Genomic DNA, 125058 nt, shown 5'->3' with positions numbered 1-125058 from the left:
GGGTATATTAGGCCCTTCTGTAAATCAATTCATATATGGATATATTAAGGGCCTGTTTGGTTAGGCTTATATAACCGCAGCGTTTAGTATTTTCTCTGGACACTGCAGCATTTTGGAGCTTTTCACGAAAAACTCTTCTGTTTATAGTTACTTGTTATTGATAAAATTATCCTTTTTATTTGACCAAAATGTGTTTCCTTTTTAACATTATTTTTATTTTTAGAACATAAATAATTATCGAAAAACAAGGTTTTTTGCGTTCAATAAATTTTTTATTTATATTATTTTTATTAATCTGTACAATACATTTTTTATTTATAATTTATTTGTTGATTAATTTAAAATATGTCCATATTAGACATTTTAAATACTAACAGCAACAGTTCAGTATAATTTTACCAAACACTAATAATTAAATAGCTAATAACAAACAACTAATAACAAACGGCCAACAACAACAACAAATAATTTACTACAACCGCAAACAACTAACATCAATAGCAACATCTATTAGCTAACAGTTGAATCAATCAGACCCTTAATATACCTATATATGAATTGATTTACGGAATGGCCTAATACACCCATATATGAAAGATCAAGGGTTGAATGTGTCTAAATGAAAGATCGAGGGCCTAATACACCAAATAATGATAGATCGGAAGTTCAATGTGTCTAAATGAAAGATGGAGAGCTTAATACTCTAAACAATGATAGATCATGGGCTCAGGATGTTTTTTTTTTGCCAATATATTAAGCATAACTAGTCGAAAACCCGTGCGATGCACGGGGTATGAAACTTTTATATAATTTAGATAAATAAATAAATCGACATATTTACTTTTAAATAATTTTATATCAAGCTATGGAAAAAATTTATTTTATGTATATTTGAAATTAATATATATTTTTTAATGATAATTCAAACTAAATTAATTTTAAAAATAATTGACTGCTTTTTTATAGAATTTTAACTAAAGATGAATGATTATTTATTTTTACAAAATTCAATGATTTGTACTTTTTAGGAATTTTAATACATTTTCATATTCCAAATATTCTGTGAAACAATAATAATAAAATAACAGATTAATTAAGAAATATATTAGAATATAATAAAAAAACCAAAAATTGAATTAAACTATAATTAAAATTAAATATTATATTTACGATACAAAAAAATTACAATATAGGTTAAACAAAAATTGAATTAAACTACAATTAAAATTAAATATTTTATCTACGATACAAAAGAATTACAATCTATGTTAAAATGGAAGCAACATCAATATATTATTCTATAAACTATTACAATCAATACTTTTCTAATGTTGCATAGGAATAAACTTTATCAATTCAATATGTTACATATAAAAAAATAAAATTCGTAAGAATTAGTCACAAATTCATCTTGATAATAATTATTTTGGTTGATGGAATTTCACGATCACCAAGTATTCGAATTCAATTATTCATTCTGCTACAATAACCCAATATATCTAATTGAATCAGTTTAAAATGATGATTTCTCCTATTTTCATCTCGTAATATCTCATCAAGACATTCGATCAATTTGTTCTTCATTCTTTCACTATATAGAATATCAGTCATACTCGCAGATATCACTTATTTGACTTCATTAATATTTTCTAATAATTATATATTTTTGAATTTTGTAACTAAGAAAAACAAACAAAAGAATTGAAAACAAAATGAAGGGACGAAAAAGATAATTAGGAGAGAACCATCTTCCTCTCGGGTTTTTTTGTTTTTTTGAAAATAAGAGAGAATGTCGAGACATAAGCGTATAAAGAGGAGAGTGAAAATATTTTTTGCCCATTAATTAAACATTTTATTTTTTCTTAATGAAGTATTAAGTCCATAAATTAATTTTAGTTAAATAGAATTAAATCGCAATTGTAACCACTCAGTACAAAAAAAACGTTTTATAATTAATATGTGAAATTAATTATATTAATTAGAATCATTATGCTCAACATTTGAGAATTTGAAGAGATTCAAATAATAATATTTTCTTAATTAATATTTTTCAATAATTTATCCTATGATCATATTTCATTTTCATCTGTTAAAAACTCTTGAAATACTAACAATTTTGTACGAATCATAATATAATAGTTAAAAATTATATAAGTCAATGTTGCAAAAGCAATTATCTCAATATCCATAATTAATGTACATTTTTAGGATTTTGAGCATCAAAATTTATTTTTATTTACCTTGATTTTGAATTCGTATCTAGCATAATCCACATTCTTTAAGAATAAACATCAAGCGTATTAGACGCTTACAATCTCCTTGTCTAGAAAATTGGGAAAAAATAACTTCTTGATAATAATAATAATAATATAACATAATTTATATTGAAATAAACTTCATTGTAAGTATAATATTCCAATATCTCTTTAATATTTTATTTAATATGTGTCAAACTTCAATGAACAATCTATCGTGTGAAACTTTATATCTATTTGTATCAAAATGCATAAAAATAAAAAATACAATCCATATCAATTAGCTAAACTCAAATTAAAAAAAATGAGTGGATTTCAACATGTTCCGAATTAGAAAAATTAATCTAACTTCAATTAAAACTAAAAATTGAGTTCATAAAAAGCCGAAAATCTAAATTTTAGTTAGAGTTAACAATCAAAACGATAACACCTAGGAACATATACTAAAAAAGAATGCAAATATACAAAATCTTTATTTTAGTCATTTTGAGGACAAAAATAACAACAACATATGAAAAAAATCGAATAATTACCTTGAGAAATATAAGAATTTCTTGTAATTTTTGACACTTTTGTGTTTTCCGGTTTTAGTTGTTCATACATCTTCTATTTCTGTCAGATTTCTTCAATTGAAGCTATCAGTTTGGAAAAAAAAGACAAATAGAAAAGAAAACATGGATAAGATAGCGAGAGGTATAGAACCTGGATAACAACAGAAATGAATCTGAAAGATGAAGCTATAACAACTATTGTTTAATAAAAATAAAACAACAACATAATTGAGAACAAAATAACTACAACATATGAAAAAAATCGAATATTTACCTTCAGAAATATAATACTATCTATCGTGACCAATGAATATAATGGTGGAATACTATCTATCATGCTTTATATAGAAGTTTATTTGTGACTTTTGGATTTTCTTTGCTTTGTGTTTTTTCATCTTCCCGTAACTCTTGCTTTCTTTTATTATTTTAATTAATAGGCTAGTAATTATTTAATATATTATAAATATAAATTTGTTATTTTTAATTAATTAAATATTTTTAATCTGATTTTTTATTACGTTGATAACTCATCAAAAAGACCTCTAAAACAATTGTTCTCATTTCTCTCTGCTTCCGTAATTATATATAGTATAGATTATATGATATGCTGGTCATGCGCATGGAGTCATGTGGAAAATGGTACAAAATTAAACTAATTGCTTAGTACAAAGGTACCAAAAAATATTCCATACTTCCAAATTTTTTAACTATAAATTTATATAGACTTTTTTTTTTCTTTTTCTTTTTTGTTGTTTACTTTTTGTAACAAAGTCAACTATATATATTGCTACACATGACACATACCGAAGTGTAAGGGTAGAATTGTAGGATTAAATGCATGGTCACTGAATTTTTATAGTTGCCTTAAAATAGTCACTCAACTTCAATTTGTCTCAATATATAAAATCATTTAACTTTAAATTTTATATCAATGAAGTTACTTTAACGACCTCAAGAGAGAGAAAAAACACTGAAAACATGATGTGACAGACGCATCAGTAATAGTCAACTTTCGCTGCTACTAAAACGACACGTGTTAGCCACCTAGCTGACCGAAACGACGCATCTAGGTGCCACCACGTGTCGTTTGGTAGCAGTGAAAGTTGACAGAGGCAGAGACAAGGGGGGCCTTTCTAGGCCTAGGCCTCCTTACCGCTGAAATCACCTCTATCATGAATGGTTTCGGACCGTTGGAACTATCTCTACTATTTATGGTGTTTGTCTCCTATTTCCGAAAAATTAAGATTCGACGTGGTTAATTACTAATTGAATTTTTATTTAATTACAAAATCCAACTTGATTAATATATGATAGGCGATAAATTTTTCTAAATTTGTTCAAAACAATTTAATTTTACTTTTATAGTCCAAATGAATCTTAATTTTGAGAAGTTTTACAGTAGTATATAAAATTGGTTTTGAACCACTCAGATGATAATATGTACATATAAAGGGCGGCCCGGTCGCATTACGATAATATGTACATATACGCAAAAAAAAAAAAAAATTTGAGCGAGTTCGAGTTAGCAAAAAAAAATTACATAAGCACGTGTAAAATTGCCCATCAACGGTCCAATCAGGTATTTGCCACTGAAATTTGACTACTACTGATGTGATAGCCACGTACTTTTTCGTTTTTTTTTGCTCTTTAGTCGTCTAGTGACTTAATAGAAATAAAATTTAAAATTGATCGATTTTATTGAGATATATTGAAGTTGAGTTATTATTTTGAGACAACCATGTAACTTCGAGCCTGTTTGGTTCAACTGTTAGCAAATAGTTTTTGTTGTAATTAGCTGTTTGCAATTGCAATAAACTGTTTGATGTTGTTGTTAGCTGTTTGTCATTAGTTGTTTAATTAGTAGTGTTTGGTAAAATTATATTGACAGTTGCAGTTAGTATTTAAAATGTCTAATATGGATATGTTTTAAATTAATCAACGAATAAATTACAAAATAAAAAATCTATTACACAAATTAATAAAAACAATCTAAATAAAAAATAAAAAATTTAATCAACGCAACAGAATCTTGTTAATTTTTTCGGTGAGGATGTTATAGAAATAGAAATAGTATTAAATAAGAAATATATTTCATGAAAATAAAAAGGATAATTTTGTCAATAGCAAATAACTACAAATAGTTGTTCATGAAAAGCTCCAAAATATTGCTGTTTCGAGCGAAAATGTTAAACGATGTGATTATATAAGTTTAATCAAACGCTATATTTCATACGGTTTGAAATGAAACGCTAAACGCTCGTCCGAAAAGCGGAAACAAACACCCGTTGTTTAACGGTGGATTTAACCAGTTGAATTTCTCAACTTTCAATGATTCTCAACTCTTTATTTTATTTCTCTGACTTGCACTTGTTTTCATGTTCAATTAATTTAGTTAAAAACACATTATTTTTTCTGGTGAATAACTAAAGGCATTATTGTTCAATTTATTCAACAGAATTCTATTATTATTAATTGTAATGATTGCAATAATACAGTTTTATTAATTTAATAATAATATTTACCCTTTGATTTCATGAAAAAGTTATTAAATATGGGCGGCTATGTTAGTTTTTCATTCTCACAAACTACAATGACATACATACATACATATATATATATATATTGAATATATAAATAAAAACAATATTAATCTTTATTTGTTACGTAGCGGAAATCACAAGAACACATTACTAATAGTTGATCTGTACACGAATATCTATTAATAACCTTCAAAATTCAGAAATTTTTGGAAGAATCGAAATTTGTCTTGAACGAAGCGACGGGATTGTTAGCTACTCTTTTGAAGAAGAAAGGATATCACTAACCACTTGATTAGTTAGACTGAGAAATGTAAGGCTATACCCAGATTATGTAATAGATACTGATGATCAGTGGCGGAACCAGGACCTAAAAGTCGGGGGGCTAGACCGTGTACAAAAAGAATAATTAAATGCTACATCAACATATTTATAAAAATAAAAAACAATATAAAATGAAAATTTTATCATAAGTGAGAGTAAAAAGTTTTTGCGTACTTATAGTATCGGCTCCCTGGATTTTGTTAGTGTATCACCAGCTCCTTAAACTTGTTTATTTCGTATCACCAACTTCCTAAACTTGTCTATAAAAGTATATTAACTCTCTGATACCAGCTCCCTAAACTTGCTTATTCTGTAAAAACTAAGTACAAAACCATAATGCTAACTCTCGACCGATTCGACCTCTCAAACCTATAACACACAGTAACTCTTATAATAGGTTGAAAGGTAGGAGAAGAGAAAAAATTGCCTCTCGAATAGATAAAGATGTATTTTTAGTATTTAGGTTTAATAAGTTTTTGTACTTAGTTATTACGGAATAAGCAAGTTTAAAGACTTTGTGAGATACTTGTAAAGTTCAGATAGCTAATATACTTTTATGAACAAGTTTAGAAAGCCGGTGATACGAAATAAGCAAATTTAGGGAGATGGTAAAACACTAACAAAGTTCAGGGAGCCAGTCTACTTTTGTGGATATATTCAGGGAGCTGGTGTTGTATTGGGCCAAATATATACAAACTTTTCACGAAAAGCTCAACTTTTTAGCTTTTCGTGAATAGCTCTAAAACGTTGTTGCTTTCGTAAAAAAAAAATTAAACCTTGATATTGTATAAACCTAATAAAATATTATATTTCGTGTGGCTTAGAGTGAAACACAAATGCTGCTTCGAAAAGCGGAAACAAATACTCTAATTTATAAATATAAATTAAAGTTATTATAGAGATGAATGATCAAATACTATATGGTCATTAAAGTCTATGTGATCAAAATCGATGCTAGAGTGAATAAATCTAACAGTGTTAATTAAAAAAATCAACGTACTCATCATTTTGCAATGAAAAAGTCAATGATTATTTTTGTTGTTAGTTGATTTGACTAGTTGATTATGTAAACTTGTTTGGTAAAATATAGTTGGTTGTTAATAATTGTTTGTGTAAAATGATAAATAAAGATATGGTAAAATATTTATTTGAGGTTAAATGATAGTAATTAAAGGTAAAAATGTTTTTCAAAAGAAATTGAATAATAAGCTAATTGAGAAAGCTCATAAAACCAGTTTTTTCAAAATTAGCTTTTAAAATCGAATAAACTCTTTTAAACATCTTTTCACTAAACATCACTATTAGTAGGGCTGTTAATTAGTTGGGGATTTTCCATCCCCGTTGGAGACCCGGCCCATTAGGCACAGAGAATCCCCATTTGTGATCCCCATGGAGCGGGGATGGTTTTTATTTTGTCCCCAATAGTCGGGGACGGGACGGGTATGGTTATAAGTATTCCATCCCTGTCCCGGTCCCCAAATATTCCCAATGAGGATCTCTGACTAGATACTTGAATATCAAAAAAATAAACTATATATATATATATGTGAGAGAGAGAGATTTAGATAAACTAAAAAGATTGAGTTGTAACCTAGTTGCTTTAAAACAGAATATATTCTAAAAATAAATTAAAATGGATTAAGTAAGAGCTCTAACTAGATTAGTTTAAAATTAAAACGGAACCTATGCAATTAGGAGTAGAAATTATAAAATTAAAAAATTAAAAGCTAATAAGTAATGCATGCAACGAGCATAGAGATTCCCCGCGAGGATGAAAATCTTAGATAATCAAAACCTTGGAAACCTTAAAAAAAGTAAAGAAATTAAAAAGTTAAACGGAGATAGAGATTCACTGCGGGGATGAGGATTTCTCGCGAGATGGGGATGGTAGCTAAAATTTTCTCCATATGTTATTCGAAGCGAGAACAAAGAATCTCCAATAGACCAGTAGTCGGGAATAATTAATGTAATCCCCATCCCAACCTACCCCGTTTATAGCCCTAACTATTAGATATTTGACAGTCAAAACTTTTAAAATGATGAAATTCTAATTTTATCCCAGAAAACTATTTGAGAAACAGTGGCATGATTTTTTTTAATTTGTCCTTAACTCGAAGAATGTTTAGTTAAAAAATATAATAATTATGGATTAGGCTATGCTTACTTTGTTTTTGACAAAGCAAGTTTTTTTTTCCATTATTGGATGATGATGAACTTTAAAATAATATTTATTTTTTATTTTATTTTAAAGTAATATTATTATTATTATTATTTTGAATCAATAATAATAATAATAATTTGTTCAAAAAAAATAATAATAATAATATTCTACCAAAATAAATAATAATAATATTAATCTAATGGTGGAAACACACAAAGTAAGGCTTACTTTGTAAAAAACAAAGTAAGCATAGTCTTTACCATATTATTATTATTGTAAAAAAGCTAAATACTAAGTTACATGCATAATGACACGTAATCCTACACATGGCTATAGGATTTCGATTGTTAAGGGGTTTGGATGGCCTTTGATCCAGGCAATTTCAAAATATGACTTTCTGTCTCTCAAGATGATATAGAAGAAAGCAAATAAGGAGTTCTATTGAAGTTAATTAACCATAGATAGGTTTATTATTAACCATAGGTTAGCAGTTAATGTTAACTTATCAGTTAATTAGAATGTTAGTCAGTTTCAAATTAAATATATCTGTTAGACTCAAACGGTTATAAATAGGAGTAATATACTGACTATGAAGATAACTTCTTTTTCCTGTATTCTCTTCTTCTTCTTCTTCTTCTTCAATAGAACTCCTTCTTTGTTTTCTTCTATATCATCTTGAGATGGTATCAGAGCATAATCAAAAGCTTCCGCAAGATTTTTTCTAATTTTCTTCATTTCTTTCTTCCTTTTTCTTCCATTCTCTGTTTCTATATTCTTCTTTATCTATTCTTTTCTTTTGTTTTTCCATTTATTCTTCTGTTTTTCAAAAGATTGAGTAAATGGCACGAGTAGAAGAACAAATTTCAAGTCCATACTATGTTCATCCTGGAGAGAACCCATCTTTGGTTCTTGTTTCTCCTCCTCGCCGGCCCGGATTATCATGGTTGGTGTAGGAACATGAAGATGGCATTGATGTCTAAGAACAAATTGTAATTCATTGACGGGTCGTTGCCGATGCCAGATCAAATAACGAATTTGCTTGCTGCCTGGAAAAGGTGCAATAATCTGGTATTATCTTGGTTAACCAAATCCCTTTCTCCTTCAATTGCGAAAAGTGTGCTTTGGCTAGATAATGCTAAAGATGTTTGGGATAATCTTAAAGAAAGATTTGCTCAAGCCGATGTGTTTCGTATAGCAGATTTACAAGGGGAAATTTATACTATTAAACAAAATCAAAGGTCTGTAACGGATTACTTTGCTGATTTACAACTTTTATGGGATGAGTATGTGACTTTGAGAAATATCCCTAGTTGTGTATGTGATGGGTGTGCGTGCAATATCACTAATGCAGTCAGAATCAACCAAGAAAAGGATGTGGTGATCTGTTTTTTAAAAGGTTTGAATGAAAATTTTTCTAATGTAAAATCCCAGATCATGATAATGGAACCTCTTCCTACAATAAACAAGGCGTTTTCTTTGGTTCTGCAACACGAAAGGCAGTTTAATGTGCTAAATGGTCAAAATATTTCGCAAGAACTCGTGGCTTTGGTTAATAATTCACATCAATTTGGCAAGCCTAATTTTCATTCAAAGCCAGTGGGTTGTTCATTTTGTGGAAAGAAAAGGCATACAATTGACACTTGTTATAAGAAGCATGGGTATCCCCCAGGATTTAAGTTCAACAACAAGTTTGCAAAAGCTAATGTTGCAGAATCAAGTAATGTTCTTGAGGATTTTTCAAGTCAAGAGCGTGCTGGTATTTTGGGGGCAATTCCAAAGAGTTCTTCAAGTTTTACATCGGAGCAAATGTCACAAATCTTATCAATATTTCAATCACAAGTTGTTGGGCAGAATCAAGATGTAAATTATGCTTCAACAGCTTGTGTCTCTGCTATTCAAGACCAGACAAATCTTGCTAATGGTAAATATTCAGGTATTACGAATACTTATGCTTTTGTTACATCTGCTGAAACTAAATGTGGTAATTGGATTTTAGACACCGGAGCCAGTAATCATATTACTGGATCTTTGTCTTTGATGATTAATTCTAAACCAGTTAATAATTGGTTTGTTATTTTGCCTAATAATATGAAGTTGAAGGCAACTCGTATTGGATCAGTAAAGTTTACACAAGATTTTGTGTTGCATGATGTTCTGTTTGTGCCTGATTTTTCGTACAATTTAATTTCTGTGTCCAGGCTAACAAGTTCATTGAATTATAGTTTAATTTTCTTATCTAAACAGTGTTTGATACAGGATTTGGCGACCAAGAAAATGATTGGATTAGCTAATGTGAAAAATGGTTTATATCATCTTGATATATGAGATGCTGAATGTGTCGTTAATTTTCTTCATGTTGCTACTAATAATGTTGATATTTCTCCTATTAATGCTGCTGTCATTTCTTCCGATAATAATGTTCAAAATCTTGGTGTAAATTGTAATCATAGACTTTGGCATTATCGTTTTGGACATATCTCTAATGATAGACTTGCTGTTTTGGGAAAGTATTTAAATAATTTTTGTATTGATGATTCTTTTGTCTGTCACATTTGTCCTCAATCTAAGCAAAAGAAATTGGCATTTCCTGTTAGTACTACAGTTGTTACTGAACCTTTTGATATCATTCATATGGATATTTGGGGGCCAACAACAAGTTCAATAGAAGGTTATAAATATTTTCTAAATGTTGTAGATAGTTATTCAAGGTTTACATGGGTATTTCTTATTAGAGTCAAGTCTGAGGTTTCCAAGCTTGTTGAAAGGTTTGTTGAAATGATTTACACACAATTTAATAAGCGAGTGAAAGTTATTAGAACAGATAATGGTGCAGAGTTTCAGTTGCCTGCTTTTTATGCATCAAAAGGTATTATACACCAGACAAGTTGTGTAGAAACGCCCCAACAAAATGGTTTGGTTGAGAGAAAACATCAACATATTCTTAATATAGCTAGAGCTTTAAAATTTCAAAGTCTTTTACCAACTGTTTTTTGGAATCATTTTGTGGCTCATTCTGTTTATTTGATTAATAGAATTCCGTCTAAGTTGATTAAGAATAGAACACCTTATGAACTTATATATGGAAACAGACCTGATTTTAATGAACTTCGTTCCTTTGGGTGTTTATGTTATGTGAGTACTTTGTCTAGAAATAGAACTAAGTTTGATCCTAGAGCAGAACATGGTATTTTCATAGGTTACCATTTAGAAAAGAAAGGGTATAAAGTTCTAAGCATGAGAACAGGAGATATAGTTATTTCCCGTAATGTGAAATTTCATGAAGATGTGTATCCTTATAGCTCTAAACAACAAGTTTTTAATCCTTTTAGTGAGGACAAAGCTTGTGATGATAATACTACTCTAAGTTCACAAAATATTCTCAATAGGCAAAATATGTTACATCCACCATCTCCAAATAATAATGTTGAATTAGGTACATCACAAAGTGTTCTACAAAATGCACAACATACACAAGTGGATACTAACACTAGAAAGTCTACAAGACAACAAAATTAGCCTAGATATCTAAAGGATTATCACTGTGCACTTGCCGAAACTTCTCAGGTTTCTAATGTTCTTGAAAAATCTATTTATCATCCTTTGTCTTCTGTGTTTGCCTATGATAATTTATCTTCCAATCACAAAGCATTTTCCATAGCATTATCAATTCAGGCAGAGCCCACTAGTTACAAAATAGCATCGCAATATCCTCAATGGCAAGCCGCCATGGATGCTGAAATTAAGGCATTAAACGACAATAAAACATGGGAGATTTGCTCTTTGCCAGAAGGTAAAAAAAGAAGTTATCTTCATAGTCAGTATATTACTCCTATTTATAACCGTTTGAGTCTAACGGATATATCTAATTTGAAACTGACTAACATTCTAATTAACTGCTAAGTTAACATTAACTGCTAACCTATGGTTAATAATAAACCTATGTATGGTTAACACTGTCTAAACAGTTTGATTGAACTAGTAAATGTTTTATGGGAAAATTATAAAATTTGGTCAGATAAGAACTCATTTACATCTTTCACCCATTTAGTCAACCTATTAAATAACTAGATTACGTTTATATGACTTTTTTAAAATACTTTCAATATATTTATAATTTTACAGCGTCGCCGTTTCCCTCCTATCTGACTTCGTGAATCGATGCTTTCGCGACATATGCGAAGTTAATGTTTGGTTTAGTTGATGAGTTTAATCCGCATATGCGAAATCTGGACGCGTTTTTAAGAGTATTCGCGAAGTGGTATATAGTAAAAAAGACCAAACAATAAGGAATTCTAACATTAAAATCATGACATCAAAATTTACAACAAGATTGCCACAATAACAACATCCAAATCATAACATTATTAAAATTTACAACAAGATTGCCACAATAAACTCCTAACAAATCATTTCAAAGTGAACCTGACAAATCTGGATGGAAATTTCTCCCTGTATTGGAAGTCCAGACTTTTTGGGGTGATAAATGGAAGTCCAGACTTTTTGGGATGGACGTTTCCTATGATGCACACCAAGATTGACACAATCTCTCTTAACGAATCATTTTAAAGTAAATGTGGCCAATCTTGAGGGAAAGGAAAGTCATCTCCCCTGCACCCCAGTATGCCGCCTTCCAGAAAGGGATGTTATATATTCAACCACCTTTAGAAAAATTTAATCGTGTTAGGCAAAAAAAGAACGATTTGGCTTCACGAAATGAGAATTAGCGAAGCATGCGAATATAAATGTGCAGGAAATATGATGATTTTACTTAGCGAATCGATGCTTTCGCGAAGCATGCGAGATCTGAAACGTGACGATCTATGTCGCATATCCATGCTTTCACGAAGTCTGCGAGTGAAAAATCATAAAATTTTCTATGCGCAGACTTCGCGAAATAATCGATTTGCTAAGTAGATCGTCACGTTTCAGGCTCTTTCTCATCGCAGATCTTTGCGAAATCATCGACTACGCGAAGTGATTTTCTGGAAAAATGCAGAGAAAACAGTAGATACTTACATTTTTCGCGCCTTTCACCCTTAAAATCGCCAATAACAATATGATAAACTGGGAAAAATGATTAAAATAACGTAGAATAGCCATTTCTTCGATGCTCACAAGAAGAAACAAACCAAGAAACAAGTAGGAACAGGAAGATGAAGAACCATGGCACATTTTCTAGGATTAGGAAGATGAAGGATCAAGAGATGAAGTGATGAAGAAGAGAAATACATGGTGATGTGGAGAAATGGTGCAGATTTCGCGAAATTTAAAGGAAGAGAGGAAGATCAAACATCTGGGAATCATTTGGGGAGAGCAACCGTTCGCGTAACCAGTACGGGGAAGGGGGAAAATGAAAAGGTAAGGGTATTTTGGAAAAGTCACATAAACATAGTCTAGATATGTAGTAGGTTGAGTAAATGGGTTAAATATATAAATAGATCTCCCATTTGACCTAATTTTGTAATTTTTCCTGAAAAATATCCCGCTAACCCTTTAATATCCATTAAATTTCTATTTAGTTCTCTGAATTTGCGACTCAGTTGCAAACGAGTAAATAAAATACGGGAGATATATTGCATACATTTTAAGATCTGTCTGTTTTATATACTGTTTATTGTTGCTATTTACTGTTACGATTTGCTGTTTGCTGTTAAAAAAAACTAGTTTTCCAAAAAACTGAGATTCTTTGCTTCTGTAAAATGCTGCTTTTCATCTGTAAAAGATAAACAAGAGGTGACTAATCAAACACCTAAAACTCTTCCTTTTGAAGTGTAAAGACAAACAGGAGCATGAAAAGTAGCAACCAAACACCTCCTTAAAAAAATAAAATGACCAAAATCGGAATATGTGGTTCTAATATTAGAGAAGACAAATTTTACACTTGAGTAAATAAGAACTTCCTTTTTAATATATTCTATGAATTATGTAATAACCTATGAAGCACCGACTCGAGTGCGGACACGGATGCGGACACGGTAAATGGCATTTTTAGAAAATATGAGACACGGGTGCGGCGGGACACGGTAAATTCTATATAATTAATTATATATATTAGATATAAAATATATAAAAAAATCGCTAAATCACAAAACAAATCGAAGAAGGAAGAGAAAGAAGTTCTAAGTGTTTATAATCGTGATACACAGGTGAGAATTAGATGTAGTTTAGGTTTTTTTTTGTCAAATTTTGTAATTGAACTATAGGTTTTAAAAGATTTAAAAAAAAACCCTGAACTTTTACATATTTTCACCATACGCCGAGTCCCCGCCGTGTCCCCCCGTGTCCCCGCCGTGTCCCTGCCGAGTCCCATCCGTGTCCCGTGTCCCCGCCGTGTCCCCGAGTCCGGCGAGTCCGACACGGCCACGGTGACCCCGGGGAAGAGTCCGTGCTTCATAGGTAATAACATTCCAAGGCTCGTGCAAGACATTTTCTATATGCAATCTATTTTTTTACAACCGAGTAATTAATTGATTATATTTTATATAAATTCATAAAACTAACTGAACATTTTATACAAGTTGAGGAGATTACGGGTATATTTTGATAATCTAGCAGCCAACTAACTGATGACTAGTGGAGAATTTCCGATTAGCTTCCGTCCCTGTGGGGGCGTCGTTGGGTTCGACGGGGGGAAGCTCCGATGCCAAAGTCAGTATAAAGGATAGAGGGATAAACTGAATTGACAAAGTAGGGTTTCCAGGATTGTGTGAATGCGTACCTTGATAGCTTGAGATGCAAGCTATATATAGTCATGTAGTTGTAACCCTCGGTAACTAGAAAGTTTCCATTAATGCTTCATTAATGGCGGTTACAGGTTTCCTTTAAGTATGTCCGTTAGCTCATTAATAGTCCATTAATTGCCTTTATTGAGGAATCGGTCCAGCTGTTCAGCTGGCGGATCGAAGGGTGATGGCGGATCTCACATAGGTTTTGACTACGGATCTCGTGTGGCGGAGTCTCGGTGATCCGCCCATCGGATGTCTTGCTTGATACGCCATTGCCTTCTTTGACCGGTTCAATACGTGGTCGTTTTGGGTAAATATCTCTTTTGATCCCTCTAATAATATCCCGATGTTATCAGAAGCCCCCCTAAAGTTCCTTTAAAGTCCTTTAGGGCTTTTGAGCTTCTTAGCGCGCCGTCATGATGACTTGCATTGATGGTCACTCTGTTCAATGCCATTCGTTGGGTGACAGGTGTCATAGGCGCGCTGCTCGAGGGAAGGGAAAACACCTTCTTCCATCTCCCCTTTCTCTTTCCACTTCATTTGCGTCTTCTTCTTTCGTCTTTCTTCGAGTTCTTTCCGAGCTTTTGTCCGGAGTTTAGAATCCTCAAAGCCTTTAACTCTCATGTAAGTGAATCTTTTCGCTCTGTTTTCTGAATGTTTAGGAGTTCTTCTTCTGAGTCTACCTTCGAACTCTTTAATTTGACCACTTCCTCTGAAACCATAATTAGCTGGACTACCTCTTCGAAAAATTCCAATTCTTCCGAAGGTACTGCCAGTTGCGACCTAGCCGAGTTGGGTAACTCAGCGTGTAGTAGCTATCGAACTCGTTTAGGTAGGACTCAGGACCTTCCCGCCGCCGTTACTCGCATTGCTCCGGCGATAGATTCTAGGCAGTTTTCTGGGATGGAGGCTTCTTCTTCAGCCCCGTTAAGGAAAAAGGCGCCACGTGCGGAGTCCACTCCGTCTCGTATGAGTGCTGCGGATCTAGCGAATCTGGCGGATCGCTATCCATGGATTAAGAATTATGAGACTGAATTGGCGGCTGCTCATCAGCGACCCGCCTGTCCACCAAGGGGATATCTATCTGTGTACAGTTGTCACGTAGAAAGAGGGTTCCGGCTTCCTCTTCCTAAGATGATGGCGGATATCCTGGCATACTTTGGAATCACTGTCTGCCAGCTACATCCAAATGGCTGGTTAGATCTGGCTTTGGATTGTTATTTAACTTCGAACTTAGGGATAGTCTGTAACCCTCGTGTCTTTCGGTCTCTTCACAAACCGAAGAAGCGAAAATCTGAGTCCTTCTACACATTTGCCAAATTTAAATCCTATTCGCCATTCTTTGGGAAGATGTCGAACGTCCATCTCTGGGATGAAAAATTTTTCTACATCAAGGTGAAAAAGGATGAACCTCTGGGATTCCCCTTGTTTGGAATGCCAAACCTTTGCATATGGCGGGAGATCTACATATATTGACAGATAGCGATGAAGAGGTGCGTTCATTCTATCATTTTCTTTTCTCTTACTGGGATCTTGTTTTCTGCCTCTTAACCCTTGCATAGGTGATGAAGCCGGACTTAGGAGGTTACTGGTTCGCCAAATATGGTGACAAAGGGTCTTTAAGGAATGAATCTGTCATCAATGATCTGGACAAAGCTCTTGGTCAATTAGGCGAGGTACGGGAGAGCCAAAATAAGATTTCAGGATCAGCCCATGTCCAGATGGGAAAAACAGAGCTCCTCACAGTGAGTTTCTTCTATCCCTTTTTGCATTTTTGGATGAAAGAGTGATCTCCTTTAGGGCGAGTTTGTCGTTTTTATTATTTTGCTTGAATTGGCTTTTGCTTTGATAGGTATACACTCGCATGCGCGCTAGGGAAGCGGATCTCCTTCAAGGAGTGGCGGACAAGGCAACCATAGAAAGGTTAGAGAAAGAGGTTGCTGTTGCCAATGCGAGCGCTGCTTCCACCGCTGCTCTTAATGCGAGTAAGGATGCTGAGATCCTTAGGTTGAAGGAGAAGATAGATGCAGATGATGAAGATCATAAGGCTGCGTTATTGAACGCGGAGATCCTGGCAGAGGAACGAGCTTACTATTATGGCGAGTGGATCATGGCGTATGTCAAGCTTGCTCATCCTGAGATTGAGTTTGTGGATCCCGAGTACGTGGTCCCTGAGGTGGAGGATTGTCTTAAGTATCGTAAAATCCCGAACGTCAAAGACTTCATCCGTGATTATATTCGCAAAGTGATGAATGGATCTGCCGAGGAGAGCAAGCCCCTTGTTGATCTCGAACTAGAGATCCTTGACGGAGTATCCCAGAAGGCGAGTGGGCTGATTACCGATTGTACTGTTCCTCAGGAAGGAACCATTTCTGTAGAGAAGGAAGCTCCACTGGAGGGCGTATCTGGTGTGAAAGATGCTAAGGAGGATGCTCCTATAGATGTTTAGTTTTTTGTAAAACTGAGTACAATTTTATTTTAATCCTTATTATAACCATTTATCTTTACTTTACGCTTTATATCTTTCAGCAAGTGAATCTATTGGTTTTAGGATTGATTTGAAGTAGGTGGCCAGCCATACCTCGAAGTGTGAGCCTTTGTGAAGGCTTAGAGCTTTTATTCCTTTAGAGGAAGTTAAGCTGCCTTAGGCGATCGATTGGCTTCCTGTCTTTGAGGTGAATCGATCCGCCATTAGGACTTTGGACTCTTCTTTGGAAAGAGTGTATGAGAGTGTAAAGATCTCACGTCTGAGAAATGTTTTAACTCTATCTCTGACGGGGATCAATTTGTTTCCTATCTTTGAGGTAGATAGATCCGCCGCTGAGATTGTTCTCCTATCTTTAAGGAGAAAGTAGTTTATGCCATGATAGCATTAGAATGCGTTTGTTGGCCCCCCTTCTTTTTTAATCTGGAATATTTATATTTCTACAAGAAAATACTTAAAAAAGAATTGATAGGACAAAAGTTGCTTTTTATTGAATGGCGATGCGCCTTATTACAGCAAATGGATCTTACATGTGAGCCTCATTAAAACCTTTAATAAGAAAAACCTCATGGGATAAAAACTTACTAAAGGAAAAAGAGTACTCAAGACCTTGATTACATTCTATTTTCTGGCGAAATATTTGCGGAGGTTTTGGATGTTCCACGTACGTGGCAGTGTGTTCCCCTCTATGTTTTGAATTCTAAATGTGGCGGACCCAATCTTGGTGACTATTCTGTACGGGCCTGTCCAGGTGATCCCCAGCTTTCCTTTTCCTTCCATAGATTGGATTTTATCCGCTTTCCGGAGCACGAGATCTCCCACATCCAGACTTACAGGCTTTGCATTTTTATCATGATAAGATGCGATCCGCTGCTTGTAAGCTGCCATGCGCACGTACGCCTTTTCCCTTTTCTCCTCCACTTGATCAAGACTTTCCCTCAACCTTTGACTATTTTTATCCTCGCAATAGAATGCGACTCTGTCACTAGGGACCTGTATCTCCACAGGGATTACAGCTTCCACGCCATGAGAAAGGGCGAATGGTGTTTCGCCCATGGCCGTTCGTGGAGTTGTCCGATACGCCCATAGGACGCTTATTAACTGATCAGCCCACTTTTTGTTATGCTCCCCCAACCTTTTATTTATTTCTTTAACGATCGTCCGATTTGTAACTTCGGTCATCCTATTAGATTGGGGATAGTAAACAGAGGCGAACCTGTTTTGAATGCCCAACTTTTCACAGAAAGTTGTGAACTCTCCACAATTGAATTGTGTTCCATTGTCAGTGATAATTGTGTGGGGAACTCCATACCTTCCTATGATATTACCCTTGACGAACTCCACCATTCGTTCGGCGTTGATAGAGGAGACAACTTCGGCCTCTACCCATTTAGTCAAATGATCCACAGCCACCACCACATACTTCCTTTGTCTTTTGGTAGGAGGAAAGGGACCAACGATATCCATTCCCCAAACTGCAAAGGGCCGACCTTCGATGATGGGCCTTTGAAGGTGTTTAGCTGTATGAGATTCATTTGCATGAACTTGACAATTATGACAAGACTCCACTAACTTTTGGGCATTAAGTTCCGCCGTGGGCCAATAAAATCCTGCTAACCTGGACTTTTTCAAAATGGAGGCAGATGCCTCATGGGCTCCACAAGTGCCTTCATGTAACTCCTTGAGGATCTGTTGTCCCTCTTCTGTCACGATGCATTTCAACCAGGGGTGGCCAAAAGACTTTCTGTATAGGCAATCATTTATCACGGAGAAATAGGCTGCCCTCCTTACCGTCTGTCGAGCTTCTTCTTTGTCCTGAGGCAAAGTTCCATCTATCAGGTACTGGCGGATCAGTGACCTCCAATCACTTTCGACGGATGCAAGTAAGGATACCGCTTCTGAGGTGTACGCCGGTGCTATCTTGACCTTAAATGGGCACTGTAGATCCGCCCAATGCTCCTTTCTTGAAGCCATTTTTGCTAGGTGATCGGCCTCGGTGTTAGATCCTCGGGGCACATGGACCAGCTCCCACTTGGTTCCTTTGACTTCGAGGTGGTTCAGCAATTTTTTAACCTCTCCCACGTATTTGGCTAGAACTTCATCTTTCACCTCAAAATTTTTTATTACCTGGTTGACCATTAGCTTGGAATCACTGTAGATCATGATCCGCTCGGGAGTGATCTCTTTTAACAGGCGTAGTCCCAATATTAAGGCCTCGTACTCCGCTGCATTGTTGGTTGCGAGGAAGCCCAATTTTGCAGCGTAATGTAGTTTAATATATTGGGGACCTTTCATCACGATGCCTATACCTGTGCCTTCCGCCAAAGAAGCCCCATCTGTATACATCGTCCATTCTTCGACCTTAGATTTGGGGAGATTCATACCTTCTTCAGTGAATTCATTCACAAAGTCTGCCAAGACTTGACTTTTCAGGGCAGATCGACTTTCATAACGAACATCAAATTCTCCTAAGTGGATTGCCCACTCCATCAATCTCCCCGAAGTTTCTGGCTTTTGCAATACTTTCCTCATGGGTATGCTTGTGCGGACTATGACAGTATGTGCCTGAAAGTAGTGCCTGAGACGTATTGAGGTGGTGACAACGGCCAGTGCCATTTTATCCAATTTGGAGTATCAGGTCTCGGCATCTTTTAACACTTTGCTTATGTAGTAGATGGGATACTGCTGTCCATCCTCTTCTCTGATCATGACTGTGCAAACAGCTTTATCTGTAACTGAGACGTACATGTAAAGATTCTCACCTTTCAAGGGCCGACTCATCAGAGGTGGTTCCGTGAGAAATCGCTTGATCCCTTCGAAAGCTTGCTTACAGTCCTCATTCCACTCGAATGTCTTTTGTTTTTTTATCACCTCATAGAAAGGTTGACATCTACGGGCTGAACAGGAGATAAACCTGCCCAAGGCCATAATACGCCCATTTAGACGTTGTACTTCTCTGATGTTCTGTGGTGTTTTCATATCCAGGACTGCTTTAACTTTATCTGGGTTTGGGCTCACCCCTTTCTGGCTGATCATGAATCCCAAGAATTTTCCATATGTCGCCCCAAAGGTACATTTCTCTGGATTCAGTTTAATGTTGTGATGTCGAAGTACACCCAGGATCTCCCTTATATCATCCACGTGCTTTTCCACAGTGGAACTTTTGATGATCATATCATCCACGTAGACAGAAAAGTTATCACCTTTGATTTCTTCGAATATTTTGTTCATCATCCGTTGATAGGTCGCTCCTGCATTCTTAAGCCCAAAGGGCATGACCTTGAAGCAGTAGGTTGCTTGGTGAGTCATGATCGAAGTTTTGATTCTGTCGGAAGGCTCCATCGGGATCTGGTGATAACTCGACTTCACATCAGTGAAGGAATACATGGCGTGTCCCGCGGTTCCATCTACTAGAATATCAATACATGGCAGAGGGTAGTTGTCTTTGGGACAAGCTTTGTTGAGATCTGTGAAGTCAATACACATGCGGTATGATCCGCCTGCCTTTTTGACTAATACCACATTCGCCAGCCATTGTGTGTAAGTACTTCTTCGTTGGCGTCCGCCTTTTTGATCTTAGCAATCTCTTCTTCTATTACTTTCTGTCTTTCAAGACCATGATTTCTCCGCTTTTGTGCTATCGGGACAGCGTCCTTGGCAATATTGAGCTTATGAGTGATCACATCCGGATTAATTCCTGGGAGAATCTCATCCTTCCATGCAAAAACATCCTCTAACTCATGGAGAACCTTTGCGATAGCCCCCTTAATCTCACCTCTTAGCCCTTTAGAAATTCGTACCTGCTTTTCATCCGCCATAAGGTACATCTCTGTTTCACCCAGAGCCATTGTGACAAGTTCCTCTTCTTCCTCATCTTTAGACTATGGGCGAATCATCAAGGATGCCGAATATGTCTCCTGAGCAACTTTTTGATTTCCTCTAACCATTACTCCTCCTTTGGCCGTGGGGATGTAAATGGTTAGATGGCGGATGGAGATGAGAGCCGCTGCTTCGGAGATGAAAGGGCGACCCAGGATGATATTATAGGCCAATTGACCATCTATAATGGAGAACTCCAGATCTCCCTTCCAGATTTGATCTTCGTCCGCCAACTTGCAATCTAACGTTACTTGTCCCTTCATTTGGATTGTGTGCCCTGTTACTCCTAGGATGTCCACAATAGTGGTTTCCACTTGGACAGGATCGACCATAAGTTTGGTGAATGCTCCTCTTGTAATGACGTTGCACGAACTTCCAGTGTCAATCATTACTCTTTTCATTTCCCATCCTTCTACCATCATGGTAATGACTAGAGCATCTGCGTGAGGGGGAACCTCTGGGCCTACGTCCGCAAAAGGACGATTGAGTGATGCCCTATCCAGAGCGATGGTCTTTGCCTTCTTTAGCACAGGTTGGTATCCCGGTCCGCCTGCTATAACATTGATGGTCCCTTTTGCCTTCTTTTTCTGATCATCTCTTGATTTATCACCATCTCTTTTTTTGCTATCATTTTGGATGAACCTGTCTAGCTCCCCTTTCTATAAGCCTTTTTATCTCTCTGGCCAACTCCCAACACGCGTCTGTATCATGACCATTCCTCCTGTGGTACTTGCAATAATTTTTGGGATTTTTCCCTGTGTTGGTGTACTCCCCCCTTTTGGTTCGGGGTATGAAATGCTCCGCTTGTGTTGGCTGTTCTCTATCCACATTAGCACTTCGCTTTTGGAGGCGTTTAATGGTGTAAACGACGGTGTGTATGCCGATTTGTTTTTAGAGCCTCTACGCCTGCCCCTAGATGACGAATCAGGATGTTTGTCCTTCTCTTTATCCCGTCTACGAGATTCACCTTTGTCCTTTTTGGGCGGAGATACTGATTCCCTACGGATGTCATCTACTTCCATAAAGTCCTTGCATCTTTCTATCAACTCTGCCATATCTCTGGGCTTCTTTCTGATCAGATCTTCCTGCAAGCTTTTGCATGTGGTGTTTTTCACTAGAGCTTCCACCACCATGGAGACATCCATATCAATAATTCGTATACACAATTTTTTGAAATTATCCACATATTCCCGGAGGGGTTCATTCGCTTTCTGCTTCAATTCGAAGAGCTTCTGCGATTTGACTACTGGAGGGATGCATCCGGCAAATTTTGCACAAAACTCTCTACTCAACTGATCCCAGCTGTCTATTGATCCTGGAGGTAAAGATTGGAACCAATCATAAGCAGGTCCACCAAGCGTGGTGATAAACATCCGACATAATACCGCTTCACTGGCTCGGTTGAGGCTAAGCAACATGCGGTATTTCCTGGCATGGGCTTCGGGGTTGTCCACGCCCGTATAGACTGGGATATTAGGAATTTTAAGGTGCCTATCCGTTTCCTCAGCTTCGATCCACGCTGTAAAGGGCGAATCCCGATTGGAAAAGGGATTATGTCTCGCATTCTCTTCATTCTGGCGGCGCACCTCGTCTCTAATTAGATCCGCTATATTCTCGGGATTTGCCCCGAGACGTTCCCTACGTGGAGATCTACTCGGAGAGGATGAAGAACTAGAATTAGATGAAGGATCCGATGGCGAACCACTTCTTCCACGTCCTCCAGGTGGAGCCTGCCTATGAGCCCCTTGATTCGGAGGCGGGTGTTGCCTATCTTGACGAGGTTCCTCAACTGGCCGCTTACTTCTCCTACGTTTTAGGGGTGGAGGAGATCTACCTCGTTGGGAGGATCTATGTTTTAAGCGAGATGGAGATTTAGATCGTCCCCTGCCATTCGTCTTCCTACGCTTTTTGTGTCTCCGACCCTCTGGTCCGTCCGCTGGAGGATTGGACCTGGCGTTATTAAGAGCTCGAGACTCGCCAATGTTAATCCTTGGGTTTGCTGATCCCTCAGGAAAAGTTTGATCATTCCTATGACTCCCCTCTGCTCCTTTAGAAAACAGTCGCCGATTCAGTGGTGGGTCACTGGCTGCCAGGGGAGTAATCACCGTGGAATCTGCAGGTTGGGAGTGAAAAAACAAAGAATCACGAGCGTTTGGTCCTATGGTTACATTTTGCCATTGGGATGCCGTAGGAGTTGGTGCCGTACGTCGAAGTGGGGGAATTAACATGTACGACCTTAAGCGGCTTTCCATCTCAGGGCCAAACTCTCTTCCTATGGATCCCGCACATATTTCAAGAAATGAGTCAGGTGACATGCTTCCCTCACCATGCACCGTAGGAGCATCAGGATCAACGCGAACACCGTTCACAACAGGATTAGCTGATGGTGTTACTAATGATGTTTCAATCCCTGTTGAGGGATTAGACCCTCCACTCGTCATGTCTTACAATGTGAATGAAACCCTTATTTGGTTAGGGCTCCACGCTCACCGCACCAATTGATGACTAGTGGAGAATTTCCGATTAGTTTCCGTCCCTGTGGGGGCGTCGTTGGGTTCTACGGGGGGAAGCTCCGATGCCAAAGTCAGTATAAAGGATAGAGGGATAAACTGAATTGACAAAGTAGGGTTTCCAGGATTGTGTGAATGCGTACCTTGATAGCTTGAGATGCAAGCTATATATAGTCATGTAGTTGTAACCCTCGGTAACTAGAAAGTCTCCATTAATGCTTCATTAATGGCGGTTATAGGTTTCCTTTAAGTATGTCCGTTAGCTCATTAATAGTCCATTAATTGCCTTTATTGAGGAATCGGTTCAACTGTTAAGCTGGCGGATCGAAGGGTGATGGCAGATCTCACGTAGGTTTTGACTACGGATCTCGTGTGGCGGAGTCTCGGTGATCCGCCCATCGGATATCTTGCTTGATACGCCATTGCCTTCTTTGACCGGTTCAATACGTGGTTGTTTTGGGTAAATATCTCTTTTGATCCCTCTGATAATATCCCGATGTTATCACTAACCTTTTTAAACAAGTTCAGGGTTAAGCCTATTTTCATTTTGGGATATATATCATGGTTTCCTTTTCCTATGAAAAAATAGGAAACATAATGATAATCTTTTTTCATGTTTATTGTTTGCATTGTTTGTTATTGTTAGTTGTTTGATGTTTGATATTTATTGTTGCTAATAGGTAGCAAATATTAGTTAATTTTTTTTTGTTAAAAACAGTTGTTTCGAAATTTTACTAAATACATTTTTGTATCTCCTATTTAGAATTAAAAGACAAAAAAAGCAGTTTGAACCGTTAGATGGTATCTGATTACATTAGTTGTTAGCTGATATCTGATTACATTAGTTGTTAGTTGATTACCTTTTGGTTAGTGGATTTGACTAGCTGAATATGTAAACTTGCTTGGTAAAACTTAGCTGATTATTAATAGCTGGGCTTAATACCCTCTCAACCTCCTTAAGTTGGCCTAATACTGCAACTGATCCCTGTAAGTATACTTTTAACAAGTAACCCCTCAACTTGCTTATTTAGAACAAATAACCCTTCAAATTGCTCAATTGGAACAAATAACTCCGTAAATTGCTTATTTAGAACAAATAACCCATAAACCCAAAAAAATATTCAACATAATATTACATCAGAAATAAAAGAGTTCAAATTATCGATTGCTACATCTAACTAATCTAGTGATACATTAAGTAAATGGAAAAAAGACTCTCGAAATAACCTATTTGAGGGGTTAGTTGTTCGAAATCAACAAGTTGGAGTGGTTACTTGTTAAAAGTGTAAGTACGAGGTCAGTTGCAGTATTGGGCCAATTTGAGGGGGCTGAGACGGTATTAAACCTTAATAGCTGTTTGTGTAAAATGACAAATAAGAACATGGTAAAGTCTTTATTTGAGGTTAAATGGTAATAAATAAGGGTAAAAATGTCTTTCAAAAGAGATGGATCAATAAGCTAATTGAAAAAAACTTCTAAAATGAGCTTTTTCAAAATTAGTTTTTTGAACTCAATAAACTCTTTCAAATGTCTCTTCATCAAACACCGTGATTAAAGGTTTGACTAGTTAAAACTTTTAAAATGGTTCAAACCTCTAATTTTACTTCAAAAAAAAACTCTTTACCAAATACGGTCATAATACTTAATGCACCATATGTAATTCTACAAGTAATTTATCTTTTTATTAAGATGATTATAAATTAGATTAGAAGAGTTTATAGAGCTTTAGATGATTTATCTTTTGGACAATACACTCATGAACATTTTCCTTTTTCTTATTCGATGAGAATACATTTAGCCTTTTCGTATGAAACAGTGGAATCTTAAAATTAACGTTTATGAAATAATATGCAATCTTAAGGCTCATTAACGAAAGTTGAGATTTTTTATTAATGAAAAATTTGCAATTTTAATAAACAAAATGATGAAGGTTGGAAGGTAATTAGAACATGAATTTTCACAGTGCAGAGGAGACCTGGGGTTTGGGTACCTAAGCCGCCCGATCACTCCTATCATGAATGGTTTCTATCCTCACCATGAATTATCTCAATTTGTATTTAATTATAAAATTCAACGTAATTAATATATGATAGGAGTTAAATTTTTTATATTTATTTAAAATGATTTGATCTTTTTTTTCTAGTTCAAATTTAATTTAATTTTAAAAAAATTTATAATGGTAAAAAAAATTGATTCTCGGCAATTCAAATAACAATATATATACCAAAAACATTTGCGTGCCGCTGTAAAATTGAGAGGGCGTTTGTTTGCTCATTTTCATGCTCATGTTTACCTTTTCATTTCAAAATGGAGAGTATTAAGTGTTTGGTTAGTGACCTCCTGTTTGCCTGCATGAGGTGGTTGGTTAGTAACCTCTGCATGAGGTGGTTGGTTATTAACCTCTTGTTTGTCTTTCACACCTGAAAAGCATTTTTTTTAGGCTCAAAGCACTTTTTGGCTCCTGACCTATCCAAAATTTGTGCATTTGGCCCCCTGACCTATTATTTGGTCATATTTGGCCCCTGACCTATCAAATTAGATAAAATTCAACCCATATTGCATGGAAAATTAACTTTGTTGGAAAATTAACAGCAGTCACCAATACAAAAATGACACATGACACATAATTTTTTTTATATTTATTTAAAATGATTTGATCTTTTTTTTTCTAGTTCAAATTTAATTTAATTTAAAAAAAATTATAATGGTAAAATAAATTGATTCTGGGCAATTCAAATAACAATATATATACCAAAAACATTTGCGTGCCGTTGTAAAATTGAGGGGTGTTTGTTTGCTCATTTTCATGTTTATGTTTGCCTTTTCATTTCAAAATTGAGAGTTTTAAGTGTTTGGTTAGTGACTTTCTGTTTGTCTTTTAAATCTGAAAAGCAACATTAGGTGTTTGGTTAGTAACCTCGTGTTTGTCTTTCACACCTAAAAAGCAGCCTTTTACAAAAGCAAAGAATTTCTGCTTTTTGGAAAAGCAGTTTTTTCCAATAGCAAATAGCAAACGGCAAACGACAACAGCAAACAGTAAATCATAATAGCAAACAGTAGGTAAAACAAACAGGTCCTAAGACCAATCAAGTATTGGCCACTTTGTTACCGTACTCTCACCAACCCAACATTATGTCCATGGAATATGCTTCATTAAATTTTATATATATATCAAAGCTGACTTCTTATTTAAATTATTATTTATATCTTTAGTAAAATCCTTTTTAATTATAATTTCTTTGATTATTGAAGTACGGAGTATATATTATAATATTTATATTGTATTTAAGGAAAAGAAAGTGGATTACTAAACCTAGCCACCATTTCACACCCCTAGCCTCGTGAAAAGACGAAATTGCCCTTTTAACAAATTCACTCATCTTCTCAAATTTTCAAATCCTCTCAAAAAACATAAAACTCACTAAAATCTAATCCGGACTAATTTGATAAAGAAAAAACATGGGAAATGACTAATGATATGTAATTTTGTTCAAAAATATGTTTTATTTACGATTGTTGTAAATAAAATCGAATGATTTTTTAAAAATCAACTTTTCGGTGTCGGGACATGTGAAGAATATGCCTCCACCACAGATGGAGCGTATGAACATCACGCCCCACCATAGGTGGAGGCATATGAACAATATGCCTCCACCTATGGTAGGGCGTGATGTTCATACGCCCCACCTGTGGTGGAGGCATATTGTTCATATGCCTCCACCTGTGGTGGGGCGTGATGTTCATATGCCCAACCTGTGGTGGAGGCATATTCTTCATATGCCTACGTGAGAAGTTTTTTTCCTAATTTTAAATTTAATTAAATTTTTATAATTTTTAGTTTGTTTAATTTAGTTTAATTAAATTTTTATGTTGTAAATTTTAGTTAAGTTTAGTTGTTGTAAATTTTATTTTGTTTAACTAAATTTTTATTTTGTTAGTTTTAGTTAAATTTTTATTTTGTTAATTTTAGTTAATATTTATTCATGAACTTATATTATTGTTACGGGTTTTAATTAAAATTGTATGATATTTTACAGGTTTTAATTAAAATTGTGTAGTTTGAACACGTAACAGGTATTTACGGGTTTAATTGAATAGCGGACTAATTTTTTTTGCCCTCCCGACACGCGGGCGTGTGGCTATCACGTCCCATCGTGAGGTCGGGTGTGTGGCTATCACGCCTCACCGTGTGGTCGGGCGTGATAGCCACACGCCCGACCACAAGGTGAGGCGTGGGGCTATCACGCCCTACCACACGGTGAGGCGTGACACGCCCGTGTGTCGGAAAGGCAAAAAAAAATAGCATTTTCCCACCCTCAACCCATGAAAGGACATTTTCGTCCTTTCACGGGGCTAGGAGGTGGGAATTTGAGACTGGGTATAACAACACCAAAAGAAATAATTTATGCCTAAGGTGTGCGGTGACACGACATAGCTTAAAGCCTAGATCCCTCCTCACTATTATAAAATTTAGGTAATTTATTTTTAGTTATTAAGCATTTCATTTTTTAAATAGATATTTAATTTTGTCGCGTGACGTTTGAGAGGTTCGAACCAACTCTTAAAGATAGAGAGTGTATGGTATCTCTTCAACGAAATCAAACAGTATGGTTGCATATTAGAAAGATTGGCTCGAGAAGTCTCAGTAGATCTAGTCAATGATCAAGTTGTTATCATGATCACGTTCGATCCCGAGAATCATGGGCCTAGTGGGTTTGATGGATATCAAGTCCCGATATCTGGACGTGCTTCCTCTTATCAACAAGAGATACGTGGCACACCCTACTCTACAACTCATAACTGTTTTCTATAATTCGACATCAATGTAAATAGAGTAAGTGTAACCTCATCTCAAGGTACACAAGTTCATTCGTTCCTATATTTTCATGTCATTATTTTATTAATGCATAACATATATGTATAAAAATTATTATTAAAATTTAGCTTTTATTGGTAGGTGATCTGTAAATTTCACTTTAAATTCTCATCTCGGTATATATTTTGCTTTGACTTTGGAAGTAGGTAGGCATACCCTTACCTAAACTTTAATATAACAAAAAAAAATTATTAAAAACAATCTACAACTCTAGTGTATTATCTCCTTTAAACTAGACATGTTCGGTCGGACTGGGACGAGTTCGGATCGGGCCCAGCGGGATTTTGTCTAAAAATGCTAATCCCAAGCCCAGCCCGTTCCGAAAAATCAAATCTCAAACTCAGCTCATATACCTAAATATATATGTATAATTTTTAATAATAAAAAATTAAATTTATTTTTAAAAATAAATATTAATATATAAATTTTATTAATTAATATTAATAGACGGGCAGGACTGGGCCACCCCGTGCTATTTTTATAAATTCCAACCCCACCCAAAAAAGAGGGGCTTTAGCGGGCCTGAGCCAAGAGACAAATTTTCATGTCCAAGTCCGGCCCAGTGGATACGGGTCTGGACGGATACGTAGACCCGTGAACAGATCTACTTTAAAAACAATCACAAAAGGAATCGGATGTATATCTTCCCCTTCTGTAATCAAAACAAACAGACAAAGAAATTCAATGTGATTTCATTTTTTCTCTTTGTTATCCTTTCTAGATTTCATTTCATTATCCACGCGAGAATCAAACATCCCTTAATATAAATAAGAATAGCTTATCAATTAAATTTAAATTAATAGGAGCTTAAATACACATTTTTCCTAAAATGTAGTAGTATTTATAATCATTCCATTGCTTGATTTTACAATTATGTGATCTCGGAGCTAATTTTAATGATCTCATTTTACTAATTATTACCATTAATTAAGTCAATAATGGAGTTAAAAAATTTGAAGTTGACTTTTTGGATTCCTCTTGCATATTTTTTTATTAAATTAGGGAAATAAGTTTGTTATGCAACAAAGAAAAATAAATAAAACTTAATAAAAAAAACATACACGACATTTACGCGGTTTGTTGAAAAAAAATATATATATACATTCAATAATGATGCATAAAATAATCCTAAGCAATATTATTTCAATAAAAAATTATAATTTATAGGAAAAATAATAATAGTGAATTATAGAGAAAGAAAATAATAATGATTCAATAGAATCTAAATCCATAATTTATAGGAGAAATATGAAAAAATAAATATGTGTTTGTGCAATTTATAAAAGTTTGAAAAAATAACATCGCATGGATGATAGCAGGATCACGCTTTTTGAATAAAAGGTCGCATAATGACTAAAGTTGAGCCTATAATTGGGACGACAGTCCAAACCCAATGACAAAACGTCTAACTGCAGCTAATCAAAGGCCAAAGCAACACGTATTGTCACATCCGGCCCTAAACAGCATCGGGTATGAAAAGAAAATAAGATAACAGTCTACGAATTCGGCTTTTCAATTTCTAACTAGTTCAATTCTGAATTTAATTTTCTAATAGATAAAAATTTATTTGGACTACCTAAAGTTTTATTTAATTATTTTGCTTGAACTCGATAATTTTATCAAGCTTCCTACGTATCCCGAACGTCTTTAATCTTTAAATCGGGAATCAAAGCCACGTAGTTCTATCTATTTTAGGTAGTTCTCTTAAATTAGGTAGTTCTCTTTAATTATTCACATCTTATTTGACTCATTAATCATTTAATTGTATATTTCACTTTATTACTATATAATTTTATTCTTGTTCACAATAAAATTATTGAGCATAAATTAATATTTAGTATCTCGAATTTATGATAATTCATATAATATAATCCTCTTAAAATGTAATATATTTTATAAAAGATATATATAAATATTTGATCAAAACCGATAAACTTTTAAGTTCCCAAATCACTTTATCAAATCAACTCGTATCACAAATGAAATCAATTCACAAATAAATATCGATGTTTTCGAATTAACAAAATAAACCGTAATCAAATAAATTGTTTATCAAATATAGCTCATAATTAAATAAATTCTTTATTAAACGAGTTCGTAACCAAATAAACGGGTTATCAAACCAATTTGTAACCAAATAAACGTTTTACCAAACCAAATTCATAATCAAACAAACGGTTTAGCAAACTAAATTCATAATCAACAAACTTAACATTATATCTATCCTAGAGTTTCTCGCCTTACGTATCAATCCCATCAATAGAATCGAGATATCTCATAATTTTACCTATCCCGCATGGTCTTACTCAAGACTTCTTTACCATACCCGATAAGTCTTTCAACTGTGAACACATACCATGTCCCTCACTAAACATGGACTTCAAATATAAAACCACTGATCTGGATTACTTTAGATGGATATATATATAAAATCATTATCGTAATATTCTCAATTACTTTCTCAATCCAAAAACCATATTGTACTTCAAATTCATCATTTTACAATCAAAATAAAAAGTAAATAATTTAAATAATATATTTCCATAAAAGCATGAGTTCACAAAATCAATTTAATAAATAATTAGAATTTCTCTTTTTTTTATTAAAATTGAAGGAAGGGAATAAAAATCAAATCTTTTTCCTTTTAATCTTTCTATAAAAACACCATAAAATTATTTTTTTCAAAACCCTTTTCCTTCCCCCCCCCCCCCCCCTTTTGAACAAAAACCACTCTTCCTTATATATTTCTTTTTTGGCCATAAAATGAATATTATGTAATCCATTATTTACTAATTAAAGACACATGACTTTAAGATGTACACATGGCTTTTCAAAGCATAAAATGAAGACATGTAGCACAAATGTGTCATGTTTTATACAACTTTAAATCTTTTTATTACATTTTCTTTTGCATGTAGACTTGCATGTAGGACACATCTTTTACCATTAAGTATATTCACATGATTTCTTTTCCGAGAATTAAGATACATGACAATATAATTTCAATTATAGGCATGATATGTATCTTTTCTTTCTTTTTCTTTTCAATTAAAAGAAATGTCATATATCATTCTAATGGTAATATAATCCATTAACTTATTATTATTATTATATTTTGCTTAATTCGTATTATGTATATGTATAATTTGGTAATTAGAATAAAGGTTGATTTTAGTCCTTAAATTTATAAGTTTTTATAAAATATACTCAAAACTTTTAATCTTCACCTATAGAAACAGTAAATTAAACCCAACAATATACTTAAATTCGTAATTAATTTATACTCTAAAAGATGAATATTATAATCTAGTTCGGAAAATAGAGATTCGAAATTTTTAGACACGGACGTGACACGTATGGCTTTGGGTCCAATGATAAAGAGAAACTTCAGGAATCCTATGAGAAAGAGGATTCCTTCCAGAATTCGGACTCCTTAAAAGAATAGGAATCCTAAACTCATAAAGATTCCTAATGAAGTGACAACTTTAACATAATCAAACATTATAAATAGACAGGTATAACCACAAGGTTCGGTACGTTAACTACTATCTCAAAATTAGTTTGTACCCTTCAATTGGATCCAAGTATAAAACTAAGGTAGACATCAAAGCGGGTTTGTCGGACTCCGGTCACGTCTGACCTCCGTCTTGTTTTTCAGATTCATTGCGATGTCGGATTGATCCAATAGTTAAGACATGTTATCAAGTTCAGGTAACAAATTATCACAAAGTATTATAAATTACACTATTAATTTTTTATTATACAACCAAGGGCATTTTATCTTTATAAAAAATTATTCTTATGTATCGACAAAACATAGCTCTCTAAATTGAAACTATGAATTATATGGTGGACATTATATGTTTTCTACTAATTTTTTTGAGTAAAAGCGGGTTTCAAGGGAAGGTCGGAGGGAGAGTGATCCCAACTAGGTTGGCACCACCCAAGCAACCGAGCCTGCAACCAAGAAGCCGAGAATTTATTAAAATAGAAAAAAGAATAAAGAATACAAAAAATTAGGTCGTAGTCGGATTACAAAACCTAAACAGTTCTGTTCTATTAGCATCTAAATAAACTGGTAAAGAGCAGAAGCCCGGATAAGAATTCCACCAATGATCCGTAGTGGCTGAAACGGCATATTTGGAGAGACAGTCCGCGACAGCATTTGCCTCCCGATAAACATGTGTGACTCTGATATCTCTAGTTCGAAAAATATTTAGACAGAACAACCAATCTCCAATTAGTTCCCAATGAACCTAATATGAGCCTTTTCTAATTAGCTCCACTGCATAAAGAGAATCACTTTCAAGCTAAAGAGGGAACCAATTGTACTCGACAGCTTTTTTAATAGCAATGATGATTGCCTTAATTTCTACAAAAAAAAAGGCCTCTCGGTTACCGAGCGGGTAAGCAAAACAGCCAATAGGGAAGTTCCGGAAATTACGAAAAACCCCTCCTGCACCTGCGTGAGTGTGAGTTGCCGCACCGTCCGTATTCACCTTAATCCATCTAGGAGGCGGGGACAGCCAGCGAAATGACAAAAGGCGTTAGACTGGTCTTGGCTTGCCTTTTAAACCCAAATTAGACAGAATGTTTCTATCCTCCATGGAGTTGTTGGCATAACCATTTGTCATGACGCTTGCTTTCCTGATACAATTCCAAATAATTCTTAAAACCGAGCTTACAGCAGGTCGAACCCCATTGAAAACATAGTCGTTTCTCGCTCTCCAAATAGCCCAAAAAACTGAAATAACCGCCACCTGCAAAAGCTGAAAAATCTGAGAACTCAGCTTCACATTTTTCGATGTTCGAATGATCTGTGCCATCTGCATATTGCAGTCCACTTTGATGCCAAATGCATCACCCACCCCTTTCCACACTGCTCTAGTGAAATAACAGGAAATGCAGATATGTTCGGTGGATTTCGCGTTAGCTTCGCACAACGGACACCAGGAAGGGCCAATATACCCTCGTCGTCTTAGATTGTCCATGGCGATAGTTTGCCATGTAATGCCTTCCAACAGATCAGCGACCGGGAGGGTGGGAGGAATTCCTTCCAAATGAACGTCGCCCAGTTCACTGAAGAGGACGGGGACAGCAGCTGCATAGCGCTTTTGAGGAGAAATTACCGTTATTACTAGGCTTCCAAATACCGATATCCTTCATAAACGGGCCAATTTGAACCCTCCTAATCCTATTCTCAACCAGCGTAGGAACCGGAAGATCATTTGACCAGCTCCCATTATCCATATATCTTGAAACTTTATCCGTTAAATTAGCTCTGTCAGAAACCGGCACAAGATGTCACACCCGACCCTAGACGACCTCAATCGGCATCGGACGTGAAATAGAAAGATCATAATCAACTCTTAGGAGTCTCCAATTTATCCCAATATCATAATATCATATTATATTACAATTGAAATACCAAAGTTCTAACCATAATTCTAACAATAAGCAGCCAACTTCCAAACCTCGCCTAAACGGTCGGTAACCTTCTCTATATCCTGTAATTTCTCACCTAAAAACATTAAAACAATTAAAAACGTGAGACAGAAATCTTAGTAAGAAACTATCAGCTATAAAAACCAACTTTACTTAACATAGCTACATATATACCTTTATAAAGGGATTTAATCAAAACCTTCTCAAATATACTCAAAACTTAACGTTTCATCAAACCATTTCATAATCAAATAAATCTTTTATCAAACCAACTTGTAATCAAATAAATGTTTTATCAAACCAACTCGTAATCAATCAAACGTAAAACCTTATATCAAAATCAATCATAACCGAAAACATAATCCAAATGAACTTAAAACATTGTATCCATCCTCAAATTTCTCCCCTTAAGTATCAATCCATAACCACCTATATAGTCGAGACGTCTCCTAACATTGCCTATCCCATATGGTCTTACCCAACACTTCGCTGCCATACCCAATAGGTTTTCAGACTGTGTACACAGGTCATGCCCCTCACTGAACATGGTCTTCAAATATAAAATCACCGATCCGGATAACTCTCGATGGATATAAAATCATAAAATCATAACGTGCTCAAATTTCCTTTCACAATCAACTTCCAAACTATTTCATAACCATAAATCATTTGGCTTCAATTAGCCCTTTTGTATCATAAAAATCATATTTGGACTTCAATCCAAAATAATAACAACAATACCCGCAACAGATTTCTCAATCCAAAAACAATTCGTAAGAAATCATCAAATTCATTTTGTTCAATATGGATATATATTGAAACCAAAAACATATATGTATATATGTAAATCAACCAAATTAAGCCTTAAATCAACATAATCAAGTAAAATCTGAAATTCACATAGAAGCATAGTCAATAGCTTCATTTGAAACCATAATTTCACAATAACAGCAAGATCGTGAAAACCCCCAATTTTACATAATTCATGTATAACCCTAAAATATCAATTTCTGAAAATTCTTTGATTATATATATATATAACTCAAAATATAGTTAATAGTTACTTACATTGGCTACTAATTGAGGAAAACACACACGTTCAATTCTCCTCTAAATTCTGTCTAAGACGTTTCCCTCCAAACACTGCCGAAACTTAAAAACTCTTCGGTTAAGACTTAGATCTATGCATAAGGATGCTATGGTTTCAATTTCGAGTGATTCGAACGGTCGAAACTTCGTAAATCAAAGAAACGGTGGAGAAACGGTTCAGAGAAAATTGATGAATCTTAAAAGGAAAAGAAAAGAAAATATATATATTGAAAAGAAGATCATTCCGGAAAGATTTGGAAGATATATATCCAAATTTGGCAAATATCATATTTGATTCTCCATCTTTCTATAATCTTTTAAAAATTATCCTAACTTTTAATTTACACATAAAAACATCAAATTAACTCCAAACTTTTTCCATAGCACCAAATTAACTTCACACACCTAATAATTATAATATATACTAATATCAAAATATAAATTTTAGAAATTTAGATACGGACGTGACACAAGAGCTTGAGTCGCAATGTCGGGACAGATCCAGCTATCCGTCCAGAAGCAGAGATTGGAGTTACTTCCAATTAGCCAAAAGATTATAGCTCGAATTGTTTCAAAACTGATCCGGATCGAGCTCAAAGAGGAGCTTCCAAAAAAGGCAGTTGGACAATTATTGTTTTTGATGAACCGAGTCTTGAGAAGGCTAGGGATTAATCCCATCTCGTTATAAATCCGCCACCCCAGCTTGAGCAACATTGCCGAGTTCACTTTCCTAATACTTCGAACCCCCAGACCACCTGCAGAGCGAGGCGAACATACCACCCTCCAAGAAACGGTGACCGTTTTTTTTAGCATTAATGTATCCAGTCCATAGGAAATTGCACATGGCACGATTAATGAGATCCAGTAGCGACTTAGGCCAACGATAAACGGCAAATGAATGGAGGAGGGAGCTACTGATCACCGAATTTATAAGAACCAATCTACCTACCATGGAGAGGCTGTTACCTTTCCACTTAGCAAAACGAATGAGAATCTTGTCTGCTAAAGGTTGCAGCCAGGCCTTTTTAGGTGCTCCGATGAACAAGGGAACTCCCAAATAATGAATTGGTAGGCTGCCATGGGGCATCCGCCTCAGATTTTTAATCTCCGCCACCCTTCTATTTGAAACATGCCACCCCACATAGAAAGTGGACTTATCCAAGCTAATCTGCTGACCCAAGAGCTGCGAATACTGATGGAAGATATTCGAAAATTCGCAGATATTGTGTTTAGTAGCCCGGACAAACAGAATCACGTCGTCTGCATACATTAGGTGACTGGGAAATTGCACATTCCGCTTGTAATCACACGGCTGAAGAACACCATTTCTCACTTGATGTGTAATCCGTCTGCTAAGAAACTCTTCAGCGATACAGAACAGAAGTGGTGACAGAGGATCTCCCTGCCTGACCCCCCGAGAACAGGAAAAGTAGCCTTTAGCACTGTCGTTAATCAAAATGGAGATTCTGGAAGAGGTGAAAATGTTATGGACCCAATCTATGAATTTATCTGAGAAGCCGAAGCACCCCAGTACTTCAAGAAGAAACTTCTAATCCACTGTATCAAAGGCCTTCTTGATGTCCACCTTGACTACCATATTACCTCCCCTTGCTTTTTTAGTCAAAATATTAACTCCCTCTAAAGCTCCATAGGTTCCGCAATGCACAGAATGTCTGGTTTTCGGTCTCTACAGATGTTTTTCAACCTTCTTTGCGTGGGGGCATTTGCTATTCCACTGCAGTTCTAGTACATCACTATCATTGGAGACACGACGGTATCTTGGTTTCCCTGGTTGATGTCCTGAGAGGAACAAGTCGCTCTTTCTTGTTTTTTACTTTTTTCTTCTTTGATGTCATGGGGGTCCAGTCGCTGTCATCCTTATCAGGTGGCGATTTTTCATCTTCACTCACGCATTCCTCTGCCCAGGACACTTTTTTTGGGGTTGCAGACACCATTTGTAAGTCAGCTACATCGATATCAGGATCTTGTGAAGTTTGTATTGGCATGACATTTTGGAACAGCACCATTTGCCCCTCATTATTGCTGCCTTCATCATCAATCCCATATGGTTTTTCTACAGTAACCGGTTTCGTAGCTTTCACACTTTCCCCATTCACGTTAACAGTCGTGGCCTGTGCTTCCAAGATTGGGGATTCGGTCTTATCGTTGCTGGTCTGTAAAGAAGGAGCAGCCCCGTTTGTGCGCTGCCAAAATCTTTTCTGTGGGATTTGTCGCTCAGTATCAAGACCCTTGCCTTTGTCCTTCTCGGGATGCGGTTTATCAAGTTTCTCATGTTTCTTGAAGTCTTTTTTAGGGTTATTCCTGCGGTAATTGGTTGTTGCATATCCAACTGAATTGCATTCAGAGCAGAATCCTGGTAAATTCTCATAAAAAAAATTGCGCCCAGATCATTAGGTCATCAGTGTCAACGCGAATCTCATGATGTAGTGGCTTTGATGTTTTCTACTAATTTGACAGTTTATAAACTAAATTGATATTTTAGTTCATTTTACAAAACTACAATTCGATTTTGGGGAGTCTCTCTCCACTCTTACTCATTTCTTATTTCATTTTTTACTAATAATTTATTATTAAGGATTCTCACTCCTTTCACTATTAGTAAATATAACAATTCATAATAATTTTAATATAAAAAAATAAATAAGTAGTTATACGCATTAATGTTGAACGAGTTGATTTTAATCTTAAATCAACAAAGAGGTTTATTCCCTAGCTAAACTAGAAAGAGTTAATCCTAATATTCACGGGCTAAACCCGTAGGAAATCATGAAATTCCTCATTGTTGAAGGAATAAACCTTAACAAAAGCTCTCAAACAGAATATATATTTCTTATTAATGAAAAGTTTATTCGTTATCCTTATAAATAAGGAGGCTTATATAGCTCTCCCAATTAAAATGTAAAAGACACAAATACTCTAGCTAGTGTTACAATCCAATAAAGAAAAAAGTTAGGGATAGGATGTGAAAAGGATGCCGAAATAGTATTTAGGAAAATAAACCTATTGGCAAGACAGTAAAATAAAGAGTGAGATACAGTAAATATCAGAATTCTGGCAGCTCTTGTCCCTCCTGTCCCATTGCCAATTTTGGTTGAAAAATCCATGCCACACGGTGTGTGGCATTCGCCTCTTTAGATTCACTCAATGTGTGGGCAGAGCACACGCCAAGTGAATTAACTCAGACATTTCCTCCCATTTCTGATTGAGCTCCATATGGCGTGTCGTTGTGTGACACGTCGTGTAGGCTTGTGTCTGCAGCAGCTTAGCTTTTGTCATGCCCAGCACATGCCTCCTCAGCAGCTCACTCGAGCTCCACAGGGCGTGTGACACATCATGTGGGGCAGTTTTTCTCTACATTCGTCTTCATTTCGTATTTCAGATGACTTCCTTCTCGTCGAATCCTTGATTAATTGAGTAAATATATATTATTTTATGACGGACGGCGCTACAAAATTTGAAAGTAATAAAAAAAATTATATCAATGTATTATTTAGGTTTAATACATCATTTGTTCCTTGAACTTGTTCAAAAAGTTTGATTGGCTCTTAAACTTTTAAAGCGTTCCGATAGTCTCTGAACTTGCATAAAATATTCCGTTAGCCCCCTGAATTTACGTAAAATATAATCAATTAATCATTCGGTTGTAAAAAAGCGAGTTGAATGCGGAAGATATATTACACGTGGCTTAGAATGTTATTACATAATTCACAAAATATATTAAAACATATAAAAAATGAAGTTCTGACTTGTTCAACTATAAAACATTTCTCTAATATTAGAATCGCATATTCTGACTTTGATCGTTTTATTTTTTTAAGATGCATGCAACACATCTTTCGTATTTAACTTACTTTTCTACAATCGAGTGATTAATTGATTACATTTTACGCAAGTTCATGGGACTATCAGAACATTTTGAAAATTCAGAGGGCTAGTCAAGTTTTGTGGACAAGTTCAGAGGCAAATGATGTATTAAGCCTATTATTTATTATTTTTGGGCTTAATACATCATTTGCTCCCTGAACTTATCCAAAAAGCTTGATTGACCTGCTGAATTTTTAAAGTGTTCCAATAGCGCCCCTCAATTTGCATAAAATGTTCAATTAGCCCCTTGAACTTGCTCATCACTCGGTTGCAAAAAAAAAAAGTTAAATTCGAAAGATGTGTTCCACGCATCTTAGAATGTTATTACATAATTGAAAAATTAGATTAAAAAGGAAGTTATTACTTGTTCAGCTATAAAACTTGTTAACTATCATATTAGAACTGCATATCCTGATGTTTGTCGTTTTACTTTTTTTAAGACGCGTGTAATACATCTTCTGTATGATAACAACCCAAATTATTCTAGAATCAGGAATAAGGGAAAACTAATAGAAATAATGGCAAACCATTATTCCTTCTAAAAGAGAGATTTATGCATGATTAATATGGAATTGATGACAATTATTGCAAGATTAATGCAGGGGTGAATATGCAAATAATGGAGAAAAGGAAGGAGTCTCTAACATTATGCCACGCCACGTGGACCATGGCGAGATACACCATAACGAGATACGTCCGATGAAAGCGAGTAATGGGGACCCGCCATTGTTCTTAAGGAGAGCGTACATACGCCTTGACGGATCTAAGAATACCAAAAGGCGCCTTTATTACCATCCATGAATGGGAATAGATACAATTAAATGGCAATTAATAGCTATTAAAGGGGAATAAAAACTTGACTGTTCGAATACCTCAACTCTGAGGGTTTCAATGCTAAATGCTGGGATTAATGGAGAATTAATAGCAATTAAAGATGACTAATGACATGACTCTCCACCTGCTTCCCCATTAATGCTGAAGGTTACAGAAACCTATATAAATACCCCAGCTTCCTAGGATCAAAGGTACACTTACTGATTCTCTACTTTTGTGCTTACAGTTTATTCTCATAAATATTACTAACTTTGGCATCGGAGTGTCCCCGGCCGATCCCAACGGCGCCTCACAGGGAAGTGCTCTGATCAAGGATTTTTTCCAAGTTATCACCGTATTTCACTTATTTTTTTTATAACCGAGTGATCAATTGATTACATTTATGCAAAGTTTAGAAGCCTAACTGAATATTTTATGTAAGTTTACAGGATTACCGGGATATTTTGAAAATTTATTAATCAAACTTTGGAGAAATTCATGAGTAGATGGATGATGTATTAAGCATAAATTGTTACTTTTAGGGCTAATTACTAATCTAGCCTATTTGAAGGGGTCCATTAACATATTTGACCCACTTTGCTTCCATCTCATCAAATTAGACACTTTCATCCATTTTGGACAAGAATACCCTTATTTCAATTCACCTTCTTCCTCATACTCTCAACGTCTTCTTTGCTATCTCAAATCGATGAAAAGGCGGTGGTTTATAAAGAGAAGAGATTATGTTTCATTCAACCTTTGAAGAATTAGTGTCCGTGGAAGAGGATCAGGATGGAAAGCTCAAAAAATAAGAAAGAAAAAAATCTAACAATCGAACTGCTGCGATGTCTCATTTGTGACGACGAATTCGTCACAAATTCGACCAGGGTTGTCGCATTTGCGACGAAATGCGACAACTGTTGTCGCATTTGTGACGAGATGCGACGACTTTTGTCGCATTTGTGACGAGATACGACAAATTTCGTCACAAATGTGACAACAGTGGAGGAAAATAGAGGAAATTGAAATGATGTCGTTACAGATGAAGAAAGAGGCAATATCAGTGAGAAAAGCAGGCATATAAGCTAAAAATATACCATTTCTACATAAAATTGAACATAATACTTCAATAATCTCAAAAATCGTCAAGGATTAGTATCAGAAATTGAAGAAAATGAACCGAAAAAGAAGTTGAAACAAAGAAGAAGAAGAAGAAGAAGAAGAAGAAGAAGAAGAAGCCGAAGCGGGAGTAGGAGCAGGAGCATATGGATCGATCGAATAGAACTAAGGGTAATTTTGTCTAAAATGGATGAAAGTGTCTAATTTGGTGAGATGGAAGTAAAGTGAGTTAGACATGTAAATAGACTTCTTTAGTTGGACTAGATTTGTAATTTGCCCTTACTTTTAGGCATCATGATGCTCTAATCAATCATTCCGTTGCTTGATTACAATTTGGTGATCTCATTTTACTAATTAATAATATTAAGTAAGATCAATAATAGATTTTAAAATAAGTGAAGTCATAATTTAGAAGTTGACTTGTTGGATTCCTAGGATTTGTACATTAAATTACCTAGGATTTATTTATTTATTTATTTATTCAAATTACTGGGGAAAGAAGTTGTTATGCAACAAAGAAAAATAAACAAACATAAATTCAAAACAAACACGACATCTACACGGTTTGGTGAAAAAGAAGCAGCTTACATCACTAAACGATAAAAGTTGGACGGTATTTGAGTAGATTCGGCAAAGCGACATACGACCCGATGACACGATACGAACACGATACGTTTTTTTAGTTTTAGTGTTAGTGTTTAGGGTTTTATGATACGATACGAAAGTTGACATGAAATGACACGTTAATTTTCGTGTCGTGTTCTTTTCAACCAGAAAACACGAAACTGACCCGAAATTTAATTACAAATATACCTTTATAACACGAATCCGAAACCTGACACGGTACGAACACGACATGAACACGAAAATTTCCAGGTGTAGTAGTGTTAGACAAGTCGTGTTGAGCATGTTAGGTCGTGTTAGGAGGTCAAGTCGTGTCAATTTAATTGGTTGTGTAAAAAAGTCGTGTCGTGTCGTGTTTACCGTGTCAAGAGCATGTCGTGTTCGTGTTCTGATTTTGTGACATGAAAAGTTTTCGTGTCGTGTTCGTGTTTCAGGTGTTGACACGAACCCGAAACCTGACACGACACGAACACGAAAATTGCCAGGTCTATATTTGAGGTTCTGGTGATATTGATCATGTTTGATTCAATTTATAAATAAGTTGAGTTTGAATATAGTAAAGTTTGGTAAAAAGAAAAGTTCATAAATAGACTCGATTATAAGTTTATGAATAAACTCGATTGTAATATTCATGAACACGTTTGTGAACAAATTTGGTTCGATTTTTTTTTTTAATAATAAGGTCAAATACAAGTAGATGCTTTGTGGTTATACGGATTTGCATATGGGTATTTGTGGTATTTTTCTCTACAAATGCAACCATGCGGTTGCAAAATTTTACAGAATTTGACTGATAACGACTTCAAAACGAAAATTTTCATGAATTAAAATATTTAGTAGTATCTATTTACTATGGAGGTAGAGACTATGGAACCATATTTTTAATTTTTCAAAATCATCATTTCTTGAGTTTTCTCTTTGTAAACATTAATTTTCTCTCTTATAAAAAAACACATAAATGACCTCAAACCTAAAAAGTTGAAAAATTAAAGTTGCTTAAAATATCATTTAACCCTTAAAAAGTTTCATTTCGATATCGTTATTGGTTAAATTCTGACAAAGTGAACCCAAATGCAAAATTTCGCAAATCACATGGTTGCATTTGCAAAATTTTGCAAACCACATGGTTGCGTTTGTAAAAAAACACCACAAGTACTCGTCTACAAATCGGCGAAACAATATGGCATCTATATGTAATTAACCCATAATAATATTTCTATAAATGGAAAAATGTAAAACAACTTAGTCTATGTAATCTTTAATTTTATGTTAAAAAAATTTCAAGTCTCTATGATTAATGAGTTGTTCGCGAGCGAAGTTTATGAACTGAATTAACGAGCTACTCGTGATCAAAACTCGTTAATAAACTCGCAAGAAGCTCATGAACAGAATGTTGAGTTCGAACTCCTTAATTTTCTAACTAACCAAGCATGAGACAGCCAAAGATCGGTTCGATTACAGCCATGGATGAAATTCTAGAATATACTAGGAGTATATTCTCATGATGAAAAATATAAATGGTAAACTCCATAGTTGTTAAAATTGAACCAGTCCAGTCGAGTCAACTCGATTCAACCAGAAATCAATCACTATTTCAATATGGTTGAGATTAGGAATCAATACTTCAAAAAAAACCAATCAAAACCGCTCAAACCAATCTAGTTAACGGTGAATTATTTAATTCGGTCTCAACATAAAGTAATTATAAAAATTTAAAGAATTATATAATGCAGATTGGTACATTAAAACTCGAGTTAAATGCACTGTTGGTCACTTAATTTTTATAATAGTCTTAAAATAATTATTCAATTTTAAATTGTTTTAATAAAATTATTAAACTTTGAATTTTATCTCAACAAAGTCATTCCAACGACTTCAAGAAAAGACACCAAAAAAATTATATATTTGTCACATTAGCGGTAATCAACTTTCACCACTGATTAATGATACATGGCTATCATCTAGACATGTTCAAGTGTCCAATGTTCGCTCGATCCGTTCAAGCCCACCCTTTATAGATTGGGATTGGACATTCATATTTGATGTTTGGAATGTCCAGTCCAATCCCGCATATAAAATGGGTTGGGATTGGGCTCAAATCCCAAATTAACTCGACCCGCCCCATTTTATATTATATAATATTTTTTTTAAAGTAATAGATTGAAATAGATAAAAGATAGGAAATTAAAAATACAAAATTAATAACATATACATATATATAATTTAATTATATTAAAATAAGAAACTTTAAATGTCAATGTGATGAACTCTATTAAAAAAAGTCAAAGAGGTGGATGTTCTTTAATACAAATCAAACAAAATACTTATTTGGCACACAATCCAATTTAAATAGACAAATTGATATTACATCCATTAATAATTTATATAATTAGAAAAAATATTATTTCATTTTTAATTTGTTTCGAAATATATATTATATAGATGGGGTAGGTTGAGCTTGGAAATTACTTTTTATAATCAGTATAGTTCGGTCCGAGCCTAATATAAATATAAATAGGTTAGATTAGGCCTGGAACAAGTAATTACATGTAAAGCCTTGGTTAGGCCCGGCCCGACTCAGTCCATGAATATGTTTACTGTCATCTCACGTTTCGGTGAACAGTGAAAATTGACTAGTGCTGATATGAAAGTCACGTATATTTTATAGATGCTTTTTTTTGCTTTTGAAGTCACGAGAGTAGTGGCGAATACATGATTATTCAATTGGGGGGCCGATTTTACACGTGCGTTCGCAAAAAAAAAAAAAAATTACAAAAATCGAACTTGCTCAATTTTTTTTTTTTTTTTGTATATACGTGTTATAATTTTAGTGGTCAATAACCAATTTTTAAGTATTAATATACAATTTCTCAAAATTAAGTTAGATTTCGTTTAAGATTCCTAATATGTAAAAATAATTTTGGATTTAGGAAGGGCCGAACACGTAAAAAAAATTGAAAATTTTGATTTGAGAGTGCCTACCATGCAAAAAAAAAAAAAGTCTAATAATTTGGATTTAAAAATGGCCTAATAGGGAAAAAAGGTAGAAATTTGGATTTAGAAAAGCCTGAAAAAAATTAGAAATTTGGATTTAGGCCCAAAAAAATTAGAAATTTGATTTAGGGAAAATTACACACAAATTCATCTTCTAAAAACTATTTACAACTATGTCAAGTCATAATTTTGAATTATGTCAAACAAGTAAAATCAGTACTTTTAATATATTTTAAGGATTAAAATTTATAAATTAGAAGTCTAGAATATATTTCCTAAGGTTTATGATTTATGAATTGGAGTCTAGATTTTTTAAATTATAGTGTAAAATCATAATATATAGAGAATAATGACATATTAAAAATTAAGTTTGGTGATATGACTTAGTTGTAATTTTATAGTTAATTATGATATTCATGTATTTGATCCATTGATTTAAGGAATACCTAATAAGCCCGAAATACTAAAAATTTGAATTTTGGACAAGCCTAATACTTAATGGGTAATCTTGGGGGGCTAATTCAACACCTCGATTAAAAAAAAAAAAATACAATGAGCCGAAACCATCCGGGGTCAAGGTGGTTCCAGCGGCCGGAGGGCCCCGGGCCCCAGGCCCCCTGTCTATGCCTTTGCACGAGAGTGACTTTGTATAACGATCAGGTCCGGAGTGGGTGGCGTGGCACCGGGGTAGAAGGACTGAGCAAGAAGCAGTCCTAAGGAATTACGATAAGGGTAAGAATGAACTGAATCTCACATCGAAAATAGAAAGTGAATGAGTATGACTTATTAGTAAGGTAAGAAATACATACAAACGCATTTCAAAGTCATAAAGTTTAAGATGTTGGATTTAAATCAAAATGGATAATATTTATATAATATTAGTCCAAATGGTTCTATTTTATTGAGACAAATTGAATAATTTTATTAACACAATTTGAAATTAAGTAACTATTTTAAGACTATTATAAAAGTACGGTGCATTTAACTCATAAAACTAAGGGGGTGAATCTGAGATCGGAGATTTATTTTAAAATGTCTTCTTAATAGTTTTTAATAGTTTTTATTGGGTTAATAAATTTAAGGCAAAAACATTATTAGGTCCCTGATTTTTTTTTATTTTTAGTTTATTGAACTTTGATTTTTTATTTAAATATATTAAGTTTCTGATCATTTATTTTTGGTCTCATTAAATACTTGATGACCAAAAAAAGTAATATTTGAACATAAAATCCGGTTAACAGATCGTTATTAATCACAACTACATTCAAAATTTATACATTTTTTTATTTAAAATCAGTCATGTCTTGAATTTGTAATGTGGCTATAAAAAAACTGTAAAAATCTTAATTCAAATTGTAAAAAATATATATTTTTATAATTTCAAATACAGATAAAATTAAGGGTAAATAATTTATTAGTCTCCATATTTTTACGTAATACACTGTTTGATCCCTCTATTTTGAAAAACACACTATAAAGTCCCCTTTTCTTTTTTTTTTGCTAATATTAGCCTTTTGGTCCGTTTGTCTATTTTTTTAGATTTTTAGCGGAACATATCTTAGCTTTCAAGACAGCTATATCACGATACAAAATGGTCATGTTATTCTGTTATTTTATGTATGTTTGTTTATGTCAAATATAACAGTTAAAAATCTAAAAATAATTAGACAGAAGGATTAAAAGGTTAATATTGATAAAAGATAAGAACCTTATAATGTGATTTTTAAAATTAAAGGACTAAACAGTGTGTTATGTAAAAAAAAGATGACTAATAAATTATTTATCCTAAATTTAATAACCTTTTTAACAGAATTAGATGTTAAAAAACCAAACGATTTAATAATTTGATCACCAAACGAACAGTGTGTTATGTTCACAATTTACTAATTTGATCATCAAGATTTAATAAGACTGAAAATAAATGATTGGACATAATGTATTCAAATAAAAAACCAAACGATTTAATAAATAAAAAAGATGAAAGATCAGAACCCTACTGATATTTTTTTTTCCTAAATTTAAATTATATAAAAGTAGGAAGTTTCAAAAGTAAGCAAATTAAGTAATTTTTAATACTATCAAGAATCAATAATGGAAAGTGGAAAAGTTATTTATTATTTATTTAATAGAAAATGAAGTGCTATAAATCTGAATGAACATCACCATAGTTGAATACTAAGAAAAGAAGAAGAAAAAAATGGCAGAAGAAGTGGAGATGAAAGTGGGAGGAGATCTAGAAGAAGAAAAGGAAGTTCAAAATAACATCAAAGAAAGAAAGGTATCATGGGCAAAACTACGTCGTATCGACTCCCTCAATATGGAGGCTGGAAGATTCTCCAATTCTCAAACTCACTCTTCTTCTAAGGTAATATATATCTCAAAATCCATCTTCTTAGTTTGATTAAATAGAATCGGAAGCGGAGACAGAAACAGAAACGGATAAAAAATCGAAATAGACTTTGAAAAACGTTATTTGGTTAAGCTATAGGCAGTGACATATCCAGATTCGCTGACAGAGACAGAGAGTTTTTATGGTGGTCTTTTATGATTTTACATATAAAAATATTAAAACCCGTACATCATTTCTACAAAAAAATTAACGTTTTTAACAATCAGGGGTACTCAAAGCCCCTCTGGATTCGTCCCTAGCTATAAGATTAAACCCCAGACATGGACATTTTGAGGAAATTATTTCAATCCGATAATGGTTAGGAAATAATTCTCATGGATGAGCTGTTTTTAATTTTGTAATTGAAAAAACCTTATTATAACGCATTAGGCGTCGTAATGATAGTATTATGGTGGGTCCACCGTTATAAGGAGGTTATTTGAACCCGTAGTAATGAGGTTATATTTAGAGAGTGTTTAGTTAAATTAAAACCACGTATATAATTTCTCTTGAAATTTTAGCGTTTTCAACGACTAGGGGTACTCAAGACCCCTTTACTTCCCTCTGGATTCGTCTCTAGCTATAGGATTAAACCCCAAAGAGGGACATTTTAGGAAATTATTTTAATCCTATAATGGTTGAGAAATAATTTCTATAGAAGAGTTGTTTTTGATTACGTAATTAAAAAAACCTTATTATAACGCATTAGGCACCGTAATGGTAGTATTATGGTGGATCCACCGTTATAATGAGATTATTTGGACCCGTCATAATGAGGTTATTTTTAGGGAGTGTTTAATTGATGCTTTTCGTGCTTCTGTTTGCTTTTTCACTTCAAAATAAAGATTTTTAGGTGTTTGGTTAGTTATTTCAGTATCTTTTTCTATATCCCTCTCATAAAAGGTGGTCCTCACTTAATTAAAATAATATATTTTATAAATCAAGAGGACCCATACAATAAAAAGAGATACTTTTTGTGAGAAGGATATGAAAGGAGACACTAAAACGGGAACATCAAATTTTCTTCTCCTGTTGTTTGTCTTTTACATCTAAAAAATAGTCTTTTATAAAAGCAGAGAATCCATGCTTTTTGGAAAAATAGATTTTTCCAACAGTAAACAGTAGATAAAACAAACGGACCCTTAATTACGTTTTTAACATCTTCAAAAAAATTATTTTTTAATCATTACGAGATTGAGAATAATTCCCGTCCATTTTGAGGTTTAATCTAATGTACCGGAATTCTATTGAAAAAAAAAACCTAATCTACCAGAATAAAAACATGAAAATAACAAAAAAAAATATTACACGTTAGAGATAAAATTTCTCCTGACGGTAAACGATATATATATATATATATAAAAAGGTATATTTAAACTTATGGAATATGCCTATGGGTTGGTAGATTCTTTCTTTTTTAATCCATAAAATGGGAAAAGATCACATAAAAGTTACATAAGCAAGAAAAATAAGGTTTCTGTTGACTTTTTTTGGGATTCTGAGGCATTAATTGAATAATGCTTTTTCTAAGGTTGTCTTGGAAAGAGAATTTTTTTTATTCATATATAAAAAAAATAGGTATAATATACATTTGGATCCCCAACTAAAGCTTTAAAGTCAATTAGATCTTAAACTATTAAAATCAATCAAGTCCATAAACTAAGTAAAAATCATCAATTGAGTCCTCATCTCTCTTCCCCAAATCCATTTTGAGCCAACACAGAGGTCGTTACAGTTCATGTTAAATAGTCATAGTTTCTGATTTTAGAATAATATAAAGACTTTTTTGCTTAGTTCGGAGATTTAATTGGTAATTTTGATAGTTTAAGATCTTATGAATTGACTTTGAAGTTTTAGTTTAGGGATCAAAATGAATGTTATACCTAAAAAGTAATACATTTCTATATAAATAATTTAAAAATTACATCCAGCAGTACAACAGGGTTTCAATATCATATACAGTGATAGAGCAATATCAGATAATGCTTGAAACTGTTTTTGGCAAAACGACAGAAAATGCATTTTATCTAGAATTGACTTGGAATTTTTTTTTTTCCTTGAATAACTTCGATTTTTAATGAGTCGGATCTATACGATAATAGACAAAATTGTTTTTCTGTTCCATGAATAAAAACATGATAATACTCGTATAGAAAGATAGACCCCAACCATTCATATAGAAAGACAGACCACGACCACTCATGTATTTTCTTAAAATAATATATTTTTTTAGTACAAAATGACTCTTATATAGAAATTTGTATCAGAGGGGAGTCATATTTTGGGTGATGAATTTCAATAAAATCATTTTGATCAATTTACGTAACTCACCGGAATATTGTGACACAAAAGACAATTGAATATATATTAACTATGGGTGTTAAATGCATCATTGGTGGTGACTGGACTTTTATGATTGTCTCAAAATGGTCATTTCAGTTTGTTTTAATAAAATCATTTAATTTTAATTTTTTTTTCAAATAAAGTTACTTCAACGATTTCAAAAGCAAAAAAAAAAATGGAAAAGTGATATGACTCACATCAGTAATAGTCAACTTTCATCGTTGACCGAGATGACATGTGACTGCCATTTAACTAATCGAGACGAGACGTGTCAGTTAGGTAACAACCATGTGTCATCTCGGCCAGCTATGTGGTAACCACGTGTTATTTTGATCAGTTCGGATACAGTCACGTGTTGTTTCGGTTAACAGTGAAAGTTAACTACTGTTGATATTGAATGACTATTTTGAGACAATTATGAAAATTGAGTGACTAGTACTATTGCATGCCAAACAAGGATGTAATTTCGGTAAATCAAATTATGTGTCACGTCAACATTTCGATGAATTGTAATTTATATGTGCAGAATAATTGGAGGAGGACGTTGAGTTTGGCGTTTCAGAGTATCGGAGTGGTGTACGGAGACATCGGAACCTCGCCGCTTTACGTATACGCAAGCACTTTTACCGACAAAATCGACCACAAAGATGACATTCTCGGCGTTTTATCTCTCATCTTTTACACCATGCTCCTTGTGCCACTCATCAAATACGTCTTTATTGTCTTGCAAGCCAATGATAATGGCGATGGTAAGTCACTTTTTACTTACTTTCTTTCACTAATTCATATGTTTAGTACGACCTGTCCATGGATTCGGGTATCCATTCAGGTCCGTATTTCTTAGATCGGGTTTGGATAAAGAAAATTAACTTTAGACCTAACCCGGTCCTAGTCTATCTATTTTTTAGTGGGCTTAGGATTGAAAAAAAAGGAGTCGGATCCGGTCCACCGTATTAATATTAATTAATAAATTTATATATTAAATATTTATTTTTTATAATTAGAAATTATGTATATTTTTTAGGGTAGCTTATACGGGCTGGATTTGATTTTTAATCCTGAACTCAGTCCGACACGTCTATATTAACAATGAACTGACTGAGTATTTTTAAATAAAAGTCTGTTAGGCTTAGCCTGAGATTTCTAAAGCTTGATCCATTGACTGGTCTAGGACTAGTCACGGATCATAAAGATGTTGAATTTGACTAAATTTTGGATGAAAATTAATCAAAATAAGGCCAAATAGTTAGACTTTTTTTACCGAATTAAATAAATTTGATTAAAAATATAAGGTGCAAAAACACTCTTAACATTGATGGTCAAAGGTCCCTAATGATGCAATTTTATCCATAATATTGGCAATCAAGATCAATCTTAACATCGACAAATTGAGTCGATTTGAGAAATTATTAATCAAACTGTCTTATAAGTAATGAATCTTGTCATCTCCACTGTATACATACGTCATTTTTATCACTTATCGATAACAGATCATGAACATATGTATACACGTAAAAAACAATTAAAAATTATACCCTATTTTTTACGAATTTGGTAAAAAAATCCAAATGTTTTATCAAATTTAAAAATATTAATTTTCAATTTTATTATGAAATTACAAAAAAAGTAAATAAAACTAATATGCAACAGATGTAGAATACAAGAACAAAATATATGTATTTTTTTTTAATGATGTCTGAAATTGACCTTGGTTGCCAACCTTAAGAATACAATTTCATAATTTTAAACGTTAGTGGTAAAATTGATCTTAAATGTCAATGAGTGGAACCCATTGGAGCGTCTTTATTGGTTGTTAGTTCCAATTAGGAAACCCACTTAGAACTATGAGAGTAGGGGCAGAGCCAGCCTGGACGCCTCGAACCCTCTCGAGCAGCGGATTTTCCGCCCATTGTAGCCCTCTAATATCGGTTTATATGGACTGTATGTAGCATTTTTCATTGTTTTAGAGTGCTTGAATTGGTTTAAGTTGCATGCTTTCAAATGAAAGATCTTAGGTTGAATTTCTACCAGTCCCTTTTTTTTATAAATTTTTTATTTATTTGAATTTTATAAAAAAAATCCCACCGAAACAACAAAGTTTTAATATGTTGGAAACTAAAAAAAAATTCCTCATCCATAAAGGGTTAAAATTAGCTCCCACATATAGATTCCTGGCTCCGCCACTATATAAAAACATGATATAATTTCTCTTTAGTTAGAAGTATTTTATATCTTATCCAAAAAAATCAACAATTCTTTATTTTTTTCTTCAAATATTCTAGTATCTTCAAGATCCGTACCAAACTGTTACATATGTTGACTTGTGTCACATTTGAATGATGTACTATGTAGGCAGGGGCAGAGCCAGCCCAGGGCTTGGGGGGGCCCGAGCCCCCCAGCCACCGGCTCCGCCCTTGAGTATGGATTATTTTGTCTCCTGTAGCCCACCATAAAATTAATATATATTGACTCTATGTAGTATTATTTCAATGTTTAAAGGTAGATGAAATGGTTAAGGATGTATGTTTCTACTTTAGAGGTCATAGGTTCAACTCTCCATAACCTCATTTTATTTTAGAATTTTTTTTATTTATTTATTTATTTATTTTAATTTTATTTTTCAATAATTAGAAAAACATGGTACCATTATTAATTAATTTGAATGAACTCTTTATTTTGATAACACTTTTGAATTCATTTTTATTTTATCTTTACCATTAAAAAAAGATGTTGCTATTTACCGCTCCCAAATTACCTCTTACTGCCTCTATTTGGACAATTTTGCCCTTTTGGTATAGGTGGGTGCCAGATCCGCCCAGCCAATGGGCTGGGCGGATCCAGAATCCGCCCTGACAATGGCTTGGGCGGGTGGTATATCCGCCTAAGCCATTGGCTGGGTGGGTGGTATATCCGCCTAAGCCATTGGTTGGGCGGATGTTGGATCTGCCTAGCCCAGTGGTGGGACGGGTTCTAGATCCGCCCAAACCATTGGCTGAGCGGATCTGGCACCCACCTAGACCAAAATTGGGCCTAGACACAATCGTAGACCTTTTAGTGACGAAAAATACAAAATTCTTCAATTTTTTGTGACGAAAAATGCTAATCGTCACAAAAAAAAATATGCATTATGTTCATGATTTTTTTGAGAAAAAAATGTAAATTTTATTGTTTCCGACTCATAATCATCCATTTTCGGGATTCGGATTGTCGCATATCAATTATTTTCATAATTTCAATTATTATTGTTCGAGTTTGTGATTTTAGAGAAAGAATTTTTAGTTTTTTATCAAAAATTATGAGAAGGGCAAAAAAGTCCAAATGAGGCCATAAGAGGTAATTTGGGAGCGGTATTGAGCAAATTAATTTCTTATTTTTGAGATTCAAATAACTTAATTTCTAAATTAAATTTGGTGTGTTCCCTAAAACATTAAAAGTGTCGAACGTGAAAAGTGTAAACATATTTTACAGTTTTAATACGTTGGAGGCTAAAAAAAATTTACCCAGTCCTAGGGCTAAACTTTGAAAATTTATCCTCAACCGCACGACTAAAATTAGCCCCAAGTCTAAATTCCAGGCTCCGCCATTGTATGCAGGTGGAACTTTTGCACTGTATTCATTGCTGAACAAATATGCAAAGGTGAGTTTAATCCCAAATGATCAACCAGAAGATAGGGAACTCTCAAATTATACAATGGCATTACCATCAAAACAGTTGAAAAGAGCTGAGAAGATTAAAGAGAAGCTTGAGGGTAGTAGAAAGATCAAATTGACTCTTTTCATTGTCACTATCCTTGGAACTTCCATGGTTATTGGAGATGGAGTTCTTACTCCTTGCATTTCAGGTATAATTTGATTCAATGTTATCAGATTTGGATCGGATTAGTCCGGTTTCCAGTTGGAGTCATATTGAGTTTATTAATTTTCAACGAGTTGATAAAAACTGAAGACTGACCCCAGTTTTTTAATTTTATTTAAATAAAATAAAATAAATAAAATAAAAACCATTGTCTTGAAAAACTTTGGATCCTAATGCTTCATTTGTTTGCCGGAAAATATTTTTCTGATCTGTCGGTCATTTGTTTGCTTAGGAAAATATGTTTAACAGAAAATTTTATTATGAAAATGAAGAAAATATTTTATTTTATTTTGAAAGGAGTAAACATTTTCCCAAGCTTTTGGAACCATACTTCATTTTTTCTTACCTTTTTTAAAACAGTAATCACTCATAATTGACAGATACAAGATTAAATGAGAGGGAGTGATGATCGTGATTTATGGATGTTAGGTTGCAATTTTTTTTTAGTATTTTTACATAAAAAAAAAATTAAGCCCCATTCAAGATTTTCATAGAATTTTTGGTATTTTTCAACAACCAACGGATGCTCAACCTCCCTGATCTGTCCCTGCCATCAACTATTTCTTCCCATGTTTCGATTGTTGTGGTTAAATACTGAAAAATATTTTATCTTCTAACACAAAAATTTTATTTACCTAATATTTTTCAAAACATAATATTTTACGATAAACAAACGGGACAAATCTCATTTTTTCATAATTTACTGATTTATTTTACTTAAATAATAAAAAACTTAACTTTAAAATAGTTTGATAAAAAATTGTTGTTATACTTATTAGGTTACTGGTGGAAAACAATTTTAATTTAATGACGTATATCTAGTTTATAATTTTAAATTTTATATATATATATATATATATATATATATATATATATATATATATATATATATAGTTTATAATTTTAAATTTTGAGTTTTGTCTCAATTAGGTCATTATGACGATTTCAATGGTTAAAATACATTGAAATAATGACATGACTGACACGTCAATATGAGTTAACTAAAATCTCTGACCGAAACGAAATATGATAGCCACATGTTGATGTTTTTATTTTTAGTTTTTTTTATAAAAATAATAGACACGTGATAATCAGGTGGCGTATATATATGGATGCCAGGTGTCATTTCGGTTAGAAATATGAGTTGTATTATATTGACGTATCACTTATGTCATTATTTTGATGTATTTTAATCACTAAAATCGTCATAGTGACCTAATTGAGACAAAACTCAAAATTAAATGATTTTATGAAGACAAATTGAAGTTGAGTCAGTATTTTGAGATAAACATATAAGTTTAGTTACCAATGATGCATTTCGATCAATCGTTAAACTAACCGACGAGTGATCGTCTCTTCTAGACCATGGTCAATTATTAATCCTGTTTGATACACTGTTCGATTTTGAAAACATTGATTTTATCACTTCTTCAACTCAATCTATCTAATTTAGATTTCATAAATCGGGTTGTGAAATTCAAATTATGATCATTATCTTCGTTTTGTGCAGTTCTTTCAGCTGTGAGTGGGATCGACTCCCTTGGCCAAGGTACATTTCAATGTTCAATTCACAAACAAAATTTGTATTTATATATATATATATATGGAATTGAATGGTAGACTCATGACTGTGCAGATGCGGTAGTCGGAATTTCAATAGCGATCTTAATAATCCTCTTCTCCGTTCAACGATTTGGGACTGATAAAGTCGGATTCGCATTCGCTCCAATAATTTGCATATGGTTTGTGTTCATAAGCGGCATAGGTCTTTACAACTTATTCAAACACGATTTGGGGGTTTTACGAGCCCTAAATCCGAGTTACATCTGGTATTACTTCCAGAGAAATGGGAAGAAGGCATGGATTTCACTCGGCGGGGTCGTTTTGTGCATTACAGGCACTGAAGCTATGTTTGCTGATCTCGGTCACTTCAATGTCAGAGCAATTCAAGTAAGTTTCTTAACCTTTTAAACATAATTTTGGGCATTCGAATTTGTTGAGGATGATTCGGAATTTTGATTGAATTAGAAGTGTTTGAAGTGAGAATTTAGTTGGGTTGAATTATTGTGTTTGAAATATGAAATAGTTCTTGATTAGAGTTGGTTTTTATGGTTAAGGGCTTGAAATCGCTCAAGCTAGAGATTAAAAGTCGGAGTAGTACGGTATGATTGGGGAAGATATATGTTTAATTGAGAAATCAGATAAATTATTTAAAAAAACACAAAATAGTTCGAAGATTGGTCCTAGAAGACATTAATGATAGGGCTGCAAATGAGGCTCGAACGTGTTGGGTTAGATTTATAAAAATGTCAAGTTTTAGCATGATTTTGAGGCTTGATTTGATGAAGAGCCGAGCTTGAACACAACGAAACTCGGCTCGAAAGCTCACGAGCAGACTCGGTTATAAGTTCGTGAAATTGCTTAAGCTAGAGATTAAAAGTTCGAGTCATATTTTACGTAGAAAACTTTAATTGGAGAGAACACACTTAAAAATTATACCTGACGAGTCTCGAACCGAGAAGTCGGGTAAATTATATAAAAAAACACACAAAATAGTTTGAAGATTGGGTTCTAAAAGACATCAATTATTGGGCTGTAAAGCTTAACCGTGTTCGGCACGATTTATAAACAAGTTGAGTTTGAGCACGATTCTGAGACTCGATTCATAAATGAGCCGACCTTGAGCACAAAATCAGCTTGAGAGCTCGCGAACAGGCTCGGTTATAGGTTCGTGAACAAGTTCGATTTATAAACAAGCCGACTTTGAGCACCATTTTGAGGCTTGGTTTACGAACCGAGTTTGAGCACAACGAAACTCGGCTCAAAAGCTTGCGACCATGCTTGTTTATAGGTTCATGAACAAGTTCGATTATAACGTTCATAAACAGGCTCATAGGCATGCTAGCTTCGATTATTTTTTAATAGTAGTGTTTCTATAAAGCGGGAAATATAAAACTACCTAGTTTTGTAGGTTTCTAAAGTACGTAGCTTATGGACATAATTAATAAACTGTTCACAAGCAAAGTTCATCAACATAATTAAGCAGCTGCTCGTGTACAAATAAATGAGTTTTTTGCGACCAACTCACGATTAAATAATTTTCTTGAGTTCGAACATGATGTTGAGCTCGAACCCAGCTCGAGCTCCAACTAGTTCATGCAAGTTTTGAGTTAGCTTTCAATTTTCTTTCTGCATATTAAACTTGTTCAATCAATACCCGATCTGATTCAATTCCTAACGAAATTGGATTATATTGACATCGCAGATTAGTTTTTCAAGCATCGTGTTTCCTGCTTTACTATCAGCATATGCAGGGCAAGCAGCATACTTAACCAAATTCCCAGAAGATGTATCCGACACTTTCTACAAGTCGGTACCAGGTAGTCTAAACCCCGAGTTGCTACTTATCGCTGTGCACAAATCAGTAACAAATGATTGATGTTGTGCTTCTGCAGATCCGTTGTATTGGCCAACATTTGTTTCGGCGGTAGCAGCCGCGATCATTGCTAGTCAAGCCATGATATCGGGCGCATTCGCGATCGTGTCGCAATCGTTGAGTCTCGGTTGCTTCCCTCGAGTAAATGTTGTGCACACTTCTGCTGAATATGAGGGTCAGGTTTATATACCTCAAGTTAACTATGTTCTCATGGTTGCTTGTGTTATTGTCTGTGCTGCTTTCAAGACTACTGAAAAGATTGGCCATGCCTATGGTGAGTTTCTCTACTCTTAATTCGGATAGTGACGTTTGCTGAAATTTTTTATCGGAAACGCTTGTTTGAATCGTGGATGAGTGTGTTGTCGATTATGTCGGCGGACTATAGTATTCCAAAAGTCATCTATGACGCATGAGCTGAGTCGAGTCGAGCTTTGGTCTGCTCATGCTCGGCTCGAGGTCAACATCCTCTTCGTGAGCTTCTCGCGAGCATCTCGTTTATTTGCTCACGTTTGCTCGCGAACAGCTCGTTAATTATATTAATTTGAAATTTCTTTAATACAAAACTACAAATAGTTTTGTGAAATCTACAAAACTAAAGTTGCACACAAAACTATGTAGTTTTACATTTCTCCCTTTATAGAAATACTATTATTAGAAAAAATAATCGAACCAAACTTACTTACGAGCTTGTTCATGGATTTTATAATCGAGCTTGTTCATGAACCTATGACCCTTGAGCACAGCGAAACTCAGCTCAAAAGCTCGCGAGCAGGCTCAGTTATAGGTTCGTGAACAAGCTAATGAACGGACCCAGTTATAATATTATGAATAGTTTCATGAGCAAGCTCAGTTCGATTATTTTTTTAATAATAGTATTTCTATAAAGGGAGAAACGTAAAAATTACTTGGTTTTTTAGGTTTTGAAACTACGTGGTTTTGTGTTAAAGAAATTTCAAATGAGATTGAAATTTCTATCGTTAGTGAACACAATAAACGAACTGTTAGCGAGCAGCTCGTTTATTTATTCATGAGCTTGCTTATGAACATAATTAATAAACCATTCTCGAGCAAAGTTTATGAACAAAATTAACAAACTCCTCACAAGCAAAGCTTGTGAACAAATAAACGAGCTCCTTGCGAGCAGCTCACGATCAAATTATTTTCTTAATGAACTGAGCTCGAGCTCGTCCGTTTTCTGCCGAGCCAACTCAGCTCGGCTCGATTGCAGCCCTACACACCTCCACCAATTGTGCGATGCACTCCTCCGAATCTCAAACAAGTGTTTCCGACAAAAAAAAACCACAACTCTGCAAATATTTAAAAAAAACGAACACAAAATGGGAAATAGTTTGGATTTTTACCACAAAAGCGTCAATATCCCGCTATTAATCCGTTAATTTCAGGTAATTTCGAGTTTATATTGACTAAATCCACTGGAAAAATGCAGGAATTGCAGTGGTTGCGGTTATGGTAATAACTACTTTAATGGTTACACTGATAATGCTGGTTGTCTGGAAAACAAGAGTATGGTGGATTGTTCTGTTCTTCATTGTATTTCTCCTCGTAGAATGCGTCTATCTCTCGGCCGTCTTATACAAATTCAAGGACGGCGGCTACCTTCCCCTCGCATTCTCCGTTGTCCTAATGATAGTCATGGGCGTATGGCATTACGTCCACGAAAGACGGTACTTATACGAGCTCGAAAACAAGGTTTCGAGTGAATTCATTAGAGAACTTGCTTCAAATCAAGCTATAAAAAGACTCCCCGGAGTTGGACTTCTTTACTCCGAACTTGTCCAAGGTATTCCCCCTATATTCCCTCACTTCGTGGCTAACATTCCGTCCGTACATTCCATTCTCGTCTTCGTTTCCATTAAGTATCTTCCGGTGAGTAAAGTAGCACCGGAGGAGAGGTTTCTGTTCCGAGAAGTTGAGCCGAGGGAGTACAGAATGTTTCGGTGTGTTGTAAGGTACGGATATAAAGACACAATCGAAGAGACTAAAGAATTCGAGCGACATTTATCCGAAGGTCTCAAGGAATTCGTCCGTCAAGAGAACATGATTTGTGCTTTCGTAGATGAGCCGGAGAATCCGCAACATTCTACTCTATTAGTAGCAAAAGGATCATCAGCTGTTCATGTTGAGGAATCACTAGAACAGCGTAATCCGTCGTCCGTCTCCGTGTCTGCTTCAATCCAATCGATCAATTCTAACCGAGTTTCTTCGGGTTCCATTAAATCAGTCAATACTAATCGAACTACGGGGCAAGCGAACGCGGAAGATGAGATCCAATTTGTGCAGAAGGCAATGGATAAAGGTGTGGTTTATCTTCTCGGAGAACCGGAAGTCGTGGCGGAACCGAAATCGTCGTTGTTTAAGAAGTTCGTCGTGAATTACGCCTACGATTTTCTGAGGAAAAACATGAGTCAAAGAGAGAAAGCTTTTTCTATACCAAGAACTAGGCTTCTCAGGGTTGGAATGACATATGAAATATGAGAAAGACTGTAAATGTTTTTTTTTTTGGGTAAATAATTTACGAGTCCTTAAATTTTTACACGACATACTGTTTAGTTCTTGTATTTTAAAGTCCTTAACTTTTGTTATATTCAACAGTGAGGGACTAGATTCAAATATTTGAAGGACTAAACTGTCGAATGTAATAAAAGTTTATGACTAAATAGTGTATTATTAAAATGTGAGGATTAAACAGTGTGTTAAAGTAAAAATAAGGAACTAATAGTTTATTTACTTTTTTTTTCAGTATATATGAATATATGTTTTGGAATAAATTAAATTTCTTTCTGCAATATATGGACTTGTTTGAATATGATTTCATACTTCATGTATACAAATACAAATATTGACAAATCAATGGGATAAAATGTAATTTTGTACATGTTTTATGTTATTTTTAGTTTAGTTTCATGTGTTTTCTTAACTGGGGCGGGGATACCTATCCGTTCCACAACAAGTCAGGGATTCCCCATCCTCGTCCTCACGAGCTAAATGGGGACAAACTTATCCCTATCCCTATCTCTTAGGGAATCTTCGTCCCTATTTACAGATGTTCCAAAAATGATATCCTCATTCCCCGTTTTCCGTAAAGAATCACCGTTTATGTTAAAAAAGAGCAGTAAAGACTAAAACGTTTAACAAACAGTAGCTAATAATACCAAGTATTAATAATCATTCTTAAATTTTTCAAACCACAAAAAACTAAAAATTGAAAACAACCAATTATCTAATTCAAATATACTTAAATAATTAGAAAAAAAAAATCAATTATCACGGGGAATAATCAGGAATCTTCATCGGGAATTAATGGAACGGGGATACTTTTTTCCATCATGGGGGACAAATTTATCCTCATTCCCGTCCCATGAGGATCCTTATCAAGGATTCCTCGTTCCCGTCAGGACGGGTCAAGGATGGGGACGGGATATCCCCACCCTATTTACATCCCTGCTTATGTTTTCATGTATTTTGTATTATATTTCTCTTCGTTTTAGTTTTTGTTGAGTTTTTCTCGAGTTTTGGCTCTTTTCAAATGTTTTCTAGTCATTTCGGGTTAAATCCACGAAGAACGAACAAACCAATAGTGAAAGATGGAAATTGTGTATCTAAACAACAAAAGCAACTCGGAACTTCTCCTTTATTTCTGTTCACAACTCGGCAAGTTCTGCTTCACGACTTGGCGGGTTCTAACTTTTTTTACCCATCGATTCTAGCACAATCAACTCATTGAATTCTTCGTCGAGTTCTTGCTGGATTTCAGCCCTATTAATAGGGTTGTAAATGAGCCGAAACGCTCATGAGCGGTTCGGTGTTCGGTTCGATAAAAATTCAACCGTATTCGGCTCAATTTATAAACAAGCTGAGCTTGAGCATGGCGAAACTCGCCTCGAAATCTCGCGAACAAACTCGGTTATAAGTTCATGAATAAGCTCAACTGTAATATTTGTAAATATGCTCGTGAGCAAGTTTAGTTCGATTATTTTTTTAATATTAGTATTTTTATAGAGGGGGAATTGTAAAGCATCATATCATAGTTATGTATAAATTTTAATTTTATAGGTTTCAAATTTGTCAAAAATGTCATTGAGTTTTTGTCATGTTTTGGCTATTTTCAAATATTTTCTAGTTATTTCGGGTTAAATTTTACAATGAAGAAACAAGGCGGGAGCAAAATTCCAGATACCGTCCTTTATTTCAGTGAACTCGCTCGGTTCGGCTTGGTCTAAAACTCTCTGTACTATGTCAAGTAACTATTTATCCCAAAAATTTAAATTGATAAGTAAGACTAGGGTTATAATTGAGCCGAGCTTTAACCTTTTCATGCTCGGCTTGTTGGAAAGTTGACAAGCTTGAGCTTGAGCTCAACATTCTACTTGCGAGTTTGTTCACGAGCTTTGCTCATGAACAGTATCAAAGAACCAATTGAACTAAAAACTTAAGCTTGTAGTTAAGGACCAAGAATAGATTTTATTATTATCTCTAACACACTCCCTCATTCGAATGTCTATTAGACTTGAAACGTGTACAACACAAACTCATTCTATCATGTGTTTAAATTTATTAATAAATGGAGTTGTTAGGATTCGAACCTCGGCCATTTAGTCCAACAGGCTCTAATAAATTTATTGATAAATTTAAACATATAGTGGGATTAGGGCCGGCCCTGGGCCTAGGCCCGGGGTGCGCCGGCCTAGGGCCCAGGGCTGGAGGGGGGCCTTTTTTTTTTTTTTGCTTTATATGTATATATGAAAGTTAATTTTTTTTAATATAAATATACTGATAAAATTACATGGGAGGGTCTATTTCTTTCTGAAAGCCCATTAATAAAAAAAAATTAAAAGACATGCCTAACTTTTACACTTTAAGCCTTTGTTTGGGAGTTTGGAGGTTAATGGAGGTGAGAGTTAAAGGAGGTAATAGAAAGGGAATGGAAGTGATGGAATGGAAAGTTAAAAGTTAACCTTGTTTGGGAGTTTATAGGATGTAAATGAGGTTAAATGTTTAACCTTGTTTGGGAGTTTAAATATGGAGGGGAAGGAAGGTTAAATTTACACTGCAGAGACAAGAAATTTAAAAAAAGTTTACGTTACTCCCATTAACCCCCAATTTGGAGGTTAGAGTTTGGAGGTTAGAGGAAGTAAAGATTTAACCCCATTAACCTCCATTTACTCTAAAAAAATAACTCCCAAACAAAGTTAACTTAATACTTAACCTTCCATTACTCTCATTTACTCCCATTAACCTCATCCCAAACAAGGGCTTAGGGGACTTTAATACTTATTTTGCCTAAGGCCCCTAAATTGTCAGGACCATGTTGAAACACTTTTCCACAAGATTTTGATTTGACAAAATTATTTAAGTTAATCTCATGATTAAGACAATTAAATTTAAATGCTTTGGTTTAATTATACTAATGTGTTTGTTCAATGTTGAGTATATTAATTAACGAGAACAGGAACCAAAAGTAAGACAGAACGAAGTCAGCATAAGCCAGAGAAGCTGAGTGAAATACAAACTCAGCATTACAAAAGAGAAGTCTTTTACAGAATAACGCTTGAAGGCGAAGCCGACCGAAGAAGCTGAGTAGGACGTAACTCAGCCCTGTCAAAGGAAATCTTAAAGGCAAAGCCGAGCAATCAAGCTGAGTGTTCGACATGACAGCACCAATGATCCGTTAACTAGAAGACAAAGTCCGACAAAGGTCTGCACCAATTCAGAAGTCTCGGAATTACACCAAGAGGCCTTTTCGAGACGCATGGATCGCCTGTCAATTGGCAAGAAGACAAACCTAGCGCTAGAAGACGAAACTGGCAAGCCTGACGCCTGCTAAAATCAGACGACAGGATTGGCCTGCGATTCTGAATGCTGACCAATGAATGACGCAAGAAGACCGTTTGAATTCAACGAATACGTCCGAATTCAAATCATTGAAGTTTCAGATTTTGCTATAAAAGGACAAGTTCATCACTTGGATCCTTTGCCGAATTACAAAAAGAGAAAAGACAAGCAAGATTTTCACTAAGTTAAAAGATCCAAAAGAGAAGCTGTCTGATTAGAAAAAGCAAGTACTTACACCCAATTCCAATCATTGTGTAAAAGTCTAGAGTGAATTTGTATTCATGTAAAGTGTTCTTCATTTAGAGAGAACAATCTTGTATCAACTGTAAAGGTTAGAAGAGTGGAGCTGAGTACTCGGTTTTAGTACTCAGTGGTAGAGAAAATCTGAGTGTTCGGTTATAGCGCTCAGTAGGATTGAGTAGATGAATAGAGGACGGTACTCTTGCATACTCAATTGCTTTGTAAACGGTTTGTGCTCTACCTTTAAAGAGCTCAGTAGTGGATTGAAAAAGCCCGGAAGGATTCTGGGGACTGGACGTAGGCGGTGAGGCCGAACCAGAATAAGTCTGCTGAGTAATCTCTAACCCTTTCTCTTGATATACTATCACGAGATAGTATCGAAGTACTTATAATTCGATTAGAGCGCGTCACACGTTACTCACCCGTCCGCCACTGGAAACACCACTTCCCGTCCGACTTATGTAGGCTTTTGTTTACCGAGGGTTCGAATCCCTCTCTTTCCGTACCTTCACTTAATTTATCAATGGTAACCAACCTGCAATGAATAGGGAAGGTCTGAGATGCTTGGATTTTTCAAAACTCCATCTGCGGCAGTTAAGAAGTTGCAGCCTTCCAAATAAGAACTTCAAACTCTGATTCGTATTTTTCATAGAGAAATCTCTTATCCATGAGGTAGATCAGCCCCTACACCCCCGATACGAAAATAATCAATTCAAATCCTGGATTTTCGAATTGAGAGAGATATTGAGTGATTTTGAATAATAATTTTTAAGAAAGTGGAAGGATTCGAACCTCCGAATAGCGGGACCAAAACCCGTTGCCTTATATGTATATGTTGCTTGCTTAATTTACTCAGTATATAATTTGTATAAGCCGACGCTGAGTAATCAGAGTGCTGAGTTGGAAGCTGACCGAAAGTGTTATCTCCCAACTCACAATTGAAACAGCTCTAGTCAGTGTCTGATTAAAGCTGTCTCACACTTCACTCAACCTTGCTGACCTAAAGCTGAGTTAAATTATCAAACATTAAATTAAGTCAGCCTTATTAAGCGAAAAAGTTATATTAGTTCCTAACCCCCCCCCCCCTTGGAACTAATCCTATTACATTACACGGGACCAACAAGTGGTATCAGAGCCTAGTAGCTCACTATTCAAGATAAAACTATCTTGAGCTGATCCCTGTAAATGGCTGAGAACAGCACTCGTTTCCTTCCTGGAAATCAAACAACACAGATACTCCCTGAGGGATTATCTATTAGTCGGCCTCCCTTGTTCTTCGGGTCAAATTATACATGTTGGAAGAACAGGATGAAAAACTTCATTCAGGCAACAAATATGAGTGCATAGTTGGCAATAGTCCAAGGCCCGTTTGTTCCCTATGAAATTAGGGACGGAGTAAAGTCTGCCAAGAGTGAGTCTAAGTGGTCAGAGGATGACCTTAAAAAATTGCAAAATAATGCTTCGGCTATCAATATGCTTCACTGTGCGTTAGATGCTGCAGAGTACAACAAAATTTCAGGTTGTGAGTCAGCACAGGAAATCTGGAAAAAGCTGGAGGTAACCTATGAAGGAACAAGCAAGGTCAAGGAGTCCAAGGTGAATCAGCACATGAGACTATACGAGCTATTTGAGATGAACGAAAATGAAGACATCTCTGAGATGAACTCAAGGTTCACCAACATCATAAATGAGCTTAAGAGACTCGGCAAGAACTTCACAGAAGAAGAACATGTGAAGAAAATCTTGAGAAGTCTCCCCAAGAGTTGGCAAGCCAAGAAGACAGCTGTGGAAGAAGCTCAGGACCTGACCACATATAAATACGATGAGCTCATCGGATCTCTGCTGACCCACGAGATTTCGATGAAGAATTTTGAGGCTTAAGAAAAGTCTGAAGACAAGAAACAAAAATCTCTTGTCATGAAAGCTGACTCAACAAAAGCTGGCTCATCAGATGATGAGGAAATAGCCATGTTCACAAGAAAGATGAAGAAGCTGTTTAGAAAGAATGACAAGAACAGCAAAAGGCCATTCAAAAGAAGCGATAAATACAAAGCTGAGTCCAGCGACAGCAGATACAAGAAGGACAGCTCGAAGCCTGTCACTTGCTTTGAATGCCATCAAACTGGGCACATTAAATCAAGTTGTCCCACTCTGAAGAAAGAAAAGAAAGGTAGCAGAAAAGCAATGGTGGCAACATGGAGTGACAGTGATGAGTCAACCTCATCAGAAGCTGATGCCACTGAGTCAGCAAACATATGTTTCATGGCTGATGAATCTGCTGACCACTACCAATCTGAGCAAGCTGACCTCTCAGATGGATCTGACCAAGAGGAACACTCCAATGAGGTAGCATCTCTTCTTTTGCTCAGAAATGAAATGGTTAATGCCCTGAGTGATCTCTATACACTAACCAAAAAGTGTAATAAGAAAATAAGAGCACTCAACAGGCGATGTGATGAGATTGAAGAGGTCAAACTCAGTGACCTCCGACATCTGCTCCAAGACAATACCAGGCAAGATGAAAACTTGAAAATCATGCACGGGTTTGTCTCTGAAGTCCAATCAGACTCTAAGAAGCTGAGAAAGGACATCACATCTATACAGAACCAGCTGAGTACATCGGGTAAGAAAAGGTTCTATCCAAATGCTGAGTATCAAGATACTGGTCAGCATAGATGGTACACTCAGCAGAACAATCAATGCGACTGTTGTGGAAAGAGAGGACACACTATAAATGTGTGTTGGTATGCTCAGCACCATCGTGCTGACCAAAAGTGGAAATACCCTTAAAGGGTAGTTTTTTGTGACTATTGTGGTAAAAATGGCCACACCATAAATGTATGCCATCACAAAATAAAATATGATGCTTCACCTGTTCACGCTAACCAACGAGGACCCAAAAAGAATTGGGTACCTAAAGATGACTAGTTTAAATTGCAGGTGAGCCTGAGGTGCGCGGAGAAGTCAAAGCTATGGTATATTGACATCGCATGCTCGAGGCATATGACTAGTGATGAAACTCAGTTCATCACACTTGTGCATAAACGAGGTGGAAATGTAAGTTTTGGAGACAACAAAAAGGGTAAGATAGTAGGATCAGGTACTATCGAAGGAAATCCTACTATTGAGTCAGTCTCCCTAGTCAGGGGTCTCAAATATAACCTATTGAGCGTTGCTCAGCTGTGTGACAGTGGTAGAAAGGTTGTATTTGATGCCACTGAGTGTCGGATACTCGAGGGAAAAACAAATGATTTGATTTTAACTGCTCCTCGTGTTGACAATGTCTTCATGCTGAGTTTAGAAAAGAAGTTTTCGAAAAATATATGCTTAGTGTCAAAGGAAGATAATTCCTGGCTATGGCATAGGAGACTTGGTCATGTAAGCATGGACCTCCTTGCCAAATTAGCAAGAAAGCAATTAGTTGAGGGTTTGCCCAAACTTAGATTTGAGAAGGATCAATTATGCAATGCTTGTCAGCAAGGTAAACAAACCAAAAAGTCTTTTCAAAGTAAAAATGTAGTCTCAACCAAGCGTCCATTGGAATTACTACACTTGGATCTTTTCGGACCAGTCCAGCCGCTGAGCTTGGGTGGTAAGAAATTTTCCTTGGACATTGTAGATGATTTCTCTCGGTATACTTGGGTCATCTTGCTGAGTAGCAAGGATGAAGCTTTTGAGATGTTCTCAACACTAATTAGAAAACTTGAAAATGACAAAGACCTAAAACTAGCTCACATCCGAAGTGATAATGGCGAAGAATTCAAAAACCAACAGTTTGATGAATTCTGTGAAGTCAGTGGCATTGACCACAATTTTTCTGCTCCTAGAACTCCTCAACAAAATGGGGTAGTTGAGAGGAAGAACAGAACCTTGGTCGAAATAGCTAGGACAATGTTGAGTGAGAATAGGCTTCCAAAGTATTTTTGGGGTGAAGCTGTCAACACAGCGTGCTATATACTCAATAGGGCTTTACTTAGACCTATACTTAAGAAAACCTCCTATGAACTTTGGAAAGGACGAAAACCCAACATTGGATATTTTCATGCCTTTGGTTGTAAGTGCTTTATTCTTAATACAAAAGACAACCTTGCTAAATTTGATTCTAAAGTTGATGAAGCTATCTTCTTAGGGTACTCAACAAACAGCAAAGCATATAGGGTGTTCAATAAACGAACTCATGTCGTAGAAGAGTCTGTACATATTGAGTTCGATGAAACTGACCTTGCAGGGAAGATAAGTTAGCCTACCGAAGATGACCTATGCTCAGCTTCCGCTGACCAAAATGGAGCCGCTGAGTCATTACCACAAGGGCTGACCAAAGGTAAAAACGAACCTGAAATTACCTTTGCTGACCAATCTAAAATTGTAGAGATTGTTGAAACACCTGCTCCTGAAAACTCAACATTGCCTAAAGAGATCAAGATTCTAAGAGGACACTCAGAAAAGTCCATTCTTGATGCTGCTGAGAACACCCTGATGACCAGAAATCAAATCAGGAGATATCTTAGTAATGTTGCGTTCGTCTCAGTCCATGAACCAAAGAACTTCACCGAAGCTGAGCATGACGAATTCTGGATCAATGCGATGCAGGAAGAGCTTGATCAATTCAAGCGAAATGAGCAAACAGATGCAAACTGAGTTTGAGATGTCAATGATGGGCAAACTCAACTTCTTCCTTGGACTTCAAATTAAACAAGGGAAGAATGGCATCTTCATTAGTCAGACCAAGTATGCCAAAGAAATATTGAAGAAATTTGATATGGAAGAATGTAAGCCCATATCTACCCCAATGGGTGCTGACACTGTGCTTTGTGCTGATGAGAAAGGTAAGCCAGTAGACAGTAAGTTATATCGAGGTATGATTGGCTCTCTACTTTATCTAACTGCTAGTAGGCCAGACATTCAGTACTCAGTATGTTACTGTGCGAGATATCAAGCTGGCCCCAGGGAATCTCACTATATAGCTGTGAAGAGAATTTTTAGATATTTGTAGAGCTCAGTAAATGCAGGTTTATGGTATCCAAACACAAATGACTTCACACTCATTGGATACACTGACGCTGACTATGGACGAGACAAGCTGGTGCGTAAAAGCACCTCAGGAGGATGTCACTTCCTTGGAAGCTGTCTAGTGTCTTGGTTCAGCAAGAAGCAGTCGTCAGTTGCCCTGTCAACCACTGAAGCTGAGTACATTGCTGCTGGAAGCTGTGTGGCACAAGTCCTTTGGATTAAGCAACAGATGGAGGATTATGGAGTAAAAACAAAAACAATCGAAGTCAAATGCGACAACAAGAGTGCCATTGACTTATCCAAAAATCCAATCCAACACAGCAGGATGAAGCATGTCAGCATTAGGCATCACTTCATCAGAGACCATATACTCAAGGGTGAGATCAAGCTGACCTATGTTCCAACAGATGAACAGCTTGCGGATATCTTCACGAAGCCCTTGGCTCGTGAGCAGTTTAACATACTAAGGGAAGCTATCGGTATGTCTAATCCTCTTCAATAAGTTTTCTAAGCTAAATGAATGTTGAGTGATTATAATATGCCAAGTGAGTATTGCTTAATGAGTAACTATCGTATGCTGAGCTAATATGAATGATATAAAATCACCTTATGCTGAGTAGACATACATGTTGAGTGATTACTATGTGCTGAGTTACTAAGCATGCTAAAATCCCTTCTACGCAAAACTGAGCACTCAGAACTTCAAAACGTTTAGTATTCTAGACACTGAGTAAAGCCACTTGCACAATTAATTCTAGCACGCGCATTTAAGTAGCCACCTACGGTGACGTAAGTGTAATAATTAGAAAACCATGCGCCGAATGTGTCATTAATGCCAGAGATAACTGTCATTTGATCAACTCGAGGTGAAACCGCCATTCCGACCTATCAGATCAACTCAAAATGACTATAAATAGTGGACGATTTCCCACTAACTTCTCTTTACACTTGAAATCTTTGGCATTCGATTTCTCTCTCTCTAAATTCCCATATCTTCTGTAATTATTTGAATTCTCAAGAACACCATGTCTAGCGATTCCCAAAACAACTCCGGCCAAGAATACGACGATAATCACTCCGACATTAATCCTCATTCTCCTGCTGAGCATGAATATCCAGAGACTTCCATAGAGTCTCAAGAACAAACCCACGGTCAGCATGACCAATCTGCTCCCGAGGTCAGCATGCCTCGTAAAAACCATAAAGCTGACCAAGCAACTCCATCGAAAAAGAAGAAGGAGAAAACTAAGGAAAGGATGTTCTCCCCAGTCTACAAAAATGTCAAAAATCTTAAGGTTTTCCGCTCCCGCTGGTTCTCCAAAGGTTTCGTCGAAGCTGAGAAACCCTTTTATGAGTGGATCTCAAAAAATGGCTGGACCAAACTCTTTTCTCTCCCTAGAACCACTTACCCACAGCTGGTCAGAGAATTTTACGCAAATCTAAGGGTTGCCGACGATGATGTTGACCATTTGGTCACCAAGGTCAAAAATAAGGACACCATTATCACTCTGTCCTATCTTGCAAAATTGCTAAAGTTGAAAGCAGAAGGATCAGAACTCAGGTGCACGAACGACTACCTGCGCATTGATTATCCTGTTGAGTTCTGTAAACCAAAGATCCACAAAGGAGAAATTTCCAGAACTTGCATGGGTCAGCCTCAGAAAATGGCCCACTATATTCTGACCAACTTCCTGTTCCCCAAGATCAACGCCTCCTCCTTAGCTTCCAATTTTGAGCAGTGTTTTATCTGGCACATGCTGAACTACAAGCCGCTCAACATGCCCGTCTTTCTCATCGGCACTTTCCAACGCAATACCGGGACCCTCAGGATGGGTTCTCTCATCACCAGAATACTTCAGGATCACCAGGTCAGCTTAGTAGAGGAAATTGAGATTTTGGGTACGGAAATCACCTCAGCAGTGCTGTTCGGCTTGGCCTACAACCAACCTATAAAACCTAAGAAAGGAAAGGGGACTATGGTTGAAGAAGAACCTACCGAGGAAGATATGGAAGGGGATAATATGGTTGAAGGAGCACAGGAAGAGCTGACCAAGAAAGGGAAGAAAGTTGTGGTTGAAAAGGAACCTGCTGAGCGCACTAGGCAGGACAAAAAAAGGAAAGCTGACCAATCCTCAATCAAAGACATTAACTCAGCTCCGAAGAAGCTTAGGATTGTATTTAGTGCGAAGAAGGCTGCTCTTGCTGAGCAAGCTCGATGGGAACCTAAGTCAGCGGAGAAACAGAAAAGGTAAGTTGAGCCTGAGGAAGAAAGTGAGGAAACCCCTGATCAGCCTTTGAAGAGGAAGAAAACCTCTGGGTTAAAACCGATCGATGCTAACCCACTTGACTTTGTGATTACAAAGGAATCACACTTCGTGCGGAGTCAAGAAATTGATCTAGAGAAGACTCCCTGTGATCAGGAGGAAGAACTGGGTGATACTGAGGGTCAGCCTCAAGCTGACAAGATGGGTTCTGCTGAGCCAAGTAGCACAGGTGCTGTTGAGCAACCTGCTGAGCCACCAATGAAGGACAAGGTTGTGGAAGGCCTTGATGCTGACCTTGGACTCGACTCTTCTTCTGAGTCTCTTGACTCCATTACTGCTGATCCCTCACCTCAAACCAACAAGGACAGCACAGGAAAGCGGTTCAAACGCAAGGCTCTGAAACCCAAATTCATCGACTTATTGGATGAATCTCCGCTGAGGGACCCTATCACTGATCTCACTGGGCTTCAATTCCAGTTCTTCACAGACATTGTTGAACCTTCTCCTGACCAAGTAAAGGAAAAACAAGCCTCTGTTTCTTGTGCTGAGGAACAAGCCGACCCGAAAGCTTCTAAGGGTCCAATTTCTGCCGACACTTCTGCTCATCCTTCCACTGAGCAAGTGCTCGAAGTCCATGCTGCTCAACCCAACGAGTTAGCAAAGGAAACTCCTCCTGCTCAAGCTAATTCTGAGTTGCCTCAACCTCCAAATTCTACTCAGCCTTAGATTGACACTGAGCAGGTTAATATCTCTGCTGATCAACCTCTTTCCACTCCTACAAAGCAGAACGAAAACCAGTCAGCACCACCTGCTGACCTGAATAAAAGTGCAGCTGCTGACCAATCTGGCACCTCCACTCCCGGACAGCACCAAACACCTCCTCCATCCGGTGCTGACAACACTACGGCCGCTGAGCAACACACTGATGAATCCTACATTTATCTGAATGCCTCTGAGTCTGGAAGGAAAATCATTGACTCGGCTCAAGCTCTACTTCACGATATTCATCAGACTCATGCCGAAGCTGCTGGGTCTGTTCCTGCTGAGCCAACCCAAATATCCTCTATCACTCAACTTCTGACCGAAATTAAGGGTCTCAAAGAACTAATGAGTGTCATGACATCCTTCGTCTCTCAACAGCCCAAGCAAGAGTCCATAATGAAGCGGGCTGAACTCCAGCTGATGATGGTCAATCACATGAACTCCATCCAAGGTCAACTCAATACCTTATCAGCTGTGAACTCAACATCTGCAACCTCTACTGAGGTCAATCACCTTTTCTCCCAGCTGACCTCTGAGCTGACCGGAGCTCGTGACCTTATCTTCTCTTCTTCTCAATGCTCCATAGAACAGATTGGTGAAGCCATTCGCCTACTCAACTTAAGTAAAGAAGAGATGGACACTGACCAGGTCAAGACCAATGAGATTCTGCAATGCACTTAGTCCACACTTGCGCATGTCCGACACACAAATGTTCAACGTCAGTCATATGATACTCAGCTGCTCAGGATGTACTATCAATCCTATGCACGGATGACTAAATCAATCACTTGGATCGGGAAATCTTTAGAGTATTTACTCAGTATGCTCAGTGTCAACATAAAAATCCCCACCTCAAGTATGGCCGATGGCGTGCAGGTCTTCAAAGGTGTACGGGAAAGTACGAGTCAAATGCAGCAGTATTCATCGATACTGACTCGTGCTGTTCTCCAAGGGACTTTCTATGCTCCTCCTCCTCCATCTCATGATGCTGGCAAAACGGGGGAGAAAGAACAAACAACACAAGCTGGAACTCAGCAGAAAATGAGGGAGTCAACCAAGCAGCCAGCTGCCGGAACTCAGCAGAAGCCTGGTTCAACTTCTGTTGTCCAGGGCAATCCAAGTCAGCAACAAAGAATAGCCAAGGGCAAGGGAAAATAGATTAGAAATAGTCTTAGTTTATGACTTGTAACTTTATATCTGGCGTGTTCTATTTGTTGAGCTGACTATCTAATATATATGCATCCTTTATCCAAAACTGACTATGTTTATGTGATGCTTACTTGTGCTTGTATGCTGATCTGTCATACTTAACTACTCATTGAACAACAAATTAAAACTTGTGAACATAAGGACTATACAAGTAAATCATACTCAACATAAACTTTGATACCTATATTTAAAACTGAGTAATAACTAAATGTTCCAAGCATTGACCAACTTCTGAAAACTGACCTTAGGCTCATCTGAATTAGATCTTGGAAGGTCTAGAATTGAACTAAGTCAGTAAAGGCATGTCTTAATTTTACTCGATTAGATCTTAGAAGATTTAGAGTTGAATTGAGTCAATAGATGCAACCCTTACGGGGGAGTAATTTCAGAAGAATAAGGCAATCATGAGGGATGCTCAACACTGAGTTCCTTAATTAAATATTTTTGCCAACATCAAAATGGGGGAGTTTGTTAGAACACCTTTCCACAAGATTTTGATTTGACAAAATTATTTAAGTTAATCTCATGATTAAGACAATTAAATTTAAATGCTTTGGTTTAATTGTACTAATGTGTTTGTTCAATGTTGAGTATATTAATTAACGAGAACATGAACCAAAAGTAAGACAGAACGAAGTCAGCATAAGCCAGAGAAGCTGAGTGAAATACAAACTCAGCATTACAAAAGAGAAGTCTTTTACAGAATAACGCTTGAAGGCGAAGCCGACCGAAGAAGCTGAGTAGGACGTAACTCAGCCCTGTCAAAGGAAATCTTAAAGGCAAAGCCGAGCAATCAAGCTGAGTGTTCGACATGACAGCACCAATGATCCATTAACTAGAAGACAAAGTCCGACAAAGGTCTGCACCAATTCAGAAGCCTCAGAATTACACCAAGAGGCCTTTTCGAGACGCATGGATCGCCTGTCAATTGGCAAGAAGACAAACCAGGCGCTAGAAGACGAACCTGGCGCAAAAAGACGAAACTGGCAAGCCTGACGCCTGCTAAAATCAGACGATAGGATTGGCCTGCGATTTTGAATGCTGACCAATGAATGACGCAAGAAGACCGTTTGAATTCAACGAATACGTCCGAATTCAAATCATTGAAGCTTCAGATTTTGCTATAAAAGGACAAGTTCATCACTTGGATCCTTTGCCGAATTACAAAAAGAGAAAAGACAAGAAAGATCTTCACTAAGTTAAAAGATCCAAAAGAGAAGCTGTCTGATTAGAAAAAGCAAGTACTTACACCCAATTCCAATCATTGTGTAAAAGTCTAGAGTGAATTTGTATTCATGTAAAGTGTTCTTCATTTAGAGAGAACAACCTTGTATCAACTGTAAAGGTTAGAAGAGTGGAGTTGAGTACTCGGTTTTAGTACTCAGTGGTAGAGAAAATCTGAGTGTTCGGTTATAGCGCTCAGTAGGATTGAGTAGACGAATAGAGGACGATACTCTTGCATACTCAATTGCTTTGTAAACGGTTTGTGCTCTACCTTTAAAGAGCTCAGTAGTGGATTGAAAAAGCCCGGAAGGATTCTGGGGACTAGACGTAGGCGGTGAGGCCGAACCAGGATAAGTCTGCTGAGTAATCTCTAACCCTTTCTCTTGATATATATATGTATGTGTTGCTTGCTTAATTTACTCAGTATATAATTTGTATAAGCCGACGCTGAGTAATCAGAGTGCTGAGTTGGAAGCTGACCGAAAGTGTTATCTCCAAACTCACAATTGAAACAGCTCTAGTCAGTGTCTGATTAAAGCTGTCTCACACTTCACTCAGCCTTGCTGACCTAAAGCTGAGTTAAATTATCAAACATTAAATTAAGTCAGCCTTATTAAGCGAAAAAGTTATATTAGTTCCTAACCCCTCCCTTAGAACTAATCTTATTACATTACACGGGACCAACAGACCAGCCCTGAGTGGGATGAGCTTGTATTGCACAAGCTTCACGCCCAAGACGGATTTGCGTGAGGGCGGGCGTCAGAGATAATAGTAAAAGCTATTCTCGAGCTGAGTTAGGTGTTTGTTTACATGGTATTAGAGTCATGGTTCAATGTTGGGGACCTCGCTGATATTAGAGTCACGCACTAAATGAATTGGCTGTGAGGGAGTGTATTAAACATCCTACATTGCTAAATTGTGAAGCTATATAGCTCCTTAAATATGTGAGGCAATCATAACCCTTGAAGATACTTCTTGGGGTGAGTTAGACCATGTTCTTTGTCACTTAATTTCAGTATCAGTAATTTCAGTTCGGTTCAGTAATTTATCATTATTTATTATAATTATTTTTATTAGAACAAATATTATTTTTATAAGCTTTTTATTTTAATTATTGTTATTTTTAAAGAATTATATTATTATTTCAATTTCAGTAGAATTCAGTTCAGTTCAGTAGCATTCAGTTTAGTTCAGTTTATTTAATTTCAGTTAAAAAGAACAGACCCTTAGGTCTTGTTTGCGGGAGAAAATCCGTTGTCCCTATTTCGATGTCCCTTTCAATGTCCCTCTCATAAAAAGTGGTCTCTTTTAATTAAAATAATATATTTTATGAGTCAAGGAGACCCATGTGATTAAAAGGGACCACTTTTTGTGAGAGAGATATGGAATGGGACACCGAAATAGGGACAACAGATTTTCTCCCCTTGTTTACAACCAGCTCATTAATTCTGTTCATGAACTTCGTTCTCGAACAACTCATAATTATATATATTAATTGTGTTTATTTGAAATTTCTTTAACACAAAACTAAATTAGATTTTAAATTTACAAACTAATGTTCACAGAAAACTACGTTGTTTTACGTTTGCCCTTTTATAGAACTACTATTATTAAAAAAAATTGAATCAAGTTTGTTTATAAGCGTATTCATGAACATTATAATCGAGCATATTCATAAGTTTGTTCACCAGTCTATAACTGAGCCTGCTCGTTTATAAATCAAAACGAACACGATCGAACTTTTATCAAACTGAACACCGAACGGTTCATGCGCAACTTGGCTCATTTACGAGATAAAAAAACAAAATACATATTTGCCAAGATTTAAGGAGAGTCGAGGGTAAATTACACTCATGGCCACTGAACTTTACTCATTTTAACATTGTGGTCACTGAACTTCAATTCTTAACGGTATGACCACTGAACTTTACATTTTTTAACACCGGTGGCCACTCAACTTTAACTAACTCCTCAAAATGATAGTTAACGATCTCAAAATAAAAATATTCAAGAATTAAAGTTGTTCAGAACGACATTTACCATGAAACTATATTTTTTATTTTCCAAAATCACCTTTTTGGATCTTTCTCTCTCTAAAAAATCACTTTATCTCTCCTAACCAAACAACCTCAAAACGAAAATTTTCAAGAATTAAAGTTCCTTGGAATAGGTCACCCGAGTTAAAAAGTGTCAAATTCAGTGGTCATACTGTTAAGAATTAAAGTTCGGTAGTCACAATGTTAAAACGGGTAAAGTTTAGTGGTCATGATGTAATTTAGAGAGAGTTGAAGACGAAGTCATTGAATAAGCATTGACAAATTCAAAATGTAAGAAGAAATGTTTCCTCTTCCGAGGCATATAAGAAAGGATAAAAAGACAATTCAGTACTGACAAACACATAAATACCAAAAGGAATATAAGTTTGAGCAGAAGGCTAAACTTGTCTTTTTCCTCGGATCTCTTCGTTTACATCCTTTTCTCTTGTCTTTTTCACTTTGTCTCCCACTCTTTTGTTCAGATTATTAATTTTCAACCTCATCTCCAACTAATTCTCTTTGTCCGTACATCAATGTCAATTTTCATTCCTTAATCATATGCCGTAAATCAACGGTATTGCTATTTACCGCTTCCAAATCATTTATTAATATCCTATTTTGATAATATATTTTCTTTAACAAACTGTTAATTGTTCTCTTTCTCAAACAAAACTAAAATTCTAAAAAAAAAAAATGGATCCAAAAATTTCAGAAATGGACGATTTCGAAGACGAGATAAAAAAAATTTAAAAATTTCCCATGATTTTCCGTTTTTTTGTACTGGGCGGTTACAAAAATCGCCTGACCAATGAATTTTTCTAAAAAAAAACGTACTTTGCCATGAATCGGTCATTTTCCTTTGTCATGATTTTCCGACATGATTCTCGTTCCGAAATGTGATTTTGGGAGAGATTAGAGAGTTGAAAGTTTGAGAGAATTAGAGAATGAAAAGTTTTGGTAAAAATAAATGAGGTAAAAAAATTTTAAAAAAATTCCGTGATTTCCCTTTTGTTGCACTAGCGGCTACAAAAACAGTCTGGCCAATGAATTTTTCCAAAAAAAAAAACGTACCTTTACTATGATTTCTCGACATGATTCTCGTTCTGAAATTTGATTTTGGGAGAGAGTTGAAAGTTTGAGAGAATTAGTGAATGAAAAGTTTTGGTAAAAATAAATGAGAAGGGTAATTGGTCTTTAGGAGGCGGTGATAAGTAATTTAGGAGCGGTCAATAGCAATCCATTAAATCAATTTGTCGGAAATTATCGTGTTTTTTAAAAGGGATAATATGTAAAAATACATCTAACGCTTACGACAGAAGTAATTTTATTCTTAATGTTGGCAGCCAAAAGCAATTTTTCTCGTAACATTGGCATGTTAGATCAATTTGAGACATTATTATAAGAAACAAATATTTTATTCTTTATTCCTTATTTTGTATATATTGCACGTAAATTGATTAAAAAAAGATTTTATATTTTTTTGATTTAATAATAGAATTGAAGAATAATATTTTTAAATTCGGTGAAATATTTGAATTTTTTTCCAACTCGTACAAAATACAATATATTTTTTAAATTTTTTCACGTTTAATCATATGTTTGTGATCTGTTACTAATGAGTGATAAAATGACGCACATGTAAAGTGTAGGTGAAAAAATTCATGACTGAGAAAACAATTTGATGAATAATTTCTCCAGTTGACCCAACTTATCAACGTTAGGAGTAAAATTGCTCTTGACTGCCAACATTAAGTGTAAAATTGCACCATTTTAAATGTTAGGGGTAAAATTGCTCCTAGATGTAAACGTTATGAGTATTTTTTTCATATTATTCTTTTTTAAGCAATAAGCAATAGAGTATATGGTTCCAACAGCATTTAATAAGTCTAGATCTAACGGTAAATGACCAAATTAAAGTGCATGTGAACATTGCCGATCTTTCCAAAAGGTTTAAGAAAATATTTTGCTTTTTCCTTTCTATAATTGTTCGTTGACTAGTCTAAAATTTCCATTAAAAAAACACCGAAAAATCAAAAAAATATTTTACGGTACAATATTTTCTTACAAATAAAAATTGGAATTTGTAGGGCAGTGAAGAGCTAAATGGAATTAATCTTCCACTAGAGGACAAACACATAAAACTCAGGTGTTATTTTAATTGTATACAATGAAGTTGACACTCAAGGAATAAGGAGGAATGCGGTTTTTAAATACGTCTATATATGTATTGAATACACACGTTACAGAATATAGTTATATCATTCTCTCTATTTTTCGACGTGAGACGTGAGATTCAAATCGTTTTTACTCTCATTATTATCCTTTAGAATTACCTTTTGCTCAACTCTTCCATCTTGACATGACGAGCTTCCACCTGATTCATCTCCCTACAAATATATTGATATTGTGCGCTTTAGTTTAAGTTCTATTTCTTGAGTCTCGTAACTTTAAAGTGTTTACGTATATGGAAAGTATAAATTACTAATATAACTCAGTCACTTCCTCTCCATTATCTATATGAGATTCAGTTCATTTATGTCCTCTGATGTATTCTTTACGGTTGCTACTTGCTCGGCCTTTCCACTCCATCATCACCCCTCAAGATCGGGTCGTTAAATAGGAAAGGGAAAAGGACCATATTTGACTCTAATGTTCTCTTTAAGTGTAGATTTAGATCTAACGTACGAAATAGTCCAAATTTAACCATAACGTTTTCAATTAAAAGCAATTAGCCCTACATCACCGAAATTTTGAAAAGATTGGTTTGACAGTTATTTATTTATCACATCAGACCTTTTAAATATCAATTATGTCTAAGATATTTAATGTATCACTGACACAACTTCAAAAACTTGTTAAAATGCTAACAACTAAGTCTTCCATATACAGGTCGATCGCAGAAATTTTTATTAATGTGTTTAAAATGTTTACCGTGTTATCAATATAGTTACAAATAAGTAACTAAAGGTGTACAAAACTGCTTTAATTTATCGACAAACTTGTTTGGAATGTCTGATGTGACGGTTAAATAATAGTCAACCCAGCTTTTACAAATTTTCGATAACGTATGGCTAAAATTGATATTGCGTGGAAACATTAGGGTTAAATTTGGATGCAATGCATTATCGGTCACTGAACTTTTATGGTTATCTCAGAATGGTCACTCAACTTCAATTTGTCTCAATAAAATCATTCGATTTTGAATTTTGTCACATTTAAGTTACTTCGGCAACTTCAATAGCAAAAAGACACCGCTAAAGTGACGTGACTGCTACATCAGCAGTAGCCAACTTTCACAATTGACCAAAGCGACATATGGTTGCCACATAGCTGACTGAAACTGCCACCTAGCTGACACGTGTCAGCTAGGTAGCAACCACGTGTCATTTAGATGGAAGCCACGTGTCGTTTCTGTCATCGGTAAAAGTTGATTACCACTGATGTGGCAGCTACGTTACTTTTTAGGTGTCTTTTTGCTCTTGGAGTCGTAAGAGTGACTTAATTGAGAAAAAATTGAAAGTTAAATGATTTTATTGAAACAATTTGAAATTGAGTGACTATTTTGAGACAACCATAAAAGTTCAGTGATCAACGGTACGTTCAACCCTCTTAAAATTTACACTATTTCAAACGTTAGAAGTAAATTTGCACTTCGTCAGAAACGTTAGGGTCAAATTTGATATTTATCCCTATAAAAAATTCCAATTCTAACCTTTATAAATATATAGATGGTCCAAAGATAAACTTGCTCTCTGTTACATTATTAGCTTCTTCCTTACCAACAAAGCACAAGAAAGAACAAAATGTTAGACTTTGTTCAGGAATTTGAAGATGATGATAATCAGTTCCAAAACGCCATCGTTTTACAATCCAGTCCTGAAAATGGTTCAACTCCGAGCAGTTCTACAAGCAATAAGAAGAAAAGAAATCTTCCAGGTCACCCAGGCAAGCTAATATACTTCATTTCAGGGGGAAACAGGGGTGGCCGGGGGCGCTCCGGTGCCCTGACTTTTAGGAACCACCCTTGAGAGGGATGGTTCAGTCTAGGGTGTACATCGGTACCATTTAAACTGTATATCAAACCAAATCGATTGAATTCGGTTTTTCAGTTTTTTAACATTCCGTTTCGACATCAATTTTAGTTTTTGGTGCATTTCGGTATTCGGTTCGATTTGACAAAAAGTGAAAAAAACCGAACCGCATCGAATTACACATATCCTACATTATTCTATATATATACATATATTTGATTTTACTAATTTAATTTTTTTTATTGATAATAAGCCAATATAGATATATTTTGAAAGTATTTTTTTCTTTTTGTTGTTCGAGATAAATTTAATGAGGAAATACAGTGATTTTTATTTGTTGTTGTTGTTTTTTTTTTTTAAATAAAGTTCAGTTTAGAACCAAATATTTTGGTTTGATTATATTTCAGTTTTACATATTATTCAGTTTGGTCTCAGTGTCAATTATTTTGGTAATTTCGGTATTCGATCTTTTCAGTTCAATTCGGTTTTTGAACCGATGCACATCCAACCCCCAAGGTTGTTGGAAGTGCAAATTGGCACTCCCAACTTTTAAAGTTTATATTCGTCTAAGTCTGTATTCCTGAATTGATGATATTTTAAACAACTTTAATTCTTGAACTTTTTTATTTTGAAATGTGGTACTAAACAAATTTAATTTTTGAGATAATCTACTTTGACGTCGTCAATGGTTAAATTGATAGCGTCAACTTAAAAGTCTTTGATTTTGTAAATGAGCGAGAACCTCAATCATCTTTTTTGCAACAACAAAAAAAACACAGCTGTAAATCAACAAAACCACATGGGTTATTTTTAAATTATCCCTTTTTTTATTACTGTTGAGATAATAAGTCAATACATATATATTTTTAAAGTATTTCAAATTTTTTCAAAAAAAAATGTTTCAAATTTTTTTTTTTGTTGTTGAGATAAATTTAAGGAGAAAATACAGTGATTCTTATTTTTTATTTTCTAACTAAATCTTGTTTTTTTTTTTTTTTGTTTAAAATCAAACTAAATCAAATATTCTAATTTGGTCATATTTCGATCTTACATATTACATTCGGTGTCTGTGTTTGATAATTTTGGTATTCGATTTTTCGATTCGGTTTTAAACCAATGCACGTTCAATCCTTGTCTCCTCAAAAGAGGCTGTTGGGGTGCAAATTGGCACCCCCAACTTTTGAGTGCGTATATAGTAGCGATTAATTCAATTGACATTTATTTTGAATGCATCTTGAACAAACTCAGACCAAACCGCACTGAATTACATATATTCACGTTGTTGTTGTTGTTATTATTATTATTATTATTTAATTTTACAAATTTAATTTATTTACTTTTATTGTTAAGATAATAAGCTAATGTAGATATATTTAAAAGTATTTGAAAACTATTTTTTATTGAAGTAAATTTAATAGTGAAATATAGTGATTTTACCTGTTTTTTATTTTTTAACTAAATCCAATTTATTCGGTTTAAAATCAAACTGAACCGAATATTCTAGTTCGATTATATTTTGATTTTATTTAGTTCGGTGTCGTTGTTGATTACTTTGGTAATTTCGGTATTTGATTTTATTTAGTTCGGTGTCGTTGTTGATTACTTTGGTAATTTCGGTATTTGATTTTTTTTGTTCGATTTATCGATGCACACCCTACCCGTCTCCACAAAAGAGGCTGTTAGGGGTGCAAATTGGCACCCCCGACTTTTGAAGTCCGTATTCACCCGTGCTTCAATTTTTGTACGTATATAATACCGATTCATTCGATTTTCGATTAACGTTTATTCTGAATACGTATTGAACAGACCCGGATGCGGAAGTCGTAGCACTCTCTCCCAGAACTTTAATGGCTACAAATAGGTACATATGTGAAGTATGCCATAAAGGATTTCAGAGAGACCAAAATCTCCAGCTCCATAGGAGAGGCCATAACTTACCATGGAAGCTTAAACAAAGGCCAACTACACAGGTTAAGAAGAGAGTTTACGTCTGCCCTGAGCCGAGTTGCGTGCATCATGACCCGAGTAGAGCTTTAGGTGACTTGACCGGGATTAAAAAGCATTTCTGCAGAAAACATGGTGAGAAGAAATGGAAGTGCGATAAATGCTCGAAGCGTTATGCTGTTCAATCTGATTGGAAAGCACATGCTAAGATTTGCGGCACCCGGGAATATCGATGTGATTGCGGTACGGTTTTCTCAAGGTAAATGTTACTTCAGAGATATATGTAAACTATGTTACAGGACACGGAAACTCTTCTTCATTAGAAGTTTTCACGTTTCGTTTCCGTTTTCATTTCCATTTCCTTGCAATATTTTTTTAGAAAGGCTTAATACATCATTTGCCCCCTAAACTTGTCCAAAAAGCTTGATTGCCCCCTGAACTTTCAAAGTGTCCTGATAGCTCCCTCAACTTACATAAAATGTTCTCTTACTAGCCCCTTGAACTTGTGTAAAATGTAATCAATTAATCACTCGGTTGCAAAAAAAAAAAAAAAAAATTAAATATAAAAGATGTATTCTTCATATCTTAGAATGTTATTACATAATCCAAAAATAAATTAAAAAAGAAGTTATTACTTTTTCAATTATAAAACTTGTCTTCGCTAATATTAAAACCGTATACCCCCGATCTTGGTCGTTTGACTTTTTCTAAGACGCGTGCCATACATCTTCTACATTTAACTTACTTTTTTGCAACTGAGTGATCAATTGATTACATTTTGCGGGCGTAAGTTCAGAGGGCTAACTGAACATTTTATGCAAGTTAAGGGGGCTATCGGGACATATTGAAAGTTCAAGAGGCCAGTCAAGCTTTTTGGACAAGTTCAGGGGGCAATTGATGTGTTAAACCGATTAAAAATAACATTACCTATTGTCAATTTACATTTCCGTTTCCGTGCAACATAGTATGTAAAAATGTCAAGTTGTAACATATTCAATGTCATGAATGCAGAAAGGATAGCTTTGTTACACATAGAGCTTTCTGTGACGCATTGACTGAGGAGACTTACAAAGGCAATCAGAACCTCGGGACCATTCCGGCAATGAGCGAGGTGCAAGAACTGTTCGGTTCATCAATTCCGACTGCTGAATCCTGCTCGATGGCGAACCACACAACATATGATGAGAACATTGACAGTTCATTGAGGCCATTATCTTTGAACTCAACTGGGGTAATGGTGTCAAGTAATCTAAACCCAATACTTAACCCGAGAAACACAATGGCGTGTTTCGGTTCTGGAGATGGATCCGGTATTTCTCCTATGGGAATTGGGTCTGCTTATACCTCTGCAACAGCTCTGTTACAGAAAGCTGCAGAAATGGGTGCTAAGATCAGTGATAATTCCATTGCGCCAATTCTCCTCAGAGGATTTACCGGATACTCTATTAGCGGATTGAATTCATCCGGGTCAGCTACTGTAATCGGCAGCAGCAATATAGGCTGCCCCGCTGCCGCAAACACGAGTAGCATGTGTGTAGCTGACATGGATACATTTGATAAGAATTTGGATACAGGATATCCTAGAAACAGCTACGCCGTTTCACAAACTGGATTGTTCGAGTCTCCTCTCGGTATTCGCTCAGAAAATGGAAATGGAATGGAAGGGGAAGTATACATCGGAGGAGGCGAGAAAATGACTCTTGATTTCCTAGGAGTAGAACCAACTGGACATTCAACGAGGGTGAAAAAACGAAGCTATGAAGGTCATGTTACGGGGATAGGATACTCGAATGCTCATCAAAATTTGCACAATATGCAGTCGGATTGGTAGAGAAGGACAATATTAGCACGAACACACCCAATAAATATGCAGTAAACAAAAAGTTTTGCTGTTTTATGTTCCGTGGAAAACTTCAATATGATTTTTATATTTTCTCGACTAAAACCAAAGATGCAATGATCTACACGTCATTATACGCGCAAGCTAACATCCATAAGAAAATCAAACCAGAGGATACTAAAGAATGAACATATATCAGAGAATCGAAACACGAAAGAAAATGGATACGAGATCGTTCACCCACCAAAAAATTATAACAATCTGAAAACATGAATGAGCACCTATGTTGCATGGACACTTCTCTTTAGTAGAGTTTCCACGTTTCGTGTCCGTGTCTGTTTTTGTTTGGTATGAAGGTTATGTTTTAGAAATAATGTCCGTAGCCGTTTTCGTGTCCGTGCAACATAGATGAGCACTAACAAACTAAAAGGCTTATCTACACTGCTAACGCTACAGAACCAACTCGGAAATACTAACAGCCAACTATATTTCGAAGAAAAACACCCGAATGTGTCAGCTAAGTCAGCTAAGAGTCTATTGTATGAAGGTTATGTTTTAGAAATAATGCAGGTCATTCATGATTGAGAATGCACAAATTTTCGCAATCCTTCGCGATTAAGAATGAACATAAAATAGCACAAGTTTTGCTGTTTTATGTTCCATGGATAACTTCAATATGATTTTATATTTTCTCGACTAAAATCGAAGATGCAATGATGCACACGTCATTATAAGCGCAAGATCACATCGATAAGAAAAACAAACCAGAGGATACCAAAGAATGGACATATATCAGAGAATCGAAACACGAAAGAAAATGGATTCAAGATCGTTCACCCACCAAAAAATTATAACAATCTGAAAACATGAATGAGAGCGGTGTTCAATTTTTGCTCCTATAGCTAACACAACAAACTAAAAGGTTTATCTACACTGCTAAATGCTACAGAACCAACTCGGAAATATTAACAGCAAACTACATTTCCACGAAAAAAACACATAACAACACACCTACGCGTGTTAGCTAAGGCAATTTGACTTGCAACACGCAACTCATTCATGATAGAGAATGCACAAATTTTCGCAATCCTTCACGACTAAGAATGAACACAAAAATAGCACAAGGTTTTGAAAGTACCATGGAAGGCAGTTTGAATTGCAAATGCATCCGGGAGCATTTCTTTCCTTTGTGTATATACTTGGAAGTTCGTAATATCTTTCAATCCTTCCAGTCGAATGCAATGTAATTCGCCAGCCCCAACTAGCTCGATTAACCAAATACGGCATTTAGCTTTGAGATGATCACATTTTCCTTTCTCTGGGATTTATATCATTTAACCAACTTCAATGATCTTCAGAAATTTTCTGTCTACCGGATAAACCATGCTCCAATTCAAATTCAGAAGCCATTGAATGGATATCCGGTGTTATCTCCCATTTGTTCTTCTGATCCCAATGTGCGCGTCTTGGTTGCGTTCCACACCTTTCCAATCCACCTACACTATCAATATGACTTTGTATTTCTGCAAAATCTTCATCAGCAACAGCTTGACGTTTTCCTCCTACTTCTACATCAAAGCTCCTCTTGGGCATCTCGGGGCTCAAACGACGCCCCATCGACACTGCGGTGCTATAAACTGAATCCAATTTAACCTTTGCTCTAAAATTGTTCTTTGACTTGGGAATTTTTGTGAAAAACACATCCATGATATTGAGCACACAACCAAGGTTAAAAGGATTCATCTTTCTGTCATATCGATATCGGAAATTCTCGTAAGTTGTCTGCAGAAGAAGCAATTCAAGGCTTAAAATAATGATAGAACATGAGAAGAACAAAGAGCTAAGGGTAAATTACACGCATGCATGACCACTAAACTTCACTCATTTTCACCGTATGGCCATTAAACTTCAAAACGTAACATAAAAGCCACTCAACTTTAAACTTTCTAACACTATGGCCACTAAAACTTTAACTAACGCCTCAAAATGACCGTTAATGACCTCAAAATGAAAATGTTCAAGAATTAAAGTTGTTTAGAACGACATTTACCATGAAACCACATTTTTTATTTTTCAAAATCACCATTTCTAGAGCTTTCTCTCTCTAAAAATTCACTTTCTCTCTTCTAACCAATCAACATCTAAATGTTTCGAAACGAAATTTTTGAATAATTAAAGTTGCTTAGAATATCATCAATTCTTGGAATTTTTATTTTGAGGTCGTTAACAGTCAATTTGATGCGTAGATTGAAGTTTAGTGATCATAATATTAGAAACTATAAATCTTAGTGGCTTTTATGGTACGTTTTGAAGTTTAGTGGCATACCTGAAAATGAGTAAAGTTCAGTGGCCATGACTGTATTTTACCCAAGAGCTAAAAGGTAATGAGAAAATCGGAACCTGATTTGTGCATATCAAGTAGAGATGAAATGTAGTGAGGCCTCCAACAAACCAAGCACATATGAAAGTATATAATATCAGAATTCCTGAAACTGGGGACTTCAACAAAGCTCTCCAGAGATTATAATGATAATTGTCCATTATCTTTTTGATATTCACCCAGCAAATCGCAAAAACATAGAGGCAGAGGAGGGTTGTCGAGCATACAAACATGAAGAAAAATCTGTAATTTCTCTGTCCAAATAACACTTCAACCCGTTAAGCCAATAAAATAATACTCCCTCCGTTCCATAAATCTGTCACTTTTGTTGTTTTCACTAGGAATAAGGAGCAATTAATTTGTCTTGAATTTAGAAAAAGGCAAAAAGCATAATTAAGCCCCTGTCTGTTTTAAGGATCAAGCCTCGGATCAATTATTTTTCCACATTGAATGAGCCCTTGATCAGTGATTATGTTATGGATCCCGCCCTTATTTAACCTTTCCATCGAGTTTGGACGACACGCACCGTTAAGGGATTCGGCCTGCTGATGTGGACATTTTCACTTCCATGTAGACAAATAAAAGGTAAGTTTCTTGGCTAGGGGAGAGAGAGAAAAAAGTAAAAAGAAATTAAAGAAATCGATTTCCAGTAAAAGGTTCTTCCAAGCTCCAGCTTGGAAGAACCTGCTGGAAATGGATCGCGAAATGGGAGATGAGAAGTTTGAGCTTGGAAGACCCCACTGAAAATTGTTTTTGTAATTTCTTTTTACTTTTTACTCTATCTCTCCTAGTCAAGAAACTCTCATTTTTATTTGTCCACGTCAACATGCCGAATCGCCCTAACGACGCGTACCGCCCGAATTCGAGAGAAAAGTTAAATAAGGGCCTGATCCATAATGGAATCAATGATCAAGGGCTCAATATGGAAAAATAAATGATCAGGGGCTTGATCCTTAAAACAGAAATGGTTCAGGGGCTAAATTATACTTTTTGCCTTAGAAAAACTCAAAAGTATTTAGTGCACAAACTTAAATCTTATTGGCTCTAAACAATGAATTTAATACATTTTCCAAATTCCAAGACACTTTCACAATCATAAGTTAAGGATAAGCTTGAAAAAAGAACATGAATGTGTAAAAGCAACAGACAAATGGAATTTAGATTTTGGTTAAAAGTGACGGATAATATGAAACGGGGGAGTATGTTATCTCTCAACGAAACTATTCAAGTAACAACCGTGAATTATTGATAGACAGGCTTCAAATAAAATCAACTAGCACGAAGTCTAAGGATGTCACTGAATATGTGATACCCAAAATCAGATGACCATAAAAAAATGCACTTTCAAGCAGGAGCGTACCTTTCCAATACATTGCCCGACCCACGGGCAATGGTGATCAAAACGTTCAACACAATTGTTGCATATAGAGCAATGAGAGCATCGCGGTGGGCGATATAACATGCAAGTTTGGCAGTATTTGACCTTGATTATAATTCCATTAACGATGACATCTTTCGTGGGAGGTACGCTAGGACCACCACCCAGAATCCCTGTCCACTCCATAGAGAGATTAGAGAACTCATCTTCAGGAGGATGGAGATTGCGAGGAATGATTCCAGGATCTCGTGAGGATGTAATGAAGAGAAGAAGAATAACCTGTTTCAGTTGACAAGCCAATGCCGATATCTTAGAAAATGGTCCTAGAAAGTCACTAGATACTCTAGTGAAGACTATACATGCATTTATAATCATAGTTGTTAAAGGCGCGAGCCTCAGGCAAAGCTCAAGGTAGCGCGCCTTGATTGCACAAGGCGACGTGCAATTTAAAAGGCTCTCGCCTGGACCTCAGAGCCTGAGTCAAGAGACGTAAATATAAACTTAATCTTAACCCTTGATCTAAATAAGAATAGTAAGATATGTAAATATAGAAAGACTATATCTGCGTTATGGACTGCTCATCTCTACAACCATGTAATTCTATTAATATGTTAATGTATTTATATTTTAAACTAATGTACCAAGACTACAAGTTAATGTAGACAACCTTGGTTTATGTTTTAACTAGTAACAGAGTATTAGTGATATTGATATCAAATGTTGATATGCTTTAACTAGTAATAGACTATGTATATTTTTATTATTTTCTGGGCCTCATGTTCCTCAGGAACGAGCCTTGAGCCTAGGCTCTAGGACCCCTTAGCGCCTTAGTGCGCCTTAAACCTTTAACAGCTATGTTTATAATGACAGCCAAAAGCATCATGACATATTCCAGAAAGAAAATGCAGTTAATTTGCAAGCCAGTCAGAAAAGTAAGAACAACTCACATATGCTGTGAAGATGGCACATGTAGATACAATAAGATTGCCAAGATGGGGCTGAAATTCGCCGATGATCTCATGTGAAATGAAACTACAGAACAAGATTACTGGAACAACTACTAGCATCACTGTAAAGAACAGCGCCCTCACATCTGGACCAAAAACAAGTCTACCCCCGCAGCAAAATATCTACAGAAGAATTAGAAGAAATCAGCTGCTTGGTTGCATATAATAAACACATAAAATTTGTTACTAGCCCTAAATGGCAAACAAGAAAAAGCATGCTCATTGACAAAAGGCCCATTGCTCTATCAAAAACATACAAAAGAAGAATACTGGATGGATGAATATTGATAAAGTTGAAATTTAAGTCATCCGATTTCACATAAAACATAACCATCATTAACATAAGCAGAGTTGTAATCGAGCCAAGCCGAGCCTAGCCCTTGCCTGCTCATGCTCCGCTGGTCAAAAAATTGACAGCTCGAGCTCAACATCTTGTTCGTGAGCTGATCGCAAGCTTGTTCACGAGCTTTGACGGCGAGCAGCTCATTAATTTTGTTTATGAACTTTACTTATGTTCATTTAAAATTTCTTTAACACAAAACTACGTTATTTTACGTTTCCCCTTCTATATAAATACTATTATTAAAAAAAAAAATTAACCAAGCCGTTTTCTTGAACAGTCTAATCCAGTTCGTTCATGAATCTATAACCGAGATTGCTTGTGAGCTTTTGAGCCGAGTTTCAACGTGCTCAAGCTCTGCTCGTTTATAAATCGAGCCAAACATGGTCGAGCTTTAATCGAGCTGACCGTCAAGCCGTTGCTCGGCTCATTTACAGCTCTAAACATAAGAAATATTCTTATAAACATAAGCTTCATTCAATTGATACAGTTTAGAAAACAGTTACGACATTGTCCTTCCATAAGAAGATTTAGGATGAACAAGCCTACTTAGTACCACCCAATACTCATCACGTCTGAACATTAATTGATTAGGGCATCTATTTAAAAAATTTGGTAACGGTGATCCTAAACTAATAACTCAACTGAATAAGCAAAATCTTCTTTTTGATAGGAGAGAAAATCTTCTCAAAATGGTGATACAGTGGCCTAAAATTCTTAATGATGGCATATAAACATCCAAGTTACAAGAGCAGACATAACAAATACAGTATAAACACATACAAACAAAATGCACATAACATGTATGAGAAAATGACCGGGAAAAAACAAAAACAAAAAGAAAAAACAAAGGAAAAGAAGAGGAAGAAACGATCATTACATTGCTGCCTCGCCAAGCTTGATAAACACGAATTTCAGGAACATTCGTGCCGACGATTCGACGGTTGGAATCGGAAAGATGAGGACGGTGGTGAGATGGTGCTGGCATTGAAGGTGCATGCACATTACCCCTCACTCCATCCCCACCGACCATAACTCGATTCCGATTTGATACACGGCCTCAATCCTCACCAGATCTCGTCGTCCCTACGCAAATAGGCGTGTAAAAAGAAAATGAGAGAGAATCGAATCGAATCCAGAGCTATGGCCGTTCGTTCCGGTGCACAAAACCGTCGATAGAAGAGGTTAGTGTGAACGGATCAGAGCAATCGATGAATCGGAAAGTCACGGCGGGAGAAAGGGAGACGGAGAATAAGGAAAAGGAGGAAAAGCATTAGATATCTTTTGTTATGGAGGTTGCTATTTTAGAGCAGGTGAAAAAATCCGGCGATATTCGCGATGGAAGTGTGATAGAAATCCAGCTCAACTCTTCGGAGCTCTGCTCTGATCAGTCCTCAGTCGCTCTCTCTTTTCATTTCTCTTCTTCTGTTCTTTCTTGTCACCTTTAGTTCTGTGTGCTATTTTTCTTTTTTTTCTTGCTTTAGCTTTCTTTTTCTTGACTTGACTCCGTCTTTTTCTTTCTTTATTCCTTGATTTTAGGCGTTAATTCAATTTTGTTTTTGTTATGTTTTTTCATGGGACAAGGTATAAAATATGACTAGTCTGTTTGTTAGAAAGGATATAGGAGATGAGACAGGGATAAAAAATACGAGATAAGTTATCTCGTGTTTGTTTCGGATATAAAAGAGTGAGAGAGATGAGGGATAAGCCTTTTATCTCTCAAATCCTATACCCAAGAGGAGGGTGGCATAAGGAGGTGCGATAAGCTCTTGCGATTTTAATAGGATGGAAAAGTCAATTTTATCTCCCAAATTAATGCTATGTAGTTTAAATAAGGTTAAAATAGTAAAATGTATTATTTTATCCTTATCCATATCCCACATACCAAACATTGAATAATAATTCTCGACTATCATATTTTTATCCTTATTCCAACCATTTATCTTTGTCTCTATCCCAACATTTATCCTTATCCCTATCGCTATCCCAATAGAATACCAAACGTCTCGCTAATGTTTAAAGCAGTGTAATTTTATCTTTATAACAATTTTATCCCAACATTTATAAATTTGATCAATTTCAAAAATAATTTATTAAATTATAATCTATATTTCATATATATGTCATTTTATCCAGTGGCGAATATAGGATTATTTAGTTGGGGGGCCGATTTTACACGTGCGTTTGAAAAAAAAAATTGCTAAATCGAACTTGCTCATTTTTTTTTATATATATATGCATGTTATAATTTGAGTGTTCAAAAACCAAATTTTAAGTATTAATGTACAATTTCTCAAAAATTAAGTTAGATTTTGTTTAAGATTTCTAATATGTAAAAAAAATTGAATTTAGGAGGGTCGAACATGTAAAAAAAATTGATTTGAGATGGTCTACCAGATAAAAAAAAATAATTCGGATTTAAAAATGACCTAATTAGCCAAAAAAATTAGAGATTTGGATTTAAAGAGGTCTAACAAGCCCTAAAAAATTAGAAATTTGGATTTAGGGAGTACCGAATAGGCCTAAATATTAAAATTTTGAATTTTGGACAAGCCCAACACTTAATGGATCATCTTGAGGGGCTAATTCAACACCGCGATAAAAAAAATTTGAGACAGATGGGCCGAAACTACCCGGAATCAAGGTGGTTCTGGCGGCCGTAGGGGCCCGAGCCCTTCAGGCCCCTTCCTTGTCTATACCCCTGATTTTATCACAAATATATGATTAGACGTGGAAAAAAAAATAAAAAAAAATAAATATATTTTCTTTCAATAGTTGAATTATGCATAATAATATATTTACACTAGTTTTTCAAGAGAATTTCCATTATGCCGTCAAGAAACTATTTTCTTCTTCATCCATGTTTAAAATTTTCTTTCGATTTTTAGCCGGAAAATAAACATTTCTTTATTTTGGTTTTCTTTTTTCTTTATTGAATAAATCTTTGATTGTTCTACTATGCTAGATTTATTAGCTTATTCTTTACTAGTAGAATTTTGGACTTTCTCCCTTTATAGGTATTTATGGTATGTCTCCTTATATATGTGCTGTCATGTTCTTTTTCATTTTGGAGCATTGAAAAACAAAGTCATTTATGAAGAAAAACATTATGAAGTCGATTTTAGGTGGAGTGTGTCTCTCATTGTTGTGCTGGAATTCAAGCATTATCTACTATTGTTCTATCACGATTTATGATATTGAAGATGCAAATTCAAAATTCTCTAATGTACTTGTGGATTGTAACTTTTTAATTACTTATGCCGATATGTACTATTTTTTTTTGGTAAAAAACATAATTAAGCCCCTGAACTTTACCTGTTTTAAGGATCAAGTCACTGATCAATTATTTTTCCACAGTAAGTCCCTAATAATTGATTTTGTTATGGATTTGGCCCTTATTTAACTTTTCCATCGAGTTTAGGAGATGAGAAGATCGATTTGGCGATTCTAATGTTGAAAATCACAAAATGGGAGAGGAGAAAATCGAGTTTGGAAAAATATACTGGAAAATAATTTCTATAATTTCGTTTTAGTTTTTAATTTTTATCTCTCCTAGTCAAGGAATTTTTATTTTTATTTGTCCATGTCAACAAGTCAAATCTTCCTAACGAAAAAGCTAAATAAAGGTCTAATCCATAATAGAATCAATAATCAAGAGTTTAATATGGAAAAATAAATGATTAGGGGCTTAATCTTTAAAACAGTTAAAGTTCAGGGGTTTAATTATGTATTTTTTTCCTTTTTCTTTGAATGAAATAATTATATTTTTTTTTCAAAAAAAAATCTATTATATTCCTTAAATAATTGATACTTGGAATTAAAAGATAAAAGCATGTAGCAGATAGACACAGAAGGCACTTGGCTGTATCTGGTGCCTGTAGCAGATGCAGCGGCCATGTGGAAACCTTGTGCCATGCTTTGAGGGATTGCCCGAATAGTAGAAAGGTTTGGAAAGGGGTCCTTCCTCACCACATCCTTCTTTCCTTTATGGGGTTCTCTGATATTGACTGGTTCTCTGAAGGCGTTAATGGGAATTTGTTGGCCAGTATGGAGCACGGGGCTATTCTCTTCGCTATTATTTGTCACCAAATGTGGAAATGGAGGAATGAAGAGTTTTTTGCTGAGAAGACTGTCTTTATTCCTGACCTCCGGTTTTACTTCTCGAAAAAACTCTCTGTTATTACAAAGAGTTTTGAAGGAGAGCCCCTGGTTCACCCCTCCCCGGTTAAAGAGGTCCCGTTAGTTGGTTGGAGGAAGCCCAGTGAAGGGGTTGTCAAGTTGAATACGGATGGCTCCTGCCTTAGTAATGGCAGAATTGCTGCTGGTGGAGTTCTTCGGGATGCTGGTGGCGCCTGGCTGGCTGGGTTTACCTATAACTTAGGTACGGGCTCCTCCTTTACTGCGGAGCTCTGGGGGATCTTGTCTGGCATTAAACTCGCCATTCGCATGGGTGTTAAAAGACTTTCGGTGGAGTCTGACAATTTGGAGGCTATCAACAGGATTTCGGATAGACAGGTTGTTTGTCTTAAGAGTCAGAATCTCATTAAAGCCATCTTGAGGCTTCGTCCTGCCTTCGATTCTCTTACCTTCTCCCATATTTATAGGGAGCAAAACCGTGTGGCGGATCGCTTGGCAGCTGCTGGGCATGGGGGGATGTTAGGTGTTTCTACCCTTTCCGTTCCTCCTTCTTTTCTGTTACCTTCTCTTCTTGAGGATAGGATTGGGGTCAGTCTTCCTAGACTGATCCCGGGTTAGGTTTTTGTTTGTTTGTTTTTTTCTTCCCTTCTTACCAAAAAAAAAAAAGATAAAAACATGTTATTTTATAGAAAATTGAGTAATGTTAAGAAATATTAGGGTTAATTTCAAATAAAACCATGTGGTTTCACATTTTTTACAGATTGGTATCTGTGGTTGGCAAAATTTTCATTTTTTCAAACTTGGCTGATAACGACCTCAAAATGAAAGTTTTCAAAAATTAAATGGAATTTTAAAAAACTTTAATTCTTCAACCTTTTAGGTTTGGAGTCATTTGGGTGTTGTTTCTTTACGAGAGAAGAATTTAATGTTTAGAAAAAAAAACTCCAAAATTGATGATTTTGAAAAATAAAAATGTGGTCACATAGTAAATATGATACTAAACAATTTTAATTCTTAAAAAATTTCATGTTGAGATCGTTATCGGCCAAATTTGGCAAAATAGAAATTTTACTAATCACAGATATCGATCTGAAAGGAAAAAAAAAAAATAATAATAATAATGAAACCACAAGATTGTATTTAAAATTAGCCCTAAATACTTATAGGTGATATTGATTGATTGATGAGGCATATTATTACAGAAATCATATTTTTGACAAATTTCAGTCTAGCACCAATAATTTTTCAAAATTTTGTTAAGTAGAATAAAGGGTAAATAATTTATTGGTCCTAACTTTTTACACAACACACTATTTAGTCCTCCTATTTTTAAAAACACATTATGAAGTCCCCAACCTTTGTCACCGTTAACACTTTAGTCCCTCTATCTATTTTTAAGATTTCTAACCGTTAAAAGTTTGGGAAATGACTAAAGTATCCCTAATTTGTTAAGACAAACTAAACAAGTCCCAAACTCATATCTCCCGCAGGTTTAGGAGCCCTGAAAACCTAAAACCCCTTTTTCGCTGTGAAAGCCTAAAAACTCAAATCATGCGAAGCTAAAATCGTTCAACAAAGTCTCTTTGTTCTTACCTTCTCATATTCAACTGTAAGATTCTTTCATAATCTCTCGGTTATATCATCTCTCATTTTGACAGTCTGCTCTTAAAGCAATGAGTTGTTTCTCATCTCTCATTGCGACACTTTCTTCTGAAATAATTTTTTGAAATTGCAAAATGCTTTTGTTTGTACATGATATACTTTTGTTTTGAAATATGAGAGTATTGTACATGAAGATAGGTAGCTTGATAGGAACCTATGTTTGGTTGCAATTGACAGAAAAAAACCCGATTTTCTGATAAAAACAACAGTAAAGTCTTACAATTTCATTACTTTGATCTTGGTAAGATAGCTTCTAATTTTGTTGTTTCTTAATTTTTTGATTTTCTATTTCAAGTTTTGTGCATAAATTGACCATCAATACCAAATTTTATCAACTATAAAGTTTTGTTCCAAATAACACAAAAATAAAAGTAAATCAATGAAGCCAAATAACAAACTTCGATTAATATATGAACTTCAATTTCTATCAAACTTCAATTTCAAGATTCAAGCTACATTGCAAACTTCAAGTTTCAACTTTCAAGTTACAAACTTCACTTACATAGTGCTACTTTAATAACATAAAAATCCCGATGAAAATCAAAACAACACAACATACAACTAATAAAAAAGATATCATCTTCACAATGAAAATTCCATATTCAAAAGCTACAACTTTGTCTTTTAGGGCATTGTTCTACTTCATCAACCCTAACATGTCATTCTTAGTTTAATCCTTAATCTCATTAAATCTTCCTTTATTTCCACCATCTCTAATGTGCTTCTAGTTCCAGTTCCTCTGTTCCTTGACTCCAACATGCTCTGACCTCCAGTTTCACTTGTGGCACTCAAAGTTCGAGTGTCACACAATCCCAAAAAACTCTCACACTCATTATCCCTATAACAATGTTACCTATTTGGGTTCTTTACACTCTCAGATATCTTGACTTCACAACGTTTCCCACATGAGCAATTCCTGTTAAAGAACTTTAGATTATCCCTTCAGCATGCTGCCATTTTGATTTTTAAGCTTCAAGCCTCAATCGAATCAATCTCACATAAACCCTTATTTGATGAATTCATAAATTTGAAACTGAAACAATGATTTTCAAGTTTCGTAAAAGAATTGTGTTTGAGCCTGATATATTAGAAGATAGAGTAAATTTGGTATTACAATTGTTTTCAGTGTATTATGGATTAAAAATTTGTTTCATTAACAAATAATCCAATGTGGAGGACTAAAGCGTTAACAGTGAGAAAGGTTGGGAACTTTATAAATTCATAATATGTTTTTAAAAATAGAAAGACTAAACAGTGTATTGTGTAAAAAGTTGCAGATCAATAAATTATTTAACTTAAAATAAATTAAAAGTATTTATATTAAAGTCTATATGTCCACTATGTTTGAGGAAAATTACTTGTAATGTTTTATAATATTTTGATAGAGTAGGAATATATGCAATGGGCCCGAAAATTGAAATAAAACATGGGTGAAATACATGAATATCATAATTAAGTACAAAATTATAACTAAGTTATATCACCAAACGTAATTCTTAATATGTCATTATTCTCTATATATTATGATTTTAAACCATAATTAAAAAAATCTAGACTCAAATTCATAAATTATAAACCCTAAAATATATATTCTAGACTTTTAATTTATAAATTCTAATACTAAAAATATATTAAAAGTACTGATTTTACTAGTTTGACATAATCCAAAATTATGATTTGACATAATTGTAAATAGTTTTTAAAAGATGAATTTCTGTGTAATTTTCCCATAAAACATTGTGAATAGGTCCACCTTTGTCCCGAATCCTACTACCCATACTGGGATTATGAATCATAATGATTCATTATATATATATATAATGATTCATTGTCGGATTCTCAAATTTATTTCTTGATTTTAGTATTTAAAGAAAATAAAAGAGAAAAAATAAAAAAGTTTTTTTTATTTAAAGTAAATCTATTACTTGATTTTAGTATAAGTGTGTAATGATGTGATAGGATCTTTTGAGTAAATTTTTGGATTATCTGTCAATTAACAAATCGTCTCAGATAAGATAGAAAAGAGATTAAAAGAGAGTCAGGGATCGGGACCCCACTGTGATGCATACGTGATAGCCAGGTGACACATACGTGATAGTCAGGTGATATATAGGTGGATGTCACGTTTTATTTTGGTTAGAGATCTGAGTTGACTCATGTGGATGTATCACTCATGTCATTATTTCGGTTCCGTTTAACCACTGAAATTCGTGGAGTGGCCTAATTGAGACAACACTCAAAGTTGAGTGATTTTATTAAGACAAATTGAAGTTGAGTGACTATTTTGAGACAACCATGTAAGTTTAGTGACCAATGATGCATTTAACCCGATTGGTTGGGTAAAATTTTGGATGATCGATCAATTAGCAAATCACATAAGACAAGCAGAAAAGAGATTAAAAGAGGAGTCAAAGACCGGGATCTCACTCTGATGCTTAAGTTAGCAAAATATTTAGAGGAGATGAAAAAGAATGAATATTTGGATTTAGTAACAGTGTGTGCGGACATTTATTTGCATAATAGACTTTTCTATTTATAAAATGTGGGGGCAAGGTTTAGCAGTTTGTGTGCTCTAATGAAGCTCGAGGACACATGTAAAGATACTAGTGGAGAATGTTTACTGGCAAGGTCGGTAAGCTTTATTAGGCTAAACTATTATCCCGTGATCCAAAACATGGAAATATGAACTGGTACATGCGGAGTTCGAAACTCTTCCCTCATTTGTCCATATGGTGATGACTGTTACACTATATGAACTATGCGTTCAAGGCTTGTGATCCAAGTAAAAAAGAGCAACTTTTCTATACCTATTTTTTCGAATCACAACGGACAACTTTTCTACACCTACAAATAGAGTCCAACTTCATTTGCAATTTGGAGGACTTACAATAAATTACTCAATTTCAAGATTAGCAAAAAGTCTTTCCACAATTATTGAAAGACATTTAAGAATGAGGGTTCTTCATCAAAGATTTAAATATTCAAATACTATGTAAAATTTTCTTATTTAATCTAAAAAAGTAAGATTGTAAATATATTAGTTTGTGTGTGGAGGAGTTTAATAACTTGAACTATAAAAGTGATCAGAGATGTGATTCTTATCGGAGAAAGAATTGTAATGGTTCGTCAAGCACCCGCAAGCTTGACAAGTTTCTCACTTGCTCTTGGTAAAAAGTGTAAGTTTGTCAAGCACATACAAGACTTGATAAATTTGGTACTAAAACTTGCAAAAAGTATTGTTAAGCACCCATAAGTTTAACATAGATTTCTTAAGCACCCGTAAGTTAGGTGAGACTTGTTTCGTACAGATTGAAGGATTGAATTAAAATCTCAAGTTTAGTCTTAAGAAGTGGAGTAGGCCTTAATTTGCTGAATCACTATAAAATTCTATGCATCAAATCTCTATTATTTCTACTCTCTTTATTATTATGTTTATTCGATTTATATTTATACTTATAGCATTATCACTTAAAAATATTTAGCATATACATCGAAGTCTACATAAAGAAATATTTTCAAAGTTTTACTAATATTAGATTCCGCATCTTTAGTAAAACTATCTTTAAATGGCAAAATAGATTTTGAGTAAAAAGATTATTTTTCAATAATATTTTTATTTACTCAAAATAATTTTTATTCTGGTAAATATCATATTCATCCCCTTTAGGGTATTTTCTAGCTTACTTGGGACCAACGGAAATTGTTTGGGGAATCCATCTTCAGTCCTAACCAAAATCATTTATCTTTCAAATCTTTGATGCTATCCGGTTTTCCGGTCAGAAGAGCCCTTTAGACTCCAATTGCAGAAATCTTCCTATTTCCTTCTAAAAGCATCTCTAATGGGGAGTGCTTAGAAGAGTACTTGGTGAGGTGAATAGTTTTTGGAAGAGTGTCTTGCATTGCAGAGACAATAGTAACTTTTTTTATATCAACATTACCACTTTTTGACACTCTTGCCATCCCATTTTTTTAATAAAAAATACAATCAAGCATTAAAATATTCTATTATTCAATATGATAATATTTATAATTAAAATAAATTATACATAAAATAATGAGTTATAGAATTATATTGGTAACTTTTGGAGTTGCTTAGCATTTGAAACATTTCTTCAGAAAAAATTGACAAAAGTGATGAGAAGAAATAAAATATTATATTTTGGGATAATGTGTTAAGTTTTAACAACTTTTTAGATTGCTTGCAATGGAGATGCTTTAATAGGCACCCAAAATAGATGAGCGACGACACCATTCAATGCTAATAACTCCAACCAGACGTTCATACAATTAATACATAAATGGAACTCTTATAACACGGCTACAATGCGATCCGGAAGAGGAAATTTCATGCCATACGCCACAAATCGAACATAAACTCCTACAAGATATTCATCCCCTTTTTGAATATCGTCCTTAACGTGTTGCCTAGGGTCGGGAGATGCATCTCCAAGGCATAAGGAAGGGAAAATTGATTAACATCACTACCAATTGAGAGGCTGTTAAGCTTGAGCCTTGATCCCAAGCTTCGGGGTTCGTTTTTCTCTCAACCTTCATTTATTTCCCTTATTGGTTTCTCCTTTGCTCTATTTTCATGGAGACATGTTTTCAGTGTCGCTAGAAGAGGTCCGAGCAATTTCTTCCGAGGTTGAGAGCTTGCGAGAATTCTTTTGCTTCAACACTTTTATGCAATAAAAAAAGAAAGCTAGGAAAAAGAGAATACTTAAACTTTATTGAGGAGAAAGTAGAAGCTTTGAGCACAGTAAGAAATGCAAAAATCTGGAAAGGAAAATTCATCGCTAAGAGTCCGTTTACATAGGCATTTTTCGAAGAAGCATGTGAAAGGTCATTATCTATAAAAAGACTATCGGCATAAGCGTTCATTGGACATGGTAAATTGTTTATGCGTAAGGTCACCTAGGTTAAAGCCCTCAAATATGTGTCAAACGTCTTATGAAATAGATTAGTGGCTATAATGCCTATTAGGGAAGACTGCACACCACTCACTGCAATGACATCATGCAACACAACGATCCACCCGCTCTAGAAGATAATAAACTATGTGTGAAGCAACACCCCTTTCGTCATTCCAAACTAAAAGGTCTAAAAGACCATAGATCTATAAAATGTTGAACCATTTCTCAAATGGCAGAGTCCTACGAGGTCTCCGATAACTGAAACTTTAAGAACTTCGCGAGTCAAACAGGGAGGGAGACATATGATATCGTACAAATAATATCAATATACACGTGTCCTCAGCTTAGACTAGTAAGAACGTTCCGATCAACAGGACCGTAAGATTAGAATAAACATGAATACTGCACAATAGACGATTTGCACCTTGGATCTTTGGTTAAGAGAGAATGAGCCTTTACCACTCTACCATGACCCCCCCGTGATTTATAAAATTGACAGCTAAATCGAGATGGTTTTTTTTTCTAAAACTAATAATAATAATAAGGTGTAATACACAAATAACCCCCTGAACTTGTCCAAATGTTGCAACTGTCCCCCTCAACTTTCAATTGTAACAACTTACCCCTTAAACTTGTCCAATTGTAAAACATAACCCCAAATTGGAATTTTTTTTATCCCGTATTTGAAGCAACCGTAAAAAAGTTTTCACGGATTCGTATCACGCCAAAGATATGATTATCATACTCCACGAGCGTTGCAGATTTTGTATTTCACGTGTTTCTTCAATTGCAGTCCATATCAGCAATTTGGGGTTGTGTTTTACAATTGCACAAGTTTAAGGGGTAAGTTGTTACAATTGGATAAGTTTGAGGGGTAAGTTGTTATAATTGAAAGTTGGAGCGGGCAGTTACAATATTTGGACAAGTCAAGGGGTTATTTGTGTATTAGGCCTGGTAATAATAAATCCCTCAATTTTGGAAAAGCCCCGAAAAGGACCAAGTTACAGAACGACTGAACTTGACAATGGCAATAATGTGAGATCAGATCTAATCCAATTAAAAACCTACTAGTACAAAATTCAAACTTTATAGCGACTTCAGATTCGTGGAGACATAGACAAATGGAGGGTCAGCCGCATCCGTACGTTCCGAGAGATCTCAAACTCCCGGATTACGTGCCTGTAGTTTTATCTCAATCCACAATTGTTGGCAGCTTTGGATTTGTTTCTCTTCTCGTCGTCCTCCTCGTCTGGTTCTTTTCTGGTCTCTTCTCTTTTCCTTATTCATCTTTACAGAGATTCTATTGCAATTTTCAATTATCAATGCGATTGGCAATGCTACTGTTTCTACTGATTTCTAGCTACTGAATTGCTTTTAGATTTTTACTTATTTAGGTTCAATTCTGTTGTTATACGCATTCAACTTTGCAAAGATTCTATTTCAATTTTCAGTTATCAATGCGATTGGAAATGCTACTGTTTCTATTACTTTCTAGCTACTGAATTGCTTTTAGATTTACTTATTTTGGGTTAAATTCTGTTGTTATGCCCATTTGCAGAGATTCGATTTCAATTATCAATGTGATTGGCAATGCGACTGTTTCTATTAATTTCTAGCTACTGAATTGCTTTTAGATTCCCTTATTTTTGGTTCAATTCTGTTGTTATACCCACTCATATTTGCAGAGATTCTATTTCAATTTTCAATTATCAATGCGATTGGAAATGCTACTGTATCTACTAATTTCTAGCTACCGAATTGCTTTTAGATTCACTTATTTTGGGTTCAATTCTGTTGTTATACCTATTCATCTTTGCAGAGATTCTATTCCAATTTTCAGTTATCAATGCGATTGGCAATGCTGCTGTTTCTGCTAATTTCTAGCTACTAAATTGCTTTTAGATTCACTTATTTTTGGTTCAATTCTGTTGTTATACCCATTTATGTTTACAAGAGATTCTATTTCAATTTTCAATTTTCAATGCGATTGGCAATGCTACTGTTTCTACTAATTTCTAGCTACTAAATTGCTTTTAGATTTACTTACTTTGGGTTCAATTCTGTTATTATACCCATTTGCAGAGATTCTATTTCAATTTTCAATGCGATTGCCAATGCTACTGTTTCTACTAATTTCTAGCTACTGAATTGCTCATAGATTCACTGTTTTTAGGTTCAATTCTGTTGTTATACCCATTCATCATCTTTGCGGAGATTCTATTTCAATTTTCAATGCGATTGGCAATGCTACTGTTTCTATTAATTTCTAGCTACTGAATTGCTTTTAGATTCACTTATTTTGGGTTCAATTCTGTTGTTATACCCATTCATCATCTTTGCAGAGATTCTGTTTCAATTTTCAATTTTTCAATGCGATTGGCAATGCTACTGTTTCTACTAATTTCTAGTTACTGAATTGCTTTTAGATTTACTATTTTGGGTTCAATTCCCACTCATCATCTTTGCAGAGATTCTATTTCAATTTTCAATGCGATTGGCAATGCTACTGTTTCTACTAATTTCTAGCTACTAAATTGCTTTTAGATTCACTGTTTTTGGTTCAATTCTGTTGTTATACCCATTCATCTTTGCAGAGATTCTATTTCAATTTTCAATTTTCAATTTTCAATGCTACTGTTTCTACTGATTTCTAGCTACTAAATTGCTTTTAGATTCACTTATTTTTGTTCAATTCTGTTGTTATACCCATTCATCATCTTTGCAGAGATCCTATTTCAATTATCTATGCGATTGGCAATGCTGCTGTTTCTACTAATTTCTAGCTACTAAATTGCTTTTAGATTCACTGTTTCTGTTGTTATACCCATTCTTCATCTTTGCAGAGATTCTATTTCAATTTTCAATTATCAATGCGATTGGCAATGCTACTGTTTCTACTGATTTCTAGCTACTGAATTGCTTTTAGATTCACCTCTTTTGGGTTCAATTCTGTTGTTATACCCATTCATTGCAGAGATTCTATTTCAATTTTCAATGCGATTGCAATGCTACTGTTTCTACTAATTTCTAGCTACTGAATTGCTTTTAGATTCACTATTTTTGGTTCGATTCTGTTGTTATACCCATTCATCTTTGCAGAGATTCTATTTCAATTATCTATGCGATTGACAATGCTACTGTTTCTACTAATTTCTAGCTACTGAATTGTTTTTTGATTCACTGTTTCTGTTGTTATATACCCATTCATCTTTGCAAGATTCTATTTCAATTATCAATGCGATTGGCGATGACACTGTTTCTACTAATTTCTAGCTACTGAATTGCTCATAGATTCACTGTTTTTGGTTCAATTCTGTTGTTTTACATGATTCATTTGAATTTGACCATGAGATAGCATAGTTCGCAATCTTAGATACAGTTCTTCTTTTGAATCTTAGTTCAATAATTGATGACTCATTGCTGAATGAGTTTTAAATTTGATTCACTCTTACCATTACCATTAGAATTCATAACCAATTGCCATCTCAGCTTTCCATTTGCACTTCTAGATCCAGGCACACGTTTTACTTCAATTTTCAATTCTTACTGTGCTACCAAAAGAAGAGTATGGATTAGCAAGTGATGAGTTGGATCCTATGTTGCACGGATACGGAAAACAGACACCGGAAACATTATTTCTAAAATATAACCTTTATAAAAATAGCTTTCAAATCAAAACGGACACAGACAGGAAATCGACAGGAATACGAAACGCTAATAAGGAGGAATGTCCATGCAACATAGGTTGGATCTGATGTGCATCACATTATTACCTTTGAATTTTCTCTGCTAAGCCCGTTTGCAACGAGTAATTGGTTGAAAGTTTTACACTTTTGGATGACATAGTATTGGTATGTTTTGTGATCATTACATTGTGTGCAGCTGAAACTGGCTATCTTGTGAAATAAGTGATTAGATGGTAGCTGAATTGAGCAATTTGATAAAGAATTAATTTATTCTGCTTCATAAATCCCTCATTTCTATTCTTAATATCTATTAAATTGGATTAGTGAAACGGCGTTTTGGTCGGTTCAGAATGCACGTTGATCAATAATATATCTTTGTAACCTAAGATGGAGCAATGCGTTATCTCTGAATAAAACTTTCTTGCTGATCTGCTCCTGTAGGTGTGAGAATGAATAAAAGTCCATTTTCTTACAATTTTCTTTTTTGCCTTTCATGTTGGTTGTAATTCATCTTTTCAATTGATTATTCGCCTTCCTATTCATTGATATGCTTCATTTGTCCAGACTGTAATTCATTTAGCTTGTTTTTCCGTCTACCAGGAAGATCACGTAAAATAGCAAAAGTCGACAGATTGCTGATGTGCTGGTGGGCTTTCACTGGTCTCACCCATCTAATACTCGAGGGTTATTTTGTTTTCTCTCCTGAGTTTTTCAAGGACAAGAATTCTTTTTATCTGGCTGAAGTTTGTGAGTACCTTGCTGCTTTCTTATTCTGTTTCATTAGGATTATTAGCAGTCGATATGATGTTTGCGATATGATATTCACAGGGAAAGAATACAGCAAAGGTGATTCAAGATATGTAGGAAGGGATGCTGGTGTAGTTTCCGTTGAAGGAATAACTGCAGTTTTAGAGGGTCCGGCTAGTCTTCTTGCTGTGTATGATTCATCTATTCCTTCCTCTATGAAACTTATTGTCGGTTTTAGTAATTTGTTTATAAAATTGCTTCCAGTTGCATAACAGAACTGTTCTCTTAGTCTTCTCGCTGTGTATGATTCATCTATTCCTTCCTCTATGAAACTTATTTTCGGTTTTAGTAAATTCTTCTATAAAATTGCTGCCACAGTTGCATAGCAAAACTGTTTTCATAGTCTTCTCGCTGTGTATGATTCATCTATCCTTCCTCTACGAAAATTATTTTCGGTTTCAGTAAATTCTTATAAAATTGCTGCCACAGTTGTATAACAGAACTGTTTTCTTAGTCTTCTCGCAGTGTATGATTCATCTATTCCTTCCTCTACGAAACTTATTTTCGGCTTTAGTAATTCTTCTATAAAATTGCTGCCACAGTTGCATAACAGAACTGTTGCTGTGTATGATTCATCTATTCCTTCCTCTACGAAACGTATTTTCGGTTTTAGTAAATTCTTTTATAAAATTGCTGCCACAGTTGCATAACAGAACTGTTTTCTTAGTCTTCCCGCTGTCTATGATTCATCTATTCCTTCCTTCCTCTACTAAACTTATTATCGATTTTAGTAATTCTTTAATCAACTTCCTGCCACAATTGCATAACAGAACTGTTTTCTTATATTTGGCAGTTATGCTATCGCTACTGGGAAGTCATATAGCTACATACTTCAATTTGCTATCTCTTTAGGACAGCTTTACGGAACTGCTGTGTACTTCATAACTTCTTTCTTGGAAGGAGACAACTATGCTTCAAGTCCATTTTACTATTACTCATACTATGTCGGTGCAAACGCATCGTGGGTTGTTATTCCGTCCCTGATTTCTATCCGGTGCTGGAAGAAAATTTGTGCAGCTGTTCAAGTTCAAGGCCAGAAAAAGACTAAAAGCCGGTGAGGTAGTTGCAGTAACTTACTAGTTGGGTCAATTGAGAATATGTAATTTAGTGAATGTGCATTTGTTGGTAATTTATGCAACCATGTTTCTCTTGAAATAGTAATTTGATTCAGTTGCAGGGAAGAAACTATTGTGATTTTGCTAAGTTTGAAGCAAGAAATAATTAGAGGTGTCAATTTCGTGTTTCGTGTCAAAATCTTTAATCTCATATATATGTTCCATATGGTTTTATATGTTATAAATGCTAGAAAAATGATTTTCGTGTCAACCGTGTCGTGTCAGTCGGGTTGTCTCTGTAAATCGTGTTTTCGTGTCAGAAATTGCAACCCCTAGAAATAATTGGCTGATGAAATGGTTTGTGATTTTATGCAGAATTCATTGATATAAGCAATATGTTTAGGTTTAGTCCATACTTAGGTTTGCTCGACTTGCATTCATCAGCATCTATGTTGCACGGAAACTCTTCGTCACTAGCATTTTCAACCGGTTCCGTTTCTGTTTCTTTTCCGCTTCGATTACCGTTTCCTAGCCGATTTTTTTTTATAGAAACAAGGTTTTCCTGTGTCCGTCCGGTGTCAATTTCCGTTACCATTTTTGTGCAACATAGATCAACATTTGGTTAGTTATGGTTCAGTTGTTGTTTTGTTTGCTGTTGTTGTTTTGTTTGCTATTGTTGTTAGCTGTTGTTGATAGCTAGTGGAATTTAGCTGATTTTTCGGTACAAAATAGCTAACTGTAGATGAGCCTAGCTGCTCATGAGCTGCTTGACGTTCGACATGGTAAAAGCTCGACCGTGTTCGGCTCGATTTATAAACGAGCCGAGCTTGAGTATGGTGAAACTCGGTTTGAAAGCTTGGTTATAGATTGAGTAAGCTCGATTACAATGATCATGATCGCGCTCGTGAGCAAGTTTGGTTCGATTTTTTTTAATAAGAATTTCTATAACGGAAGAAATGTAAAACTACGTAGTTTTATGTAAACTTTAGTTTTGTAGGTTTCAAAATTATGTAGTTTTGTGTTGAAAAATTTTCAAATGAACATAATTAATGAATTGATGGAGCAGGCCAAGAGAGGGGGTTGTGAAGCTGAATACTGATGGTTCCTGCTCAGTAACGGTAAGATTGCGGCTGGAGGTGTGCTTAGAGATGCAGGGGGCGCCTGGCTTTCTGGGTTCTCCCAGAATTTAGGGTTGAGTTCTTCCTTTTCTGCGGAGCTCTGGGCTATTCTTACTGGAATCAATCTTGCTAAAAGACTGGGTGTTAAGAGGCTCTCTGTGGAGTCTGATAATTTGGAAGCAATCAAAATGATTTCTGAGAATCATTCTATGGGTCTTAACAGTCGCAACCTCATCAAAGCTATTATAAGGCTTTGCTCCTCCTTTGAGTTCGTAGAGTTCAGACACATTTTTAGAGAGCAGAATCGTGTTGCTGATCGCTTGGCGGCGGCGGGCCATGAAGGGACGTTAGGCGTTACTACCCTTCCTGTTTCCTCTAGTTTCATCTCTCCTCTTCTCTTAGAAGATAGGATTGGGGTTAGCTTCCCTAAGCTAATTTCTGAGTAGTTTTTTGTTGTTCGTTTTTCTTTTCCTTTTCTACCAAAAAAAAAAAAAAAAAAATTGTTCGCGAGTAAAGTTCATAAACAGAATTAACGAACTACCCGTGAGCAAAGCTTGTGAACAAATAAATGAGCTGCTTGTGAGTAGCCCATGAACAGGATGTTGAGATTGAGCTTGATCTTGTCAATTTTCTAAAGAGCCGAACATGAGTAAGCCAAAGTTCGGTTCAATTTTAGCTTTTAATTTGGTAATTTATGCAACCATGTTCTGTTCAAATAGTAATCATGGTTAGGTTTAGTTCAAACTTGGGTTTGCTTTACTTGCATTCATCAGCATTTTAGTTCGTTACGGGTTTGTTTGGTTTAGTTGTTATTGTTGTTAGTCGTTATCAATAGTTAGTGGAATTTAGCTGATTTTCTGTCCAAAATAGGGTTAAATTACACTCATGGCCAATGAACTTTCCTCATTTTCCCCGTCTAATTACTACTGGTGGTCACAAAAGTTTGGACAATGTCATCAAAAGATCACAAAAGTTTAATTTGTCTTAATAAAATCACTTAAGTTTGTTTTTGTCCCAGTAAAATCACTTTGGACGTTTTCTAATCATTTTTTCACCGGAGTTTATATAACATCTAAACACATGTCTCAACGTCATGTGGTATAGCAAAAAAAAAAAAAAAACCACAAACTAATCCAAGTAAATAAAGATTGTCAATTAAAATTTTAACCACAAATAACCCACGTGGTATACCGATTGTCAATTAAAATGTTTAATTATATTTTTTTTATAATGACTACGTGATGTTGAGATGTCAAGTAATCAACTCCAATAAAAAATGATTGGAAAACGTCCAAAATGACTTTATTAGGAAAAAAATAAACATAAGTGATTTTATTGAAACAAATTAAACTTTTATGACATTTTCGGAGACATTATCCAAAATTCCGTGACCATCTATGCTAATTACCCCATTTTCCCAGTACAGTCACTAAATTTCATAACTAAGCCTTATCTTGAAAATATACTCGGAATAAGCATTAGTATGAGGAAAAATCATCTATTAAATATACTTAACATTTTCTATATATATAAAGTTTGCATGTAAAATGGAGAAAAACATATATTGAGGTGCTTTGATCTTTTAATTTTTGGTTTTGGTTGATTAATTTTGATCCTTTTTATTTGCATACATTAATATTTTTTTTCAAATTAACTCATGTTGACAAAAAAAAAATCAGTTTTAAATATAACTTAGTTAATGTTATTTATTTTATATGCAAAAAAATTATTTTTACATTTTAAAAGAAAATTTTGATACGTATAATGTGACAACATGAAAATGTAAAATCATTATTTTAAATTGTAAAAAATATAATATACAAATAAAATGAAAAAAAAAATAAATAATGCATTTTTAACTAAATTAGATATTTACAACTAGCAGTTTTTTTCCTTTCATTACCCAAGAAAAAGATATTTACAATTAACAAATTTAACAAACAAATAATAAATGTAGAAAAAACAAAGATGAATACGATCAAATAAAAGCTCAAATTTTTTTATAAAATTTAATAAAAAAAGGTTAATTAAAAAAATGGCAAAAAGTATTTTGAAGCTCTTAATTTTTTAATTTTTAGTCCATTAAATCCATAATCTTTTATTTAAATATGTTATTATTTAGACATGTTAAACTCTTGATCATTTATTTTTTTTGTTTTATTAGATGCTTGACTAATAGAGTTAAAAAGATGGTGTTCTTTTTTTTTTTCGTCTATCAATCATGCCACATGTCAATTTTTGATTTGTTAAACTAGTAATAAACTAAAAATAAAAATAAAGGTTTAATACATCAAAAGCCTTTCAAACTTGTCTAAAAAGATTGATTGACCCCTTAAATTTATATAGTGTCTCGTTAGCCCCTCAACTTATTTAAAATAACATATTAGCCACCTAAATTTGTTTAACATGACCTATTAGCCTCCTAAACTTGCTTATAGTGATTTTTTTGCCATCTGAACTTGTTTAAAATGACCTACATTACAATTTGTCTAAATCTATAAAAAAAAAAATCAAAATTTAAAAAGTAAAAGCTTAATTTGTGATTTTAAGTCTTTAAAACAAATTAACTTTTTTATTTTATACATTTTTATGGTGTTTTTATAGATTTAGGGACTTAATCATAACACTTTAAGCAAGTTTAAGGGGTTAATGAGACATCATGTAAGTCTAAAGAGTCAATCAATCTTTTTGGATAAGTTCAGGGGCAACAGATGTATTAAACCAAAAATAAATGTTAAAGGGCTTCATATATCCAAATAAAAGATCAGACCAAAAATTAAAAAATGAGGTGCTTCAAAAGGCCTTTTGCCAAAAAAACAAAAATTGGAAAAATTATAAAATTGGATCAAATGGGAGATCCATTTACATATTTAACCCATTTATTCAACTTACTACATATCTAGACTGTTTTTATGTGATTTTCCCATAATACCCCTAACCTTTCCTCTTCCCCCTTCTCCTTGGTGGTTACGCGAACGGTTGGTTGCTCTTCCATTAATGATTCCCAGACTTTTGATCTTCCTATCTTCCTTTAAATTGCACGAAATCTGCACCATTTCTCCAAATCGCCATGTATTTTTCTTCTTCATCTCTTGATTGTTCATCTTCCATTTCCTGCTCGTTTCTTGGTTTCTTTCTTCTTATAACCATCGAAAAAATGGTGATTCTACGTTATTTTTATCGTTTTTCCCAGTTTATCATATTGTTTTTGTCGAAAAATGTAAGTATATACTGTTTTCTCTGTGTTTTTTCCCAGAAATTCATATAGCATATGCCGTTTTCACGAAGTCTGCGGGAAGAAATTTATTGATTTAACTTCGCGAAACGATGATTACGCGAAGTTTGCGAGGTAATTTGATAAATTTCTCCCGCAGACTCCACGTAATCATCGTTTCGCGAAGTTAGAGCGTCACATTTCTCCTCGCAGACGTCGTGAAATCATCGTTTCACTAAGTAAAATCACCCTCTTCCTTGTACATTTATTTTCGCATACTTAGCGAATCCTCATTTCGTGAAGCCAAATCTTCCTTTTTTTTCTGACTAACACGATTAATTTTTTTTGAAGGTGGTTGAATACATAACATCCCGCAAGAAGGCGGTGTCCTCGGATGCAGATGGGATGACTTTCCTTCTGATACTGGGAGAAATTCCCATCAAGATTGGTCACATTCAACTTTAAAGTGATTAGTTAAGAGTTATTGTGCCAATCTTGTTCTGTACCGTGATACACATCTATCCCAAAAAGTCTGGACTTCCATTTCTCATCCCAAAAGGTCTAGACTTCCAATACAGGGAGAAATTTCCGTCCACATTCGTCACGTTCACTTTGAAATGATTTGTTAGAAGTTTATTGTGGCAATCTTACTGTAAATTTTGATAATGTTATGATTTTAGTATTGTCATTGTGGCAATCTTATTATAAATTTTGATAATGTTATGATTTTAATGTTGGAATCCCTTGTTGTTGTGCCTTTTTGTTGTTATATACCACTTTGCAAATTTTGTTAAAAACACGTCTAGATTTCGCATATGCTAATTGAAATCATCAACTAAACCAACGTTAGCTTCGCGTACTTCGCGAAATCATCGATTTCGCGAAGTCAGACGGGAGGGAGACAGTCGTGCCGTAAAATTATAAATATATTGAGGGTATTTTGGGAAAGTCACATAAAAACAGTCTAGATATGTAGTAGGTTGAGTAAATGGATTAAATATATAAATGGATCTTCCATTTGACCCAATTTTGTAATTTTTCCAAAAAAAAGTTATGGACTTCTCGGCTAGTTGCAAAACAATAACTTTTAGTTTGATACGGTGATTGATCTTAAAATTGAAAATTCCAAGAATTAAATTTGTTTAGTACCAAATTTATCATGGAATCACATTTTTTATTTTTCAAAATTATCATTTTTTTGTAGTTTTCTCTCTTCTAACCAAACAATATCTAAATGACTTAAAAACTAAAATTTTGAAGAATTAAAGTTGTTTAGAATATCAATTCTTAGAATTTTCTATTTTAAGGTTCATAAATGGTCGAATGGATAATATCAATCTTAAAATCCTTAATTTGCAACTAGACGAGAATCTCAATCCTCTTTTTTCAATTAAAAAAAACAAGGGTTAGTTATAAATAGATACCATGTGATTTCACGGATTTGTAGATAAGTACATGTGGCATTTTTCCGCAACCCTCTGGTTTGTAAAATTTTCATTTTTTATTGATCTTGCCAAATTTAACGGATAACGGCCTCAAAATGAAATTTTTCAAGAATTAAAGTTGTTTATTATGAAACCATATTTTTAACTTTTCAAAATCATTGTTTTTGAAGTTTTTCTCCCTAAACATTAGTTTTCTCCATCATCAAAACAACATCTAAATGACTCTGAACCTAAAAATTGAAGAATTAAAGTTGCTTAAAATATCATTTAACTTGAAAATTTTCATTTTGAAATCATTATTGATCAAATTCGGCAAAGTCAACAAAAATGAAAATCTTGCAACCCACGTGATTGCGTTTGTAATAAAAAAAATACCACATATATCTATCTATAAATCCGTAAAATCATAAACATCTATTTATAATTAATCCAAAAGCTAATAAACATTCATTTATAAATTAGCGAAACCACGGATTTGTTATTAACCCATAAAAAAATAAAAATTAGAGTACTCATATTTTTTTTTTGCTTCTAGAAATTTAGAAATTTTTTTTTCTAACATCTTGGATTTTTGACCGTTGACAAAGGGCCGTACGGGGCGCACTACTCTCTCTTGTGCCATTCCGGCCTAAATTGGGCAGACAAACACATGCAGGTAAATTACATTTTAACTTATTCAATTTGACACTTTTAAACAATGTAAAAGTTAAAATTAAGATAAGGTATAAAAATATTCATAACGTTCAACACTAATTAGCTATTTGACTTTTTAAAATAATATAAAATATTAGTTTAGTCAAATTTATATTTTGCTCCAATCATACTAGCTATTTGACTCTCTGTTTGATTATTTTATCATTGAAAATGATTAAATTAAAAAAAAAAAAAGTAGAAAAAGATACAAAGAGGAAAGAGAAAGAATGAATGAAAAATAGAAATACAGTAAGCCTATAAATTAATAAACTCTTTAAAATAATAATTTCTTCTGGTCCCGACTTGGGACCAGTTCAAAAAATGATCAATTTTAATAAATTAATAAGATAATAATTTTTCGGAACAACCCTTTATAAATACATTGTATTATTACCTCTATAAATTAATAATTTCTCAAATACATATGTGAAATATATATAGATATACGTACTTAGGATAATTTAGCAAAATATGAATCTATAGTATTTTGTTTTTTCTTGAAATTTAAATCTAGTTGAATTTCATCTCTAACTATTCTCAATGCATTCAAAAGTTCTGGTCTATCTTTGTCAAATTGTAACAAAAAATTGTAAAGAGTGGATGATACTATAATTGCTTCATTTCCTTCGACTGGTTTCAAAAGTACCGAATTATCCTCAGCTTCATCGTTATTTTTGATATGATTTGAAACAACACTCCATATAAATTTATATAGTAATTCATTAACTATAATACATTGAATATTTTTAACAGAACTTCCAAGTTCAATTAACTTATATAATGCGCATTTAATTTTATTTGTTCATTGATTTTAGACAAAAACTTTATGTAAATTAGTAATTTAAAATTTATTTTTAAAAAATTTAAAATCACTCTATAAATTAATAATTGTTAATTTATCGATTAATTAATAACTCTATAAATTAATAAAATTCTATGGTCCCAACATCATTAATTTATAGAGGTTTTACTGTAGCTAGCCAAAGAGACTAGCCAAATTTAGCTAGTGAAAATGACTAGCTATTTATTTTAGAGAGCCATGTCACCTTGTTGGAGTGGTCACTCTCTAAATGGCTAACTAAATTTGACAATTTAGGGAGTCATGTCACCCTATTGGAGATGCTCTTACAACCAGGAATAATTTTACCTCTAATGTCTAAAATTGTGCAATTTTACTTCTAACATTGGCAGTCAAGAGCAATTTTACTCATAGGTTGGTAAGTTGGTTCAATTTGAAAAATAATTCATCGAACTGTCTTTTTGGTTATGAATCTTGTCATCTATACTTCACATGTATGTTATTTTATCACTAATTAATAACATATCACAAACATATAAGTAGATGCGAAAAAAAAGTAAATTTTTTTTTAAAAAAATATACTATATTTTGTATAAGTTGGATAAAAAATTCAAACCGGATTTAAAAATATTAGTCTCTAATTCTATTATCAAATCACAAAAAATATGAAATCTACTTTTAGATACAACTTATATGCAATTGGTGCAGAATAAAATAAAAACATATTCGTTTTATAATGATGTCTGAAATTAATTCAACTTGCCAACGTTATGGATAAAATTACTCTTGGCTGTCAACGTTAGGGGTAAAATTGCACAATTTTAAACGTTAAGAGTAAAATTGCTCCTGGCTGTAAACGTTAGAGGTATTTTGCAGGTTATCCCATTAAATTTTAATTAACGCCTTAAAATGGCCATTTATGTGCAACTTGTTTTGCTTTGGGGTTATTTAAGTATAGCTTGGTTATGAGAGAGAAAGTAAATGTTCAAAGAGAAAAAACTCCGAAAATGATGATTTTGAAAAATAAAAAATGTGATTATATGGCCAGTGTGGTTCTAAACAAGTTTAATTCTTAGAAATTTCAATTTTTGCGGTCGTTAGCGGCCATTTCAAATGTTAATTGGATTAGAAAGTATAAAGTTGAGTGACTTTTTGGTTACGTTTTGAAGTAATCATATAATGAAAATTAGTAGGGATAAAATACAAAAATACCCCTAACGTTTATACCTATGAGCAATTTTACCCATACCGTCTAAAATGATGTAATTTTACCCTTAATGTTGGCAGCCAAAAATAATTTTACCCATAACATTGACAAGTTGGGTCAATTGGAGAAATTATTCATCAAATTGTCTTCTCGGTCACGAATCTTATAAACTACACTTCACATGTGCGTCATTTTATCACTCATTGGTAATATATCACAAACATATGATTAAAAGTGAATTTAAAAAAAAAATTAAAATATACTGTATTTTGTATAAGTTTGACAAAAAAAAATTCAAATATTTCATCAAATTTAAAAATATTAATTTTCAATTTCGTTATTAAATCATAAAAAAATATGAAAATAAGGAACAAAATATCTATATTTTACAATAATATCTAAAATTGATCCAATTTGTCAATATTAGGGTAAAATTGCTCTTAGCCGTAAGATTAAGAGTAAAATTACATCATTTTAAACGTTAATGGTAAAATTGCTCCTACATATAAACGTTATATGTATTTTTACAGTTTATACCAAATTAGTAAAGTTGAGTCGGCATGTATGTAATTTACCAAAGCAAAATTCGTCTATATGGTTGAAACTTGGTGGCTATTTACCTGTTTGGAAGGTGTAAAATCCTGATCATTCCTTTTAATATTTATTTAATCATAATTTTACATTTTAAATCCACTTTACATGTGATCTTAGGCTTTGATTGGATGAGAGGTTTTGAAGGGTAATTAAAAGGAGGATAGGAAAGGGTAGGGAAGGAGGGGGAGAGAGGGTATTACCCTTACCCTTATTTGGGAGAAAGGGAAGGGTTCATCAAAACCCTTCCAAACCCACCGATTTGGTGGATTGAAAATCTATTAAAAATTTATTGATTTTGAACCCTTCAAAACCCTTCATTAACCCTTCAAAACTCATACCCTCATATTTTTTAATCTTCCAAACAAGGATTTCCACTAACCATTCTCTACCCTCCCTTTAATTATCCTTCAAAACCTCTCATCCAATCAAAGCCTGAGTGTGATTAAGCCAATATCATTTTAGATTTTTTAATAAATATCTAGAAGAATACACCAACTCTTTTTTTTAATAAATATTTACATAAATACACCAATTTTTAAGTATTTTAGTAACTTTGAAATATAAAAATTTAGTTTTGATATCTTTTGAGATTTCCAAGTGGATGTCTTTAATACAGAGTCATATTGTCCAGTTTTGCTATGAAGGCGCCATATGTTCCTTTTTTCGAGTGCTTTGTTCGGGAATTATGTGTCACATGGTGAAGTTATATTCTCCTGATATTAGATGTCCCCTGATGCGTCCAATGGCTTCGCACCGCTAGGCTCACTAAGGGATAAGTGTACCCCGTCGTTATCAAGTAATAAAATCTGGACAAGTCCAAGTATCGAATCTACAGGATCTACTGCTGCAAGTATCAAGCTACTCGGTCGTGTGATGTTATCTAGGCTTTAGGGGGTTTTGATTTTGTTTTATTTAAGTTAACCTACTCCTAGTTAAATTACTTTACTCCTAGCTAAGTTATTCTATTTCTAATTAAGTTATTCTACTCTTAATTGATCTTTCACTAATGAAATTACCCGAAGGAACATGGGGTGATACGATAATAATGAAGATAGATAATTAAGGCAATTGATTGAAAACCTAACCCTAGTCACTTGTACTCGAGGCGATTAACCCTACTTATCCTTCTGACGTCCCTAGTTCGTGATTCATTTGTAAGGCCGAAACTAGCTCTAAGGCTCAGCAATTTCGGCCTCATCAACTAAGAGGTTGCCAATCTCCTAGGCTCTGACTAGGTCAGATTCGGCTCGCAATATGTGCCAAGTTAATTTTTGGACTTATGAATGAGTTAAACCAATCGAATAAAACGTAAGACAAAGATTAAATAAATAAACCAATTGAACAGAACAAGAGCTAAAATATTATTAAAGATGAAGAACAATGTCACGAGTATACATTTAGCATAGGATTCATAGACTGTATCAAGGGACAAACAAATTAGAGAAATGATGAGAAAATCCCTTTCAGGGAACCTGTCTACCCTGCAGACGTCTTCCTAGGTCTTAAGATCGGACCTTGAACAATCCTCGGTGAGCGGAGCTTCGAAGATTCTTCAATGGAGATTGAAGGAGATGGAGGAGGTGGAGAGGATTCTTCAAGGGGAAAGGCTAAGGTAAAATACAATAACGAAAGATATAAAAACTAAAAATTACAAACTGACTCACCCATAATTCCTACAAATGGAACTATTTATAATGAAAAACTAAAACCTATTCCTAATGAAAAACTAATTAATAAAACCTATTCCTAATAAAAGACTAATTAATAAAAAGCTTTCCTAATAAAAGATTAATTAATAAAAAGCTATTCTAATGGAAAAATAACTCTCTAAATATTATCTAATAAAAACTAATTTATCTTTGGGGATAAAAAAATCTAATTATTTAAATACAAAAACCCAAAGATAATCCTTAAAAATCTGTCAAAATATTCTGCATCATTTTTATTTGAATTTGATGCGCCGAGTGGGTCCAGATTCTGATCCTTAAAAATCTCATTCTTTATCTCTAAAAATCTGCACATAATCTCATAAAATATTATTTAGATAATTCACCCAAAATTAATTAATTATCCTACCAAAAATCCTTTTTAATTACCAAGTCAAATTTGATTTATTTTTGGTAGGTTAATTTCTTAATTTTGGGTACAGATAAAGCTAAAAATAACATATAGAGATTAATTTATTAAAAGTGATAAAATACTTGACAAAAGTTAGAAATATTTAATAGAAAGCTAAAAAGTAATTTAAAAATCTAACATTGACAAAACAATAAAAAATTGCTAGTAAAGTAAATAAAAAGCAAACAAAAGATACAAAATAGTCCCTAAAACCGTACTAAAAGATAGGGGGTTTTGACCCTTATCATCCCCCTTGCGGGTATTTTCAAGCCAAAATTCTATACTTCTACGTATGGGGACGAGTTACAACACTTGCTTCATGTAATCTTTCTATAGTCATTACCTCTTACTGACGCTCCACCGCTTAAACCTGTTGGTCCCGTGTGATTAGTTCCAAGGGGGGGGGGGTTAGGAAATAATATAACTTTTTCGTAATTTGATTAAGCTGACTTAATATATTTTCTTGAGTTAGTCAACTCAGCTTTGGTCAGCATGGCCGATTATAGTGTAAGACAGCTTTAGTTAGATGTTGACTAAAACTACTTTACGTATGAGTTGGGAATTGACACTGTTGTGGTCAGCTTCCAACTCAGCACTCTTATTTACTCAGTGTCAGTTTAAGCAATTTTATATGCTGAGTAAATATGACAAGCAACACATACAGATATATATATATATTGAGAGAGAGTTAGAAATTACTCAGTACGACTTATCCTGGTTCGGCCTCTCCGCCTATGTCCAGTCCTCAGAATCCCTCCGGGCTTTTTAAATCCAATACTGAGCTCTTTAAAGGTAGAGCACAAACCGTTTACAAGGCAGTTGAATATGCAAGAGTACCTTCCTCTATTCGTCTACTCAACTCCTACTAAGTGCTATAACCGAACACTTAGGTTTCTCTACCACTGAGTATTTACAACCAAACACTCAGCACAACACTCTCAATTTACAATTGATACAAATTGTTCTTTTCGAATGAAGAACACTTTAGATGATTACAAAAATCACTCTAGCTTTTACACAAGGATAGAAAGTTGGTGTAAGATCTCTTTTTTGTTTTGATGTGCTTTTTGCTTGTATTTTTCTCTCTTGTATTTTCTGTAATTCTGGAAATAATCCAAGAGGTATGCTTGTCCCTTTATAGTTGCAATCTGAGGATCAAATCATTTGAATTTGATTTGTCCGTTGAATCCAAAACGGCTCTTTCGGGAGACAAGGCTCTGGTCAGCTTCAGGCTTGCAGGCCAATCCTATCGTCTGATTTCCTCAGGTGCCAGGCTTGTCCTTTCCTTACAGTTTTGTTTTCTTGTACGGGTTTCGTCTTTTAGCTAACGGACGTTTGACCCATGCGTCTCGAAATCATTTCTGTGCGTAATTCCGAGGTTCCTATTATTGGTTCAGACAGTTGTCGGACTTGTCTTTTAGCTACGGGTCATTGGTGCTGTCCTGAATATCACTCGGCATGACTTTGTTATTCGTTGTCTTTTGATTGTTGCCAATTCAGATATTGAGTTCTCTTTTACTCAGCTTCCATGGTCAGCTTCGTTCTGCAAGACATAGTTCTTAAGAAGTCTTTTCTTCTTTTGATACTGAGTTCCGTTCCACTCAGCTTCATTGATTGACTCGATCTTTAAGCTTCTGTTCTGAAGATGACCTAACTTCTCTTACGCTGAGTTCCACTCTACTCAGCTTGTGCTGTGATCTTATGCTGACTTCGTCCTGTCTTACTTTTTATTTCTATTTGTATTTATATTTATACTCAACATTGAACAAACACATTAGTATAATTAAATCAAAGCACTTAAATTTAATTGTCCCTTAATCATGGATTAACTTAAATGATTTTGTCAAATCAAAATCATGTGGAAAAGTGTTTCAACAAACTCCCCCATTTTGATGTTGGCAAAATATTTAATTGATGAAACTCAGCATTGAGATTCCCCATGATTGAAATTATTTTTATTACTTCTGAAATTACTCCCCCGTAAGGTGATGCGGTTTCTGCGAAACCTCACTAAGGGATAAGTGTACCCCGTCGTTATCAAGTAATAAATTTCTAGTTTAAGTCCAGGTTATCGTCCACAGGATTTATTTCTGCAAGTATCAAGCTACTCGGCCTCGGATGTTATCTAGGCTTAGGGGGTTTTGAGTTTGGTTTGTTTAATTAATCTACTCCTAGGTTGAATTATGCTAATCCTAGCTAAGTTATCTAATTCTAACTAAATTATCTAATTCTAGCTAAGTTATTCTAAGCCTAACTGAGTTACTCTACCCCTAATTGATCTTTCATTAATGAAATTATTCGAAGGAACATGGTATGAACGATAATAATAAAGATAGATTATCAAGTCTAATGAATAAAAACCTAATCTGAGTCACTTGTATTCAAGGCGATTAACCCTACTTACCCTCATGAGGTTCCTAGCGCGTGATTCCCTAAGGCCGAAACTAGGTCTAAGGCTCAGTAAATTGGCGCTTAATCAACTAAGAGGTTGTCAATCTCCTAGGCTCTGACTAGGTCAGATTCAGCTCGCAATATGTGCCTACTAGATTTTGGGGCTTTTGAATGAGTTAAACCAATTGAATAAAGCGTAAGACAGAGATTAGACAAATAATCATAGAACAAAACAAGAGCTAAATTATTATTAAAGGCGAAGATAATTGTCACAAGATACAATAAGTCAAGTTCGGCAACTGTATCAAAGAGTACAAACATGGAAAGATAAAAGGAGATACAAAAATCCCTTTCAGGGAACCTGTTTACTCTGCAGCCGGCGACTTGATCTTAAGGACGGACCTTGGTAATTCCTCGGTAGAAAGCTTTGAAGGAGCTTCAATGGAGGTTGAGGAAGATGGAGAAGATGAAGAGGAATTACAAGGGGAAAGCTAAAATAATTTACAAAAACGAAAGATATCTAATTTACATTGGAAAAACCCTATTTATAGACGCGGCTTAGCCCTCTTTTTGACCTATTTTCATGTCCTCATTGATGTAGGAAGTCGTGGGGTCCATCGTGGCTTTGTGGGGGCGGAATTGGTCTTTTTTACCAATTCCCGCAGGTCTGCTCGCCGAGCAGGGCGAGCTGCTCGGTGAGCAGGGCTACTCGCGACGAGCAGCGCCCTGCTCGGCGAGCAGGCCTCTGGCGGCCTGCTCGGCGAGCAGGCTCCTGCGCGCCGAGCAGGCCTCTGGTGGCCTGCTCGGCGAGCAGGCACAGTGCCTGGGCGGTGCCTGGGCAGTGCCTGGGCTGCTCGCCGAGCAGCGCCCGGGCTGCGCGCCGATGCTCAATTCGCCGAGCGACTACCGGGGGTCCCCGAGACTCGATTTTTGCCTGAAATTGATCATGTTTTAACCTGCACACGCACATAAACTCCAAACAACATTAGTCCAAGGGCTAAATTGACCCGCCAATCGCTTATTTGAGCAAACGCTTCGTTTGGTGCGACTTTTGACGGATCAATTAGCTTCAAAAGATAACGGAATTATAATATGCATTTAAATAAAACGTAAATAAAACGTTTCCAATTTCTAACTAACTCACACAAAAGCATTTAAATGCGAGAATTGCTCGCTTATTAACTAAATAACGCTAAAACCCGTCCTAAAACCGTACCCAAAGATAGGGGTTTTTGACCCTATCATAAGGGTTGCATCTATTGACTTAACTTAACTGTAAACCTTCTAAGATTTAATTGAGTAAAATTAAGGCATGCTTATACTGACTTAGTTCAATTCTAGACCTTCCAAGATTTAATTCAGATGGGCCTAGGTCAGCTTTTCAGAAGAGGTTAATATGTTTTAACTCAGTTTTGATTACTTGGTTAGTTTGATAACACAGTTATGGGAAAACTTTTTTAGAGCAAATGTATCAAGTCTAACGTGTACTGAGTTCATTCCTTTTTCTTTTGTTTGTTTGTTCAATTAAGACAGATCAGCATAAAGCACAATACTTAAGTAAGCATCACATAAGATCAATCAATAAAAGATGCATGATTTTATATAGTCAGCAAAGCAAAATACGCCAGATAAGGGAAACATAGAAAGAATACAAGTCAAGAATAAGAACTAGCAAACTAGACTAGCCAGACTACTTCTTCCTATTGACTTGGACTTGGGCAGGATTGACTTTGCCTTTTCCCTTTTGCTGCTGCTGACTACCCGATGCTTCTCCTGCGTGCTGAGTTCTATCAGCTTGTTCTTTCTCCCCCGTTTTGCCACCATCTGGCGGAGGAGGAACAAAAGTGTCATTGAGAGCAGCACGAGTTAATCTGACTGAATAAGCCTTAAGCCTTTTCGTGCTTTCTCGTAGACCATCAAAAACAAGTATACCATCGTCTAAGGTATCGCGAGGAATTCGGATGGAGGCACTGAACATACTGAGTTTATACTCCTGGGATTTGCCAATCCATGTGATTGTGTCAGTCAGCTGGGCATAGGCTTGATAGTACATTTTAAGCAGACCCGAATTATAAAACTGACGTTGAGCGTTTGTGTGACACACATGTTTGTAAGTGGCCTGAGAGTATTGCAACAGTTCGTTGGTCTTTAGTTGATCAGTTTCCATTTCCTCTTTACTCAAGTTGAGTAGACGGACAGCTTCGCTAATTTGTTCGACCGAACATTGAGAAGTTGAGGAGATTAGCTCGCGAGTGCCGGTCAGCTCAGAGTTCAATTTGGTAAAATGTTGATTCAACTCAGCAGAGGTAGCATAGCCCGTGTTGACCGCAAAAAGAGCATTAATTTGACCTTGAAGGGAATCCATATGATTCACCATCATTAACTGCACTTCGGCCAGCTTGACGATGGATTCTTGCTTGGGTTGCTGTGTTTGGACCGTTGCCATTAGACATGTTCATGGGCTGGGCCGGGCCGGGTTCGGGCCAGGCCTAACCGGGCTTTACATATAATTATCTTGTCCAAGCCCAACCCAGTCCACCTGTATTTATATCGGGCTCGGGCCGGGCTGGGCTTGACTATAAAAAGTAATTCCCAAGCCCGGCCCAACCCGCCCATCTAATATGTTAATATTAAAAAAAAAAATTCTAATGTAATTATTTTAGGACTTTAGAGTAATTTAATTTTAGATTCAACTACCAAATTTAGTAACAGGAGTAAATTTTTTTTTTTTTGGTAGAAAAGGAAAGGAAAGCAAACGAAACAAAAGCAACTACACCGGGATTAGCCTAGGAAAGCTAACCCCAATCCTATCCTCTAAAAGAAGAGGAGAAAGAGCGATAGGGGGAACGGTAAGGGTAGAAACACCTACCATATATATATATATATATATATATATATACAATTAAAAATATTACTATATAATATAAAATCGGGCCGGGCCGGGCTCACTTGGGATTTTGAGAGCAATCCCAAGCCCAACCCATTTTATATGCGGGCTTGAGCGGGCTTGGACCGGGCCGGGCCAAAGATCAAATATCAATGTCCAAGCCCAACCCATGAAGTGCGGGCCTGGGCGGGTTGGGCGGGCCAACGGGCTCATGAACAGGTTTAGTTGCCATTACACTTACCAAATCTTTGAGACCTTTGATCTCATTGAGGAGCTGAGTGATAGATGAGATTTGGGGTGACTCAATATTAGCAGACCCAGCAGCATCGGCATGAGAAGTATTCAAATCCTGAAGAATAGTTTGAGCGGAGTCAATAATGCGACGTCCGGACTCAGTAGCATTCAGATAAGTATATGTTGTTTCAGGAATTGACTCAGTTGTCGGAATTCGAGTGGAATTTGAGGGGCCAGCTTGATTGACGACTGGACTTTTTTTCGAAGTAGCAGCGGAAACAGGCTGCTCAATATTCTGCAAGATTGGATGGGAAGGAGGTGGATCAGCAGAAGTATTGACCTGCTCAATGTTGGTTTGAGTTGGTGCAGGAGGAGTTAACTCAGGCTGAGCAGGATTTTCCTTAGCATGCTTTTCACTTGGAGCAGCTTGGACTTTGAGCTCTTTCTCGGTAGGGATTGGATTTTCCGGAGACTTGGCTTGTTCCTCAGGATGAGTAACAGAGGCTTGATTTTTCTGAAGTTCCGTTGGAGAAGGCTCAGTGGGATTTGAGAAGAATTGGAACTGCATATCTGATAGGTCAGTAATGGGATCCCGCAGAGGAGAATCTCCCAAGAGATCAATAACTAGCGACTTCTGAGCCTTTTTCTTAAGCCTTCTCAATTTCTTAGCCTTTGGAGGAGAGGGGTCAGCTTGAATAGAATCAAGAGAGTCAGAAAGTGAATGTACCCTTAGGTCAGCATGTTCCTTTACTGTGGGCTCAGCTTGTTCTTCAACTAGCTCAGTATTGATTTCCTGTTCATGCTCAGCACCCATTGATGGCTCAACATCCACGTTCTCATGTTGCTCAACATTTGCTGTCTCCTCAGCATCAAACTGACCTCCGAGATTTCCTGTTCATGCTCAGCACCCATCGATAGGACTCAACCAAGAAGAGATCTTCTTCTTCTTTCTCAGTGGTTGCTCAGGAGTGTCCTCTATTTCTTCTTCCTCAGGCTCAACTTGCCTTTTGAGGTTTTCTGCTGACTTGGGTCCAACCTGACCTTGTTGAACTTGAGGCTTTGTTCCTTTGGATACGAACCGAATATTTTTTGGTGGAGCGTCAGCGTCTTTGGAAGAGGTGTGAACATCTTTCCTCTTTCTGTCTTGCTTATCAGCTTGAGTTTTCCTTACTTTCTTACCTTCTCTAGTCAGCATCCCTTTAGTTTCCTTAACAACGGCCCCTTTTCCTTTCTTTGACACAATCGGTTGGTCATAGACCGAGCCGAACAATGCAGCTGCGGTAATTTCTGTCCCCCAGACATTAATTTCCTCAACCAAACTCACTTTATAGTCTTTGAGGATTCTGGTAATGAGAGAGCCTAACCTAAGGGTTCTAGTACTTCTTTGAAAACCACCGATTAGAAAGACTGGCATGTTGATCGGCTGGTAGGTCAGCATGTGCCAGATGAAGCACTGCTCGAAGTTCGACGCTGAGGAAGTGGAGTTGACCTTTGGAAAGAGGAAGTTGGTCAGTATGTAATGGGCCATTTTTTGATTTTGACCCATGGAGGTACTTGAGATTTCCCCGGTATGACCAGCAGGTTTGCAAAACTCAGTGGGATAGTTAATTTTTTCGTGGTCACCTGTTTTTCGAAGTTTAGCTCCTTCAATTTTCAGTTTTAGCAGTTTGGCAAGGTAAGGAGGGTTGATGTAGATATCTTTCCCTTGAACCTTGGTGACCATGTAGTCCCGGTCATCATCAGCGGATCTTAGGTTAGCGTAGAACTCCTTCACTAACTTAGGATAGGTGGCTTCTCGAATCGAGAACAGCTCGGTCCAGCCGTTCTTTGAGATCAACTCACAGAAGGGTTGCTCAGCTTCCACAAATCCCTTCGAGAACCAGCGGGAGTGGTCAACCTTATATCCCCTTACGCTGTTGTAAACTAGGGAGTAGGTACGTTCCATCGGTTTCTTTCCCTTATCCTGCTTCAGTTTCCCTTTTGAGGAGGTGGCTTGGTCAGCGTGTGGTTTCTTGCTTGGTGTTGTGACCTTAGAATGGTCATGCTGACCTTCTTCCTGAGATTCAGTTGAGGTATCCTCGTGTTCTTCCTCAGTTTGGTACGATGGATTTTCATCGGAGTGGTTGTCGTTGTAACCGCCTCCGGAGAGATTTTGTGAATCCGACATGATTAGAGATTCTTTTGAGAGGTTTTGAGATTTGGAGAGTGAGAGAGAGGAAAATCTATATGCCAAGAATTTTGATTGTAAAGAGTGATAAGTGGGAATTCTTCCACTATTTATAGGAGTTCAAATTGATCCTACCCGTTTGAACTAGCCGTTTTACCTCGAGATGATCAATCGACAAAGATCCTGGCATTTATGACATGTTCGGCGCGTTTACATTATTGCGATTACGTTACCCTAGGTGGCTATTTATGGTACGTGTGCTAGCCTTAATTGGGCAAGTGAATTTTACTCAGTTTGTTAGAATACAGAACGTTTTGTGGTACTGAGTGCACAGTTTTACATAGAGGGTTTTCATACTGCTTTAGTAGCTCAGCCTAAGATAATCACTCAGCATGTATGTCCTACTCAGTATAGGGTGATTTTCTATAACACACTTTAAGCTCAGCATGTAGAAGTTACTAAATTAGCACAAGTCACTCAGCATGGTAATCATTCATCATTCAATTAAGCACATAGTATTATTGAAGAGGATTAGACATACCGATAGCTTCCCTTAGTATGTTGAATTGTTCACGAGCCAAAGGCTTGGTGAAGATATCCGCAAGCTGTTCATCTGTTGGAACGTAGATCAGCTTGATCTCACCCTTGAGTACATGATCCCTAATGAAGTGATGCCTTATGCTGACATGCTTCATCCTGCTGTGTTGGATTGGATTTTTAGACAGGTCAATGGCGCTTTTGTTGTCGCATTTGACTTCAATTGTTTCCGTTTTGACTCCATAATCCTCAAGCCGTTGCTTAATCCATAGGACTTGTGCAACACAGCTTCTAGTAGCTACGTACTCAGCTTCAGTTGTAGACAGGGCAACTGATGACTGCTTCTTACTGAACCAAGATACCACACAACTTCCAGGGAAGTGACATCCTCCCGAAGTACTTTTACGTTCAAGCTTGTCTCGTCCATAGTCAGCATCAGTGTATCCAATGAGTGTGAAGTCATTTGAGGTTGGATACCATAAACCTGCATAACCGAGCTTTGCAAATATCTAAAGATTCTTTTTACAGCTGTAAGGTGAGATTCCCTGGGGTCAACTTGATATCTTGCACAATAACATACTGAGTACTGAATATCAGGTCTACCAGCGGTAAGGTAAAGTAGAGAGCCAATCATACATCGATATAGCTTGCTATCTACAGATTTACCTTTCTTATCTTTGCATAGGACAGTGTCAGTACCCATTGGGGTTGATATGGGTTTACAATCTTCCATATCAAACTTCTTTAGCATTTCTTTGGCATATTTAGACTGACTAATGAAGATGTCGTTCTTACCTTGCTTGATTTGAAGTCCAAGGAAGAATTTGAGTTCTCCCATCATAGACATCTCGAACTCAGTTTGCATCTGTTTACTAAACTCTTTGCACAAGGATTCGTCAGTAGCACCAAAGATTATATCGTCTACGTAAATTTGTGCCAGCAGGGTATGTTTACCCTTTTTCTTAATGAACAAGGTTGTGTCAGCTTTGCCTCTGACATAATTCCTGGTCAGCAGGAAGTTAGTCAACCTCTCATACCAAGCACGTGGTGCTTGCTTTAGGCCATACATGGCCTTCTTGAGTTTATAAACGTGGTTTGGGAATTTTGGATCTTCAAACCCTGGATGCTGACTAACATATACCTCTTCGTTTATAAAGCCATTAAGAAAAGCACTTTTAACATCCATTTGATATAATTTAAAATTCATATAGCTAACATATGCACACAATATTCGTTAGGGGTGTTCAAACTTGGGTTGGGTGGGTTATAGTATAATTTTAACCCAACCCATGTAAGATTTTTTTTAAGATGGGTTGGGTTATAGTGGGTTATGATGGGTTGTATGAATTTTTTAAATGGGTTAGATGAGTTGGGTTATAGTGGGTTGGATGGGTTATTGTATATTTATCATAAATTGTACCTAACAATTCAACTTCATTTTTTTTATTGTGCTGATTTTTTAATAATAATAAAAATTATAATAATAATAATTATTATAATAATAATAATAATAAGTAAACCTCAAAATCATAGTTAAAGGTTAATAAATCAGTATATGAATATCAAAATACAGACCGATG

The 125058-nt window shown here is 35.2% G+C and overlaps 4 protein-coding genes across 4 annotated transcripts; 3 read left to right on the top strand and 1 right to left on the bottom strand.

The window, feature by feature from the left end:
* The first annotated feature begins 46440 nt into the window (after nt 1-46440).
* Nucleotides 46441-59123, top strand: LOC136206700 (potassium transporter 5). The gene is made up of 8 exons (XM_065997844.1): nt 46441-46637; nt 49531-49753; nt 52598-52846; nt 54371-54409; nt 54497-54810; nt 56126-56240; nt 56316-56570; nt 57744-59123. The coding sequence occupies exons 1-8, from the start codon at nt 46470-46472 to the stop codon at nt 58790-58792; spliced, it is 2412 nt and encodes an 803-aa protein (XP_065853916.1). The 5' UTR covers nt 46441-46469; the 3' UTR covers nt 58793-59123.
* A 19574-nt stretch (nt 59124-78697) lies between these two features.
* Nucleotides 78698-82700, top strand: LOC136207214 (zinc finger protein GAI-ASSOCIATED FACTOR 1-like). The gene is made up of 3 exons (XM_065998530.1): nt 78698-78839; nt 80732-81128; nt 81881-82700. The coding sequence occupies exons 1-3, from the start codon at nt 78698-78700 to the stop codon at nt 82698-82700; spliced, it is 1359 nt and encodes a 452-aa protein (XP_065854602.1).
* An 827-nt stretch (nt 82701-83527) lies between these two features.
* LOC136206777 (probable protein S-acyltransferase 6) lies at nt 83528-89304 on the bottom strand. The gene is made up of 5 exons (XM_065997942.1): nt 88695-89304; nt 87415-87597; nt 86450-86746; nt 85110-85343; nt 83528-84491 (listed from the first exon to the last, which is right to left on the bottom strand). Exons 1-5 carry the CDS (start codon nt 88845-88847, stop codon nt 84054-84056), a joined length of 1305 nt encoding a protein of 434 aa, XP_065854014.1. The 5' UTR covers nt 88848-89304; the 3' UTR covers nt 83528-84053.
* Nucleotides 89305-99520: 10216 nt separating this feature from the next.
* On the top strand, nt 99521-104263 carry LOC136205161 (probable 3-beta-hydroxysteroid-Delta(8),Delta(7)-isomerase). The gene is made up of 4 exons (XM_065995651.1): nt 99521-99789; nt 102813-102959; nt 103041-103149; nt 103813-104263. The coding sequence occupies exons 1-4, from the start codon at nt 99648-99650 to the stop codon at nt 104075-104077; spliced, it is 663 nt and encodes a 220-aa protein (XP_065851723.1). The 5' UTR covers nt 99521-99647; the 3' UTR covers nt 104078-104263.
* The last annotated feature ends 20795 nt before the right edge of the window (nt 104264-125058 follow it).

The sequence above is a fragment of the Euphorbia lathyris genome, chromosome 9 (assembly GCF_963576675.1).
Source record: "Euphorbia lathyris chromosome 9, ddEupLath1.1, whole genome shotgun sequence".
Classification (NCBI taxonomy): Eukaryota; Viridiplantae; Streptophyta; class Magnoliopsida; order Malpighiales; family Euphorbiaceae; genus Euphorbia; species Euphorbia lathyris.
The sequence above is the reverse complement of the archived record's forward strand: the minus strand, read 5'-3'. Positions and strand labels throughout refer to the sequence as shown.

Coding starts and splice junctions, on each gene's coding strand:
- LOC136206700 (XM_065997844.1), top strand. CDS start 46,470: ATGGCAGAAGAAGTGGAGATGAAAGTGGGAGGAGATCTAGAAGAAGAA. Junction 46,638..49,530: donor AAACTCACTCTTCTTCTAAG/GTAATATATATC, acceptor TTATATGTGCAG/AATAATTGGAGGAGGACGTT. Junction 54,410..54,496: donor GATCGACTCCCTTGGCCAAG/GTACATTTCAAT, acceptor ATGACTGTGCAG/ATGCGGTAGTCGGAATTTCA.
- LOC136207214 (XM_065998530.1), top strand. CDS start 78,698: ATGTTAGACTTTGTTCAGGAATTTGAAGATGATGATAATCAGTTCCAA. Junction 78,840..80,731: donor AAATCTTCCAGGTCACCCAG/GCAAGCTAATAT, acceptor CGTATTGAACAG/ACCCGGATGCGGAAGTCGTA. Junction 81,129..81,880: donor TGCGGTACGGTTTTCTCAAG/GTAAATGTTACT, acceptor TCATGAATGCAG/AAAGGATAGCTTTGTTACAC.
- LOC136205161 (XM_065995651.1), top strand. CDS start 99,648: ATGGAGGGTCAGCCGCATCCGTACGTTCCGAGAGATCTCAAACTCCCG. Junction 102,960..103,040: donor TTTTTATCTGGCTGAAGTTT/GTGAGTACCTTG, acceptor TGATATTCACAG/GGAAAGAATACAGCAAAGGT. Junction 103,150..103,812: donor CCGGCTAGTCTTCTTGCTGT/GTATGATTCATC, acceptor TATATTTGGCAG/TTATGCTATCGCTACTGGGA.
- LOC136206777 (XM_065997942.1), bottom strand. CDS start 88,847: ATGGTCGGTGGGGATGGAGTGAGGGGTAATGTGCATGCACCTTCAATG. Junction 86,747..87,414: donor GTGCCATCTTCACAGCATAT/GTGAGTTGTTCT, acceptor CAACTGAAACAG/GTTATTCTTCTTCTCTTCAT. Junction 84,492..85,109: donor ACTTGATATGCACAAATCAG/GTTCCGATTTTC, acceptor CTTCTTCTGCAG/ACAACTTACGAGAATTTCCG.